The sequence below is a fragment of the Nyctibius grandis genome, chromosome 10 (genome assembly GCF_013368605.1).
Source record: "Nyctibius grandis isolate bNycGra1 chromosome 10, bNycGra1.pri, whole genome shotgun sequence".
Classification (NCBI taxonomy): Eukaryota; Metazoa; Chordata; class Aves; order Nyctibiiformes; family Nyctibiidae; genus Nyctibius; species Nyctibius grandis.
Genome location: NC_090667.1, coordinates 27,342,812 through 27,486,990, shown reverse-complemented (window position 1 = coordinate 27,486,990; position 144,179 = coordinate 27,342,812). Strand labels below are relative to the sequence as shown.

Sequence of the window (144,179 nt, the reverse complement as noted above, 5' to 3'; positions counted from 1 at the left end):
TATACCCTGAAATAGGAAATGGGATTTTTCCATCTTTTTTTATCAGCTTCCAAGATTAATAGCTTTACAAAATTCTAATCCTTTCAGAAATCCAGCACAAATATTTCCCCTCTTGCATCTGGCAGCAGCAAACTATTCCGCCAAAGTGGATACACAAAAACCTAGCAACTAATTTGAGCTAATTTGTTCATTCTGACGAGCCTGCAGGAAAAGAACTGGAGACAGAAGACTTACAGGGGAACTCTCAGATATTAAGTGGCAGCCAAAACCTCCCCCTGGTACTGGCAACACTCCATGAACCAAGAGCAGTTCAACCCCACGGCTGCTGCTGAGCTCCTGGTTGTTGGTGTGGCAGCGTTTTCAATATTAACTACAATGAGGAGTTTCTGATGAGCTCTTGGTGCTGTTCATAGTACAAGCCCAGGTGTAGCTCAGTCTCCAAGAACAACTGGCAAAAAAAAAAATCAGTATCTGTTGTGGCTTTTTGACTACTCATGATTATGGTTGGAACTGCAGTCAAGTGTTTTCAGACAGAAGAGCATTTTTCCAGAGTCACACTGGGGCAGCACCCTCCCCATCACCACTCAAGTTCCTGCAGACTATGTGCATGAGGGAAAAATGCACTTTTTTTTTTTCCCCTCTAAGAAAAATAAAAAAAAGAGCTTCCATTCTTCTATGTTTACTAGTATACTGTATGCTAAAAATACACTGAAAATCCCAACTCTCAGGTACTGTTCCTGCGCAGCACTATTCTGACTGTGAAACCTGGAGTTCCCTGCGTACCTACTGCTGCGTGCCAGAACCCCGATGGTGAGCATTGCACTTCAGCATTTAATTCTGCACTGTGAGTGACCTCCACCTTTTTTATACTAACTTGATACACAAAAGTCTGTTTCCCTGCTCTTTTAGGGACTGACTTCCTTACCATGCTCAGTACCTGTGCTGGATGCTTGATTCACTCCAGAGACAGTTCAAACGCTAATGACAGAGGACCAGGTCCTCCGTGTTTTCAGGAGCCGGCTCCTCAGGGGGCTGCACAGACAGCTTTGGGACAGCAAAGTTAGATTCATCATCCTTTAAATCAATGCTGACTTCAGCGTCAGTACAGCTGAGCCAACCCCCGACAAATCTCAGCGCTACGTTGATGCAAGACTGACATAAAGGAGATCAGAAAAGTGATTCATCGTTTTCAGAAGCCACTTTGCTATGTTTTTTGAGAATCATGACACTCTCTCAGCTGAATTTTACCAAGAAATCAATTCTCTACTAGCTATTACATTTATCAAAACAGGTTTCCAGTGATGTAAATCACCATCACCTTGCTGAAGCCAGTAGCACCAGCCCATCTGCACGAGCCGCGCCAGTAGCCTGTCTCCCATTAGGATGGATGGCAATATATGAACCTTGTACAGCTGACAGACATTTATAGAGGATAATTACAGAGACTGCAAGAATATCAGTTACTTTGACATGTTAATGGTTTCTTTTTAATTAGATACGCAGGCACAGAGGTGATTGCAAATAATTCAGTTGTTGCTGAGCTAACATGTCTTTACCAGGACAGGTGCCCAGATGTACTTCATTCTGCACCAAAGAGCGGTCCATCAAGTATGGGGAAGCTCTTCAAGCAAGACCAAGGCTGGGAACACCATCTGCCAAGTAAAACTGAGCCCACATGCCTTGGTCGCCACAAACTGCCCCATTTATGGTGGTATCTAGCCTGACCCAAGCCCACCCCTAGCTGGAAGCAAGGTGGACATGGCACAAAGCAGCTGGTGGTACAGGACTTGGTGTACATGGGCTGCAGTGGGGAAAGGAGGAGAGAAAGGGCTCCTGCCTTGGAACCACTGAGGATGGAGGTGGCTTTGAACAGGAGGTTATTGCTTCTTACATGCTATTTTCAGGATGCAATTAGAAAAATAAATAGATAAATGCTCTTTTGCTTTTGAGCCCAGATATGAATACCTTGAAGAATTACCTTGTCATTACGTGGAATATGTGATTCCAACCATGTATATTTTTAATAACCAACTAGCATTAGTGGTATGGCTTGCTTTTTCAAGCTTTCAAGGTCACAGTGGAGTTAGTTTGTGAGGATCCAACTGAAGTTGCAGGTGTCAATGTACGTGAAGAGATGGTATCTGTATATGGTGACACAAGGCCTTTCCGTACAGGAATATTTTTAATGTTAACTCCTTATTTAAAAATCCTTTCTGCAGACTCATTTTATTTTCCTATCCTTCCTATCTATAAACCGTATTTCACAGAAAATTCAATCCACTTCCTAGAAAATTGGCCAGTGAAGCAGCTTTCAGTTCTCTCTACAGACACTACAGCTGTGATACTGTGACCAACCATCTTCCCCACACTCCATTTCCCCAGGAATTTCTTCCTTGCAGTCTGCAGTGAATGCCACTGTGTAAAAGAGAGCAGCAAGCTGTAAACTGGTATTTAACGTCTTGTTTCTAGGAGCAGGATGCAAAGTTGACTGGATTTCCAGAATGGATGCTGGCTCAATTAGTCTTTTCATGTCCCGTAGCTATCCTGTTGACATACATCATGCCCTACACAGACACCATGAGTGTGCATATATCACAGAATCAATCAGGTTGGAAGAGACCTCTGGGATCATCAAGTCCAGCCATTGCCCTGACACCACCATGTCAACTAGACCATGGCACTAAGTGCCATGTCCACTCTTTTCTTAAACACATCCAGAGATGGTGACTCCACCACCTCCCTGGGCAGCCCCTTCCAATGTCTAATGACCCTTTCTGAGAAGAAATTCTTCCTAATGTCCAACCTTAACTGCCTCAAGCTTCGCCAGGGGAGATGTCCTCTTGTCCTATCACTAGTTGCCTGGGACAAGAGGCAGACTCCCACTCCACTACAAACTGCCTTCAGGTAGTTGTAGACTGCACTAAGGTCACCTCTGAGCCTCCTCTTCTCCAGGCTAAACAACCCCAGCTCCCTCAGCCGTTCCTTATAGGTCACACCCTCCAGACCCTTCACCAGCTTGGTCGCCCTCCTCTGGACTCGCTCCAACACCTCATCTTTCTTGAAGTGCAGAGCCCAGAACTGGACACAGTATTCAAGGTGTGGCCTCACCAGTGCTGAGTACAGAGGGACAATCACTTCCCTAGAGTGCAAAACCTATAAGTGTTTCAGCTTCTCTTTTTTTTAACCTAAATGAGGATAATTAATGGAGCATGGTGTGGAAGACCCCAGCTTCACTGGGATTTAAGGAAAGTCAAAACTCCCCTCATCCCCCTGCCTGCCTCCAGCAGCCTCCACAAGACGGGAGCCACTTTGTTTAGGATCGGCCATCCTTGCCCAGAAAGACAATTTTCTTTCATCAAGACATACAATTACTACATATGGCATTCATAAAAACAATGCTGTGTTCAGCAATTGGTAGCATTAAATGTTGAAAGGAATTTTCTCTGATGGCATTTGACAACTTTGTCAAAAAAAAATTTAAATTTCTTTAAGCTGCAAATAGTCTTTAATGGAAGCAGATTTAAATACAAACTAAAGTTTCCCTCACACTGTGCTGTAAATCACAAGGGAAACATAATTCATTTGCAGCAGTTTTCAACAAGAAAACTTGGCAGTCTTTCAGCAAGTTTCATAATTGCTCTATTTTAAACTTCATCTTGAAAATGCTCAAGATAGCTTTTAGTTTTATTGAAAGGCTAATTTCACACCTACAGAAAAATACCAGCTTTCCATTAGATCTAACGGAGTGTTAAATGCGAAAATTACAGTCCCTTCATATAACTGTGCAAAGTTTATTGCATTTTTAACCCACCTTGCTTTCCCATTCTTTCCTGGCAGTGCCGAGGCACCATAGGCAGGTGTGCTGCCTCCGCGGGCACGGCGCCTGCCATGCCGACACCAATCACATGTACCTACGTATTATTCCTGGGTGAGAGCTGCAAGATAACACCAGTTGCAGTAATTTGGGTGCTAGCTATGTGGGGTGGTGGGCCTGAGCAGCCTACTCTTGAAAAAACACCCAGCACGGAGGGCAAGTGGGGACATATCCCTGGGACAAGTGTTGAACAAAAGTACTAATTCTTCACAGATTTATTCCAAGGAGCCTCAGAAATCACCATTGCACCTCTGGGCTCACCTCGTTGTTAGAACAGTGTGAACAAGAGGTAGGCAAACAAGAAATTTGCCTCTCTCCCTTCCCATAAGCTGAATTTTCTACTGGGGGGAGACATGCCGTTGGGGGCCAGCCTGCTCCTGCAGCCCCTCTCCCATGACCAAGCAAGCACAGCCCCTCTCCCAGTGGGAGGGTCAAATTAGGGTGCAGAATTAGGAAAAAACAATAAAACTTTTCTGGTGATCTGTGTGCTTGGTGCAATGTCCCATTCCACCAAGGTGTGCTGAGCCCGTCGGTCACTCAAGGTGGGAGCATGTCCCCTCTGGAGCATTCCTGGCTTGGTCCTCCAGCCCTGAACAGCCAGAGCAGCCCCAGGAGGACACTTCTGAGAACCTAGGGCTAAATGTCTTGCCATAATTATTTTGTGACACAGAGCTGAACATCAGCGTCCCGTGCTCTAAGCCAGGGTTTGAGAAAGTCCCTGCAAACACGACGCTTTCACAGCCTGCGTTTTGCAATCATCACTTCCCCAAAACCAGCGTTTCTCCCCCACATCTCAGCTTGGTGCTTCCCAGCAATTAAACAGAGATCGCACTTGTAGCAATAGTTTCAGTTAGCCCTAACAGATACAGACGCTTCATGGCTCCTGAAACCATCATTCCTCCAAGCAACAAGTGCGTGTGTGAGCGTGAGCGTGGACGCTGCCGGAGGGGGAGGAGAAGAGGCAGATCCAGAGGAGCGAGTGTGTGCCGCCATATGCGCAAGGAATGCCATTAGGAAAAAACATCGCTTTTGCCTTCAAGAAAACCATGATTCAGTGACTACTTTATGAGGAAAAAAAAGTCACACTGAATTTCATTTAGGTATTTTAAGTTCAATCTCACCAGAAACTATTTGTCAAGGGAAGAGGGAAAAGGAGGGCGTTAATTAATCCCAGTGAATCCTTGTACCATGGCTCTGTGCAAGTCGTATTTATGGTTGCATCGTGCTCCCTTGAGTGAGAAACATGGCCCTGTTGCTGCCAGGGGCTCCTGCCTGAGGAAGGTGCTGCTTGGGGCAGCAGGATCCTCCCTGGGGATCAGGGGACAAGCAGAGCAGCCATCTCCCCCCATCTGATCCGGCCAGGTGCAGTGCATGGGCACTGGCACGCCGGGGTGCTGAGCTGCAGCTCAGCTGGGATTACAGCACATGCGTGGGCTGCTGTATCCCAGATTCCCAAGGAACAACTTAATCACTACTTGCAGACAAAGGATTAATGCAACAGAAGAAACAGGTTTATTGATTGCGAGTTACATCCCCTGTGCATCTGCTTCTCTAGGCTAGTGCCGGGACGCGCAGGGGGAGGCAGTATGGCACAGCCCCGATGGAAGCCTCAGAGCACCTTCTCCTCCAAAGTACACAGTTTCCATCTCATTCAGGAAGAGCTCTTGGGTTTGTGGCAGTTTTGGTAGTCGGTGGTAATTTTGTTGCAAGCTTTAGATCCCCGAGAAGTAACTGGGGCCACGTCTTGCTCCTGAGCGCTGGCCCCAAAGCGAGTCAAAGGCTCCTCCCTGCAATAGCAAAGCAGACCTCATGCATGGCAGAGACAGCCAGGCCTGCAAACAGCTTGGTCCAGGCTCCTCACTGGGCAGAGAGGTTTGGAGAACAGCTTAGAGAAGCAGCCTTCAACCAGGTGAGGAGGCTGGGAGCAGCCAGTGCAGAAGCACGGCTTCCTACACTGTGCGCTGGGCAAGGTGGCACCTCGCCTTTCTAAGGGTGGCATGTGTGAGGAGTGAGGCACAGCCCTCCTAAGGAACCACCAGGGAAGGTATCAGCAAAATAACTGAGTTTCCTTTAGCTGCTTTCTTTCTTTTTAAAATAGGTTTCTAGCTTCTCCTCACAATTATAAGAATAAATAACTTGGATATCTCAGATTCTCTTGTCTAGAAACAGCAGGAAAAATGTAGCTTATGAAAGAAGCTGCTGTCTTATTAAAAATAAGCTTCCTTTTAACATTTGCAAGTTATCAGCATTGCAAGGATCCTGGCAGCGGGTGAGCCATTCTGCAGGAGATGGATGGGCAATTGCTGAACAAAGGCTTGTGCAATTCGCCTGAGTTAGTGGAAAGTTGAAAAAAAAAAAAGTCATCAGTGAGAGCACCTCCAGGCATCCCTCTGAATGTCCCAGGCCAGTACCTTCCCTCATCCAAAATGAGGATAATCTTTATACTGCTCTCTGGCATTCAGTCTCTGGTCTTTAGAATTGTTGTTCTTCGGATCTTCCCCATGTAAATCGTCACACTTCCCCTTTTTATGGTATTCTAATTAAGAAAACTGTGATAACAGTAACTAATTATGTCCATAACACATTTTGAAGCGCTCTCTCTGCCTGTCAACACTCAGAATGGGAGTCTAAACTTTGGCAAGGATCCCAGAGCCAAAAAAGGGTCTGGAGCAAGATGCCACTAACCTCCTGTCATTAATCTTAGATAAAGAAGTTCCTATGAACAACTTTTGCCATCAGTCTCCCAGATCCTTGTACAGCTTTTCTGATACAGCTCAGTTACACTCTTCTAATCACTTGCTCTCAAGCACACAGTCACTGTCATTTTACTATCCCATTTTCCTGAATAAATGACACCCGTTTGGAAGGATTGAGTGTTAGGATGGACTACAAGCAGCATTTTATCTTTTAGGAGACACTGAAGTACACCAGCCCTATAAAAAACAACTAACAGCTCAGTGCACTTGAAAAGCTCCCCCAAATACACACAAAACCATCGGGTTTTGTCACCTCGCTGTTTCAGCTGCAACATCCTCCTCCCAGCTCGCGGAGCTGCTCAGCACAGCACGCGTGCACTAGGGAAAGCACAGGCTGAGGAGCCCTTCTTCTTGTGGTCAGAAGGGAGAGCTTCCAGAGCTCCAGAAGTCAAGACACAGGGATTTCCAAGGTTGGGGGAACACAGTCACATTTTAGCATCATGAGACAGCAAAGCCCTGCAACCCATTTAATAGGTTCAGGAAACAAACATACACGCATCTAGATTTCAGGAGTTCCAGCAATTAGCAGATACTCTCACATCTGCTTTGTTGGACATCACCAGAGAGGTGGCAGCCAATACACCTGATGAGAGGTGCCTCAAGCTCTTGTCATTACCAACAAGCCTCCTCCATCTCTACTTCCTCCATTTCTTCCTCCACCAGCAACACACCCAGCCTGGAGCTGTAACTCCAGCCTCCCCCCGCCCCCGTCCTAACTGGGACATCTGCCTCCTGCTTCCCCCGCCATAAGGCACTGTTGCCAGCTGGAGCCCTGCAAGCATCTCTGATTGCCTCCATAGGGGTTTTTCTTTTGTGTTTAAAATGATGGAGAACAGAGTCCTGACTGTCAAATAGGGGGGTTCAAGTTCCCCTATAGCATCTTTGGCCAACATATTTACAGCATTTTCCCCCCTGGTTTAATTCCTGAGAAAATCATCTAAAGCACTGGATTTTATATTGCAAAAAGAAACGTAAACTGTTTGAATGCCACAGCCCTGGGCTGTACCTGCAAAGTCAAACGAAACCCATCATCTTGACAAATAATGGGTGAAATCTGCAGGTACCTGGCTGTCTAGGTGGTAGGCAGTGCCTCTCTAGGGAGTTTTAATACTTTAGCCATGTCAGGCCTGTGAGTTACAGCTTTTTGCAGTGACTAAATTGATTATGTAGATTCACGTGTTCTACAGAACACGTGCTGTGCACAAAAGGTGGCATAAATATATATTACAGTGCCAACAGCTTGTTTTATTTCAATGCCTGACAGGTTACAACTGACACTGAAGAGAATAGCGATGAGCAGCCACTTTGCAAGCCCTCCCTGTAAAAGGCAATTTTATCTGACAGTGGTACTGGTGGGACAAACCTCTGCAGTTTTCAGCTAAACTGTTGTGATAGGGACTTGAGCAGCTCTGCGGTGCTGTTTCAGATAGTACCTGGTAATGGGCTTTGTGCTCTCCTGAGCTCACTGCAATTAGAGAGGAGTTGTCAGTCATTTCTTTTGGATGAACTTGTACCATGTCTGTGTAACACAGTAGAGTCCGACTCACCATTTGGAAAGCAAAATGTATTAAAAGGACTAGATAACGAGTGTATTAACAGTGCTAATTTCACTTACATTATCAGGGTTAAAAACCACACAGCTATTGCCAAGCCCATGGGTGCAATTCAGTGGCTGGAAACGACGAGTGTGAATCAGATCACAGCAAAAAGCGGTGGCTGGGTGACTGCTCAGGGCACCCCAGCCAGGTGATGCAGGCACTCCCCACGTCCCTTGCAAGAACTGAAACCCCATCCTTGTGGGACACACTGTGCACAGATGCAAACTCAGACCCCAAACAGCCTGGTTGGATTTCAAGGGTGTCACAGCCAAGCCGTCAGCACCGTGCGTGGACTGGGCTAATCCAGGCATCTCAGCCAGCCTGTTATGCTGAGTGCTGCTCTGTGTCCCCACGCTGCAATCTCTGCCTGTGGGCTCTAGCATTTGTGTGTAACGTGGAGACAACACTGGGATGCACAACGACCAACACAAGCTTGCAAAGCAGCAGTGAAAAAATATTAGCTGGTGCAAAACCGAGTAGTTATTTCCTTTTGATGCTACTTTGCACACACAATCAGCTGTCATGGGAGTTTTTTTATTTCGTTTGCCATTCCAAGGTGAAAATAAATTGTTGCCATGCTAGAACAGCAGCCCCTTGCTCCCACTGCGACTGCAAACAGAGCAGGTTACACCTCTGCTCAAGAAGTTTACAGCAGCAGCGGTGGTGCTGGGCTTGTTCAGGGAAGACAGCAGGTTTGAAGATTAAACCATGACTGGGCTCACAGGGGACAGTTTGGCATGGGCAGTAGGCTACAAAGGTGGATCTGTTACTACACAGCACAGCTTGAGGGGTTTCATCCTCGGGCTCCAGGCCAACAAGAACAGGAATGACCAGGTGGAATCTCTCCCAGGACGATTATGCACTAAAATGCAGGTATCTCCTAACAATAGTGTGGGGTTAGTGGCCTGGGCAGAATGGAAAAGATGAAGGAAAAATTAAAAGAAAAAAAACTAAGTTTCAATTGAAATGTATTTAATGATTAAAGGAATCTAAAGAAAAAAAATGTTTTCCCCTGTAAAAAAAAAAATAAAAAATGCCAAAATGTTTTCATTTCACATCCAGAAACTATCATCTTACTTCTAGTGCTCTCTCCTTTTTACTGAGGAGCTGTAATTCTGCAGAATGAAACAACTCTAAGAAGTATCACTTAGTGGAAAAGGAAACGTTTTGCTGAGAAGCCATTTCTGGGAGTTTTAACCATACAATGGGATGCAACACAGCATCTGCTCCTTTGGCAAACTGCAGCCTCACATTTGTTTTCGGACATCAACAGCTTTATTCATTACTAAGGATTATTCACATGCCAGGGGAAGATTGGCATTTCTGAGAGATGGTCACAAATTGCCATGAGTTTTAGCACATGCCTCCTTATTCAAAGTTTACACCCGAAATATGGCATCCACCATCCTCTTGTCCTTAAAAATATTTCTCTCATTCATCAGCGCATGGTTTAGATCAAAACCAGAAGGCAGGAACAATTCCAGCCTGATGGATACACATCCAGAAGTGATGAGTTGTTGATCACTTAGACAAAAAAAAAAACACAAAACAACACAAACGAAAATGCTTTGTAAATGAACTGCTTATTGCAAAGGAGACCTAATTTGCAGCTCATCACCTGACTGTGTCAGCTCCACATCGATGGCTGCTACCACCTTACTGATGGATGGCACTTCTCCTTGAGACCACGGTGCTGCTGTAATGATCCCGCTCCTTGCCAAGGGCCAAGGCGCTCCCCCCAGCTTTGTGCGCACATAGGTATGATAACAGACGGAAAGATTATCAAATCATAGATGAAACCAGACTGGCCCTGGTCTATGATGAACTGTACATGAAATATGGATGTTTCTTAACACAAATGCCTTCGAACTCTTCCATCACACCCGAAGAAAATCCAGCCCCTCTGTACACGAGCCCCGGGCTGCCCACAGGGTTTCACGCACAGCAAAGCTGGGCAGGCACAGAGAGGTTTTGCCCAACCACCATCCCCGTGCCTGGCAGAACCGGCAAGACAGCACCACACTCCATAGGGAAACCTGGCCAAAAAAACAGCAGAGTGGAAGACGTAACTCTTCCCAAGAGCTCCATAAAAGCCAGAACTGATTCAGAAAAGGCAATGAGAGACCCTCCGCAAGCAAAGCACAGGGCTGACCCCTTCCACACAGGGTCCCAGAAGGTCCCACCTGCAATAACCCCATCCGGAGAGTCCCTTTTAAGTCACAATTTCATGGACCTTTTAAAATCACATATTTGAATATTTTCATGCATATAAAGGTCTGCTTCACTATCCTTTTAGTATAAGCCAGTTAACTGATAACCTCCACCTATAAAATCTATCTTCTGGCTGCAGCAAGCATCAAGACATGAACAAAATCAAGGCAGCACAAGGTATGTCTGCGTAACTTCAAGCATGAGCCAAAAGCCTGTGTTTGTAACTCTAAGTGCCTGTACACACACCCCCCTAGCTCTGATCTACCCAGGGAAACAGCTTATTTGGGAAGAGATGCAGTGATTGTGCCCTGCTCCCCACACCCCTTCCCATGGCTGCTGTAGTACATCTCGGGCATCTATCAAGTAGCCACAGCTCCCAGCTCAGCAAATCGAGCCAGTTTGCATTGGCTGTGCTTTAATGTGCTCATCTGTGCACTGCAGCCCCTCAGCAGCTGCTTTACAGCTGATTGAGATGTCTCTGCCTCTGGCAGAGGGGAAAAAGAAACCCTACAAAGCCACCCTTTTTGTGAGTCAGAGCCCAAGCACACGCTTATGTCAGGCTCTAAGTTAATTCACTTCCTCCACTATATAAGCAAGGGCAATCTTCTCCACCTGCACACATGTAGCCATAGTAAGCATCTCTCTCTACTTACAAGGATGCTCCATTTGCATCCCTCGCCCCCAGGCTGTACCTTTTGCCAGATGACACCATTTATCACGCATGGCACACTCCCTCTTTCACTGGGTCAGACACAGGAGCTAGTATTTATAGGCTTTCATGGGCCTTGGATACCTTAAATATCTTTTATGTTACTATATACAGAACTAAAGTCATTTCCAATTTGGAACGGAGCTGGTTGTAGCGTGGCTTCTTCACCAGACAGGCTTAAAGCCTGTGTTCAACCCTGCAGACAGCACTGCCAAAAGCTGAGGCAGCACAGGAAAGATGTACGTGCCGTGGAGTCTCTAGGGGTGCTCTCTGTGTCCATGACCATCTATTGACATTGCTTACTAATCATTCACATAAAGGTGTGTGTATACAGGGAGGGCTCCTTTATGCTATGATATTTGCACACACTCTTTTATTTAGACAGTTACTCCAGTATTGCAATACAGACAGAAGCTGCAAGACACACCAGGCGTGCCAGGTGTTCGAGGCCCCCAAGTAAAGATGTCAGATTGCAAATCCTGTCCCAAAGTAACTCCAATTTTAACCTGGGGACCCTGAGACCCTATAAGCCTAGACACCACATCTAAAGTTACAGGGTGCTTTCTGCATTTTCTAGTAGATGTCTTAAAATGAGTTGTTTAAGATACAATACAGCAAAGTCTGGGTTATTCATGTTTATATTAGGAATCATTTACCCTTCAGAAGAAACCGTATTACAGACAAGGAAAAGAAGTCATATATAAGGCAGGGGTAGAATCTGTTGTGCATGAGACACGGATTTCTGCAATGATTTGTCTGGGTAAAGGTTATTTAATTTAGTGAGATATGTTGTACTCAAGTGTTTAAATTAGAAACCTGCTCTGAGCTGAGGATCTTTGATTAGACAAAGAGGAGAAGAGTAATCACTTGGAGCACTGCACACAAGGGGCGAGCAGCCACTCAGAATCCCTAATTTGTAACTTATATATGCACTGCAAAGCCCACGCACCTCAATGGTTTAGATATTCTACTTTATGCCAAATGACTAAATGCTCCTTGTTTGAGCAGACAGCCACTCACAGTCAGGTAATTTATCTTTCAAAATAGTAACAGAGCAATCTTGTCCTCTCTGGTTGGAGGTCTCTCTCTAGGCACAGCCATCTCGAGGTGGCTCCATTTCAACACGCATCATTTGAGAGCCTGCTGTGGGCAAGTTCAAGCAGACAGCAAAGTTGCTTCTCAATATGCAAACTGTGATTGTTATTGTATGCTGTGAGAGTACCAACACGTCACTGTGCCCACTGACCACAGGGAAGCTGCTTCTAGAAATACAGCAAGAGTTTCCTTTATCCCAGCAACAGCCCTCCATTTATATAGGTTACGCGTGGGAAGTCTGAGCCAATGAGCTACCTATTCAAATGTATCAGGACCAAGGTAACATCTGCCCCACAGGCACCTCAATCTGGCCTCTTCCAAGCCCAGTAACAGGAGCATGGAGCTTCCTGAGTTGTCTTCAAATATATTTCTTTCCCTGGGGTTGAATCGCAGACAGAGCTGCTGGGAGCTTCTTTCCTCAAGCTCCAGCACTGGGCAGTCACAGCAATTTGCTGCAGGACCAGAGCCCTTGCAGCACGGAGGATGCACTTGGGCAACGAGTGCAGGAGGATCACGGCATGCAGCAGGCTACAGGATGGGGTTCACCCTCCCCATCTTTGAAAGAAACCCACCTGGAAGGGAATAGTGTCACCACTCAAGGACTGATAATGCTCTGCTAAAAGCCAAACAGACTAGGGAAAAAAAAGTATAGTTGGAGAGAAATAGCTCTGCGTCTGTCACCTCTGGTCTAACATTGGCTGTGTGGAGGAGTCAGAGATGGTCTGAGCCTTTTTAGCTGCACTTTTAATAAAATACACTGCAAAGCCTGTGTTTCACTGAGCTAGAGACACACAAAACCACCCCCACGATCTCTTTGGGAATGAAAGACCCCTGCAGTGAGGCAGGGACCCACGCTGCGGTCTCACGCTGTACCTGCTGGTAGGACACAGCTCTGCCCTCTGCACTTGGGACCAGATTCCTACCAGCCTCCTCCTTTCTTCCAAGGACGATTGCTCACAGTTCTATCACAAAGAGAAAAGAGAAATTAAAAGCCATGAGCACCTTCCTCAGAGGCAAGCACAGATACTGCTGTTATCTTTATAGCAATTTTCAGTGGCATCAACATGCACCATGCTCAACAGCGCAGTGGAAATCTGTTGTGTCTGGGATCAGAAGACAAATCTCTGCCTGCTGTCTTTGCTGGTGCATCAGCATGTCTTACATTAGTTCATCAAATTAAGAGCCTTGCAGTAAAGCAGATAAAACTTGTTAAATATTCCACGCACTTTTGGTTTCGATACTTCAGCCAACAGCGTCCACACCCTGTGGCATAGCGGGCACACAGAGCCCCTGGGCCAGAGTCTGGGCTGGGTGGAGGGCAATCAGGAAGGGTCCCTTAGCACAGCGATAACAAACAGCCAGGAGCTGGGCTTGTGTGTCCTGAAGCGTATGGAAGGAGAGGGCTCAGTGCATTGGTTTCAGGAGACGTGATGATACACTTGATGAAGGATATTTGTTCCAAATTGGGTGTCTGAGCAGTTCTGCAGCTTGCACTGTTAACACAGGCTAGCACCTATGAGCAGAGCACTGGGAGTTGGCTGGGCTAAGACACATTTAAGGAGAGCACGTGGTATTGAGCTATACACATCTCTGGGTGTGAGTAACTCCAGTTACCCCAGTACAGGCATCATATGTCACCAGTCCATCTCCTAGAGCTCCACCAGTAGCACAGCAGTCCCAGGAAGGTCGCTTCCCAGGGAGGCCCTGCTCACCCCTCCTCACCCCATAGCACAGGTTTGGGGGTTCAGCTGGCTGGGTTTTTGTTGGCTGCTCCTTGAGTCAGTCCGCTCACCATAGGGAGGATTTAGGGTTGTGCCCCTCCTTGAAACCAGGTTCACACAGAGCATCACCAGCACCTCTGTTATTGTAAATTAAATAATATAAACCCCCTCTATTTTTGATCTTGTGTTTCTAGACAGCCTCCCAAGTCCCAGCCTTCCTTACGTCCCCAAGGAACCATTAACTAATGAATAATTGAGACACCTGGCTTTGGAACAGTGTCTCAGAGCTCACTTGAGCACACATCACATGGGACCCGGCATTTGGCTCCCACCACATGCACCTGTGAAAGGGGGTCTCTCGAGAAAGAGCCAATTACTTCTCTGCAGTAATTACCTTCAGCGAGGTGCAGTTACAACGCAGCAGTGTGTTACAGACAAACCAGCAAGTCACAGAATCACAGAATCAATCAGGTTGGAAGAGCCCTCTGGGATCATCGAGTCCAACCATTGCACTGACACCACCATGTCAACTAGACCATGGCACTAAGTGCCATGTCCAGTCTTTTCTTAAACACATCCAGAGATGGTGACTCCACCACCTCCCTGGGCAGCCCATTCCAATGGTCTCTGCTATTGTCATGGCCCTCCTTCCTCTGCCATCTCCGTATAAACTAATGGGCTGTATTAAAGTGGAGGAGTTTCTGAACAATCAGATTTTTTTTAAAAAAAGTATCCCATCCCAGAAAATAACCCAAACCTTCACGAAATATTTGGCACTTTTTGGATTCTAACTAGCAGGAGAGAACTCTTTGTACTCTTCACATTCTTACTGCCAGTAAGCTAGTACTCAGCTCGCAGATTTAAAAAAAAAAAAAAAAAAAGTATTTTTTTGAAGATCATCTGCCACAGATGTTTCCCACAACTGCCTGTGGTGGAGTGATAACCCTCTCTCATTAATATCAATACCAGAGACATGAGAAACAACAAATATGATACCAGGTTTTAAGAGAGAGCCCTGGGATAGGGGTGAGAGTATGGAGACCCATTAGCTTCAGTACCTGGCAACCTGGGGGAGAGCTTTGTCAAGAGCATTTGCAGCAGGGAGGGACCAGGCTGGCTCCTGGCAGAGGAAGGCACAGTCTCAGCAGCACACAAGAGAAGGGGTGACCAGCAGAGTGATTGCCTGCTCCATTTAGCAGCGTTTTAATGCCAGAGGGCTTTTGATAAAGCCCCTCTCCAAGGCACTTAAAGCTGCTAGGATGTCACAGGATGAGAGGGAGGATCCTTTAATGCATTAATAACTAGAGGGATTAAAAAAAAACTAAACCCCACTAGAGCAGGAATAAGCCCCAGTTTTTTCCACAGAGGAAGGATGTACCCAGCGGTCTGTACTGCTCACTGTAGTCATAAGTAGCCTAGAAAGTCATTTGGAAGCAAGACAAAGTCTGTAGGTGAGAAGTCAGGATAGTGAAAACTGGAGGAGATTTTGTACATGCATATGCACACAGAGATATTTTATATATAGCTAATATATTAATTTCTATGTATTATACAGATTATACATAAAATATATATTATAGCTTGTGTATATATAAGCCAAAATATATATTTTTAAAATAGATTTTTTTTTAATATACACACACATATATATGTATACATATATATAAAAAAGCTAATAGCCATCCCCTTTGCTAGGGTCTTTCCCTGGGTACTAGGCACCAGCCACTCTCACAGGGAGGATGTGGAGGGAGGCACTTAGCAAGACTAAATGCAACACAGCAGCACGCAGGTCTCTGTGGAGCCACGACAGCAGAAACATCTTAGCAGCAAGTTAAACGTATTCCCTCAGAGCAAACTAAGTGTCAGACACTGAGCTGGGCACCACTACAGTCCCAGAAGCCAAACCCTACTGTTCTCCCCCAGGGAAGTACACACAGCTGGGCTGCATCAGCCCGTTTCCATCCCAGCCACGCAGCGAGTTGGACAGGCAACCAGGACAGCTGCTCTCTGCCCAGAGCCATGCAAACAGCTTCCAGAAGAGCCCATAAGGGCAGCATGTGTTTTTATGAGACATTACAGAGATCTGAGATGTTACAGCAATTGGTACCATGGAGTTTAAAAACATAACTGTTTCAGTCCATTTGTTTATTAGGTAATAATTTACGCTCTAGTCTATTATTTTAACAAACTGATTGGGTATTTCAATGATCTTAAAGTACTTGTTGGCCCCTGTTAGCTCATAGTACTCATAAGGATGCATACATCTAGCCAGGAATCTTGTTATGAAATAATTGTCAACAGCAAAACGCTCCCAGGTCACAGGAGATCACACAGACAGTTCATGTGGCTTCCAGCTCAAGGGGACAATCCTGCCTTTCCCAAGCTCTTACAAAAAAAAAAAAGGAAGCAAGACCAGACTGGACCTTTCTAAAGCTACCAGGGTGCAAGCTTTGTGCTCAAGACAGCTTCACAGTTGAGTTAGGTTAAGGCCACCAACAACCCCCCTCACTCTGATTAATACCAGCATTTGCTTTCTTGTACAAGAATCTGTTTTCTTGTATGTAATAAATCTCTGATGCAAGGAGACATTTTACATACCTGTAAGGCAGTGCAGAACAGCTCTCCAGTCTGCTCAGCCTAGGCAGTCCAGCACACTGACCTCTCTCCCAAGGGCTCTGCAGAAGAAGAACATTTTCCCTTTATCAGAATTTCTGAACTGATTTGTAACTCTCAGCAGCTGAGAGCTCCCAGTTAAATGCCTAAGGGAGAGCCACTAAACATTTCTCTGGGCTAGAAGACAGGAGAGAACCAGAGCCAAAGTATTCTCCTTTGAAGGCTCTGGCTATAACAGCTCTGGGGGGCAGCAGGCACAGCTGGAGCATGGCTACCACCTGGTGACGTTAAAAGCCAGTTTCCTTAGGAGACATTTTCCCACCATGTTAGGCGTATGCATCCAACATCATAAGAAAAACTCTCACTTCAGGTTTCAGAAGTGTCTGGACCCATCCTTGAGCTTCCTTCAAGTCCAAAGCTCACTCTCCTTTTACACCAGCCATCTCTTTACTCCCGCAGAGGAGGTAAATCCCCCTGGACCCTGCATCGGGCAGCAGAGACCTGCCTCCTCCACCACACCGCCTGCCTGTCCCAGGACACCAGAACGTCACCCCCAGCCTCTCCCTCCATCGCTCCGCAGCCAGAGCCCGGCGTCCCCAGCTTGGCTCGGCCTGGGCTTTGCTGGATGAATTCAGATGTGTCAGGAAGAGCCTTCCTTTTAACCCAGCTTTGCTACAGGGGCAGCTCTCCTCATCCTGTAACAGGGGTAAAAAGTCTGCGGCTCTCCTGCGGTCTCAAGGGCTATAATAAATATTTGAGAGGAATTAAATGTTGCTCTTTTATTTGATGTGCTTACCCACTCTTTCCCCTCACGTATACTTGAGAACTCCCAGCATTGCTTTGCCTCAGGATGCATTCAGCAGAAGGCTTTAGGTGCTCCTTAATTAATGCCTAATTTGTGTGGGCCTCTGCTTACAATTCTTATGCAAATTGCTCTCAAATTGTGTTCTGTTTTCAGCTGAGCTGAATCCAAGCACTAAAAAGCCAGAAGAGGAAAGACAAATTGAGAAGTACATGTGCAGGTAATAAAGCTTTTCTCTTCCAGGGAGGCTTTGCAATAACCTTGGGTCATGTGTACTACAGGCATAAATTTAGAGAGGTGATAAAGAGCGCTGTAATGGCTGAGTCTTGCAGAACATGCAAGTTAAGAGCTGCTGTTGGAAAGAAGCTACTGATAAACACTCACTGATGTGTGGGTTATTAATGTGATTTTTTTTTATAAACTCTTCTTCCTCTAAGAATACCATAGATTTTTACCAGAGGAGGAAAAAAGAGCTTTTCCATATAATTTAATCATTGGGTATGTTGCCCAGTATTAACACAGCATTTGAGAAAGCCACGTCTAGTGTGATCTGTTTGTAACTTGTGCTCTTTATTACAGTTTGTTGTAGCTGCCTAATTAAAGTTTGTCAGGGAAGTAATCAGTCTTATTTCCATAGTGAGATCAGTTTAATAAGAAGGTAATTTTGCAATTTGTTTTCATTAATTAATTAGGCAAAACCCTATAAAATCCACAGAGTTGGGCATAAACCCAGGGAAGGTGTGACACTAGCTACAGTGTCCGAGGAAAAAGGATGTTTAGTTTACCTCTTGGCATTCTGTTCCTGATGTGGTTTTTGCCCCTGCCAGCTTTAGAGAAGCAAACTCTGTCATATAATGCTTAACCTGGATATCTCTAGTGCACGTTGTCTCCAAACAAACCCCAAAAGAGCATCCTGTGGGGATGTAGGCAGAACAATTAATTAGATTAAGAAAAATCCACCAACATTTGTACACAGGCTTCCTCCAACAGCCCCAGGTGTCCAAGTAAACCAATCTCATACTCCTGGGAAAAGGAACCAAAGAAAGGGTGGGAGCCACCGCTAGAGGAGAAGGAAAGATCTCAGGGTTGGGTTGTAGATCCTTCTACTTATCCCCACTGTAAGAACACTTGGACCGTTTCCAGTACTAGCCAGCTTTGTTTTTCAAACTCAAGCAGAGACCTAGCATACAATCCATTTATCCAGCCCAAGAGCTGTCCTAGCTTTAGCTGCCTTTCCAGAGAGCTCGTATTTCATTTTGTAACACTGACTAATACTTAACAAGCCACGCAGTAGTCACATGCAGCAAGGCAAAACTTCCACCAAAGATCATTTACAGTGATGCTTGTTCTCCTTTGCTCTGGTGATGCTAGGCTGCCCGGATGCCAACTAGCTGCTACGTGCAGGAGGTTGCAAGGGTGGAAGATCTCCTGATATCCTCTACATCATTTATTGATCATTTCAGGACAAGCAGGGGCTTGATTTTGACCAGTGATGAACTTCTGCATCCATTTGGGCTGCCGGTTTTACTGGAGGGTTAGAAACATGCCTACTTGAGGAGCTGCTTCCCTCTACCCAAGAGGTCCTGGTCTCTCATTGATTTCAGCAGCAGCTTCACAGGAGCATTTGCTGTGGCTTGTGTTCCTCTAGACATCAAGATCCGGTGGAGAGCAACTGAGAAAGCTGGATCATGGCAGGGGGAATAAAATGAAGAGGAAATTACAAGTGCAAATTGGTCCCTTGGCTCCAGGGGTTGCACTGTGGGTGTTAGAAACGTGAAGGTGCCACCTCTCCCTCCAAGGGGCTGCAGCTCGTGCTGTCATTGCATGAGGAGCCATCATGGAGGACAGCTTGGGCAGTGGGGGTCCCTGCCTGCCCAGAGGCCCTCGGTACTCCAGGCCCTGTTTGAGAGTCACTGTCTCTTTGACAAGCCATTACACGCTCATTCGCTATAAAACCCACTTTGCGTTTTGGCTCACAGGAACCAAGCACCGCCTGTGATTCTCTGTGCAGGAGATCCTTTCCAAGTTGGTCTTTTTGGGACCTTTGAATGGGAGGAACAATGACCAAGGCAGTACACCAGATAGGCACAACCAGCCTCTGCTACAGACAACCGGTGCTGGGCTTGGGCCAGTCCATTGAGTTTCTTTATGTTCACTTTGGAGGATCACAGTTTCACCTCCTCCGTACGTGCTGGATGCTGGCACTGACTCTCATTATGGATATGCATAGCTTAAACTCACTCCTACAATAACAATGAATAAAAGGTAAGTCCCATGACTCTGAATCTGTCTAAGTCTAATGGCTGTTTTGTGTGGTTGGGGATTAGAGAGGCAGCCTGATGTATCTGGCTGCTGAACACCATTTGCTGTTCACCTTTGCTGGAGGAGGAGTCAGAACTAGGGCTATAAACACTTGCAGGGTGAGGGAACAGCAGATGATCAAAGCGAGGAGAGACGACATAGCTTCACTGGAAATCTTGTAAACCACTGACTGCAGTAAAAGTCAACACAGGAATTAAAAGATGTCAGTTTAGAAAGCAATAAAAACACCATCTATTCTCTGTCTAGCTTCCCTGACTGAGCTTGAAACAAAGAGATTTTCTTTTTTCCAGGAGACATTTCAGAGTGCTCCTTTGTGGCTCACAAACTGTCACACTTTGGAGAGAACATAATTCTGGGATGAAGCCTTTCATCTGCTCTGTAGTGAGCTCCTAAGGGGATGCACCATGTAGCACCTTTTTGAGTCATTCCAACACTCATGGAGAAGGTTTTCCTACCATGTAGCCACAATTTAACTGCTGCCTTGGTGGGCTATGATGCAAACCTCTACCTCTCTCTGCAAAGTGACCTGCTGCAATAACCCCTTGAGTGGATGTAGCAAGCAGCTGCTGAGAAGCTTTCATGGGCCACGACACAGGGAAGTACCGAGGTGGGGTGTGCATCGCACACATACTTGCAAAGTGTGTGCAACCAAGGCAAGTTTTATTTTAAGTGAAAAAGTAACACAGCACTTACTTTGAGGGAGGAGGAGACAGGCAAAATGTCTCTCAGACTGCAAGGTTTCCTCAGTGCCCCAGACAGGAGGTCTTTCTGAAGGTGCAATAACAGCAAGATGGTTGGGGAGCGTACTTCTCTTTCCTGAAAGATTTACACAAAATTGCATGCACAGTGCGTGTGGCCTTGGGCTCCTGGCAGAAAGTTCAACATGCAAAACTCTGCCGTGGCTCAGCCCTGAAAGTCAGCGGGCTGGATGCAAGAGCTCCCCTGCAATCTGGGAGAGCACCTGAGAGATTAGACTAAAGCCAGATTTTTCAAAACTTTCCGAGTCCAGCAGGCCATAGAGTTAAGGTCAGATATGAAGAAAGAGGTCATGGGGAGAAGCTGTAGGTGTGCTAACTAAAGTACGAGAATGAATCTTCCTTCCTGAGCTGATATTTGGAAATAGAAGCTGAATTCTGAGGCTGAAGCTCTCCCTGACTGCCATTTCTCCTCTGGCAGTCATTTGAAAGCTCATGTAACTGCAGAAATGACTCAGACTTCTCAGAACAGAACTTTAAACTCAGATCCAAAGTCTGCAGAGCCTCCCAGGGTGGCTGTTCACACCTGGACAGTGTAGCTGCACAAATCCCAACCCAACCCCAAGCCCACAGAAGTCGGGTTTTGACTCTCTGCTCTTCATGCTGCCTTCACTTCTAGGGGGTATCAGATATTGATATGATGTTCACACTTGCTGAGACAGAGGAGCCTGCAGATTTCATGGATTTAGCTGCCTGCTCAACTCCTTAGCACTCGCGTGGGTTCTGCTATGGCTATGAGAAATCGATGATGAACTCCCAGTGCTTCCAATCGGAGCAAGGTAGGAACCAAAATAAAGCACAGTAGTAACCTTTAAAGCAAGCTTTTAGCCAGCTCCCCAAAGATGCAGCCAGACATGCTATCTATGCCAGATCAGCTTCGAAGCCGTTAGCTGAGTGCTCAGGGCAGCCACAAATAGTCTGAGTTAATAAAAGAGCATCCGCCACAGCCAAGCTGCAAACTTCTGCCTACTCCTAACTATAAGAAGATACTGGGGCTCTTCCAAGTGCATCCTTCTGATTTTGAGCATCAGGTGGGATTTTCAAGGACAGATGCAGATAAAGCCTTGCACATCCTATTCACTTTGTGCAGAAACTCTTGCAGAAACCATCATGGTGCCTCTTGGCAAGCCATGGTCTTCTGTGCGAGAAGCCCAGTGTAGACTGGCATCCAGTTCCAGCTCTGTTACATGCACTGAGCAAGGCACTTGGTTTTCCTGTGCCTCTGATTCCTTCTCTACCATCTGAATATCTTCGCTATTGGGTTGTTCAGGAATTGCTTCTTACTTTGAATTTTCTCTGTGCTTAGCACAAGGGGCTTTTGATCGAAGCCAGAGACTGGAGATGCTAGGGCACAACACACTCCATTAGAATAAAAAGGGTTTGCATATGATGAGATGACAGAATGAACTGATCTGATAAGAGGTTCTTAAGTCATTAATTCAAGTCATGCAGGATTAAGAAACATTTCAGCAATAACAGAAACTGTGTTAGGGCCTTAGCAATTTCAAGAACTCTTTCTTAATTGTCTTCACAACGTTGTTCCTTTTGGCTTTTTGTTATAACAGAGGGATATTAGGAAATTTATGCTTTCAAAGTCACCCGTGCCTCCCAAACAAGCTTTTCAGGGCTGTGCTATATTTTCTTTACTTTAGTAATGGGAAAAGCCTTCTAGGGACTCTCACATTCAATCCATGTTTCTACCCCAGAAAAGGAGTTGAAGTTCCTTCCATAGTGATCACTGAATGAAGAGGTCAGCTGGAGGAGGAAATAAAAATAAGTAAATGCTCCTTTCAGAAGGGATAATGGTGGGTTGGAAACCACACAGACTAAAGTCAATGTTTACCAAAGGCTGCAACAGATTTTGCCATCGCTGCCAATTGTGAAACCCATCACCGGTATCACTCTGCTCGGGGCTGGAGAACCCTGGGGTGACTGGGAGAGCCCTGGGGAGCCGACTGGCCATGCCATGCATGCTGCTGCCCTGAAGGGAGGTGGGGCTGGATGCTCTTGCAGCAGTTTCCCCATCATCCCCCTGCACTGGTGCGGGAGATGATGGAGAGGTCTGGGAGAGCGCGGGCTGCCTTCCCCCAGCACGGAGCTGGGCTGGGGGCTGCACCAGGCTGCTAACTGGTGTTGAGGCCTCAGGACTCATTGAGAGCCAGGCCAGAGCACACCCTCCCAAAGCACGTACATAGCCCTGAGCACCAACATTTCCCTCCACGGACCGTTCCTACACAGGAGGGAGTTCAGCCAGGTTTGGACGAGACTTTATTTCATTTAAAAGGGAACAGCACAGTGTATCCAGGCACTCCGTGTCATCTCTGTGTGTGGTACCCTCCTGCTTTCCTTATAAAGCGCGAAGCCATTTCTTCTTTTAAAGCACTGATCATTTTGTGGTTTTCACACTTTTGATCTCCTGCAGCAGGTCAGACATTAGAGTGAGACTGACTAACAAGATCATGAAATCTTCAAAATCAATTTTGTTCTGTGACTCCTCATCCAGGGCAGAAATTATTTCCTGGTATTTTGGTTTGTTTTCTTGGCCCTGTGGAGAATTTTAAATGAAAAAAAAAAAAAAAGGTTAAGCATGAAGTCCCTTTTATGCAATATATAAAAAAAAAGACAGACATCTATGTAAAAATTCAGGTATTTTCTATCTTCCCATTCGGGTTTCTGTGTCCACATTCACATTAGTTTTTCTAAAGGTATCCCAAGAAACTCAAACAGAAATATTTTTGCAATCAGACAGGAGAATAACCAGTCCCCAAAGTTTCCACCTGAATCCAGAATACATCTTTTAAAAGATACCTGGTCATGACTGAAAATGTGGCAGAGATGAACGTAGCTGGTTACTGCTAGAAGAAAATCTGCAAGAACTTCACAGCCACAGGTGCCGATATAGCTGATTTTCACCATAGCTGGCTGTTTTTCACTGCACCTTGTGGGGGGGTCAGTGATGGATGGAGAGATGCTCTCTGCTCCCTTTGTCCCAGCAGCCCCACCAGTGCCCACAGTGTGTGCAGCTCTGCAGCACAGGGCTGGCTCTCCTGGGGCTGGGTCAGTGCTCTGGCAAACTGCCAAGTGCTTCATTAAATGCAGTGGGTTTCTTCTCTTCATAAATACAGTCTCTTCTCATTGTCTGAAGGGGTTTGGTTTGTTTGTTTTCTCTTTAAAAATTGCAAGCAGGCATGTCAACAGTGGTTTACTGCTGCCCGCCCCCCCCCATAGCCCTGTGTTAAATACAGGTTCAACATAAAACAACTAATTCACTGAAGATATTTGTACCAAATCACTAAAAATCTCACTTGTGATTACCTCGTGGACTGATGCCCACCCTGCTGCAAGACAGAGCCCGAGGCGCCATTCCTGCACCCAAAGCACCCAGCTGGTGCTGGCCCAGTGTCACCCACTTGCCCAAACCCCCTCACCTGTATGAAACCCCCAAACTGGGTTTGCAGCAGGCTTTTGGTTTCAGCTTTGCTGAGTTTGCCCTCAGGGTCAGCAGAGTTGTTGTACACCAAAGCTGCAGTAGCAAAAGCTTTTTCAAGGTCTGAGCCTTTTCCTAGAGCTAGGAAGGGGAAAAAAAGTTACCAGCCTATCAGAAAAAGTGGCATTTGAGATATAATTGAAAGGAATGTGTCAGAACTATCCTGAGTGGGTGGAAAACTGTGTAGTTTCATTAAAGTTAATGAGACTGAAACTGTTTATACCCACAGAGGACCTGTTCCAGATTTTATTTGGAGTGGGCCAGCAACATGCCTCACGTCCCACGGAAACACACCCCAAAAGGGAGCTTTCAATCAGAGCTGGGGCACGCAGCAGTGGTAATGCAAGGTGATGTGTGAGACCCATCTGGTCTGCCCTCACGTTGGGCACCCAGCAAGGACCTGCCACGCCATGCGAACAGGCCACACTGGCCATCTTTTGGGCGCGTTTGGGCTCCCAGGATCCTTTGTCAGGGAAACGTGGCCCATCTGGAAGTCTGGCTGAACAGAAATGCCCGTGTCTGAGCATCAGCGCTGCACTTCAGCGTTACAGTCTGCTTGGGATTTTGGCTGGAATATTTGGCTGCATTCACCCTCCCACTCCTGAGCCACATCCTAAAGACTGGAAGCTCACAGTCCTCAGTTACCATCAGGTACCACAGATGATTTGGGTTGTGGGTTTTAAGGGAAAAGCAAGCAGGAGAGGAGATGCGGATCAATGCAAGAGCACGTTGCACAGGGACCCGTGAGGCACTCTCATCTTACACCGGCCAAGGGTCTGCACCATCTGCTAAGTCACCAGGATTCACTGTACTTGGGCTGTGGCCTTGGAAGACCTGAACCCCCAAGGGGCAACGAATGGGTCCCCTTACCTTTTATTGACGCCAGCTGCTTGGCTATAGGTATGCTGGTAGTGAGAGAGAAGAGAGGCACAGTTATCGCCTGGTGAATTTTGTGTGTGTATATAGTTTCTCCATGAGTGGGCTTGCTCATTTCTGTTTCATTTGATCCCCCAAGAACTCAGGGCTTCCTAAGGGAGACTGGCTTTCCTTCACAGTGGAAACGAAAATGGCCTTTACAAGTAGCACACAACATCACACAGCTCCTAATTCTTCACCTAAGCAAGTAGCCTGGAGTTGTTATTAAAGGTGCCTATTAAATAATTTTAAGAGAGGGGCATTGCAACATCCTTCAAGTCATTTCTTGAGAAGATGAAAGAGCTCCAGGAAGTTTGTCAGTTTTAAGCCCATCCTCAGGGAAGTATAGAGGGGTCTGTAATCCCCCACTCACCAGCACTCCCAGTTTGGAGCAGACACATAGCTTTTATTCCCAGCAGGACTCAGATCTGCAAGAAGCAACTCCCTGCTTTCTATTAAAACTTAAAGCCTGCTTACTTTTGCTAAAGTGCTGGAAACTAATTACAGAGCAGCCAACGTACAGCAGAAGAGATTGCTTGTGATAGCGACAAACACATCCAGATAATGAATTTCAAGACAAATGGCAGATCACCAGAGAGGCAACGAACAAAGTGATGACTTACCGCTTGGGCATGTCTCCTGCAGCCAAAGGGCTTTTTTTGGTGGAAGCAGGAGCTGGCTGATTGACCGAGTACTGCTTCGTGCTGGGAATGCTTGCTCTGCAGCCACACATCTCGAGGCTGGCGTGTTTGTGATCTCTAAGCAACTCGAGTAATAGCAAACAGGTGAATTCAAGCTCTGCCCTGTGAAAGCAGCCTGCTTGCCCTATCAGTAATGTAAACACCACCTGGTGATCACGGAGCTGGCTAAGTACATTGGTCTGAAGCAGCCCCTGTAAGGCAGCACTGCTAGGTTGGCAAGTAGCGTGGCTTTGATTTTATGTGAGAATTTGACAGAAACAAACCAAATTAATGGAGCCTGAGTCCTCTTAGGTCTTAGGGATGTAACTTTGCATCAGGAATAACTAAGACACTGAATCCATTCTGCTATACCCATTATCATATTAATGGGAAACCTTTCTAGCATGGGCTAATTTAACTTGCCCCAAGCTATAAAGTGAGTTGTTCCCATAGACAGTCAGAAACCAAGCATCTCCTAATTCTGACCCGGCATTTATCTTAGGTGAGCACGCTCCTGCTCTAACATTTATTCCCCTGGCGCAGTGCAAAGAGGAGCTCTGTTCTTCCTCTGAACCTCTTGCAAAGCAGCATCCAGCACGGAGCTTCTGCTTCGGTTTCCACCCGGACGGATGCTGCCTGCTTCCCAAAGCAGCATGGAGCCATATGGCAGAGCAGTCGCACATCAGAGGAACTGGAAGGGCTCCGATGAACTTTGTTATTTATTGGCATGGATATCGCTGTTAGAAAACACACAGCTTATCACGCTGCCTACCTCTGTGCATGGTCTCCTTTCTGCGGATCCTTTGCCTGGAGGTGTCCAGACAGGATAACTTTGACCTAAAAGACCAAGTGGCCTTTTTAATCCCAGGGTGGTCTGTTAATAGGCAGTGACTTCAACTACCTCATCCAGCTCATCATTCCTGGTGAAAGGATACAATACTGATGTTAAAACTACCCAGAATGAGACTTTATGTAACAGGACAAGCAAAGGAGACTGCAACAGATGGCCTAGAGAATTAAAATGTTTTCCTCATTTAGTAGAAGCTAAATTACTGAAGGCTAATGAATAAGGATGTTCACCACCTTACTGTTCCTGGATTTTAATTATCTTAAAAAGCATGGGAAAAGAGAACCTTTAATTTTCCATCTAAGAGTGTCATTACTCAAACAATTCAGAGCCTTTTTCTGAGAGGTTTAAGCTGTCTTAGATCTCTAGTGCTTTCTTTAGGACTGGCTCATGAATAAAACAGAGCTTGTAATTGCAATGACGCAGCCAAAACACATATAATCAATGCTCATTATCCCATCAATTAACACACTAAAATTAAACAAGAATTCAGGCTTAGTAATCTGCCATCAGCCAAAAAAAAAAAAAAAAGAGTCTTGATATCATGTTGAAGTGATAATTCCCTTTCACATCTGTTGAACCATACAACAAGGCATGAAAAGCCTCACATCCCGGTTAATCCGCAGAATGGTAATGTTTGCTCTTAGCATCCAAGGTAAAAATGAGAGCGAGAAACAGACTCTGTTGCATGTTTATTGGCTACAGGCAGTGCTGTGAGCTAGCTGGCAAAGCCAGCCCTCTGCGTTTTGGGCTCTTTCCACCGCAGATCAGATTTCAGCTCGCAGGTTTTTTTAATCTAACCGACTTTTGAGAGCCTGAGCTCTAGAACAGGTGATTTGCTTTGCTGCGGCAGTAACAAGTTCAAGCAAGCCCAGGGTACATTATCCCTCTAGGATATACTAATTAGTGTACGCAGGAGCATTAGTGCCTAACAGATAAAGGGTAGCACGAGGATAACCCTTGCCTTCGCAGCTGATCAGCTTTGGAGACAGCAAGAACTTGGCTGTATGTGTTGCTCAAGTATTCTGGTCAGCAAGGTGTGCAGGGAGCCAGGCCATCTGCTCTGTATCTATTTTGATACACTCTATTTATGTTTGAAATATCCCAGGTGCTTTTATCGGTCAATTTTTAGCATGTTTCACACGTTAACAATATTATCTGCATGAAATATGCAACCCGATACTTAAAACAGCAAAATCTTTACAGGCAGCTCACTTAAAATGATTGCCACTGCAAAAAGCCGCAGACTCCACTTCACTTTTGGTACTTTCCCAGAGCTTTCCCATCCTTTCCAAGTACTTTCTGCAATTCAAGACAACTTATGTTGCGAAACAGTTGTGTGTGGTGGAGCCCTGGCTCCCTTGGAGATGACCCTACAACACTGGGCAGGGACAGGTGTGGGCATGCAGGCATAGCTGAGGGACAGAGGCACAAGGGAACACCTAAAACCAAAGGTGTATTCACACCATTAGCCATTCAGACTGCATTTCTTCAGCAAACCCTTCAGCAGCTGCAGGAGAAGTGCTGCTAACTTGCACCCAAGGAGGTAATAGCTTGATTTCTCTGTGACCAGAATACGGTCATTTTTATCTTACATCATACGTGTATTTTTTTCCAAAGAGCCAAGACTGAGAAGCACCCCCACTCCATCTTAGCCCAAAGCAGGACTGGCTGCCACAGCCTTATACTATTACAATTGTGTATCAAAATGCTAAGATCTTCATACTGAGGATGGATGCTGTTGATGAATGATGGGACAATCAACACCAGATATTAATACTAAAATGTAGATTATTGCTGCTGTTAGAAAATTCCAGGAGGAAAAGCTCTTTGGTTTAGTAGAAGGAGAGAATAAAAAGTAATCCTTAAAAAGAATAGTTAAGTCAGGGAGAGCATAAAGCTAAGTAGCCCATCCGTTCACATATATAAAGATTTTGACTCAAATCTGGCTTCAAACTAGTAGACAGAGGACTAGATGCTTATGACATGATATGGCATAATATGAGAACAACTTTTTCAGAAAAGGATGAAACAATACGTGGCAGTTCTTACTCGGTAGTTCTTTATCTGTCTGTAATATTAACTGCGAACCTCTGGAGATACAGTCAGGAGCAGACTACAGAGAGGTGCAATGTGTGTTGCATACGACTGCCTCTTTCATCAGCACTTCAGAGTTTCAGCCAAGAATAATTCAGAGCTAAAGCCTGAATTGCTCATTCAAATTGAGAGCATATACAGATTGGAAATAATTAAACTAATCGGGTCAGGCAATTGCAATATGAATTCATGCAACAGGAGCATAAACTTTCTCCAAGTCCTGGCCATCACCGAGGCTCTGTTACGGGCAGCTCGATGGCCACATTGAAGGAGATTTCATCTGTCATCAGGAAGGTATTGCACAATAAAAAAATACCCTGTCAAGTAAGGGCACAGCCCTGCAGGCTGGATTTGCATCTAAACTCATCCTTGTCTCCTTGGTGTGCTGGGCAGGGAGCAAAGCAGGCTGCTGAGCCACCGGCTACCGAGACTCCACAATCCCTCCCCTCTCCATCATCTCCCCACGCCGGGTACTATACTGCAGCTTTGCAAACTGCCTCCCCTCCCCAGTCAAGAGCAATGGGGAAACCCTAAACCAGCGCGTAAGCATGCCTATTCCTTGGCCGCTGAGGCACCTGGAGAGAAAGTCCTGTGCTCCCACCTCCCCTGCCACACTCGCAGAGGAACCTGCCTCTCCTCCACAGCTCTACACTTGATAACGCAAACACGCACCCATCTCCGGTAGCTGAGAAATGGGCTATAAAGAGAAACACATGGGAAAACAGGAGGGACAGCACAGAAGATCAAGGAACATGTTTTTTCCCAGGCTGACCTAGTTATTTAACTAACTGGCAGAGATACTCACTAATGATGAAGCAGGAAGGCAATCAGTCTGCCAGCAGCAGTTTCACAGAGGACGCTCGAGTTTACTTAGCTACTTGTCTTAAACCCAGAAAACATCAAATAGAGTCTTTTCCATCTTGCTCCTCAACACTTTGCTATACAGTCATTATTCCCAGTTCAAATAAGCTTCCAATTTCTCAACGATTGCCAAAGGATGTGATAAGACTCGAATCCAGAGGAACATGGAGGAAACATTCAGATACATTTTCTTATATAACACAGTCAAGTGAATGCATCTTTTTTGTTTTCACTTTTGCTGCTGCTGTACTATATTAATCTGAGAAGCTGTAGATGAAGAGATTTTTCATCCCTCCTAATTCACAGTGAAGACTATAATCCCCAAAGGATAACAACCAGCTCAACTGTTTGGTGTGGCAGCAAGGAGCTAACCTACCTGTGAATGTCTGGCCAGCTAGGTAAAGCAAAGGACAAGTCTTTCACAAAAACACGTGCCTCTTTCACCGCTTTTGTCAACTCTTCCACCAGCTCTGCCCTTCATGAGAAAATCTTAGATGTGGAGTTCTGCAAATAATACCCAAAATAAGTCATCATCTTAATTCTGTCCCCAGCCTTGTATTAGAAACTGCCCTTTCTCCAGGGATGTCACCTCTGGAGGATGTGAAAGCTGCAGTTCCTGTGCTCACATGGTTACACAAGAATTTCAGCTTGTTTGAAATGCAGGAATGAACCTAAGCAAAACTCAAGTTTCTTACCCTCAGCATTGGATAGAAAAGTTTGGAAATGGGACCCTGCTGATCTAGGTGGAAAAGTTGATGAAGAGAAAGCTAGTTGACACTTCTATTTCTAGTGGAGAGGCTTAGATGACCAAACTTGGGATGTTCCTGGACCACAAAGTGGATTTCAAAAAAAAAAAAAGAGGAGAAGTAGGAGTATGTGGGAGGGGGCATGAAGAGCTTACATCCCATCCCCAGTCCTTGCCACACAGATTTCACTTTTTCCTGGCTTGCCTATATCTAACTTTTTCCAAACTTAAGCAAGGAACAAAAGCACTGAAAGCCAAAATAAAATTTTTCATTGACCCAGAAAATTGTATTTTGCTCCCATTTGGAATACCAGGACATTTAGATACTCCAGTTTGTCCTCTCTACAGCTCACACATGGCTTTCCAGCAATCCACAGAACTGGGATAGGTAGCACAGAACTGGGCTAGTCCTACTGACAGGTGGAATGAGAGGTAAAGAGGCAGGCAGGTATTCAGTTGTACAGTTTTAATTTTTTCTTTGAAATTGTGATACTGACTTTTAATGACAAGTGTCTGTAGAAGTGTTATACTCCACTGTACATTAAAACAATCCTCATAAAAGTGTTGGAAAACAGTAAGACTATGACCAATAAGGTCAAGAACAGGAATAGTTAGTTATCTTTAATAGTTACCTTATTACTTTGCAGTAAAATTTTAATATTAACATACTCTGAAAACATGCATTGTATGCAATAACTTTATTAGGGTCAAATAGATATCACAATATAGATTCATCCACCGAGTAGCCATAAATTGGTTACAACAATCATAGAAGAGACTAAGCTGTTTTAAGCTAAGATGCTTTCAACATTACAGCTCATACAATAAGATTATATACTGATACACTTTGATTTAGAAATGCAGATGATCAGTTTCGATTAGTATATTGTGCTTCAGGCTTTCATTTGTGTCAATGCGTCCCATATGCTGTAGTGAGAAAGGGCTGGATTTCCCAGGGAGAAATCCAAATGGGTTACAAGTCTGGCTCTGGCTATTTTAGGACAAGTTCCTTTGAGCCTGGGTTATTTGGTCAATCCAGTTACATTCTCGGGTAGCCCCAAGCCAGCGCTCAGAGCAGCGACAGAACAGAGGGGTATCTAACAATCTTGAAACAGCACGGATGGAAAGGTTTTCTTATTATAAGAGGGTATAAAGGAATCTTTAGGCTTTGCAAGGTCACAACAATACATGCAGTTTTCATGTTTTGCTGTATTAAGCAACAGGACATTTTCACATGGTTTTGTGTACTGATATCTGCACCTCTGTTATCTTAGTTAAATAAATACCTTTGTAAACATATAACACAGTTACTTGGTCCTTACTTTCCACAGCTCACGTTAAAAGATTCACAAAACATCCATAGAAATAATGATTTATAGAATGAATACTTATCTGAGTTAAATGGAATAAACATTGGTCAGGTACCATATATACTACTGAATGCCATTTCAAGGGAAAACATTTTAGTTACAAAGCATTCAGAACATGGGTAAGCCATATATTCAACTCTGCAAAATATATAAAAGATACATACTTCTTTTTAACATCCATTTAACAAAAAGTAGTGGCAGAAGTTGCAAAGTTCCATTTACACAGTCCAGACATTTGGTAGTATGAAACTGCTTATCCATGCACTAAATTATGGATGACTTGGTTAACTGAAATAATAGTAAAATCTTCTGAAACAAAAAGGTATAACCAAAACAAACGCTCTGAAGGGTCACAGACAGGCAGTTTTGAAAATTTAGGTGCAATGTTACATGCATGGATATACAGAATAATCTGTAGAAATAATAGTAAAACACTTTTGTTTTTCACCAAAATGCAGAAGGAAATTCAGTTATATTATGCATATTAAATACTACAGACTTGAGGCTACAAAATGCTTCTACCATCTTAACACATACAAAACTACCATAAAGTTATCTCTACAGTACATACTACAACACCGACTCCAGGTCACCACCTGCGATGAGCACATCCCCTGTATCTGTCTAGTCAGGGAAAAAAAGGCCAACTCCAGCCCACCGGCCACCTCCAATCTGTCTCAGAAGGTGGGCATAGATCTTCAGTTGACATCAAGCACTGTGTTGTAGTATTAATTTATGTAAAACCCTTAAAAACCTGGCGCCACTGAAACTTGAGACCTGTTAAACTCTCTACATGTGAGGGATGCAAGAGCTTGTGCTGCGTGAACCCTACATTTGATTAGCAAAGGAGGTTGGCCCGCTCTGGCCGTAGCTCTGGGACTGGCCATATTCACCCACCTGGCCATAGGAGCCTGGCTGGTTGTAGCCACCGGCCGGCCCATAGCTGTCTTGGTTGTAGCCACCTTGGTTGTAGCTGCTGGACTGCTTCTCCATGGTGTCCGGAGCGTGCCGCTGGCCCGAGGAATGCCAGCCCGTCTCCTTAAACACAAACCAAATGTTGCCCGCCCAGAGGATAAAGTTCAAGAAGCCAAAGACCTAGGTGGGGAGAAGAGGAGCTCGTCACCCGGCAGCCACGGTCTCACAGCCCAGCCTAACATTACTGACCCTGCACGGTCCTGGGAGAAGTCAAAGCTGCTCCCAAGTCCATCCTTCTCCCCAAACTTGCTGAAAATTCTTCTCAGCTTTGGAGCACATTCCTAAATTCACCTCCCTTAGCTGCAGCTCACAAGGTGTCTGTTTTCCTTTTTGTTTCCACAAAAAGGTTGAGATTTTCAGCCAAAATAATTTTTTTATTTGAAAACATGATCTAGTTTAAAGAAACTGTGGAAAGAGAAAATTGAAAGAAACTAATTAAAAAGAGAGAGATTAATCGGTCAGCTGGCCTGGAGAGAGTTTTTTTGTTTGTTTTTTTTAAACATTCTGAAGACCAATTTTATGTCCCCTCCCTGGCAGTGTTCAAGGCCAGGCTGAATGGGGCTTGGAGCAACCTGGTCTAGTGGAAGGTGTCCCTGCCCGTGGCAGGGGGGTTGGAACTAGATGATCTTTAAGGTCCCTTCCAATCCAAACCATTCTGTGATTCTACGTTGCTCTTTTTGAGGATTTTTAAAGGAATCTTCAAGGCACAAAACCTTTTCTTCCTAAAGGAGCGCACAGACCCCTTTTCAAAAGCGTTGCATCTGGGGCAAGTTAAAAGTAGCCAGGCCAACCAGTGCACTTGGACGGACCCTTTGCTTTCTCCCCGTCCCAACCCTGCATGCTCACCTCGCTGCTGCTCCACAGCAGAGCTGTCGTCAGTCATGCTCTGCCTTTCCCTGCAGCAAGGCTGTACTGCCAATTACACCATTTCAGCTAACTGGTTTACACCAGGTGATTTAGGTCAATACATGGGTAAAAGAGATGAAAATACATTTGCAATGTAAGGGTCAAAAGTAGTAATCAAAGTTACTTACAACCGAAGTGTTGAGGCTTGACATAACAGGGCTGTGAACAGGCAAGCATTTGTTGGACTGATGTTTGCAGGCAGACATCAGCAACAGCACCTCGTCGGGGTCAGTCGCAATCTTTACATCTGACAGTCCTTTAGCCCAAGCAGATGAGCTCACTAGCCACAAGAATGAGAAGACCACTGTCACAATGAAATCCTAAAAGACAAATTAGTTAGAAGCATTATACTGGTGTGTCCATTGGGAAGAAAAAAATATTAAAAATCATCAGAAAACTGAAAGCTTGTGTCAGAGGAGAGAAAAAACAAGAGCTTGTTATTTCATGGAAGGTTGTGATTACTGTCATCACCTACAGAGCTAATTTTCAGAAGGGCTTGATGTACCTAATGGTGCAGAGCCCTTTGGCTGCCATTTGCATCTCCGACCCCAAGGCCAGATTCCCACACGCGTGTGGCTAGTACTCAGGATGCTGAGCTGCCTTGGAAATCTGGCCATTCGTGGCGCCTGGCTGATGAATTGGGAACAACTGAAAAAATATAGATGCGTGGAAAGGAGCTGGGCCCTCCTGAGGGCTGGCTTTCACCCCGGGTGCTCCTACTGACAGCCGGGGTAGGTTTCCAAAAGGAAGCGTTTCCACCCGTGGCAGCATCTCAGGGAGAACCTGAAACTGGCTAATCCTCAGCTACCAGATGAGGAGTTTTCTCACCAGCTACAGGTAAGGCCAAATGTCCCCGCTCTGCACGAGCCGTGCAGCCGCTAATTATCACGACTGAACAAATAAACAGCAAGACTTGCCAAGCACAGACTCCTCAGCTCCTCTCTGTCCCGGTAAAGCATTTGCTCCCAATTCCCATCCACGTGAAAAGAGGGGAGAAGGGGTGGCGGTCCCTCCAGGATCCAGCGCCTCCGAGCAGCTCTGCTCTGAACCACTCTGCTCATTTTTCCCTTGAAAGACTCTCAGGAGCATGCACAGGCATAAACTTCTCCTTGTCTTAGCCAGAACAAGTGGCCAAGTGACACTGTTGTTGTGTGGGTTTGGGGGGAAAGGAGGGAGGAGGTGTGATTTTTCAAGCTTTCTTGTGTCTTGCTAAAACAGAAGAGCCTTTCTGCTGTCATATTTCATCCCATCTGTCAGCCCACAACAGATGGTAGAGGTGCTAAAGTCTAACATACCACTGACTGCATCGCTGTGTCTTGATATCCCACCTCCCATGGGGGCTGCTTCCCCTTCCCCCTTACAAAGTAAAGGTGTACATGGAAGGAAGAGAAAATGTTCATTAAGAACACAGCGTTTCGGGTTGCTATCCAAAGAAATAAGTGATCCCTGGGAAACATCATTCTCCTCTTCTACAAGCACACCTGACATTTGAGGAAGGAACTCCCCGTGGCACCGCAGGGCACGAGCTTCTTCCACGATGGAAGACGCACCAGTCAATAAACCAGCTGCACAAGCGAGCCATGAACAAAGGATTTCTCTGCTCACGCAGATGGGATTAAATTAACTGTGCTTGGATGCTTTCCCAAAGGATACATCCTTCTCTTTTAACAGTGCCACAATTTGCTTTCTGCAGGCCTGTGTCTGCCACTGAGCTCTGAGCTCCTCTGACCTCCCTTCATGCTGGCCAAATGGGCTTTCTTGAAACGCAAGAAGCCCAGGAGCTGACAACTATCTTAACACCCAAAGAGGCTGCGGGTAGGCAGAAGCATATAGCCCAGAGTAATTTTTCCTCTCAGGGAGATTTCCAGTAAAATAAATTATTGTATCTTGTATGCCCTAGCAGTAACTGAATGAGAAATGGACTCCTAGAGGCAACAGTTCAATTGCAAACATCTAAAAATTCCAGCTGGTAGAAACGCCAAATATTCACTGACATACGGATTGTGATGGGATATGGTCTTTATTTGCTATGAGGCTTGACATGTTATCTACCTGGATGCCAAGCCCCCATGTAGGTTCTTGTTAACACAATAGATGGGGACACACCAGAGTTTTGGGGAACACAATTTTTAAATGACAAGCAATTCTCTCTCAATGCCACCACACCATTAGACTTTGCAAGCTAAATGAAGCTCCGCAATCAGTGTGTTGGCTATAACAGTAAAATAAATGCATAACAGCAGGTAGAAATTTGAAGCAGAGACAAATTGACCCAAACTAACATAATGCAGGAGCTTAAACTTGCTAAAAAGAGGGAAGTTTTAGAAGTGAGCAAAGTTCTTCAAGCAGATGACAGCAGCAGGGGTTCAGACCTGCTGTCGAGCTCACAGAGCTTGACCCCATGTTGGTGAGGCATTTGCACAACTCGTGGCACAAATTACTGCAATCTGCACGAGTCCCTCACTCTAATTGCTAGTAGCTCGTGTCTTGGGCTAAAAAATACTGCTAGTAACATCCAAGAGCACCGTGCAGTTGAGGGGCTGGTGCTAAAGGGACTAAGTATTTCATGTTATTTCTCAGGTCTTCTCCATCTCACCCCATCCTCCAACATTCTGCTGACTTCCCCTGCTGTCCTGCACCAGGGTGTCCACACAAGGCTAACCCTGCCTGATCCTGCCCTCTCCACCACTAATGCCCCTATTTGAGAGCAGATCAGAGCCTTGGGGGAACCCACGGAAAGGGTCCCCGCTCCTGGGCAGGGGCTGGGATCAGCATTCGCAGCCCTTTTATACAGGAACTCCCAAAACCTGTAATGTCTGGCTGGGTGCAAGAAACACACCAAGCCAAAAGGGAGAGATCACACAGTGGGACTCGGAGAAGAAACCATCCAGCTCCTCCGCCAGTCGGAGGACATGACTCCTCCCAGAAACACCTTACAAGACCAACAGCTTGTCAAGAAGACAGGACAGAAAGGTTAATGAAACAGGAGGAATTTTCCAGTGGGTGCTCTCACCAAGGCTACATGGCCGGACTCGGGCTCTCGGAGGATCCATTCCATCTCCACTGCACTGTGTAAGGAGTAAAATACATGACTAGAGCAAACTTGCATCTTCCTGTTTATTTTGAATCTTTGCTAACCTTCAGCTTTGGCTGGAACTTGAACTTCTCTTGTTTTCAAGTGGGTTTGGATTTCTGGCTGAACATTTTCACAGCTCTGGGTGGAACAGAGTTACAAGATAATGACATGCTGAAAATAAAAGTGAATTTCAAGCTAAGCTGTTCTGTGGCTTAATGTCTATCTGGGGAATTTCTCCTTGGTAATTAAAGCCAGAGTGTCTGCATCCTAAAACAAATCTTGCATTTGAATGTTTAATATCCCCATAGCATGGGTGATTTTTTTTTTCCTTTGAAACAAAGTAATTTTTGTAGTTGCTCTCTTGAAATGGTGTCTACAGATCTCTTCAGTGTGCATTGTTGTACGGTTACTCTGTACTCCTAATTGCAAAGTTTCTTTCTCAGATCTCAACTGAGACACTTTGGTCTGCCTACAAGTGCCTTTGGGAAGGAGGCAAAATAGGAACATGTAGGAGAAAGCAGAAAACAAGATTTAAAATGTGCTGAATATCCAGGGAGGGAGTTTTTAAGAGCCTGAAGTATGGGTAACAACAAAAAAAAAAATCTTGCTGCCTTTTTCAAGTTGAAACTTGTTATTACTGAGTTTGCCAAAAATGCCTACTTGGAACAAATTTATATATTATGTTTTAGAACAGAATTGTGAATGCGCCTTTTCTTTTCATGGTAACTGAAACATTTTTCCTTGCTATTAAGCTACTGGCTTTTACAAAATGCCCATCTTTGGAGGGGTCAGTCGCTGAAGTCTCCCGAGCACAGTTTTGGATCCCCCATCGTCCAGCACAATCTCACCCAGACAAAAGCACGTGCAGAAGCTGGTTGTTCGCTCAGAAAGGGGATGTGTTTTGCCTGCTCTGAGCTGGTCGGTGCCTTCAGCAACCCCCAGAGCGCTGTAACACATGCGTCCCCACGCGCTCTCTGTGCTCTGCTCTCCCTCCCGGCCAACGTGGTCCAAGTTTGGCACGACGGCCCTGGGCTGTTTTGTTTGAAAACATAGAAAATCTCAGCTCTGGCCTGGCCGGAGGGTGCCCGACATCCCTGCCGCGCTCGCGCTCCCTTCTCCCTTGCTGAACCGCAGCTGCTGGCCCCGTAGCTGGCTTCCACGCAGGGCCTTCAGGGCCTCTCTGGAAGCCTTTTCACCCGCTAATGCTCATGCTACAAAACCCCTTCATTTGACAAAACCCTCTCGTACATTTACAGCATGCAAGGGAGCAACTCCTCAAATGCCGAAGCCTATAAACCCTCCCAGCCAGAGCCTGTCTAGCCCGGCGGCACCGCCAACAGGTTTCACGCACAGCCACGCCAGAGCAGAGGGAGATTTCTTTACCCCAGGAGGGGCGAACTGCTCAGAGGATTTGCTTTCACAGTCACAACTGACCTAAAAATTCAAGAACCACCCCAGCAAGAGCCATAGCCCCAGCCCAGGAAAATGGCCAACACCAGGCTGCTGCAGGCACTAAACGCCTTCCTACAGTGGCATTTTAGCTCTTTTTTTCTGATTTCAACAAGGCCCCACCCCAGATTTTCTGCAGAGTGAAGCTTTGAAAGAATTACATGCTTCTTGCAACGGTGTATGGCCTTGCAAGCTTGCTTCTGGCAGGGGTGGGCAGAGCCCTTTGGGAAGCACCAGCATGTACAGCAAGGTCACCATGGGTTGTGTTTCAAAAATGAGATGACAAAAGCTGGCTGAAACAGCTCTTTGAAATGCAGAGAATTATTCAGGTTATTCATAATGCCATTTTTTAACTGCAAAGGATTCAGGCTCTTTATTCTTTTCCTATCTATTTTCTAGAAAGCCACACAAAGGGGAGGAAATAAAACATGTTTAATCAAAGACATCTCCAAAGAGCAGACTAGGAGTGTACTTAACTCATTTGGTCCACAACATATGTAAAGAACCAAATGCCTTTCTGCTTAATGTGATTATTCACAGGACTCCAGATGCAAAGGAAAGATCTCATCTTCTTACATGTAAGCATCTTTATGCACTGTAAGAATGAGATTATCAAGTAATCACTATAAAAACAAAATATCTCTTCACAGGGCTATGCCAGTCACTTTTCTTGGCTAAATCATTTTATGCTTTTATATTAATTGATTGGAACACTAATAAAGTGATTTGCATTTCTACATGAACACACGTGATTTTTCGTGGCCTATCTACAACTTCCCAAAGGACAAACCTGAAGGCACACAGGGACAGAGCTGTCAGTGTGTGGGTTTTAAATGGAGTACGTATGGGGTATAGAAACTACGGAAGAAGAAGTCTGAGTGATGGGTACTGAAGCATACTGACCATTACTGTTCTTTCCTTTATATTCCCACTCCAGAGATAGATGGAAGAACCTACCCCTGATCCCTAAAACTGCAGCACAGGACTAACTGTTGGGTTGGTTACTCTCTGCCTGAAAGCAGCTGCAAACATAGATCTGAAGCATTGAGACAGAGGTGCTTGGGGTGCCAGTCCCAGGGTGCAGCTCATCTCCGCTCTCATCACAAACCAGCAATGCCTCCCCAGGGTACATGGTGTTACTCAAGTGGAAATCAGCTTAGGTTAGGCTTAGAGACACAGATATACTGAAAACTGGTGAGATTTTCTACATCGCATTAATTACAATCTAATTCACCATCTCCAATTAATTCCTTTAAAATGTTTCTGGCTCTTGAGCGCTAATCAGTCATTTAAGAAACTGGCTTGCACTTGTTGTACCCACTGAGGCGAGCCCCCAGCTCCTCGCTGCACACGCGCGTCGGGCAGGAGTTTGCAACGAAATTAAAATCACAGCTGCGGTTTGCAGAGCTCAGAAACACATGGCACAGATCTATCAGCCAGCGAGGCAAGCGGAGGGTGCCTGCAGCAAGGGCTCGCTGCTGACAGCCCCGTGGGAAGGGGTGACTCCCACCCCTGTCACAGGTCGATAACACAACCGGGGCCCTGTGCAACCCAAAGGAAGATTTTTATCCCCCAAACCCAACAGGTAACGTTAGCAACAGGCACGGCTCACTGCACGGTGCCACCCAAACAGCCACGGAAGGAGTTAATGGCTTCTCCTACTGGAAATACTTCCTTGCCATGATGTCTCACTTCACACCGAACATTAAAATATTTTTCCACAGTTAAAACGATGCTTCGCTGAGATCTCAGCACATGCAGTTGGGTTTCCCTGTATTTGGATAAACAAGGTAAACTCGAAACATTTGTGACTGAAATTTTCTCCGCGAGTTTCTTGTGACTTCATGGTCATTAAATTCTTTATAATTGTGTATTCTGCATCCAGTCAGGCTGCTGCAAGTTGGTAATGCACTGATGGTGCTCTGACCACCTGTGCAAGGGTTTTGTGAAAAAATATTTTAAAATTTCAAGTGAATGCTTTTTTTCCCCCCTCTCTCCACTTCTCCTGTCATACCGATTTTTCAAATCCTGAAGATTTGTCAGGAGAAAGGCAGCCAGCTCTGAGAGGGTGCCGCTTAAAGGCAGATGTCATCCCAGACTGAGCAAACATCAAGCCAAGAGGAAGTACAAGGCTTAAAATGGGAATGGTTTTAAATATGAGACTGTGATCTCAGGCACTGCAGCAGAAGCAAGGACAGATGAAAGTATCATCTTCTAACTGTTCACTAAGAGGCAAAAAAACTGGTAGTCTGGAAACAGTGCCTGACACACAGCGACGAGGAAGGAGCGAGGACTGCCCTGCCACCCGCACCGACACGTGCTGAGCGACGGCTGGCTGGACTCAGGCGTGCACAAAGCACCCCAGATTTCTGCTGCACTTTTCTTTGGGAAGAACGATCTCAGGGATGAGACATACTCACACATCTGATTTGATATATGTGTGATCTTGCTGGGTACGTCAGTTCAGTGTAGCATCTGCCTGGAGCTGGAGGATGCGTCGCCTGCCTCCTTTGCACAACACATTACATCCCTTCGGTGAATCCTGCAGCTGTGGGAAGCTGGTTCTCACTCTGAGTTTCCCTTGACCCTTAAATTCCTCCTGCCTGCAGCTGCTTGCTTGTTCTCTGCCTGGGGCTCTGCATTTTCCCTACATCTCCACTGCACAGCAGGACTCACACCCTGTCCCAATCAGGCTGTGACGTTGCAATCATTGCACTGGACAGAGACCAGCAAGGACGTTGTCCACATGAAAAAGGGTCTTTTTTTCTAAAAATACCCAACACAGCAGAGCTGGCAGTGCAGAGGAGATGCTGGAGCATGTGGCTGGGGCAGGCACAAGCTGAGCATATCCCTAAGCCACTTCTCAACGCCACTCACCAGCAGGAGCTGCTTTTGCTGTAGGACACACAAAAGCATCTCCATATTCTGAACAAATAAGGTCATTTAGGCTTGGTTTAAAGACTGGGAAATTGCAAACAGCAGCTTTGGTAACAGACACTGGTTAAATTTAACATGTAGATTTAATTACAATCCATTACACAGAACAAATTAAATCAATGCCACGTTAATGCTGCAGCGGATTGCACCGTGCATCCTGTGACAAACACAACTGCAGCAGCTGTGTCAGGAAAATCCTGGACAACAGCAAACAGCCACATCATAATCTGACATATTAGGGTTTTTTTCTCTTTCCTTTTTCTATTGCTACACAGGATAATGTGGCTGGTCAGGAGAAAGAATTATTTTCCACAAGAAAATGAAAATGGCAGATCTCTCCGACTAATCCTCTGATGAGACAGTTTGAAATGACATATTACTTGATATCAACTCAATCAAGCAGAAACAAGGCACTTTATTTATTTACTGTTTCTGTAGGAACCCCTTTATCTTGCCTGCTCTACCTCTCCCCTGTGAAGATTTCCCCTCCTTTCCTCACCATTTTCTAGGGAGAGAGGAAAGGTCCCAACAACCCCAAAATGAAGATGATTCATTTCTTTTGATGTGGAATGAGAATGTTTCCTTCTGTGTCAATTAATCAGTTTTGAATTATGCAAACTTAAATAAAACAACTCACGTCTCCTTGCAGCAGGAAAATCTTTCCCTCAAAACCCCGTGATGCTAAGATTACCTTCCTACAGTTTAATCTTTGCTTACTGATACTGTAGTTATTTCCTATAACAGGTACAGCCTTTCTGCACTGGTGATTTATTTCCCTTTCTATTATATTTTTCTGATTCTTTTTATTGGTGGCTTTCAGTCATTTAAGGCACAAGTCTCAGCCAAATGTCTGGTTTCTGTCAGTCAAACTTCAGATTTTTCTGAAATTGAGAACTCACTCTTTCCTTACATCGGTCCTCACTAAACTCCCGCCGCCTTCCCTTTGAATTCCTCTTCACACCAAGACCTCGGAGAAATATTTCCCCTACCTTAGTGTAACCTTATCCTTTCAGCCATGGAGGAGAGGGCTGCCCATGGAAGGAAGAACGTGAGGCAACCCTACAGCCTGCAGATGCAGAGACCTGACCCAACTTCAGCGCAGTGGAGGATCAGCACACAGCTGCCTAGCAAGACCAAGCGGTGTACCATGGGGCGTGATGCACTAACGGGTAACGGACATCTAGAACAAAATAGCTCTCACTGGTTTTACAGTCTTGATTTATAAGAAAACGAATGCACAGTAGCACCTGGTTTTTATCACAAACCTTCAGGAATCAGTAAAAAGAAAAATAAAGGCACGAAGGGCCACAGCTCAATGGGTGCATTGAAGGACAACTGGAAGGTGAGGAGCCTCGTAAACCAGTGCGGAGACACAAGTGTGCTGGGAGCTCAGGGTAATACTGGAAAACCAGCCACATAATTCTCCAAAGCAAAATAATTTCGCTCAACCTAGCAGTAATTAGCAACAAGCAATCTCCCTGGCTAGGCTTTGGGCACGGACATGGTTTCACTTATCTGCTATCTTGATGCCCAAGATCTCCTCTTTCCTTTTCTCCCCACCGATGAAGCTCTGCTGTCACAGATACATGGCTTGAGTCCCAGTCCTACATCATGTTCATTATTTGTGTGAACATCATCACTGCAGGCAGTGGGAGAGAAGCGAGGAATCCCACAAGTACATACAAGATTAGGACTAAACTCCACCTGCATATAGTCTCTGTTACTCTTGATGTTAAAAGTTTAAATCACCATTAAGGTTAAAAAAAACAGGTAAATGCAGAGATGCTTTGGGCATTGGGCCACTTGGATCTCTCAGACCATGCCACAACCTCAACCACCAAAAAAGCAAGTGGTTAAGACCTACGCCTGAAAACACTGCAAAAGCACACTTACAATGAGAGGCCCTCTGTTGTTTTCACGGTACTTGTTCTGGAAGAAGATATAAACCACGGTGGCAGCCAGTGAGTAGAGGAAGGCAAAGACTGCAATGGTGACGAAGAACTCCGCCGAAGAGGAGAAGTCCCCTATCAAGGAGAGCTTTTCTCGGTGCTTGCCCTCGCAAGTAGGAGCATCGAAATTCACTTGATGTAACCTGGAAAAAAACCCAAAGAGCGGTAGGTGAAGTGTAGAAAAAGTAAAATGTTACTTGAATAAAGATATAAATACATTTGCTCTGTCTCCCTATCTCAGTCCCAATGCGCTTCGATCTCCTGCTTGAATAACCGGCCCTATAAGTAGTCCAGTGGGCTGTGCTCTTCAGAGCTGCTTGTACACGTGAGATTACTTCCATGTGAGCACCTAGGTGAAACTGAGGACCTGAACACATCTTTTAATCAATCTCAGAAAACTTGATGTTCCAATGGTTTGGTACACCACCTCCCTCCCACCCCCCTTCCTTCTTTGGGTTTTGCCATGGCAACAACTGAAAAAGGATAACATGAGAAATGACTTGATTCTCAAATTCTTACAATCAAGGTGGCAGAAAACAGGTCTTATCCTCTATATTAAGGCCATGGGATACCTGTATTGGGAAGCTCACAACTTCCTTATGTAAAATAGCTTAGTGCACAGCTACCTGTGGCTGTTAGCCCTTGGGGCTGTGAGCCATATAGTGCCTCTACATTAAAAGCTTTTAAAACCAAGCTGCAGCAGAAATATACAACTTGGGTCAAAGAAACAATCTGCATGCCCTGGTTTAAGCAATCAAAGCCCTACCCTTGTACTCACGTACCGTTCGCAACCAGCGACCAAGCTAATAGATTTGTGGTTCTGTCTGGCAGCTCCTGCCAGACCCTTCTTTGCTCTAATAATTTTCGTTTCTGATTGAGAAAGAGAAAGGGGATCCTCAGAGGGGGTATTTTGACAGGTCCTTTTGCATGGCCCAGATCAGCATCAGTGGGGACATGGGGTCCGGTGAGGGAATCACACTATTCTGCTCTGCGCAGGGAGAGCAGAGGGGATGGAGCCAGCAGCAAGTTAACAACAGCAATTAAAGAAGTTATGATCTGGTGCAGAGAAAGGATGAGGCCTTCTGGGAGACATTCCTCTGCTCAAGGGCAATTAATATATGCAACAGCAAGCCAACGGCAGCAGCAGCCATGAATATATGACTAAATAAAAAGTTAGGTCCCCAGAGGAAAACAAAGTACCCGCAGCAGAAATCACAGAAGACGGATTAATGGGCGTTGGAGGATTGCATGACTTTTTGCTTTTCCTGATCCGAACTAAATGCACCCGAACGTGTAGGCAGAACCTTTTCATCAGTGGCTGATGCGTAACACCGGTTATTTGCCTCAGGCATTTTCTTTCCTGAGCTTCTGTCGCTATAGCAGTGGTGGGATGAAAACAAGAAACATGTCTGCCTGGATTGGGGAGAGGAGCAGCGGCTGAGTCGCCTCCCCTACGTGAACACAGCAAAGTCTGATGAAAACTGAACATGAGAGAGACTCTAATGCTCACGATCAGACAGTTTCCTGACTTGGGTTTCAAAGCTTCCTGCTGCCAGTGCATGCATGCTTTTTGTCAGGGCTTATTGGTCTTTCCTAAAGGGGGGCAAAAAGGGGAGGGAGATTTCCTAGTGCCTGCCATGCCAGTCTTGCAGCCTGGAGAGAAAGTGGCTTTGTTTCAACCATAGCTAGGATTATGGAAAGATTTGAAATGTATGATTGGCATGGTCTGAAAAGAAAGCTTTCACTGCTTTCCTAATGCACACCTGCTTGGGCGCTGCATTGACACGAAATGAAACTGGGAACCTGGTTCAAAACCCCTTGAAAACAGTGGCAGCCCCTGGGGGGTTTTTGATCAGGATGAAACTTGGCCCCATCCCTCTTTTCCCAGGGGAATGCAATGCTGTGCAGCCAGAGGCTGTGCCCACAGTCCCCCTCAGGTCTCACCTCGAGGGCTTGAGGCTGGGTTCAAGCCAGGTTTCACATTCCACCCAGCCCATGGGCTGCAGCCCAGGGCAGAGGGAACAACAGCGATGGTGTGCAGAGTCAGAGCTGGGGACCACCCTGTGCTCCCATCCACTGGCAGACCTGGGGTCCCCCGATCAGCCCAGGCTTTGCAACTCCACACAAAGGCATCCAAGGGTGGAGGGTTTATTTGTTTTGTTTTGTCCCCCCCCCCCGCCTTCTTAAACCACCAAATGCTTAAGTAGCATTTTCTGCATCTTAAATAATTAACCATGTTTGCCATGTCTGAACGGCCACACTCGGGTACCACAGCCGCTTTAAGGGCCCCGCTGCGGGGTGCGGTATCTGCTTTTCCAGCTGAGTGCAGCGAGAAGGCTCTGGCCCCTCACAGGAAAGCCAGGCTTTGCTGCGATGGTGGGAGCTCGACCGTTTTGTGCTATCACCCCACACTGCAAACAGGCTTTAGAGAATTGCTCTGGCCCTCACATTGCTTTCACAAGCGCTATGACTGTGCTGAGCTATAATAAATACAATCTGATTGCTTTGGGGAAAAAAAAAAAAAGAACAAGGCAATTCTGCACACATTTTATCGTGTAAAACACATCTTTAGGGTGGTGGGTTCTTTTCTCCCCTGGAGTCCTGAAATAGCACACTGGGCAACGTATGCCGTTGCAAGCAGCAGTTCAAACTCCTGAGCATACCAAAGATGAAATAACCTAAGGAATATATCTACCAAGATTTAGTCTGGGAGCTGCTGCCCATCCCCTATACCTCCGACTGGCCTCAGTCACCACAGCCCTATCCAGTCTCGTCACCGGCAACTCACCAGTCTTTCTGAAACATGGTAAAGTAACGGAGACCACTTTCCTTTTCTGTTCTCTGTTTTCCTGACTGCACCTTAGTTCTGAATCATGACAAGCCAGAGAAAATGTTCATATATTATATTAACATCTCACTCATACCTTCCCAGCAGTGCTTTTGTGGCCAAGCATCTGTCAGGGATACCAGATCACATAAGTCTTCTTCCATCAAGTTATTTTTATTCGCTTGCTTTTCTTTTTAGCTTTCCCTAAGCCTCTAAGAGGATGTGCGGTAATTGGTGCCTCTTATGGCCACCTCACCTCTGCCCAAACAACGGAGGTCTCAGTTATGCAAAGGGACCCAAAATAGACCATGACTCAAACCTGGGAAGAGGAGCCGTGGCAGGGAAGAGAGGTGAGTGAGCCAAGCCCTGGGGTGGTTAGGGTGGATGATGACTTCATAAGATGCTTTTGAAAAGTTTCTTTAAAGCAGGGGAAGATCAGTGACAGAAAATCCAGTTTTACTAATCAAATCTCTCTGATCTGGAATGGCATCTCAGAGGGAAAGCTCTGATTTTTCCACCCATATTGCTGAGTCAGCCTTTCTGGGGGCAGCATGGCTTGGTGATGACTCACAAAGAATTGTTTGCCTCTACCTCTGCCTCCCACTTTTTCTGTGTTCTGACTCTTACTTCCTCTGACTTATTCTTCTTTCGTCTTCTCTTATCTCTCAGTCTTTACACCCCCACCTTTTCCTTGGCCAGTGTCTCCTTATGCTGGTTTTCTTATCTCCAGCACCACCTCTGCATTTCACCTTTGCCTCTTCATTTCCTCAACAAGATCAGGAGCCCGAGAGTGACCCTTTGCAATCACGTCCTTTGCACTTTGTTAACATCTGATCAATACCATGGGCTGCATTAGCAGAAGTGATTTTCACTGATCAATGGACAACGCAAATAAGGAACACTTAAGTAATAAATGTACTTAATTAGCGAAAAATGTAATGAAAAACTTTCCCTCCCCAAGTTCCTCTGAAAATGAGGTGGACAGTGCTTTTTGCCTTATATTGTTATTAATTCAGAAATAAAGCTGATGACTCAGGAAGGTGACCTGGCACCCCATGCTGATCAGAGCAGCGCTAAGGTCAGCCTCGCTGCTCATCACCACTGACCCCATCCCCTTCACCTGCTGGGTCTGTTTGCTAACAGCAGCCACCATTGCCAAGCCATCCAGGTCTGAATTCCCTCAAATTCACTTGAATCTGAAGCAAGTCCACCAACAGCAGTCAAGTTTCAGTGATGAAGTCACAGTAATTAAGGGCTTCTGAGGTTTCTTCTACCGTTTGGCAAACTTTCTATTGTCGTGGGAAACATGATGACAAGACAGCTGTATTGTCTAGCTTGACAAGATCAAAAGAGGGCAGGAATGTTTTACAGTGAAAAAAGGGATTTTTTACGCTGTTCCACAATAGCGAAGAGCAGTTACTTTTTCAGACACTAATTACCCCTGCTCTGAAAACAATACACGAAGCCAGACATGCCGAACAAAGCTACAGCTGTTACGTGTGCGTGGGGGAGCAGAAGCTGTGCTCTCTCCATGTAAATGTGAAGATGCCTTTCTTCCCTGAACTTCCCTAGTACAATATTCAAGCCACAATTTGCTTTTAATTATAGCTCCTCTTTTATCTAGCAGCCCAGTCCACCTGATGAACCTTGAGCACAAAACCAGTCAGAGCCAACTGCCCCAAAGACCCATTTTGTCCCATGTCCCACTCCACCAGCAGATACAGAAAAGCCCAAGCAGGAGAGTGTGCACCAAGTGATCTAATCTCGTCTGACTCACAAAACCTCCCCCTTTAGCAATGCACACAGGGCTTGGACTTGAAACCAACAGAACATGCAATTAACGGCAAGTACGCACTCAAGCATTATTGATGAACGGGCACAGATTTCCTCTCCTGGGCTTTGATCAGTGCCTGGATTAATAACTAACAGATAAAGTTCTGCCTCCAAAAATTCTCAATGGGGGTTAGTGGTTTGCCGTTCCTTTACTAGGATGTGGTGAAAAACAGTGCTTTTTTTTTTTTTGCCTATCTGTTTTGACAGGTTGTCCTATTTTCTGAAAATAGCATCTTGTAATCCACCCCCCAAACCGTCTACAACATGCTTGAGCAAAATCCACAGCACCCACACATGTGCTTGCAAAAATCCAAAGGTCCATTATCCTTTCATTGGGCTTTATTTCCCCCTCACTTGTTTCTGGTAGTCAAACTCAATTGTATTTACTGTCTGCAAAGCAAGGAGAGAAACACACCATTGGAAATTAGTTATTGCAGGTAGCGCTCGTGGAGGAATTTGTTGTGAAATGTTTATTTTGGCTGATAATCTCCAAAATGAGGGAAAAAATAAATTTCAAAATACAGCAGTGAAATGCTGAAATGCACAGGGCCCCTTAGTGAGTCAAACTCTCTGGCGAGGCAGAAGAATAGGACAGGGGTTTTTGCCTTCCTTTCTCTGCGATACAAAGTAAAGGCATTTCTTTTAGTTAGCCCTGGAAACACTGCGTCTCCCATGTTCCAGAGGACTGTGCTGATGTGCTCGCACACTGGTGCCTCCAGCCAGCCAGTCCCTGGGCAAATGCCCCTTCTCAAGGTGCTGAATATGGATTTTTCATAGGCTTAGTGGAAGAACACTAATAAATGAGAGCCCTTCCTCTCACAGAAGAGCTCATCATTCCCATAAGACTTCTCTAGAGATATTACCTGCATGAAGAAAAATACTTTAGAAGTGACCTTTAATACTCAGGTGAAAGTAGAAAACTGCCTGAGAAGAAAAGGTCTTGTCTTTAATGCAATCAAGGTCCACTGACTCTCCCAACACCCTTCACGGCCTGTTTCCAAGGAGGAAGCAATGCCCACAGCGCTCCTCACTGCAAAGAGCATTTCCCCTGGCGCTGGACATCCCCGCGTGTTCAGTGCTAAATCCTGGCTCTCTGAAAGGCTGCCCACACAGCAAGGAACAGGCTCTCCTCCAGCCTTTGGGAGGGGGGATGGAGCTGAGCTCTGCAGCCTTCTCCTTCTGCTCCCAGATCTGCTCTCCAAGGACAGAGTCCTGAGGGGGTGGACCCTGCAGCAATGAAGTCACACTACAAGCTCTCATACACACTATGAGCTCTTGCAGAGGGAGCCACTGCCAAGCAGTTGCCCTCAGTCCATATTTTTTCACAACTACAATCATTATCCAGTAATTCCTGTAGAATCTGAATCTTCACAGCAGGCATCCTGGAGCTGCTGAAGTCAGTCTCTTTTTGAGGTGGCCAGCCTGTTAATACCACATTTGAATGGCTTGAAGTCATTAATGCTGAAATTCTCTCCAGCCCTTCCAAGTCCAATAGCTGAAGAGTCAGCAGAGCCCTGGACAGCCGTGGGAGGCAATGGGCTTAGCCCAGCAGCGGGACAGCAGGTACCATAGAGGTGACTGCTCCCTGGCCCTTTTGCACCTGTGATGCTCTGGCAAAAACAGTTTTCCAACCCTTTGCTAACAGCAACAAGACTGTTTCTCCCCTCAAGCCTGTTCTTTAACAGCTCTTTTCCCAAGACGAAGAAAGTAGTTACCATTTACTTGAGTATTCCTGTTCCTCACCTTTCCCACCTACCACCACGCACATCCCAGCGCTGCCTGCCATAGCCATTCGAAACTGTGAGGTGCTTATCGATATTTCCTAACTGTCCCAGCAATTTTCCATACCTCACTCTACCAGCTCCCAAACGCAACACCCCCTCCAGACTCCCCAGCATCCAAAGGTGCCTTCAGTACCCTCCTCTCCTTGGTCTGCTCCCCTTCCAGAGCAGCAGCATATTAGTTTGTACCACATACCTATCCCTACAAAATCAGTTCTTTTTTCTCTGGAGAGAGGGAACAAAAATATAATTCTCCAACTGACTCAGCAATCCAAGCTTAGTCTTTTGTTTCTTTGCTTTCTAGAGGAAGAAAGAATACAGTTTGCTGATCAAAGAGTATTTGAAAGTATTTCATTTTGAACTTCTGTCCTCTCAATGAAATCTCTCAATTTCTTCCAAAAAATATCCCAAAGCCCATATCTCTCTAAAATTATTCAACGCTATCAGTAGTTTCACACAAATACATATGTCATCTTGCAAACATTTATTCCTAACTCCTGTCCTGGACATTTGAACATCCTAAAGATCTCCACTTTGTCACAGCTGCCTTCAGCAGCTTACACGCATCCAAATGCATGTCCAGAGCAGCATCACCAAAAAAAAACCCCAAAGACGATGCTGGGAAGCTGACCAGGAAAGGTGTAGCAACCTATATTCTCTTCTGATTTATGTCCAGTCAAAATAATGGAAAATATTTCCCCTCCTCTGATATTGTCAATTTCTTAACTTGTCAGGTTCCAGCCCTCACTCACACATAGCTGTTGTGCAAACATTTGGCCAGCACAATTTTCCTACAGTACTGTCTTTAATAGGACAAGCTGTCAGCCACAGTTGCCGTTTCAACACACCACATTGTGTGTGCCGCGCTGGGAGAGGTGGTAATTCCCCCAGTGCCGGCAGCTCGGAGCAGGCACGCCATGATGCTTATCCAGAGCATCGCAACACGCATGTCCTCTGCTCCATCCCTCTCCACCTCACATCTCCCATTAACATAGCAAGTCAGAGACCTTTTGAGGTGTTCAGTTGTCCAGGAAGGTAAGCTACAAAACCCTTCTGAGGACAGGATCTAAAGACATTGGAATAGGGACAACCCCAGCGGTGGCAGGGAGAGGGCACCAGTGACGCATACGCAGCCTGGGAGCCCTCTCGCAGAAGCTGCTCCCAGTGATTGAGTTCACAAAACTCTTGGAAAACAGCCTGCACAATAGCTTCGTCACAATCCTGGAGGAAGAAACGTCCCGGACGAGTGCCAGCCGTAGCAATGAACCTCCCCAGACTGCGCACGTAACAGCAATGCAAGCCCTAGTACTCCGCCGTAGCACCAAAAAGGAAATAAAATGGCTCATTATAGAACACGCGCCGCCGGGAGTACTCGGAAAGCTGAGTGGGTGATCCCAACCCCACTTCCAAGCCTACATCCAGACCCAGATTTATCTCCTGAGATATTTTCACAGCTTTTCTCAGAAATACACACTTTTCCTTGCTGTGCAAGCAGAGCATAGCACTCAAAGACATGCTCCACTGGTCTTATACAAACCCAAATACCTTCTCAGACTGGGCACTTACATTCTTTGTGGTACAGACTGGTGGCGTTGCTCTCTGATTTCCCTTCACTGAGCTATTTTCTTGGGGTGAACTGCTTCCTAGTCACTGGGAAGCTTAGCTACTATCTCTGAAGGAAGGTAACCCTTGATTATCTTAAAAAAAGTCATTGTATCCATGGAACAATGCAAATTAGGAGGCCTGGAAATGCTACAAGCATGTATTTTCATTGCCACACACACAACTGTCCAACGCTACCTGGTCCCACCATAAGGTCCTGACTGAACCCATGGCTCTGGTGTCCCTCCTGCTGCCCTCTCCTCTGACAGACATGGGAATCAGCTTCCAAACTAACAAGCCTCTGTCAGAGCAGAACAAAAGCTTCCATTTGAAGAAAAATCTACAAAAACCTGAACATCTAGACATACAACATAATCAATAGAAAGCATAAAGCAAAAGCCTAAAAAAGAGTCATTGAATCTAATAAGACCATTTCTGAGAAGTGGGTGTGTCAAATTCCCCAGCAGTGCCTTTGCATGGGGTGATGTGGGACTTGCTGAGCCCCTCACTTCTGCATCCCAACATGTTCTGCTGCTGCCCACATCAGTTCATAACACTTGCGCTGCCTCCAATCCACCTTGCCTTCCACAATCAAATGGGCTATGAATGCCATGTAAAATAAATCATCATTTGGCATCACCTGATGTTAAGCCAGAACCACCTGAAAGCATAAATCCTTTGCCCTGTGAGAAGCAGGGTTCAAATACAGTTTAATTTAGGTCTATAAAACCTGAAAGCAGCAATTTCACCTCCAAGACAAGCTGAGATAAATGCAACAGCAATTACACAAGATGCAGCAATGTTTATTCCTTTGTATTGTATTTTAACTATAATTTTCTCAAGTATATTGTCCTAAGGTACTTAAAGCAATCAAATTAAGTCCTCTGTAGAGTTTTACAGCATGACTCCAAGAAAACTCCCAGTCAAAATATTTTCATTCAAGGTACACGTCAAATCCTTTTCTCAGGGAGCCCGTGGGCTCGACCGCAGGCTGAGCTGCACCCAGGGCAGGAGCCAAGGCAGACCTGCGGGTCCGCTGATGGACCTGCCGACAAACTGCTGGCACCTTCACGCTGAATAACCCATGAAGCATTGCTTCTGGGAATCCAGATAGGGCAGTAAGTGGTACCTCACTGAGCGGGGCGATGCTGGATGGGGTTGGATGCCCACCTTCTCCAGAGTCTATTGAATAAGAAGAAACACAGCATTAAACCCTTGACAAATAAATTCCTGTAGAAGCCAGGTGTGGGAGGAGACCAAAGACATCCCACGTATCCAGTTCCCCACAGTCCGGGGGAAACCTTTAGGGCTGCTGCACAGCAAATGCGGACTGAGGAGCAGGGGAAAGGGGAAGGACACGTGTTTGATTGTCTCCACGCTGGGTCACCACATGCTGTCTGAAGTATGGGATGAAATGCCAAACAAAGCAAAGCTGAAGGATTTCTGCTTTGGTTACTTCTGTACTGGCAGCATGAAAACGTGCAAAAAAATTTGCAAGGGAAGTTGTAAAAAGCCTGACTTTTAGAAAAAGCCTTTGTGGCAGGCACAGATAAAACACCATCACCGCACAATACTGCAGAGACTATTCATGAATATATATTAAAATTCAGATTTGGAAAAAGCTGCATATATTAACAAATCCAAAAGTGACTTCTACTTTAAGAATAAATTCTGGCTAAAGTATTAATGAAGAATTTTCTGGCACCAAAACAGTGTTAAGCATAAAATTCAGCCTCTATGAAGCAAAATAAGCCAGTCTGGATCAATACAATCCAAATTCATCAAGAATCCAATTACTTTGAGTGCCAAAAGAAAAGCTTCTACAATTTAACAAAGATTTAAGCAGCAGTGTTCTCCCTTCTTTGCAGCAGACACCATCTCCAGAAAGTTGCTACCACTTTCCTTCCCCTTTTACTTCCCAACCAGCTGTGTTCATGCAATGTTGTGCGTGGATGTTCGTAACAGAAGACAACAGCCTGAAGAGCTGCAAAGCAAGACTAGTCTCCTCTACAGCCCCAGTTCAGCACTCAAAGATGTGTTTGCTTGAAGTTTTAAGGGATTAAAAACTACAAAGTATAAGCTGGAGAACACTGAGGATAGCAGCAACTGAGAAGACCTCAGCATCTGGAAAAGTCACCTTGTCTGCAGAGCTGCTGCCCTGTGACAAGCCTACTGGCTGGAGCAATCAGCCTCTCCCTGGTTGTGCAATGGACCGGGGACTTCAAAGTTTCACAAATATTGGCAGCCAGACCTCCTCTCTGACCTACTCAGGCAGTGTATCATTGTGCGCAGCCCAACACACCAGCAGCATAAGTGAGCTTTACCACTTATGTAGCCACCCTTGGGCTGGGGCTTGTTTGACACAGAAGCTAAGCCATTCAGATCAGCTGGCAAATTGTGGGGGTGGTGGAAGATCTCTTCCTTCACATGACAGTGCATCAGATGTGCTAAGGACCACGTGCCCAGGTTCAGCCTCAAAGAGAAGGTGAAGATGAGGCTGTATCAGGTTTCTGGTGGTTTTCTACACATCTTATGCAGGAGCAAAGTGTCAAGTGACTGGAAGCATCTCCCAGTCCCTCACTGCTGGGAAGAAGATACTTGCATTTATCCACAGTTCAAACAAAAGTGAAAACTGGTAGTAATAACCATTCTTTGGCCAAGTTGCCAGTCTTGAAGATTTCTACAAAGTGGGTTTTGAAGACTCTAATTGGGGTCAGGAAGAGGCACTCAAAACTAGAAAAGCCACAAAGTTGTCCTTATTTTCATCTGTTTTAATCAGACCAGCAATGATTTCCAACTCCCTGACAACAGGAATTGAATTATACATTGTTCTCACGGACAGCCACCACTGCAGACCACAGCTGTCCAAGTATGAAAGCACAGACATTTTCTCCCATTCTACTATCCTCTTGGTCTAAAAAAATATCCCACAGGACATGCAGGAGCAGAGAGAAAAAAACAAAGACAGTATTCCCAGTGCCAGCATGGTCCTTGGAGACCCATGGACACTGGAAAGCACTGATTTGCAGATTTTATTTACTTTAGTCTGTAGCCATGAACAAGGAAACAGAAAGTCATGTAAGGGCTCTGAATTACGGCACTCACTCTAGTAACTACAGCTGGTTACAAAAACACAAATCATTTTTTCCTATAAAAAACATCATTCAAAGCTGAAAATAAATATCTTTATTGTACAGACCTGGATCACCTTTTCCCTGACCCAGGAGACAATGTAAGAGCAAACAGCTCTAAGCCAATAGCTCATTGATTAGAGTGCTCAGCTTGGCTATGCGAGCTCCACATTCAGGTTGCTCATGGACTTGCTTCAGTACAGAGATTTGACCGAGGTCTCTGATGCCTTCATCACCAGGGAAGCCATGTGCTGAGGCTATACTCTAAATAGCTCATAAAGTTGTTGCATTCATGTCCAAGTATAAAATCTTTTTACTGGGTTTCCATTGGAAAAAAAAAAGATTTTGAAAAAATGGAGCTGTAATTTTCTGGACAGACTTATAAATTATCAGAATGTATGAATCTCAGTTAAGAGAAATAACACCTTTATTTCCTAATTAAAAATAAATCTTAATGCTTTGGCATGCTTTGCATCATTAGGTCACATTAAATGCAAAGATACTTTTGTGAAGGTGTCACAATCAGAAATATCTGTATCCTGAAGGATTTATTTCCTGAATTTTGCCCAGCAGGATGCAACATTAGGCTCCTCACTCACATCATTTCCAGTTTCCACTAACAATAGTTAAAACCTAGAAGTCCTTGTTAGGCAAATCTATTCAACAAAAGGCCAAAATCAGGTATAAAAACGCACTGCTGAGATCAGGATTTGAAACTGTTGTGGAAGAAGATAATTAAAGCTGTGACTGAGCCCTTAGTGCCCATCCTGAAGGGCCAGTTTATATAATTGGGGTATTGATGAAAATCTCCAGCCCCACTGATGCATTCTTGAACACCTTTCCTTGTCAGCTCAGATGTTCACGCCAGATCTGTGGTGCTAGATGAGGTGGTCACAGTTTGGCAAGAAAAAGGACTAAACTGATGCAGCTTTCATGGACCAACCGATTGCAATGCCAGAAGGGACCACAATGACCATGCAGCTTGTGCTCTTTGCTGCTGAAATTCACCTGACCATCCCCACAACTCCTGTTTGTGCATAAGCACAGCTTTCCAAAAGGCACCAAGTTTTGATCTAAGAAATTCCAGGATGGAGATTTCTTCCTTCATTAAGCTGGAATAGGTCATGCAGGGCTTAACCAGCACCTTTCACCTTCCCAGGAGCTCTGCCAAATCCGCCTGGGAACTGGGGCATCTACATTTTGGCACAGAGCACACCTGAAGCTGGTGCAGCTTCTCCTGACTTGCTTTTGCTTCCATCTACCCACAGAAGTGTTACGAGGCCACAATTTGCCTTTGCAGAAGGGGCATCTTCTGTGTGATGAACACATGCAAAATAAAACATGAACCATGGGGAGTTTTTAACTGACTAGATGACTTTATTCCTTCTTATCTCCCACCCTCAACTGGTACAGCAGTCCAAGGCAGCTGGGAGGAGAGCCCACTATAGTTGCCTGAAAGCCAGCACTGCAGGCAGCTACTTAGCACTGAAGTTTAAAGACCTACTATTTATCAGCAGCTCCTGGTCTCCCAGCCATAATACACATTTATAATCTCTTGGCCAAAAGGTTTTCCACTGAATTCTGAAGCAAGATTTACTACAAATGGATAATAAAAAAAGGCGGCTAGTACACTCTGGCACAGCCATGTTCTCATATTAACAAAGGCTTTTTCCAAAGAAAGATAGTTGCAAAGCACAAAGAGTTAGCTACTTTCTCCTTAATTATCATCTGTAGCTTCTAAGTAGGCAATTTAGATCTGGCTGTCATATTTCAAATGAAAGACTAGCCTACCCATCACATGCAGATGAGGCATACACTTTAAAGGGTGCTCGAATGGAATGTCTTTATTCAAATCAGATGCTTAGAAAGTGAATGAAAAGCTCCCATAAAATACAATTTCCTTTTCCTTCAGAAGCAAGGATTACTTCAAGAGACAGTTTTACTAGCACACTGGAAAGATACTAATGGGTAATTTAAAATAAAATGGAAGACACCATTTGTTTTGCTCACTGCTGTGATACAAAAATGTTCACAGACACATTTCATCAGGCTCTCACATTAGCACCACCAGGCAATCCCATTCTGTCCCACTAGTAAATATGGCTCAATTCTCCTAACAGCTATGCACATACCTTAACCATTGGTCAGGTGAGACTGTTTAAAATTTAATCACATGATGCTCTGGGCCAGTATTTTCCAAGCAGCTTGCAGGATGAAAGCCACAAGGAAAGGCAAGATATGCTCCAAATAAATTTCCACGTAGCATTTAACTTGCGGATACCCTGCGTATGCAAGGCTGGGCTAAAGCACCTCCAAAAGCTAAAGGCAAAGAGATTTTAGTTCAGGATCTGCCTCAAGACCTAACAGACAGCACACTATGGGATTGTATTGAAATGCTCCTCTCCCTTCCCATGGCACTGCAGATCCATGCAGCCCAACCCCTCTACTCCTGGTGCTCACTCCTACCACAGGTCCTGTGCAGCATCGCCCTACAGCCAAGGTCTGAGCAAGGCATCCCTCCCTTGGCCAGGACAGGGATTTGCAGAAGTGAGATAACCACAAAGCAGCAGGTGATGATATTAGCAGATAATATTCTCTGTCTGGCAGCGTGCTGCCTGTCTGTGCAGTGCAGCATCATGAAAGCGCTTCCGCTATGCAAAGTCATTTTAATCAGTAGCTGAAGCCCAAATATTTCAGTGCAACTCTGCCAGTTACAAGAAAGACATTAAGTTTGTGACATGAACAATTATGTAGCAAAAATCTTCAGTACAGACTTGGTTAGTCAAGTCTGACAACTCAGCTGGCAACCAAAAAACATTTGCTTTTAGGAGGGTTGGTTAAAAATCACCCAATATGATGAATACCAGAAACAAATATGTGCATGGCAGGTGTACTATTCAACCACTTATCAAAGTAAAACCAATGAATAGCAAAGTACATGAACAACAACAAAATATTGCTGGGATTAGCAAAAAATAATAAAAATAAATAGGACCTTCATCAGGACCCTTACTACAGAAAAAATACTGCCTCAGGGCACTTGGATGTGTGACAAATCCAATCTGAAAGGGTGAAGGACTGCAAGAGTAACAAATAATTCCAAGATGCTGATTTTTTCCCCCACTCAAAGAATCATTACTGTGGCGAGAGTCATGCTGATGAACATCCTAATGTGTGCCAGATTTGCAACAGATACTGTACCAAGCACAGGTCCTAATGCTGAGAAAAACTGCTAGTGTGGGACCTGAGAAGTTTTTTCCATATTTAAACTTGTAAAACTTTTGAAATACATATACATGTATCCAAAAGAAAGGCTGATTTGTGCTTTAAAGCATGAAGAGGTTAAGAAATCCTTTGTGACAAACCTAGAAGCAGGCAGAGGAAATGAGAAAAAACTTAAGGTGATTATTTGAAACTGCCTTATAAACATCAGCTTGGACACGGCAGAGTCTGGCAGGATACACAAAGTGTGGCAGAGCTCCAGGAGACACTGCTGTGGGGGTAATAGGGTTTGGACTACAGGTTTCTTGGCACATTGCAGGGTGACTACAGGGTCACAGATGTGGGTTGCAGGAAGTGTAAATGAATCTGTGTAGCTGCAGATGCGAAAAGCATCCAGCTCACCCCCTATTCCAGGGGGGACGGTGGAGCCAGATTTGGGTTCAGTTATCCAGCAGTGACCCTGGAGAGACTCCTCTGCGGTTACTGCATCCCGCAGAGCGGAAGCCCTGGCACGGGGTACCCCTCCAACAGGGAACACCTCTGCCTCCCCACACTCTTGCCAGACAACAGCCCCGCACAGGTACCCACCGCATGGGCCCTTCTCCCAGCCATGCATAAGCACCACTTCACCAGATCACTCTGATTGTCATCTTTAGTGATTAATGGACTCATCTGTATTTCCTCACTCTTCTCCCTTTTCAAAGGGCAAATGAATCCAGGCCCAGAATTAAACTGAAAAGAGAATAGGATTCTGGCAGAGATGAGAAGCAACTACCTTGTGGAGGGGGTTTCTCTGCAGTTTTTTGGTGCTCCACAAGTTCCTGCTGCCAGTTACAATGGCAGTACAATAATGCAGGAGCCAAGCACAACTATCATCTTACCATAACTTTAAACTAATATTAATTCTTTCTTGATTTTTAACTGTACCCTTCAAAACTCCGTCTGCTACAACTAATGATTTCTCTTGAATCCATTGTTTGCTGGACACTTTTGCAACTTGTAGGTTGGGGCTGAGAAAAATCTCAGTAAGAGGGTACAGAGACACTCCTTGATTTGCTGGAGCATCTGGAGCTACCTGCTGCAGAGTGCAATGTTCCTTCTTCAGTACACCCAGGACTTGCCTGGGGCTGTAAGAATCACTGCTTTGAAATCAGCTTGGCAATCCATATGTTTTAATCACACAACCCCAGACCCCATCAGCACTGTTTTCTCCCCCTTTCTTTATCTAAGGTGATGGGCCCCAGAAGCACATGGTCACAAGTGAGATGCACCCCCTTTCAGTCTGGAAAACTCCCTCCCCATTCTGATCTTGCTTTAATGGGAACATTTTCAGGCCCCTTCAATTTCATTTCCAAAACATCCAAGTCCTCTTGCTTTGCCAAGCTGTCCTGTTGAGCCTTACAACTTTGTTTAGTTGCTTAAAGCTCTTGACACTTACTCAACTAGCCAAGATCTAGCAGTTCAACTTCTAGGAGAAGAAAACAAAACCTCCAGCCCACAGCAATGGGCATGAAAGTAGCTGCTAGCACGGCTGCATGGTTTTCCTCATTTAAAGTCATGCTGGAAGGCACAGCTCAGAAAGCAGCACTCAGGTATTTGACTGCTTCAGTGTCGCTGCCGACAGCCACAACAGCACTGCCATGTCAGATGCTCAGCAGTATCTCTCCTTCCACCTACACCTCCCCCAGTTGTCAGCCAATAATCAGAACACTGAAGGCATCTGAAAGAAAAATGCCACATGAATATGGACTTATTTAGACCTGGATGCCAGACAACTGGTAGGAAACTCGTCCTACCTACACAAAGCCTACATGCCCATGCAGGCAGAGAAGCTTCAGGATCAGTCTTAATGAGGGAGCCTGAACTTAAAATGTGTCTGCTTTTTCCAAGGGTATCAACTGCTCTAATATGAGATGTTACCTTTCTCAACTAAGCTCACTTCTTTTTAGATCACCCCCTCTCCAATCTGTCGGAAGAGCACTGGAGAAAAGTGGAAAGAGTAAATGCATGAGGAAGTCATGGGAACATTTAGATGAAATAGTAAAATGACACCAAGTTCCACAGGTAGCACCAGGCCAGATTTTCCAGGCACACATCTGCTACCCCACATAGTTTGTACATCTTTGAACACTTTTTGCACATGCCTCAGTTTGCAAATTAAGTCCCAAACTGCACAAAAATTGAGTATCTTCATGCTTCTCCCCAAACACCAGCTGGCTAAGTGTCATCTCCTTTCTCACCTGCAAATAACAGGCATATTTCCACCACATGGCCAGCCATCCCACTGCACATGCCATCCACCCTACCTGTGCATGCCCAGCACACCCAGCCACAGCTGGGAGCCACACAGACAGTTCGAGGGCCACTACAGCCTCAGCCCCATCTAGATTCCTTCTGCAAATAAACCCTATTTGGCATCATCTTTCCAACAGGCTGGAATGTTACAGTTACCCAGCAATTATTTTTAGTTTTCTAATAAGCAAGACTGTGGGAAATTGCAGATCCAGCCACTTTCTTCTAGAAGCAATGGTTGATATGCCTGGTAAAACACCAGGAGATACTTTCTGGATACTTCTCTCCATTCTATTGACTTTTTACATAAAATACTATTTTATAATCATGCAAATTAAAAGCACTTTACTGTAGGGTGTATTCTGTAATGAATGCTGGAGAAATGACCTATTTGTAAGTGAATCACATTACAAATTCACATAACTCAATTTTCAGCATCTATCTTATGCATGCTAAGCAGAAATGAAAGAAATGCAGACAAGTTCAAGACAAAACATAAACATCTGTAATACCAAGAAATGTGCCTCTTTGGAGTAATAAATGTGTGTCAAGGAAAAACAACAGTTCAAGTAATCAAATTCAGGTTCCACTGTTTGGAAGCTGCTGTATTTTAGAACATGTTAAAGAAGTAGATGCTATTACATTTGGGCTGTGCATAGCAATCATAAGCAAAACAGCATGTGATTTCCCAAGGAAGCAAAATAATTTTAGACTCAGTGTACTAGGCTTGAGATTGGATTATGCATTCTTTTCTTAATCATGTCAATTCCTTGAAGAAATCACTTACACAGAAGTGAAAGGTTTCTAGAGTGGATTTGACATCTTTACAAACAGAAGACTGTGGATGTTCTTTGGAAGCAGGATCCTAAATGGTATGAACATTTTTTTTTTAACCTCACTACAGCTTTCAGACATACTTAAACAACATGAAATCTCTTTTCCTAAGTCACTAGGTTCCAACGTTTAAAGTATTCAAGCACTGAGATGCAGACAGGCAATTAGTAGAATTTTCAAAAGCATTTCAAATTTATCATTCAAACTTGTTTTGTCTTTTGCTTCCCTTCCCCATGGAGTGGCTCTTCCAGGCCCTTGCTGCTCCAATGGTTGGGAATCCTCCATCATTTCCAGCTTAGTTAATGGTGACACCACATTTATTGGCTACTCCATCCCCATTTTTTTCTTGGGCTGATGTGTTTTTGTCTTTTTCCTTGCCTGCAGTTTTGCACCCCGGGCCGTCCTGGCCTTTACAGGGCTCTGCATGCCCACAACTGCACTCTTCTTCGCTGAGCTCCCACTCCCCAGCAGTTCCTGTGGCCCCATCCACACCAGGTCTAGCCAAATTCATTCCTCCTGCACACCCAGAGCCTAAACAACATTGTGAGGAGAATTCAGGAGCCCCAGATTGGTGCTTAATCAAAAGCTGCTATAAACGATGAGAAACCCCATTAAAAATGGGTTCCGCATCAGCCCCCAAATGCCTGCCTCCCTGCAAACGGACCGCCACGAACCAAAGCAGGTTACCTGAAGGGGTAGGCAAAGGCTATGTCAATGTTGAGGTCACTCTCTGACTTGTTTGCACAGTCCACACTGAGGCGCAGTCCTCCAGAGTACCCACCGCATGTTGCAAATGCAAAGATTGCAAAAAGCTGTCAAAAACAAACAACATTTTTAATTTTATTTCGTTTCAGCAACCACCACAAGCAGATCCACGCAGCAGCTCTCGCTGCAGCACCAGCCCCCTCAGGTCAGGTTATCCATCACTCCGTGCATTCAAAGCATTGCCATACATTACTCCCGCGCCCTTCCCGAAAGCCGATACAAAGACCCACAAAGCTTGAAGCTCTGTTGCTCCACGTAGACAGAAACATCACCATTTTTCTGTGCCAGGCATCTCAGCCCTCCCCTCCTGTCTCAAACCCCATTTGGGATTCACAACCCAGACAGTTATTTAAATCATCCCACTGACAGGCAAGCTTGGACAAGAGAAGGATGAATATTGATTGAGCATAATGAGTCAGTCTTAACTCAAATAAAACACTGGCAGAAGTATTTATAAGGAACAACCAGGATCAGCAATAGTAGACCAAGACAGTTCATGTGGCCACCATCCCATTACATGGCAAAACACAGAATGGTGTTGCCCCTCTTCCATTTCATGTATGACTTGGGAAAATACAACAATTTTTTTATTATTTTTTCTAAATTACTACCAAAACAGAAAAATGAAAGCTCAGGCAAACTGGACAGGAACAAAGGACTTGGGTGGTTCTGATGCAAACCTGGGTTGCATCTTAATCTTCCAGGAGAAAAAGGTAAAGGAGGAAGTGTGCAGGCCAGAGACATGTCAGCATTTATATTTATATCAGGGGTTCAAACAGAGGAACTGGAAACAGGAATGGTGTCTTAAAACATCATTGATGTAGACTTCCTTGGAAGACCCTGAGCGTAAGTGGGGATAACTTATTTATGCAGTTGTAATTTAAATTAAAGGACAGGCCAGATTTTATTGATTGCATCACTATAGATCTGAAGTAGCTCCATCAGCTTTAACAGAGTTACTCTGAGATCTACAGTGGGGCAGATATGGGAAATGACAAGTAAACCTGATCACAATTAAATAAGCTAAAAGTTATCAACCCAGAGGAAACAGTGTGTGCGTCTGGAAAAGAAAACACATTCTTGGACACTGAAAAATTATACAGCAAGCAGATATAAAGGCAAAATAAAGAACTGAATGATTCAGTAAAAGCAATATGGAAATATAATAAATAGAAAAAATAGACCTATCCTTGCTGCACAAGGCTCTGCAAAACGTGCTGTTAATCCAAGTTCTCCCAGTTCACAGCACGAGCAAAGCCAAGCATTTTAGCAGCCTCCTGGGACGTCAGCTTTGCATGTGCATCTTTTCCCCAGACACTGCCACATTACAGAGGCAACTTCTGAGCACTGGGGTAGGGAGAGCCTTCCTGGCTGCAAGGTGCTGTGCTGAGCACAATGGAGCACAGAGAATAACAGGAGAATAATGCAAGTTCCCACCCTGCTACTCACTTCCAATGTGACCAGGGCATATCACCAAGGAAAGATTTGCAAAGGTATTTAGGTGCCCAATGATAAAGAAAGCTGATAAAAAACTTTGATGGAATCAATTCTGCATGCTGAGCTCACTAAAAAAAAAAAGGAAAGCTAAACTTCACTGTGAATTGACTTGTTAAATACATACCATGAAATAAATGCTTCTACTATAACTTGAATAGTGTTTATTCATCCTAAATGAGACACTTCCTCTGTAAATACAAGTTTCTGCCCTTACATGTAGCACAGCAAGGAAAATCAGTATTAATCATCTCAGCTTAATTTGTGAGGCAATGTCAGAAAACAATATATTAAGGAGAACAGGAGAGATCAGTGATGACCTGCTTTCTGGCCTAATTAATGGCATTACAAATGCAAGTGTTTTGCAGATACATAGGGAGGCACAAAGATTAACACAGTGATACACACAGAGGGAACTGAAGGGCTGTGGTGTCAGACAGACCTGCCATAAAGGAAGAGCCACCACCTCTCAGCTACAGCTCTCTGCACAGGGACAAGCAGAGGAAAGATACACAATCAAAATGCATCTCCTTTAATCAGGTATTGGAAATCAGCATAAACACATGCCACCGTGTTTATTCACCAAGGCCATGGAGCCATGCCCAAAAACACAGCTCAGGCTATTTCTTCTCAGAAAGGATCTCCTCAGAGTCCCTAGTTTTCCCTCTCCCCTACTGAGGGCATCTTTGACAGCAGACTCAGGCACCTGAAGTCTCAACCCCTCAGACAGTTCATATCTAGGCTTTACTCACCCTTTATCCCCACATTCAGCTCTTAACCAGAGCCTTTTCAGATGCTTTCACTCATTCAGCAAACCCTTCATCCTCCTTCCTCAACCCACCAGTTTCCAGCCTTACTCAGCACACACTCTGCTACATGCACCCAATGAGCACCCGGAAGGCAGGTGGAAAACAGAAAAAGGCCCAGCTGGAGATTTTTATACCCAACTTCAGCAAGGCCTCAGCCAACCTGAGCTTGGCTCTCTGCCGTGGCTGGATCAGATGCTGCTAACGGCTGGGATCGCCCAGCTGCCAGTAATGCTGGGCCGGTCCCCACAGCTGCGTGCCCAGGCCATGCAGCACCTTTGGGAAACATATTTATGTTCTGCATTGCAGGAGAGCAGGGTGAGGGCTGTAAATCAATGAAATTTTCCCGGGGTATCTTGGTCAAGCAGCAGGAGTAATTCTCCTCTGGCCCAAGCAACCTTCTCCTCCTAGCTCTGAGGTTTTCCTTTTTTTCCCCCCAGATTTTGCTGCTTTATGTTGTCAGTGGAGCACTCGGTGCATTAAGCCAAGATTTACTCATCAGGTTTTGTGCACGCTGTAATTCTGTGGCCGTTGCAGGAATGCTGTAAACACCACTGTATTTTATTATAGCAGGATTTGTGTAAATGGCAGTTGTACACCCCATAATGGGAGCTTTATGGGCCAGATTCAATAAAACCTCCATCTGCGAGATAATTTTATTGAATCTGGCCTCTCTGAAATTGAAAAGTTTATGGAGAAAGGGAAAGCGTTTCCCTATGTTCCTATTTACTCTTTGCCTATAAATCCACACTCAGCACTAGTCCCATCTGCAGTGTGCATGCACATTGCTTTTCCCCTTCATGTCAGATAAATCTCCCCAGCACACAGTCACCTCCGGTTATCACATGGCTGCTGCCTCTCAAGGCTCAGCCCCGACGGCCAGTGCTGCGCCCGCCTTCCCCGGAGGAGCGGCAGCTGGGACAAGCATGGTGCCCTTGAGGCAACAAATCTTTGCTGCCGTGGCCGTGCTGGGCTGCTCCTGCCCGCTGGCGTGGGAGCCCAGCCGCCCCCTGCGCACCCCATCCCTCCGCAACAGCGATGCAATGGGGAGGTTGGTGCCTTTGCTCCTGCCTGGACCCTCGAGGGAAATGGAAAATGGCTGTTCCCAGCCTGGATCAATGATCCGTGGTCAATGTGGGGTAACGCCCCAAGCAAGCACCCCATCCCGCTCGTTCGATGTGCACTATCGAAGCACTTACCAACCCACCCAATGAGGCCATAGACCGAAGGGAGGGGGAGGAAAGGACATTATTTGAGCTCCCTGGCACGGACCTGAGCAATGCACGTTTCCTGTGTCCCAGTCCAGCCCGGCTGGAAGATCACCCTTCTTCCACATGGTTTCAAACACATCTCTAACAAGGCAGCACATCTCTGAGGCTCACAATGCCTTTCTGTGTGGTGATTAACACCCCATGCCCTGCTCCTGTTACGGTGATATTCCCTCTATGACCTTGCAGCCTTGGCCTGCACTATTGGTATATTTTTGTAAGGAAGTCAGGCAAATCCCATAGTCTATCCTAACCAACAGAAATATATTTATTGTGGTACTGTGCAATAATAAACAGCCTTCGCTGTCAAACGAGATTAGCATGTTTTAAAGATCAGTTGGCTCCTCAGCACTCTGAGAAAAAATAGCAATATAATTTCCAGCAGATCATGTGCTCCTCACACCAGCTCAGGGGAGACAAAGGTTCATCAGCTGATTCAGGGCATCAGCTGGAAGCCCTCCTTCTTCTGATGCCAGGCTTCAGTGCAATGGCAACGGATCTTCTAATTCAGCATTCAGGAGCTGTTATTTATCCAGACTCCAGACTCAAGGCTGGTCCCCTCGTTGCCCAGCCTAGCCGTCCCGGGTGGCCGGGGGCTCGGGGCATGCAATGCCCCGGGGGAGCTGAAGTCCCAGCTGTGCGTTAGACAGTTGGCAGCGCCTCAGCACGCGACCCCGGACATCACTCATCTCACCGTGGAAGGGAAAAACAGGATGATTTCCCATCGGTTCTCCGTGTTTGGCTTTCCGACAACTCCCCTCAATGCCTGCTGAGCGACAGGCTCGCTGTGTGCACCAGAAGAAGGCAGAATGGTTCCTGACAAGGCGAGTTAAAAGGCTTATGTAGAGCATGTTACAGCTAAAACATCCTGTTAGGAAGATAACACTGTCATTTAAAATTGATGAAACTTTTGTATGAGCCACTTGCTTTTCCCAGGAGCACGTCTGCCCCGTGCAGCAGCCTTTGGCAGCTCTCTGGCAGATGAGGTGGAGCCACCCTGGGGATGCACCCCAAATACTCCTCATGCAAAGGGGAGATCCCTGCTCTGCCTGAGGGCTCCTCGGCAACTCCTCCAGGACAGTGAGATCTTAAAAGGAAACCGTGTCGGTCTCGCCTGGAGCCGTGGTGGCCAGAGACAGGCTGCAAGGGACATGCAGCTCGCTATGTGGGTTGGTCTTCAATGCTTTCAGTTGGGGCTGAGGGAGGAAAATGGTAACAAACCTGCTGGATGCTTTCCCAGAGAGGTCCCTCCTCATCCCCCCCTCCTGCCCTACACTAGAAAGCCGAGGGGAACTCCTGACACTGTCAATGACCAACCTGAAATATTTGAAATGCCTGATCGTTGTTAGTCATTTTACACGTTCAAAGTGTTTTACAAAGACATCTTTTTCTGGCATCATTTCTGGATGTAAGACTTCCCTTTCTCCTGATCGCCATAATAAAGAGACTGAAAAACATTTGCCAAATGCTATATCGCTTTATGCTTTCTGCCACTCACCGTGGCCAACACCGCGCGGGAGAGCGGGGAGGGAGCGTGCCGCTCCGAGAGCCCCGGAGACGTCCCCCCGCAGCCAGCATCGCGCGCCCGGCAAAGCGCCTCGTTACACTGAGATCAGTTATTTATAGAGCAGAGCCAGTAATTGAACATTATTATTAAGACTGTAAAGGGAAGGTTCAAAGGCACTAAATGACTGTACGGGAAAACATTTACTGCAGAGCTGATGGCCCAAAAATATGTCACCAGTGACGGATTAGGAAGCGCTCTCTCCTCCAGGTCTCTGCCTGTTTCTTTTTTAAAATCTGGCATTTTTCTTGCGTGGATCTGAGCTGAAAACTTCCTGAAATCACTTCTCCTACATACAAGCCTTTGTGCACTGGAGATTATCAGATTATTGACTTTGGGATTCCTAATTATATCAACTTGACTGGGTGATGAATTGGAGGTGGATAGCATCGCAGCCAACGCAGTGCTGGGTGGGTAGGCGATGACTAGCAGGAGTCATTTTCCTCCAACAGCTATGCAGGAAGAAAGCTGAAATATATTCTGCTCCTGCTGAGAAATAAACTCTAAAGCAATTGTCCACTAATTGCCAGGATTTAGCGTCCCCCCCCTTAAAAACAAACAGCACCATTGCAAAGAATGATCCTGTGCCTGCCCAGACCTGGTCTGAATGGAGGGGAAAGCCCAGGGACAAGGGAACATGTGGGAGTTTGGGGCTTGAAGAATCACACACGGCCCATCTGGGGAACATTGTACATCTGCCCAAACATCGACCCCAGCGGTACCTCAGCTTTAGCACGCTGCTGAAGGACCACTCAAGTGACTGTCCCACCCCAGGAGGCACTTGCATACCAGGGGTGCCTCCAGGATGTGATGGCAGCTGGGAAAGGGCTTTTGGGGTCACCATGCTGGATCTGGGGACATACAGCCTGTCCAGATCTCACACAAAGCACCTCATAGCTTTCACTTGGCTATCAGCCAATGTTTCCAGTGTCTTCTGAAAGGGGAATGGAAACGCAACTACAGTTGCGTTGGAGGAAAATCCTTGCTTCAACAATTTTGCATGGCTTTACATGGATCTCAGCGAATGAGGCACTATCTTAGGTATGCCATGCGGTGAGGACGGCTATCGCTGGAAAACACCGCGTCCTCCAGCCCCTGAGGCCAGCAGGACCCCCACAGCCCAAGCTGCCATGTCCCCAGCCACTGCCACCTGCCTGGAGAAGACGCTCCAAGACCTCCCCACTTGGCTGGGGTCTTTGCCGGGGCGTTTGCAGCAGCCAACCTCTGTTTTGGATTTTAGGGCACCCCGCGGAGAGCAGCCCTCGATGCCGCCAGCTGGGCAGAAAGACCTGACCCCGCAGTGGGCAGGAACCCTGCAGCATCCTCTGTTTAAAGAACAGCATTTCATTTAATGCTTTGCATTTTTGAAATGAAAAAAAATACTTAATTTGCTTCTTAATGGAAAGATTTATGGAAATAAAATTGGGGTATTTTTAGTGAGTAAAGATCACGTTATAATAATTTGGTGCTACAATACTTTAATCCCAAGGAGACAATTTTCTCCCTTTTTCTTTGAAGAAAACCTTTATCATTTTTATTAATCTTTCATTGATTATTCTAAAAATCCCATTTAGCTCCACCACATAATGGTATGGTAGTCTTTTCTCATTATATTTTAATAGAAAAAAACCCAACTGTATATGAGAGGATTAGATAGCCATTCGTTGAGGTAAAGAACACTGTTCCTCCAGATGGCCAGACAGAATCTGTGTAATGTCTTTCCTATTTATTAAGTTCAAAATGTAATGCAAGCTGATGAGATGTGTTTCATCCAGTATTTAATGGGTCAGCCATAAAGTTGAAAGCTAATGTTAAGGTTGGCAGCATGCACAGAAGAGTTAAGCAGAAATAAAGACATATTTAGAGCATCTCTTCTTGTACATGGTGAAATGAAAAGTTGTCAGAGGACAAAGCTACTTACACAAGCGGAGCAGAGGTGCTGAGGTCTTCCAGCCCTCTAACCATTACTCAAAGGTTTGAGATAATTGAAGACATTGACAAGGACTTGAGGTTTGGATTGTTGTTTTGTTTTTAATTTTATTGTATAAATTGCTTTCTGCACGTGGACATTGACAGATTGGCAACAAGTCTTCCACGAAACAAAATACACCGGTACTTGCTGCAGGCAGATTTAGGAGTACCTGGGGTAATTACTGGGTGGACACTGCTCCATTCGGGAGGTATCACAGAGTGATAGTTTCACTGCATTTACAGCCTCCAGCCCTTTTTTCCCCCAGCTGTAAAGCAGTCTGGAAGCTACAGATCTTCCTCTGCAGCCTCCACAACCCCACATTTGTACCCTCTTCTTTTAAGGAGGGGGGAGCACAAGGTGGACAGATTCATTTAGATGTGTACATACGATCCCTGAATAACTCATGTTGTGACACACATCACTTCAGCAGAGACATGTGCTCCTTTTTGAGCCTGAAAACTTTTCCAGTCCTAGACTGCTAGCAAAAAAGACAACCGTGGTGGTCTCTACCAGGATCCACATTGCGACAGTGCCCAGAGCACCGCGAATGCCAGCCTAGGAGAGCAGCCACCCCTCGGCTGTGTCCCCTTCCTCTTGCCCATACCAGCTGTCCCCTCACATGCCCACATCACCTGATGAGCTGCCTTGGCATCAGTCACCTGTGACCACCACAGGCAAAAAGCAAGGAAAGCCACGGTCAGCTAAAGGAGATGTTTTCTAACACGTGATGTTAATTATTTTTTTATTAACAGGTGAGGTTTGGCAACCCAGCAAAGACTCAGGTTCATGGATAAATGTAATTCTGTTCCTGCACCCTCTTGAAAACACAGGTTTTGTGCAGGCTTTACAAGCTGATTATATGGGATTTATTGTGTAACAAGTGTAAACATTTAATTATAAAATAAAAAAGGTTGTACGGTTGCTCATTTCCGTGCTTGCTTGGTGGGTTTAAAGGCATCTGGGTTTAAAATGGCCCACAATCTAACATAAATGCATACAGAGCATGATCCAAGTTATTACTAAGTAGGATTTACTCCCTCTAATAAACACAGGGATTTACACTATGGCTAAGTGACATCCACACATGGGAAGCACTCTGAGAAGGGAAAGCACCCCTGAACTTAATGTTGCTAAAACCCTGATACAGCCTCAGGGGCTCAACAACAGTCAAGACTACACCATACCTCCTCAGTGCCACAGCACTGGATGGGGGAGGGGACTGCAAACCCAGCTTGTAAGAGCAGTGTTGTACACGATGCGCACACCGTCTGCCCTGGGCTGGGGCTGGGACAAGGCACCTCTCCTAGCCAGGGAGCCCAGCCCCATCCCCAGCTCTCCCAGCATCACCACCAGGCACCACCGGGCAGGTCGAGGCCCCTGGCAGCCCGTCTGATGACTGCTGTAATTTCTTCGTTATCTAATTTGCGTCTTTGTTCTTTCCATTACCTTCAGCTCCTCTTTCCCAGTACTACCTGGTAGACCTGGGCTCCGGCGGAGCATTTCCCTGCTCTGATGACAGATGCACACAGCAGAAGGGAGAGGTGGGAATGCTCCTCTGACCAGAAAATACTCTGACAGCGTGGCACAGCATGGGGGCTGCGACCAAACCCTCCCCAGGTCAGCACCGACTGAAAATGGGTATTACAGGAAAGGCTCCTGCCCTTCAACCATGCTGTATTATTTATGACCTAATGATTGCCCATTGACTAGCAGGGATTATACGTTCTCCAAGATGTTTCTGGGTGAATGAAAGGGCATTAACTTCATTATGATCACGTACGTGCTCATCAGAGGCCATTAGTAGCTTCCTCTTGGCTCCCGGTGCTGCTGTGTAGCTATTTGGTGTCAGCCGCTGCCTCTCCACCCACCCACCCCTCACGCATGCATGCCTGTGTTCGGCTCTGTCTGCTTGCTCAAGCAGATTTAAGAAAAGGGGTGAAAATTATTTAGCTTGGGAAGGAATCCAGAAAACCCTTGGGATTAATAATCTGGTACAACCGCTTTTTCCCGTGAGGATTTGAGAGTGCTTTCAAATTGCTAAGCAATGGGGCCTCCAATCCTCCTTACACACCCAGCAGCACCCTTTCAGATGATGTCTGGCCATTTTTTTCCTGTTTTTCAGTCCCACAACGCCTGTACGAGCAGGACCGCTGGGAACCAAGGCTCTGCTTTTGGAAAAGCACGGCTGGGTTTCTAGGCAGAATGTTGGCAAAGCCCTGCAGGGATCACCCAGCCCTGGCCACTGAGGCCCATCAGGAGTGTCCTTCATTAATCTGACCATCGCAGATGTCCCCTTCTCGCTCCAGACCCAGCCTTGCCGTGGCACCTTTTACAATGGAGGATGGCTTGAGCTCTCTGAACCAGAGCTCTGCCCGGCGTCCTGTGCAGGTAGACCCAAACGCAGGACCCATTGGCTCATCTCAAACCAGTTTTGGATGCAAAATTCCACTGGAGCCAGCTCCGACCTCGGCACCCACCTCTGTGCAATAGGCTGGAAGAAGAATTCGCTCCTGGCTAACTATCAGCCCACATAGTAAAAATAATTTCTTTTCTAATAATTAAAATGATGGGCTATAAATGAACGTTTGCCTTGGTGAGCTCTGGGAATTCACAGGGAACATTTCGAGCAAGAAACATTTTCAAAATTAAAACCGCCCTTTCCTCTTCTTTTCCACCATTCCTCCTATAATCCGTCCCCAGAGATGGCATTGCTCTCCTTCCCCACATTTAATCATAAAAAACAACACCTAAACACAAACATTTTTAGGAAATGTTAATAACAGTGTCTTTAAATTGAAAGTAAAAAATATTCCTTATCTCACCAGCTCTTGACACACTTCATCTGGACAGCTTAAGTTGTCCTGTTTCCTCTACATCCTGCCCCTTACTGTGCTCCTCCACATCTCTTGACTCTCTCTTTTTCTTTTTACGCCCTTTGAGTCACATTCCCTGAAATCTGCAGCCATACCTGCTTCTAAGCACACAAAAAGATAACAAAAAAAACCCTTGGCAAAAACCTTGTTTGAATGTTCCCCATTTCCTTCGTGGTTCAAAATACTTAATTCTGAAATAACCAGGCGTCCTTTTCTTTCTCTCAACTGCCAGCAGCTGCTGTACATCTTCGATGCCACTTCCCAATGTCTTCAAATCCTCCCAGAGCCCGGAAAAAAGCAGGCGCTTGTACAAACCCAATAATGCATCAATATGGTTTTGGCTGTTGCAATCATTATACCTGCACTGCTGGAGATGATTATCTAGCTTTTTTTTTATCTGCAGATTCAGGCCTGTGGAATAAAACCAGGGCCAATAAAATAAGGGAGCAAAGAAAACACAAGCAGAATGAAAAAAGCAATTGAACGTACTATAAATCCCGAATCAGGTGAAACCTAATTATGGCCATGCTCACTAAAAAGATGAGGACACAGAGAGGGAGATAGGCTTATTAATTATTTGTGTTATGGTAGCACTTAGAAGTCCCAATCCTTTATCTGGGACTAGTGGTGCTATACATGGCAAACACTCAAATATATCTTCGGGTAATTGCACACAGTTTTCAGGAAAATGTGCAAATGCTCTGTTCTTTCACCTTCATCAGTTTCTGGTCTGTTAATGCTGTGGAGTCTGAGTTCACCATCAGTCTCATTCTGAGCAGCTCGTGGGATGTTCTCATGGGTCAAAGAACTGGGCATGAGGGCACCCTCCACCCACAGCTGGATTGGGCAAACCCCTCAAAATGGGCATGAGATACATCCGCCGCCATCCCCATCCCCTGACATGGGGGACTGAGCACTCGCTGTTGCCAACAGGGACGTTTCATCCTCATTGACTCTGTGCAAGTTTGATTGCTTTTCTAATTAAGATACATTTTACGGTAATCTACCAAGCCCCTTAGACTAAATCACTCACTTAGTCTGTTGTTAGTGCCCATATGTTTACAGCTTTCCAGCCTGCTGCAGCATATTTGCTTTGCCGCGGCGCTGGGGAAGTTTAGAGACAGATGAGGCGGTGGCGCAGCCGTCTGGGTGGCACAGAGCCCTGCCACCAGGACAGCCAGCGCACGGCACGGACGGACAGCCCCGGCACCCCGCAGCCTGGAGAGGAGAGGAAAGGCACAGCACCTCCTGCTGATCATCTGTCTCTTTCCCTGGCTCTACGGAAGGGCTCAGCACATCTTTCTCATTTTCCTTTCTTTCCTATTAATTTTTTCTCCCTCCAAAATAGGAGGTTGTACATGACAGGAGAGGAAGGCTGAAGAGTTTCACAGTATTATCATGTCTCTGTCCCCAGAGCTCACTTACCGACAAGTTTCGCTGCTTCTGAACCAGAAGGTTCAAGGGCTCTGAGCATCCCTTCCAGTGAAGGGCAACGATCACATTTGCAAACTAAGGACAGGCAGAGTCAGCCCCTCCATCTGCACCAGGCACCGAATTAAATAAAAACCGAGCAAGCGCTCCACAGCTCTGCTCCCGCTGACCCTGTGAGCCCGGGCAGGAGTGCGTGTCCCCAGCCCCAACCTCGCCAGCAGCCCAGACACATCGATGGGCTCCTTCCGACTTCTTCTGGGCTGGCGCTATGCCACCGCACGCCCTGGCAAGGAGCTAAATCTCTCCTTCGGGCCTGCCTGGGCTTTCTAGCAACCCTGCATCCCACGTACGGACACACATGTGCTGTGCTGGCAGACAGCAGCTTTGTCTCTTCGTCTTACATCAGGCTGCCCACGCCAGCTCGAGACGAAGGAGCAGGGATGCGCTGAACAGGGATGTGGCTCTTGCCTGTCCCCAGTCCACGGCTCTTCTCACACCCTCCCGCACACCTGCATCCCGTGGTGGTACCCGTACAGGCAGGGCTCAGGCAGGGACCTGGGGACCCCAGTTCTGCTCAGACCGGCTGGGCTGAGCCCCCAGCCCACCACACAAAACCATGTTGTATTTACAAGGGTGTAACACACTACTATTTGAAACGACCTGTGCTCAGCTTGCTGAGGGAAAGAGAGCCCAAAGGCAAAATCGGGAAAGACTAACCTCTAGGTCAAATTGCCATCTGCCATCCACATACAGGGAAATATTCCCTGAAAAAAAATGATCATATAACTGTACAGGAACTCCTAATCAAGAGTGACATGAAGAATAAAACACCACCTGCCATCACCAGCAGTGACAGGCAGCTGCTATCCAATATCAACACGAATACCTTTCCTCCTGTAGAGTGCCTATTGATCTGAACAGGATTAACAGAGGTGAGGAAAATATTAAGTCTTCCAAGGACTTGGCTAAAAAAAATCTCTGGCATTCAGGAGGAGCCAGATATTTCAGAAATCAATTTTTTAGGAGTTTAAGGAATTTATCTAGGAACTGTTTGAGCTGCTAGAAGAGCAGCCAAGGAGAGAGGTCTCAAAGGAAAAGAAGCTCCCCAGGATCCAGGCATCCCTAAAATAACACTTCAAACCCCTTTCAAACCCTGATGCGCCTGCTAGAAAGGGGCAGCAGCTCCTCCATCTCACTAGCACAAACCTCATGTTTCCAGCCCTGGCAGCTTGTGAAGCACCGCGCTGTGAACCTGTCCCTGCGGCCACACCAAGCCCTGGTTTGCACATCAGCCTGAGGTCATCTTGCAGAGAGAGTGTCACGCTCCTGGGAAGGTGGCAGAGGCTGCTCCGAGGTCCAAGAGGCAAGTGGTGGTTGGGGGTACTGGACTGGAGAGAAGCCGCCCCCAGACCTGCTACAACCAACTAGCTGAAGATGAAGGAGCACCACACATTGCATCGCTAGGATGGGCAAAAGGCGGCAGATGGAAAACCATGAACACTGAAGAGTTTTGTAAATACAACATGAGGAGCAGGGCAAGCTCTCCTGTCCCCCTGAGTTTGCCTCAGCTGTATCCTGTAGATACAGTGTGTAGCGCTGAAGGGATCATTTCTGCTCAGCACCAAGCTCCTCTGCCAATGGAAAGTCTTGCAGCGATGGACTTAACCACATTATTCACTTTGTGCCTTACACTCCCTTAGCCACTGGTGACCTGCCTGTGGGGACAGGGGTGAGACCTCCCCCTGCCTGCAGTCAAACCAGCCATCTCTGGTCACTTTTCCTGCCTCAAAGCTATAAAGATGAGCTGAACTGGCTTCTTAATCAACCGCAGCATGCCCAGCTTTCAGGGCAGTCTGGCACCCCTGCTATGATGAGTTATGTGGCACAGAAACCCCAGGCCTTTAGTTTTGCAGGGTAGGAAGCAGGAATCATGCTCCTTGGTTCATGCTATCCAGTCCCTTCCCCTCCAGGGTCACCCAAATGTGCTCTTTGACCATCATCCTTCTGCTCACCTGGAGGACACTGCACTGAGCCAGACACCAAGGCTCAGCGAAGTTAGAAATGCTTAACGCTGTCCTCAGGCAAGCAGGATTACGCTTAGAAAGCGTGTGAGATGTGCACCACTCAGACACCCACGCCCTCCACACCTGAGGAGTTAAACAACTGTGAAAAAAGACAATTATTGTTATGCACCATGTTCTCTAACACTGTGGTTCATAACACATTTTATGCACCATGTTCTCTAACGCTGTGCCAAGCACATACAGTCAAGTTATGCAGCTGGTATAAATATATATGGTCCTTACGAAACAGCAATCATGCAAACACCAAAAAGCCACTGAACTGGGTACCTACTACCTACATTTTCAGTAGTGGAGCGCGTGGGCTCGCCTGTGCAATGCCCTGCGCCCCTGGGATGCTGAGCGCCGGCACCAGCTCCTGCCCAGCCAGGGCACGGAGCCCAGCAGAGCTGGGAGCCTGCTGCGGAGGGGCACACTGCAAAATAATCCCATCAGCTGCTCTTCAGGCAGGTGAGAAGGCAAGTGCAACTATTCCGTTTTGAAAAAAACGGGAACAATTAAAGTGGTCCAAAAGCAGCTTAAAATGACTAAGCAGTTATTGGCAATCTGAAATTTCCCTCTGGAAGAGTTTAGCTTGGACTGCCAGACACAACATCCTTACCTTCTCCTGTGGGTTTAATAAACCCAGTTACAGTCTTCTAACATCTTATTAAAGTACACTTCATATATCTATTAACATACCCTGCTATCAGGAGAGTAGGCAGATTATTCTGGGTCTGATATGTTGATTCTCAGAGCAGGTATATAATACTCCAGCATGTTCTCACAGCAGCTCCAGCTTGTGCTACAGCTGGAGTTCTAAGAGACTTCTGAAACACCAAAGCGATCGACTCCCATGGATATGATTCATGTATGAAAGAATCAAAGTGCCAATAAATTAATCAATATAAAGCTGCAAATTCAAGTATTGATTACGTAGTGCGAAAGTGTTACAGCTATACATCTTGTGCTCCTCGGTCGTACTATTGCAATCACTGTCTTGTACTGCCTGGCAAGCACACCAGGAGCTATGGCGGGGAGAGACAAATAACTGCACCTCGCTGTTATTTACGGGTAACAAAGAGGTCTCCAAGTTAGCCGAGAGCGCTGAGGAATGAGGCTGCTCATGTACAAAGCAGAGGCAGGGAGCAGAAAGTCAGAGCAACAGTCTACTGACCTGTATTAATGATGTTACACTCTGAAAAGCAAGCTGTTTTCTTAATTACTTTAAAGATTTTCTTTACTTCATTAATATATTTGATAAGGAGCATGTTGCTGCCAACTTGCTGTACTTTAGATTGATCTTTCTAAGGTAATATGCAGTCAGATATTCATACTTCAGCTTGATCAATATTAAATCGCTCTTACTGATTTTTTAATATCAAATATTGTTGCATTATTTTTGAGGCACCTTTGATGTAAAACGCCAGAAGAAACATGATAAATCAGATTTCCTTTTCCCTTTAATCCTCACTCTCCACGTTTCTGCTGTAAAATGAAGTGCAAAGCAAGTTTTCGAAGCAGGCACCCTCTCCACAAAGCAAAATACAAACCGAAAGTACTTCAACGTAGCAAAAAAACATGTAACAGTTGGGCTCAGCAGGAGAGTACAAAGAAACCAAACCTAAAAACAATTTTGTGGGCTTCACAATTCCCGTAAAACCCCCACTTCTCCCCCAAACAGTACATTTACACAAATAAAGAGAGATGTATATAACTTACCGGAGCAAATATCACCATACACATTTACAAAAGGATTTATAATCCAACTTGTGTCTCCTGAAATAAAGCAAGGTTTGTCTCATACTAAAAATAAAGGCTCCCAAAAGCTTCTCGCAGGAGAGAGGGAGGGAGGGAGGGCGGGCGAGGGAATGAGCGAGCACCAGCTCCTTGCCTCGCTTTTTATGAAGCAAATAAGGAGAGCAAGAAAATCGATGCCGAGAGAAAGTGAGATGATATACCAATCAGGCAGCAGCCCCAGCCTTATTTGCAGAGGGACGGCAAAACGCTCGTGTTATCAGACAACGACTACACGCAGCCGAAGTAGGGAAAGCGAATACTTTCCCCTGGGTGGGAGGCTGATGGCTTTGCTGGGGTGCAGGTACCACCATCGCAGCATCGCTCCGGTCCTTGTGCGTGCTCTATGGGAAAGCAACCATGCACAGCTCTGGGCTGAAGTTGTACAAAGCTTAAAGAGCCTCCAAAGCTCTGACACTTACAGACTGTTACTGGAGCGGTGCATCTTCCTTGCTGGCTTTGGGGGCTTTTTGGACTCTGTTATATTTCGAGATGCCTTTCACTGCCCCGCAGCTACAGCAAGGGGCCCATCCAGAAAGGGGAAAAGACCTCGCAGTTCTCCCATACTTTAATGTGCACTGAGCTGCTCCTGTGCCTGCACAGCACCAGACCTCCAAAGCATCTTCCTGGAATTTGAGCTTTTGCCCCTTTTTGCATATGGGAGAAAACCTACAGGAAACCCACGGATGCCCTTGTGCCAAACGGGAAAATCCCTGTGCTATTAATCTACCCAAACAAAACCTTTGCTGTGCCCCTGTGTGTTGGAAGGAGGAGGAGGAGAAGGCAGCAGGAGGTAAGCTCATTGCCTCCGACATACATGCACCTGCTTGCAAACAGGACACAGCAGTGGCAAACACACACCATTTCTTTGGAGAGATGCCCCATTCGTTCCCCCCCAGCAGCTGTACAAAGACACAAAACCCCACACCCTGTCCCTGTAAACCTCCTCACAAGAGGGGTCTCAGGCTGGTCCCGTGGCTCCGCTCTGCAGTCAGGACTTCGGCACGTTAAGAGCAGCAAATGGATCCACAGGCCCCTCTCTACAAGGTGCCCAGCTCTGCGCTTACCCCGTGAGCCTCTGTCATCACCAGCCCTTCACTGCTCGGTGTAACTGAGACTGTGAATCACGCTCTATGCTATTTATTTATCAGCCCTGGCTTTATCACTGTTTTGCCCTCTTTTCTATACACTGCATCAAATATATTCAAATACATGGGGCTTAACCGATGAGATGCAAGGTGGAGTTTCCTCTTTTATTTGGAGACCGAAGTTACATGCTGGTATAGAGAAACACCTGATGGGTGACAACAGCTCTCTACGCAGCAAAATTGGAGCACAATTGCTTTTCCCTGGCAGCTTAGGGTTTAGATTGTGCAAGGAGAGCTGGAATTCATAGGGAAAATCCTGAAGACAAAACCAAGGAGACTGAATTCATCTGACAACTCAATTTATCCATTCGGGGCTTGCACTTCTAGCACAATCCAGGCACAGAGGAGACTCCAGCAGCCCTTTAGGAGCACTGAACCTCCAGGCCCCTTTCCCATGAGCAGGAGCCACGTTGCCACGCTGGCAGATGTCATTGCTGACAATGTGGCCCCATGTTTCCAACAGATACAGCCTGATGCTGGCTGATGCTGGAGCGAGGAGACATCGTGGTGCTGTGAGAGCTCTCCAGGCTGAAGCACCGCTCTGCTGCTCAGTGCTTTTTAATGTACATGAAAGCATTTGCCTGCTACCGTGCACGCTGCCTACCCGAGTCCCAGCCACAAAGATTAAACAACTCAGTGCCTTTGGTCTGCAGAGCTGGGCAGCGTTCGCCTCCCGCTGCCCCATGAGCAGCCCTTTGATGTCTTACCCACGCAGGAACCGCGCTCTGCAGCCACGCTCACACCACACAGGCTGCAGTAGAGCCTCGGCGTTCGCCTGGTTAGCGTTGGCCAACACGCCTTCCTCCCCGAGGACAGGGCTCACACACCTCACTCCTTCCTTGCCATCTCTGGCAAAGACAGAGCAGCCCAGATGAGGTGCAGAGGAGGCTTTGTAGGAATAACACAGACCCAAAGAAGAATGTGAACCAAAAGTGAGCAATGGGCAAAAGTGGCTGAGGACACACAAAACTCATCACCCACTGCATCAGCACGAGAGGTGAAGCTAGCTCTCCCACACTCCCGGGAGAACTCTTCTCCAGCCCGCAGGCACCTGGGTTGCTCCCACACATTGGCAGAGGATGGCAGGAGGATGCTCAGCCTGCCTGAGCTCCCCAGCTGAGACATCTCATTGCTTGTGGCCTCTTTCATTGCACTCAGCTCTCCAGCTGGCACTGAAACTCGCTGTATCTCATGGTGACCAGCCTCTTGCTGCAAGGTGTGACAGTAAGTGAAATGCAAACACCTCGCATTTTCATTCTCAACTGAGATCATTTTATTTTCCCTTCCCACAGCTACACAACTGCTGTTACTTCAACTCACTAAAGTCTTCTGAAAACTTTGAAAAACACACTAAAATAGTTTTGCAGAGGCACCCCTGAGAGCTGCTGTGTCTCAGTCCTCCAAAACATGCGCCCATTTGGGCATCTGCGGGGAATGCAGGGGTGCAGGATGCAGATTTAACCAGAGCACGATGTGTGGCAGCAGGTGATGACCTGTCTTGTCGCACAGCTCCTTCAAACAACGCTACAACACAGACTCCACGGCATAAGGAGATCAAAGCCGCCTTTTTTTCCCCAAACCAGTGACACACCACGAATTCTGTGGATCAGGTCTAATATTACTGAAAGCGATGTGTCGGTGTTTGCTGACAAGGCAAAACACGTGTCAGGCTGCAGCAGACCCTGCAGCACTGCGGGCTGGGGCTTTCTTCAGCTTTACTAGATTCCTTTGCAAAAATTCATCTGAAATACTGGACAAGCACAAAACCAGCTGCTGCCAATGCCAGCGCTCTTATGCTACGTCTCTGTGCTGTGTCACAGCTTTCCGCTTTTAATTTTTAAGTTGGTAGTTTCAAAGCAGACTAAAAAGCTTCATGGGATTTAAGCCCCAAACTCCTTCAGACACTACTGAAAAGCTGTACGCATCCAGCAGATTTCCACCAGCTTTGCCACATTGCTCGAGGGCCCGAAGAGATTTTAATCCTCCGCCTGCTCAAGGCCAACGTAGCCAAAAGGGATGCAGCGACACCAGTAACGGCGAGGTCTGCAGCCATGGGAGGCATCTGCACGAGGACAGCATGAGATGGGGCTGCTCTTCTGGCTCCCCACTGCGCTTTGCCATCTCTTCCCACAGCAGGGTACCTAAAGCCCACGCAGCGGGAGCCCAAAAACACTGGTTACACTTAAACCCTCTCCTTGCTGTGTTGCTTTACTCTCAGTATATTTGCTCATATTACTCTGGGAGCCCTGTTCATGCTTGCATGTGTGTGTCCAGTTTCACAGACACCTATAAAAAAAAAATCACACACTGCGTGGTGGGGACAAAGTTTTACTGGTCCTGCCATGAAGGACCTGAGCTGGAGTTTTTTCAGCATCACGGTCCTCAGCTCTGCTTGAGGCTGCATCGCACCCGCTCTCACCCCAGCCAGGAGCACGCAGCACCACCACCACGGGCCCTTCGGACCATGCCGCTACAGCTGTGCCCACTCCACATTTAATAATATCAGAGCCCATATCCCACCTGTGCTGTAGAGAAAATATCAATCAAGGCAGCAGTGGCTGTGTGAGCAGGCTGGAGCCTGGCAGAGGGGCGGTGAGAGGGGAACTGGCCAACCTGGAGCTGCTGCTGCGGATAACCCGCCAGCCCAGGAAATATTAAGATGGGCTGCCTGTTTGCCAACAAATTTCCACATTTCCCTCTCAATCTTTATTTAAATTTGGGAAGACAGAAAATTAATGAAGTCTGGGATATATAACTGGAAACCATTTGTTTTTCTCACGGAAATGGAACGTTTCCTAATGAACCTCCCCTCCCCCTGTGCTGTTCGGCTCTGGATGCAAATATTGCTGCGAGTTTATCAATCTGCCGCTTGTTTCACGCAGTTTGCAATGCTAATGAGTAAACCAATTTTGACATATTATGTAAGCCAGTTTCTGAAACAGAGATTCTTGGCAGGCCAAATGTAAACACAGACACCCTCTTGCATCCAATTTAAATGAGCATGTTGCTGAAAGCACTAAGGGCTTGATTCTGTTGACTTATTCCTGATTTACTCCAGCAGAAAAAAAAAAGGAAAAAACAACAACAAAAAAACCACCCTTCAATTCAATTACTAGTGCAGCAGCAATTTGCAAAATGGATCTAATTCTGTAACAAGGAAATGTGCCGGAATAAGCTAATGCAGGGTGGTGACTCGGGCACTGTATGAGCATCAGCTCAGCACACCATCAGCAGCACACATGCCACTCACAGATGCAGTTAATAGGGAACATGACAGCTCTCCTCTCCCTCCTCCTCCCAAGCCAAATTTAGGTCCAGGTATTGCCCCACAGGTTGGGCCAGCCCCAGAGGGTGACTCCTTTCAGCCTCCCTGCTCTTCCACCACAGCTTTGCAGAAGGACGTTGCCTACTTGGGCAGCAAGCAAAGCCCAACAGCAGCACAGGGCATTTTGAGCCACAAGCTGCCCCTGCCACAGTCACGCTGGGGGTGGTGGGAACCCAGGGCATGAGGGAATACACGTCGCAGCAGGCACTGAAGGTCTGCACCACACCAAGTGCACAGCCGGGGGCTGAGACCCCATGAACCGCTCACTACCTTGTCCACCTGGCCCAAAATGCAACTGGTCCCACCACCGAGACAGCTGGACACCTGATTAATGGACTATATCCAGTTTTTACAGACTATGGTCTGAGCACCAGAACGACATGCACGTGCGTTGGATGGCAGACTGCCATGACCAGCAGTGCGCCGTCCAATGACACAGGGATGAGCTGGAGGTCACAAGCTCAGAGTTAGGGGTAGGAGAAAGGAGAAGGGATGCATTTTACAAGCCCCTTAAGAAAAAAAGGATCTACCAGAGAGATGAACAGGATTTATTAAAGCAAGGAAGGGCTGGAATAAAATCTTTCATTTGCAGTTTTCCCAGCACCATCTGGAGCATTCGCATCTGCCAAAAGCACAGCGTATTTCTGTCGACAAGCGGAAGCAAATGGGGTAACAGCGTACCTGGAGGTGGCCTTTGCCCTGCTAATGGCTCTGGGCATCTCCAGAGCATTTGAAAACTAAAACAGGAGCATGGAGTTGAACTGTGATGTTCCTGCCACGGCCGAGGAAAAGAAATAAAACAAGAGACATTCTCTGCTGGGAGGTCAGGTGTGCTGCTGCAGAGCGTATTTATTGCATGTGTCAGAGATCCCACTGGGCACCAGAGCTGCAAAACACAACCTCACACTCAATCCCCTTCCCAACATCAGGACCAGGATACCATTTATCATACCTGGCTCCTTCACATTATAAAGTAAATGAGAGCGAGAGGAAGAATACTGCTCGCCTCCAAGCAAATATCCCATCCTGAGCCTCCAACGATGAGAGCAAACCTGAGAGCTCCTTCCTTTGTGCTGCACAGCGCTTTCAAGCTACGATCATAAGCAGCCGAAATGCCACACATTTGCTGGCTCATCAAGTTTTACCTTGTGAGTTTGGAAATACACAGTTGCTAAAGTAATTTAAGTTTTTATGGCATAAGAGAAAACTTACTGCTGTCTAGACACGAAAAAATAAAAGGACAGTGCTTGAGAGGAGGGCAGCTGACGAGTAAGCATCTCTTGGGATGTAAACGACAGGGAGATAAGAATCCTGTACAGCCCCAGGCTGCCAGCACATCACAGCACTGCAGGGCTGCAGAGGAGTAGGAAAGATGGGGAAGAGAAGACGCCTCACAGACCTGAGGGACCACGCAGGTTCTTGCCTGAACTAGTACAAGTCCAGCTCTTTGCCAGCCAACAAATTTCCCCCATCACTCACGCTGCCATCCCAGCATGGAGCTCGAGGTGGGAGCGAAGCCCAAAACCAGATCACCACATCAACTCCCATCCCATCCCACAAGGGAGGTGAGGGCAAGCGAGCAACCAGCATCCAGACTTAGGCACCACAGCACCTCCCTCCCTCCCGACAGTTTATCTACACATGGCGCATCACAGTAACAGGCACGCAAAAGAGTGCTTAATTTCTAACATCTCATTTCTACTGTAATTTTAAATGATTTGGAATAACTCCTGTGGTTAGAAGTCCAGCTGTTACTCAGGGTAGGTCAGTTTGGAAAGCCCTCACTGTCCATCCAAGCATCCCCTGGATTTCTGATGCTTAGAAGAGTGTTACTGCCACCCCCTTATTCTTAGTGCTTTCTGCATTTTTCAACATTAAGTCCTGTTTCTGCACGTCTTAAATACCAGGCACTAAAAACATATAAAATAATAATCTGAAGGCCAAATGGGCACGGACTGGATGATGAAGACAGCATGGAATAAAAGAGAAACAGATTAATTTCTATTGTAATTTTTATAGCTATTTAACAGGAAGAATGCAAAAAATCTAATTACTGTCAACTGTAAGTTTTCAGCTACCCAGCCAGCAGAGCACTGTTATTAAACTACTGTATAATTGCCTCTTTTACGCTGCTTCCCACAGAAGTTGTGTTATTTCACTCATAGTTAAACTCATAATATTGGCTTCATAACTAATCCTGTCAATCGAAATCCCCAGGGGCTGGTGCAAGGCTGAAAATAGCAAGGAGCTGTTTCTTCCCTCAGCTTTCTGGCAAAGCCCATTTCTTCAAGTACCGGTGCCACGGGCTGGTGCACCCACTGCTGACACATGAACGCTGCTCCTCGGGCTTGAGCAAAGCCCAGGAGAGGGACGGGTCCTTCAGCTGGCAACTCATCCCCCCTGCACTGTGTGTCTGTCCTGGACGAGTGTTGTAGAAATTTTCACATAATTGTTGTAGACGTTCTCATGAATTAAGCAAATAAAAATCAATAGAGATGAAATAGAATTAAGAATCGAATAATTAATATAAGTCTATCTGAATAAACACAGGTGGTTTTTCACAATCCATGTTGTATAATCCTGACCTATGACTGAACAAATCATCAGTCAAAGCTTAATGAGTAACTAAGCAGAAGTAGGCCTAGAAGTATTAATTTCTGATGATTCTAGTAAAAAGGATGCATGGTTAACCTTTTTTACCTTAAAAGAATATAGAATATTTAGACATAAGAATTAATAGAAATAAGGTTCTAAATAGACTTTAGCTATTTTAGGTTAATATTTAGGAGACGTTGGCAGTGGAAACCAGACTCTGGTCAACGCGGATCAGGACGGGACGCTGATCACAGCAAGAACATCAAGGATCGGTGTTGACCGGAGCTGGAGTGGAACCAGAAGATAAAAGATCAGCTGACCAATGGAAAAGAATGGACTTCTGCGGACTCTTGACAAATACAGAAAGAGGAATTGAAATAGTGGAATTTTAACAGAAGTTCGTGAGAAGTTTGTGATGTAATTACTTATTAGTTTCTATATAAACTGATAGTGAATTTGAGTCAGGTACCATTCCCTGCGGTGGTGGTCCAGCACTGAGTTGCTTCAATAAAGAATCAGCAAACCTAGAGACCTGGACTCTGCCAATTTTCTTTAAAAACCAGATAAATCCTGTCCATCCCTCCCCCCTGACACAAGCAGCTCAGGTAAGTATTTGATGTCGCACAGCTGAGCCCCACCTCCAAGCCCAGACGTGACTGCCTGCCCTGGGACTTCATGCCAGCGCTGCTGTTCAGCTGACACTTGCAAACTCTGTGGACGCATGAAAAGCACAGGTTTATTCCTTCCCTGAACACCGACTGCTAGGATGGTATCTCACATGCAAAACCACACCGAAACACCTGTCTACATATTCAAGCACCAAAGATATCCCCTGAGACAAGCAGAATCTGTCTGTGCACTTACTCAGGAGACTACATTTTTTACTCATCCAAGTTTTGTAAGCTCTGTCTGAACCCCTACTTGCTCCCTGTGCATTGGACTGATGCTCCTGGCACGTTCCTTCCCCGGAGACAGCAGTGGATTTGCTGCAGAAGACCCAGGCAGGGTCTCTTGCCACAGCTTCACATAGCAGGACATCCTCCCTGCCCACTGGGATGCTCCTCTTGCCCATGACACAGCGTGACCGGTGGGGCCAAACCCATCATTCAGCTGAGGTTTAGAATGAGGTGATAGGGCTGGAAGGGGTGAGGGAAGATGGATTTGGCCTCGCACCCAGACCTACCATCCCCGTCTCTGTCTCTCTGGAGACAACAACCCTGTGCTGGGGTTGCTCTCTGGTGGGCACACACAGAAACTGCTGAGAGCTGGTGAGGAATTGATGGGAAACAACACGTTTCCCCAAGTGGTGTCCCAGAGAGAGGGCCCGGGGTGCCCGTGCCAGGAGGGAGCCAGCGCCAGGGCTCTGCATGCACCTGCACCAGCTCTGGAGTCACTGCGCTTGCCTCTCCCCTGCTCAGCCACTGCTGGAGCAGCCCCTCGCTTTGCTGCGACGGACGCAACCAGCCCGACGGCACAAAGCACACCAGCACACTCGCTGCACCACGGGGTCCGGGGGGAATCACAGGAGACTGCTTCAGCTGAGGGGTGTTTCCTCCTGGAAGAGCCACCACCCTGCCTACTACAGCCACAGGCAGGTACCGCAACCTTCACCCACAGTTTGCAGCTGGAGCCATCTTTGGGATGGGATGGATGGATGGCAGCAGTGTCCATCAACCCAGGCATGAGAAAAGCAGAGAAGCTGTTTAAAAATCTGTGCAAAACAAAAATGCTCTCTCTCCCCCACCCCACAGCAAGGAGGGACCAGCCCCAGCACAACGCTTTGCAGTCACACAGGAACCACTGCTTCCCATGCAAGCCTGAGATACCCTCACCAGCACTCGAGAGGGATCCCAGGGTTAAAGTCCCCTCTGTGTGCACCAGGAGAGTCATGGGTATGTGCAGTGCAACCCTCCGTGGGAACACAGCTCTTCCCTGAGCTGCCTTACTCCTCCTTCCCTCCATAACATCACTTTACTGTTCGAGACAAGAGGATAGAAGGTCTTTTATGCCACAGCCCATGCTGCCAAGCAGCACCACGGTGCTCTTGGGCAAACGAGGAGAGCTCCCAGCAAGCCCAGCCTGGAGAGCCCCTGTCCTCCCAGGGGCTGGGGCTTGGGAGGGGTGTCCCTCCAGGAGCCTCAGCACTGTGTCTGATGGCTTCCTGGGAGGTGGTCCTCACAGCCTGCAGACAGCAAGGCTGCAAGAGAACAGCCCTGGAGCCAGCAGGCCCTGCAGGACTGCCTTGGCTGGCACAGCTCTCAGCAGCCCCTCAGATTTCAAATAAACGTGGCCTGACGCAACGCTCATTTTCTCACCCATGGGGTTTGTGCAAATGAACGCTTGGGCTCATGGATCTCCTCCCCCAGAAAGCCGCAGAGACCCATAGAAGCTGTGTTACAGGCCAAAGTCACCCCTGGCTATGGCACTGTCACTGAACTGCCAGCCCCTGGCCAGCGAGCAGAGCCCACAGCCTCCACGTCTGTGCCACACATAGAGAGGATGAAGAAGAGAAGCACCGAAGTATCAAGGGTGAAGCAAACCCATTAGTGTGACTGAGAACTATCCCCGTGTCCAAGTACGGGATGAAAGGAGAAGAGTGAAGGGCAAACAAGGAAAACTGAAGCTGCCAGACACAGGGGCACCAAAACTCGTACGGGAACAAGTGCTGTTGATGGCACAGCTCGCAGAGAAGATCAGAGCAGCAGACAGATAGGGTGGCATGAGCCAGCCTGCCTCCACCAGGGGGGACAGCATATACCTCCTCTTTGGATGCTCAGCCAGGTCCTCAAGGAGAACATGGCAAAGCAATCACTCTTATGAACACAGGACTTAATACCTAGATGAGCATCCTTCGTAACTGATTCTTCAAAGTCTCAAATGCTGCCAGGGGCTCCTGATCTTCCTCCATCTCCCCCAGACTTGACTGCTCGTGGTGTGTCCATTTAGTCTGTCAACTCTTCATCCCTCAAAGAAGAGGGACAAGAGACCCAAGCTGTCCTGTGCTCCTCCTGATGTGGCACAATGCATTTCAGCAACTTCCCGTCGACCAGCAGCAGATCTTTCAGGAGGAGCCTGGAAGAGGAGAGCACAAGCTGCGTAAGCACCAGGTAAATGAAGGCCAGTCCAACTTTTAAGTTTGCACAGTGGTCTGAACATGCAAGAAAATGTGTGCAGGGTCTCACTATTCCCTAAATTAAAGTACTATAGATAAAAGGGTGAAAATGTATTTCAACTGACTAGTTGGCCAGGGAAAAAGGGAAAAAAAACGAGTTAATTCCTGCTTCGATCACTTCTCATTAGCAGTGGGATTGGAGATGCAAAAGCAAAGCATCCATCTTGCCACCTAACTTTTCATTTAACACAGTTCAATCAAAGAGGCCATCAGCTTTCCTAGATGGGAGTAATTAAGGAATGCAAGGGCTGCTGGTGTTTGCAGTTGAGAGGGGAGCCTTTCCTTTGGCAAATCATGTGCCCTTGGATGCATCCAACCCACCAAAAGTTCTCAGCCAGCTGTTAACCCAAGGCTTGTTCCCAGATGTGGGGCACCCCACGGCTCCAGCAATCAACACCCCCACTGCTCCAGCTCCCTCCAATCTGCAATCTTCCCCTGCCACACAACTACCTCCATCATGAGAGCAAAACACAGCTGCTTCTAATGAGTGCACACCATGCAACTGACATGCCTGTGTGCCTGGGTGCAGGGGATGGGAGTTGACTGCATGCACCCATCTTATGATGCAGGACACTTGCACTTTGGCCCTGTGATGGATGCACTTCTAGTCACGGCCAAAGGAGTAGGTGGTCCTATGTGACAAGACCAGGGACCACTGAAGAACCTCCACAGGGAGAAAGAAGCTGGAAAAAGGTAAGGGAATGGCCATTCAGTGAAAGATTGTTCCTCTCTGAGTGATGCCCAGGCAGACAGTGCAGTGCAAGACCAAGAAGGTGGCTACACCACTGTGCTGGATATCTGTTTAGTACTGTCTGAGACATGCTGACCACTGAATATCATGAGGTTATCTTGTATGGTCCCAACGCTCAGAAAAAACAGTCGTGCCTCTGACAGCAAGTAACATAGCTGACGCAAAAAACAGATAATATCTTACCTGAATCAGCAGCAGCAGGGTTCTTCCAAACATCAGCTTCAGGAAGGTCAGGTGGTGAGGTACTGTATTTCCCCTGTGAATGAGGGGAACGGTGCATTTTTTAAGTTTCACCTTAGGTGGCCGCACAAGTGCTTTAGGTGGGACCTTCCCTGTGGATCACAGAAGACTGTCCTTGTCCATCAGAAGGTTTCTGTGCAAGTCAGCTCGTTGTCCTTGGGCTTCTGCATATTTTTGTGGGCATAAGATTAAAGCGTTCTTGTTATTTCTTGAAGTGAGGAACCCTCAGGAGCATTTAGTGGGTTTGCATGGAAGACAACACTCTTGCACACCATCATTTCCAGTAAAGTGCTCCACAAAAATCTGAGTGTCCCAGTACGTGCTTGTTGGGAATTTATGTAAATTTATTCTACAAATAATCTTGACAAATAATGTTAAGAGTGAATTTGAGCTGAGACTGTCTGAGATCGAAGGTGTTAGGTTATCAGACACAGTGGGTGGCATGTTAATGAGTTCACTTCTTAACTAGTGGGTATAAGTGAGAGGTTTGATCTACAACTGAAAGAAAAAACTAAAAGAAAAATTGAATTTAGAGCACAACAGCTATTCCTGAACAGATTTGCATGTGGGCACTTGTTTTATCGCAATGCCTACATCAATATGCATGGAGCAACTGTTTCAGAGTAGCCCTGTGTATGGACAAGCCTCTAAAATTAGGTTTCTGGTCTAAATATTAAAATGGACTGTCTGCAAATAATATCAGGTAATAGTCTCTTATAAAATCGCTGTTTCTATGAATTTTACTGGCATCACCTTTGTTTATCTGTGTAATATGGGGGGGTGAGGGGAAAAGCATCAAACAGGCCTGGAAGCCAGCAACATAAATTTGTAGTTATTTTCAAGAGGACTGCTTGTCTCACCGTTAAGAAAATGCACCAGGAGATGGAAGAACAGGTGTAGGTCCCATCTCTGCCACGGTCTATTTTTTTCTATGTAGAAAAGCAGGATGTATTTCTTGCACCAGACACAAAGCATTTTCTCTTACTTCAACCAACACTCATTCTTCCCAAGCGGTTACATCAAACCACTTACAGTTCTTTGCATCCTACTGTAGCTTTGTTTTACTGTAATTGTCCTTGGGTTTTGTTTTTTTTTCCTTAAAAAAAAGGTACCTTCCATCTAATGTGATTAGAAACGTCATTCACGTTTCCCTCTGGATGTGAATTGAGCTATTCCCAACAGCCACTCAAAAAATACATAATCACCATAATTACTGGTGGCATCTAATTAACATTCAACTTCCTCTCTACAGCAGCTACAGCTGGACAACCCATTTATTTCAACCTAAAACTAATGCTCTCCTAATTATTTTCTGTCACACTAAGCAGCCCACCTGTGTCCATCTTCGCCGCTGTCTCAGTCTGGCACAGCAGCAGGAGGGCAGAGTGAGCCAAGGGAGCAGCTCCGCATGCCCCGCGCGCGCTCAGCCTGCAACAGGCTCACTAACAAACGCCCCGTGCAAACACGGGGTCCTGCTCCCACTAATCACACAGCTGCTGGCTCTATTAGCTTCCTTGGCCGGGATTCACCCCCCCCCAAAAAAAAAAAAAAAAAAAAAAAAAAAGAATAAAAGGCAAAGGAGCTGCCTACACCAGCAGGTTGAGGGAAGGGATTCTCCCCCTCAGCTCTGCTCTCGTGAGACCCCCCCTGCAGTGCTGCATCCAGCTCTGGGGCCCCTAACATAAGAAGGACACGGAGCTGTTGGAGCGAGTCCAGAGGAGGCCACAAAGATGATCAGAGGGCTGGAGCCCCTCTGCTATGGAGACAGGCTGAGAGAGTTGGGGCTGTTCAGCCTGGAGAAGAGAAAGCTCCGGGGAGATCTTCTAGCACCTTCCAGTACCTGAAGGGGCTGCAGGAAAGCAGGAGAGGGGCTTTTTACAAGGGCATGGAGTGAGAGAACGAGGGAGAATGGTTTTAAACTGAAAGAGGGGAGATTTAGATGAGATATTAGGAAGAAATTCTTTACTGCGAGGGTGGTGAGACACTGGCCCAGGTTGCCCAGAGAAGTTGTGGCTGCCCCCTCCCTGGCAGTGTTCAAAGCCAGGCTGGATGGGGCTTTGAGCAACCTGGTCTGGTGGAAGGTGTCCCTGCCCATGGCAGGGGGGTTGGAACTAAATGATCTTTAAGGTCCCTTCCAACCCAAACCATTCTGTGATTCTATGATCATCTGCAAAATATCCCTTGCTTGGCACCGTCACTGGGGCAAAAAGCTGCAGTCACCCCGAGGTACTCGGTGCTCTGGGTTTGACCTCATGGGAGAGGGCAGAGGATGAACAAGCCCCTAAAACACACGTGCCTCTGGTTCCTGAGGATGCTGAGGGCTGGTTTGCCCCTTCCCGTGTCCGTGGCCCACCCACACTGCCTGGGGTACTGCAGCTGAGCAGGAGGGCTCTGCCTGCGCCCACGCAGCCTGCAGCCAGGGCACCAGCCTGTGCTCACACCACAGCCCTTGATCAGTCTGCCAGCTGCCAAACTCACTCCCATCAGCAGGCAGCAATGGGGTGATGGTGGGCATGCTGCTGGCCCCACACCCTGGCAGGTCCTGGTGCTGGTCTCCAGGCTGGGGCAAACCCTCTGCCATCACCTTTGTTCTCCTCCCCTGGCCACTCTGTAGCAGCAACAGGATCAAACCTGTTCAATCCAAACGTGATTTTAAAAAAAAAAGACAGAAAAACCAGCCTGGTTTTATGAAACAGTGCCCAGTATCAGGCCCTCGTTCTGAATAAACTGAAGTACATACAAATCCATGATACCTCAGATGTTTCAGTCTACTCCTAGCTCTCTTTGTAGCTTTTTCTACCCCCATCCACTAATCAAGCAACTTTTAAAATTCTCTTTTATTCTCCAGACACACATCACCTCTCTTGGTAGGAAAAGCAATGCCTGCTGCTGCCATCTAGATGAGCTCCAACTCATTAGCTCTCTGTTTCTTTCCAAAACCTGGCTGAAAACTTATTTTCTCTTTTGCTCATGCCTCTCCATTTTCCTCTCTCTTTGTTATTATCTCTCTAATTATATTATTTCACCCTGTAATGATTGTAGCACTCGTAGGAAAGATGCTCTGCAAAATTACCTTGTATTTGCATTTCTATTTCAGCTTTCATTGTTACACCAACTATATATATGAAGAGGACAAGAAGGGAACTGACAGTTACTGGGGGAAGCTCTGGCTGAACTTCTCCGGAACTTGGGAATTACTAATGTCTCTTTCTTTCCCTTCTCCCCCGCTTCCATTTGTCATCTTTGGTGCAAACCTCTGCAGGCACTAAGAGGTCTCTGCTCAGCCCAGCCACTTAGGGTCACAAAACCCACAGTGACGTAGTATTTACCCCCAGTCAGATTTGGTTAAGAGAGGCTAACAAAGTTCAAAAATCTATGGGGAGAAGGAAGGAGCTCAGACAGCATGATCTTGTAGGCTTCATTTGCTTCAGAGATCAATGAGAAAAGTACAGAACATCAAGAGTTGTCACGGACGGCCTGAGTTTTGAGGAGAAAATAATAATAAAAAAAATATCAGCGTAGGCAGATTGGTGGGTTATTCACGTAATAGTCAAGTAGCTATGGTTTTGATGCCAACATAAGAACTGCAAGCCCCAGCTAAACTCAGAAATTCAGTATCTTTAAACTCTGCATGAATTTCCCAGCCCCCCCCACCCCCCCATCACCACCTGCTGAGTGGTAAAGTGCCTCCAAATTGAATTGTCCAGCCCTGCCCAAACAAAATTCCAGCTCCACAAAAGATAATATCATCTTGGCAGCTGACTTGTGAGACATCTTAGATAAATCTATGAGCAGATGATCAAACTTTATGAAAATGCCCTAGCTCTTATCAGGGCAAATCAAGCTAAGAAGGATCAGAAAATTGAAGTCTCAGCATTTCATAAATCAAAGCGCTGCCCGTGTGCTCCGCGGCTGTCCAGCAGCACTTGTGTTTGAAGGACTAATTGCAAACCAGAGTACTTTTCCTTGCTATATTTCCAGAAAAGAACTTAACCAAATTATCACAACCATGCTATTCTCCAGCCAGCAAATCATTGCTAAGGTTGCTCAGGTGAACCACTTGCATTTCATTTACCTTCCCAATGCAGCCCAGGTTTGCAGACACCTGGCGCTTTTTTGAAGGCAGGAGCTGGCAGGGCTAAGAAATCGGGGAATATACATGAGAGCAAAGCAAAGCAGGAAGCATTGGGTCCCAACGGTCTCCCCAGCCCCCGGCTAGCACTGGCAGCTCTGCGTTTCAGCCGGTTAGACGTGGGTCTGCGGGGCTCCGCTGACACGCTCTGCCCGTGCACCCCAGACCTTGCCTCGCTGTGCTTGCCCGTTTTAATTGCCAACGAAGAGGAAGAAACCAGCTCTTCCCTTCCTCTCGCGTTAGCCCTGGCTGCAGCACGCTCCGTGATGCGATGCCTCGCCGCGCAGCCCTCGCTCCTGCGGGTGCAGCGACTTGTTTGTGAGCGCTGGGGCTGAGGAAGCCCCATGGAGCTGCCTTTCCCGTCCTCTCCACTGTGGATTCTCTGGTGTCTATAAAAAGCTGCACACACGCTACCTCTGCAAATACTCTCAGCAGGGGCAGTGTGGGAATCGTGGAGTTTCATTTATTTATTTACTTTTACAAAACTTCCAGAAGTGCGGACTCTTTGAAACCACACCACCCTGTCCCATCGAGTTGAGGCTGGCCAGCGGGTTCAAAATGTACTTGTACACCTCGTGGGGCTGCAGGGAGCCGGCCACCGTGCAAGCTGAGTCACACCCGGATTGTTTCAGCCGATGCTTAAAGACAGGACTTACAGACAATGAAACAAACACCCCCTTCGAGCTAATGGCCCTCTCCAAAAGCCAAGCAGGTAGCAACCCCTCACTTCAAACCTCAGCTAGCACTCGCCTACGTTCCTAGTTGCTTTTTGTCTCCTCTTGAGGCAATTAACTCAAATAACTGACACTTTCTCACTCCAAAAAGCAGTTCCCATTTTACTGGCACAGGGCTCTACATTTGGATCTCAAGCTTCTGTGCTTATTCCCTTTCCTCCACGAGGCTCTGCATGTGTTTGTGTCTGGGCATGTGTTTTTTCACCCCAATGAATTCATTATTTATGGGGCTGAAAGAGCAAAGCTGCTAAAATGGTTGTTCATCATTTAGCTCTTCTACATGTCTCTCAAAGGCATAATAAACATTATGGGAAAGCAAATATCAGACTCGATAGGGTTGTTTGAGTGAAAATACAGAAATGAACTAACTGGTGGATGCTGTGAAGAGGGTAGATCAACATGTGCCACACTTCCTTGCCTGGTGTGGGGCTAAGACCTTCCTATCTGGAAGCTGCCAGGCTCCAGCCGTTCCCAGGCCCCCGGCACGATGCCCAGGGCAGCCCCGGAGTGGCACAGGGCAGTGTGCTCCGAGGGATGCTCTGGGTGAGGCATGTTCCCAGGATCACGGTTCTGTTAGGTTTTAACAGATTTGGCAAGCAGCACTAGAGGGCAGAGCTGTTTACCCGCAGCATATCTGAGACAAGGAAAAATCCCCATGACTTACAAGCAGCTTCTCAATTCTCCACAATCCTGTCCAATATCAAAAGCCTGTTAATATGCAAAAGCCACCCAACATATTTCCACTTAGAAGTGACAAGCACAGGCATTAATGAGCCAACTGAGAGCCTGTGCTTCCTTGCTTTGACTGTCTTTACTAAGATGGGAAGACCTCCAGGTGTGGGACAGCCTCTTGCCAGCGCAGCAGCAGCACTGCCAGCCAGGGCCATCCCAGCTCCTGGCAACCCAGAGTGCACTGGGCAACACGAATAACCTCCAAAGCAGGGACAGAACAAAGCCTGTTTTCTTCCCATCACTGATGTTGATTAAAAGGCTTTACTCAACAGGAAGCTTTGATCACACAGACCTGAAATTATGCGCCACACTGACACTCTGCTGCTCAGCATCTCAACAGATTAAAAATGCTTCCAAACAGACAAAACCTTCCAGGCTTCATTTAGCTTTGGTTTCGAGCAGATGACCACAGCCCACAGGAACGCCTGTAGCTGGGCAAGCAGGACTGTTTGAGGGTGCATCCACACCCCACCTACAGCAGAGAGCAACTCCACCAGCCACCACCACGGCTGCCAGACCTCAGCTCCCTGTGCCTCACTGAGGAGGGCTGGGAGGGACCGTAATTCCCAAACGTGACATACTTGTGCTGTTACACAAAGGTTTTTGGATGGTGTACACTTGCTAACTCTTTTACTGCGCTTTGCTGCAGCGTTCCTGGTGCCAACAGCTGCCTCGGACAAGGATGCCGGTGCCGAGAACCCCACTCCAAACCACTCACAAATCCTTTTCTTCTTATTTCCCCAGTGCACACAGTGTGCTTTTCTTTATTATTGTCAAAATCAGTCATCCTGCAGGGCTGCCTACTGTTGAATAGGGAAGCAAAGGCGTCTTGCATCAGAAAGTCACTGTTTGTTCCAGAACCCGAGGAACTCGTTCATGAAGTACCACACCACATTGTACCCAGGCACCCGGCTCCCCTGCCTATGATAGCACTTCATCAGAAAATCTCTCTTGAGAGGGAAAGAAAAAGGCCTGCAAAATATAACTCAGAGCACAGTGCATTAATGGCTTAGGCAACAGCATAGAATAATGCTGACTATCTTGAAAAAGTCTATTATTAATATTTAAAGAGAGGGAAGGAAATAATAATTATATTACTTTCAAGTCTCAGTCACGTTTTGCTCCTTGCCACAGCTACTTTATTCCACATCTCCTCCTCCTGGGCACACCCTACACCTCCTTCCTTGCAGAGGAAAGGCAAGACATTGACTTATTTTTGTGCAGAATTTGCTTTCCATGTCATCACAGCAAAGAGGGCTGGAACAAGCCTCAGAGCAGAGGACAGACAGCCCATCACCCCACCTGAGGCAGGGTCACCTCTATCTTTTCTGGCAGATGTTTGTCTGACTTCTGACTCCCAGTGACTGCACCTCCACAAGTTCCCAAGGCAAATCTATCCCAGTACTTCTCCATCCTCATCTTAAAATTATATTTCCCTTAATATCACTTCTTCTCATCCCAACCACCACAGACATAAAGAACTGCCCATTCCTTTCCACAGCAGCCCAGGAGAACTCAAACACAACCATCTCATCTCCTTGCAGTTTTCTCTTCTTGAGAGTAAACAGCCTTAGTACCACAACTTTCCTCCCCACAGCCTCTATCCTCACCTCATTTTTGCTGTACCTTTCAGGATTGTTACCTCAATCGTCCCTTCCTTTGAGGATGAAGCCTGAAGCGGGATGCTTTCCCAAGGTCTAACCAGCACAGAATAAAGCAGGAAGGATTGCCCTCCCTCACCTCCCCGTCAGACAGCCCTCCCAGTTTGCTGTAGCCCCATATCTACTTGGCTGCTTTGCAATAGCACACTTGTTACTTCCAGTCCATGAAGCATCGTGTCCTAGCCAGACCGTTTCCTCCAAACTCCTCTCCCTGCAGAGTCCCACCCCAGGACTTGTGAAGCTATTCCTGCACCTCCCCAAAGGATGCTTACACAAGATCAGATGGTTCCAGGTATTTTCTCAGCAGCAAAGTCATCCCTTAAATTACCTTAAGGAGCAGCTTATCTCTTTCCACTGGCTATATAAAAAGCCATCAAACTACACAGCACAATTTAATTATCCTAAAATCTCTTGATCCCCTTACTGGTCACTCTGGCTTGCCTTTTGCACATTTTCAGTCCCACCCCACATATTTCTGCACAGGAGTTGTTTGCCCGTGTGCTGCAGAGGAAACCAACAGCGAGGACCAGGCAGGTCTGACTCACATGAGCACATCGCCTGTTCAGCTTGCATCTGCACCAGCCACTTGGTCACATTTGCTGCTCGCTCTCTCTTCCTCCCTCAAAAGCGATGGATGAAGGAGACCCTGCAGCTGTGATTAATGGCAGTCTCTTAAACTTTCAGTCTGGTTGACTTGAGCTCACCTGCACTGGCTTAGTCATTCAGGGTTTGGTGGTTTTATTTCAGGCTCACAAACCCCAAACTCACTGCAGGTGTGGCCAGGCTCCTCCTCAGCTCATCAATCACCGCTCACTCCCTCCCTAGACACCCAGCTCAGCCTCCCCGAGAGGCCATGCACAGCACAGGCAGCTTTGGGTGTGTGCAACACTTGAGCTACATTTCGATTTGCAGACAACATCCTTCACTCCTTTCTCTGTGCTGAACAATTTGGCATGCAGCTATCTTCTTTAAACAGAGCTGGGCAGAACACCAAGATGGATACTGTCCCTGTTCCCCAAATAATTACTAACAAATTACTCCTGGAAAGCAGCAGTAGTATACTAAAATTAGATAAATTTCTTTCACCAGCTGCATGGTCATCCCTCTAACTGTGACTGTGGTTACCATGTACAGTGGTGTTGGAGCTCTGTGCTGCGCTCATTTAACTTACACTTTCTCTCCAGGTCTGCTGCAAAGTCTCATGACCAGTCTGAAAAAAAACCCCTTCACTTTTTCATAGAAGCTGACTCTGAATTACAGATCACTCAGGGAAAAAAAAAAAGCTTACGAAAATAAAAAGTCATAAATGGTATATGCATATGAGTAATAAATTCAAAAACAATACAAAAGGACTAGCTCCCTCCCCAGGAGAACACAAAATGCTAGCACCCCTGCATAAACTAAAATTAAGCCAGACAAGGTTTAAAGAGCATTACAAAGACAACATTCCTCTAACATTAACAACCAAGACTGAGCCTGGTTCCAGACGCCCTCCAGGTTTTTAGCATAGAGCAATTCTTGACTCTAGCCCAAACATACCTGCCAAACCTGCTTGTATGCATTTGCAGCAACTCATAGGTGGCTGTGCAACAAAATATCTGATTTGCACATGCGAATTCGCATGAAAATCATAAACACACAATTAGCTTAGACAATTTTTCAGTGCGTGCTCAGAAGCTGTCTGACAATATAATCATTTTAAGTGTAAAGCACCCGCTTTGTTACTGCAAAACTCTGGCCTGTCACGAGGTTATAAATAAAACACATACAAATTGCTGTCTGAGGAGCATGAACCGTCAAAGCCAAAGAACACCAAGGCCTGGATGGATTTAAAATCAGCACAGGGCTGGCATGAAGCAATAGTGGTCAACAAGAGTCCTCAAACGATTTAATGCACGAATCTCTGTGTGTGCGCATTTGGCTACATGTATTATCATATTAAACATGACATGTATAATAGAGGCTTGTGTAATATGCAGGCACAGCTGCCCACCCAGGAGGAGCTTGTGGAGGGAGCACGCAGGTGCCGTTTCATGCAGTGGTTTCAGGGCAGAATGCGCCCATCCTCGCCTACGTGATGCTTCCCACACCTGCAAAGGCTGCCTCTCCCAGCACCTGCGGACACAGCCAGCACTGAATCCCACAGCAGGGAGGAAAGGGACCCAGCTCGGGGTCTCTGATGCAGAGGACCTGGGGAACGTGCCCCCTCTAAGCAGCCTCATAAGGTAGATGGTGCCGCGAGGCAGCCGGAGCGGCTGGGTGGGCGGCAGATGGGTGCGAGCAGCGGGGATGGGGTGGGACAGGCAGTGGCCAACCTCTGAGTGATGGCCTGGGGCAGTGGGCATGGGCGGTGGGCGCTGCAGCCACACGCTCCCACGTGCCACCTCTCCCCATGCCCAAGGGTGGCTGCCTCTGTCCTCCCTCCACCTCGCACCTCTAGCTCACTTCTTCTGTCTCATACGGCTGCCAAGTTTTTTTGAAGAGTTATCTCATCAGTTAGGGAAAAAGAAAAGGATTAAAGAATATCGATGTGACATTTAAAAAACTTAGAATCACCTTGTAGCTGCAAATCCACATAATTAACTGTCTTTGTTTAACCCGCACCTGCGGCTAAACAATAGGAGGTTTTCTCTCACCCAATGTCCCTTCCCCAAATGAGGAAAGGAATTGGGAAAAAGAGAGGGAGACTCGTGGGATGAAGTTAACCAGATTTAATGAAATGAAGAAAATCAATATAAATGACAACACAAAAGAGACAAAAATATACTCACCCACAAATCACTGGCAAGTTGCTCCAGGAATCACAACAACAAACAAGGAGAAGGGTCAAAGAGAGCAGGAAAAGCTCCAGCTCTTGCTCGTAAACCCTCTCTTTTATAGTGAGCTTGATGTCAATGATATAGAATACACCTGTGGGCCAGCCTGGGTCAGCTGCCCCAGATTTAACTTCTAAGGACCTTGATCACCATGGCTGGCCACAAACTGAAACCAAACCCCAGTGAAACCAGGACATTAACAAACCCATTTTCTCCTCTTCTATGGTGCAAGTATTTTTAAATTCAGGAATGCCAGCTTTAATAAAAACATGTTCCATATAAAAGAAAAAAAAAATCACTTTATTTGTAATGTAACTATTTGATTCTCTTCTCAAATATTTGCATAGTTTTGTTTAATTTCGTAGGAAGCCAAAATGGAGACTGAGATCAAAGAGACTGATTTCACTAGAGACGATAGGTTTTATAGAGCTCTGCAAAGTTCTACCATCGCCTGAAGACATTTTAATGCAGGAAAGATCTTTACATTTCCAGCCTGCCAGTTCCAGTTAAGACTAATAATTACAGTCGTAAATGGGCTGTTGGTTCTTACCTGTACGGGGTTTTTACACCCAGTTTGGAGGTGACATCTTACTGTTCATACTGGGTAATTTGGGGCAGGGTTATCAATGTTTGTGTCAGCCAGGTCACTTACCTGGGGCAGATGACACCAGGGCTCATGTTTTGGATTAACTCAAACTGCAAATACTTCACTGTACCTTGAGAAGGGAAGAGTGGGAAATAAGGAAAAAAATCTCTAGTCCTATGTTTATTTCATGTCGTGTAGCATTATACTGTTCTATTAAATTCTCTTTTCATTGTTTCTAACTAGAGTTTGCGGGCTCCTCCGCATAAGGATTGTCAGTGACAAAATTCAGTAATATTCTGCAGTACATGACTTCAAACATACACAGGCTTAAATAAGGCTTTGCAGGCAGTGATACTAAGAGGTGTCAAAACGAGTGCACCCACTCAGCTTTGGGGGAACCGGTGCTGTTTGTGACTAAAACTAGTTGCATCAAAATCAAACAGAAGTCAGACTCTGCCCTCATTTTTACATCCATTAAGTGCTGGGAGGTGATAGGGGAAAAAGGCCATTATTCATATTGTGTATGATTTCAGCCAGCTCTCTGACATAACTGCGGCACTTCAAAATTAATTACAGTTATTCCTTTTTAAGCCATCACAAGAAAACCCCAAACCTCTAAAAACTGAGTATCATGTTTTCTAAGCCCATGGCTATACGTTTCTGCTGCCAGCACGTTCCCAAATTAACACTGAGGAGTGAAATGCAGTTCCCACGGGGGATGCTGTGCATGGCCCAACCTGGGGCCACATATCCACACGCTGGAAAAAATCTCTGGCTTCTGCAACGGTTTTCCTTGTTTCTCTGGAGCTTGATTATCCAGGAAGGGCAGAGTTCAGTCTCTATCCACTCCAAGCCTAGGTGGCTGTACTGAATCTTCAACATTTTAGCTAATTAAACAAATAGAGCACAGCAATTTTGCTCTCTCCCCCCTCCTTGTGGTTTGGACCCAGAAAAGGCACAGAGGCTTTGAAACTGCCATATGCAGGACCCCTGGGAAAGCTGGCTTTGCTGTCGGTGGGGTTTATTTTGGTGCTAGCCCGCTCCAGTGCAGCATCCCCCTCGGCAGCGCCCTACAGGGTCAGCCGGAGGCATGGCCAATGCTCACGGCCCCACAGAAAAGTGGCCTTAGAGGTGCTTCATGCAGAGGAATTTGTGCAGAAATCTCACACGCTACCAAAACATGCAGTTCTCAAACACGTCAACCCCTCTTTGAAGAGATTTTTTTGTTAAAAAAAACAAACGTTCGTTCTCCAGCTCTCTGACTGCCCCAGGATTCGGCAGCCCCCTGACCAGTGGGATGCCCTGGGGCAATGAGCCAGGGCTGGCTCTGCTGCCAGGACTCCCTAAACGCAGGCTGGATCCAGCTGAATGCAGAGCAGTTTATTGCAAGGACATCCAGCTCCACCAACAGAGATGATGCTGACCCAGTGGTGAGTGACGGTCTCCTCCACAGCCTGGTTTGCTCATCAGTCTTCTCTTCTGAAGATCCACCTCCTTTCCCCAGGTTTCATCTCAAGCAGGTCAGCAGTTCCTGTTGCCATTAGGGTGAAATGCTGCTCCATTAACCCTGGTCCCAGTTTGGGGCTTATGGAGATAATGTCAGACCAGAGATTCCCACAGGAAGGTCAGGGTGGATGTGTCACCTGGGGCACAGGCCAACATGTTTTGGAGAAGGTGGTATACATAAAAAAAAAAAAAAGAGCAAAGGCTGCCTCTTCCACAGAGCTTACAGCAAGTAACAACGCAATGCAGGTATTTAGCGATCTTGTCATTGCTATAATCCATGCAAAGTCACAGCTGAGTCCTTATGGTGCTTTGATTTTAAAGCTCAATCCTTGTAAACAAGTTGGCTGAACTAAGGGTACGGATAAAGGCAGTGGGAGGCTTTTCCTCTGCAAAGAGCAGAAAACAGTTTGTCTTGAATGAATTAATCACAAAAACATGCCTCTATTTAAACAATTTCTTTCCAAAATTTTGGAAGGTATTTAATTTCCCCTTGAACTTGACATGAAAGCAGATATTACATTTGGGTTAACAAGCACCAGAAGTAAAACCAATTAAAATTTTACTGTCACTGAAGACAGAACCAACTGGGTATAACAGCCTTCCAGATTTTCGTTGATGCAGTGATGAAACACAAATATTTATGAGCTGAACGTTGCCTCCAACATCATTCAGAATGAGTCCTTTTTGTGCTCCAACCAACATGTCGGGATTTCAAAAGATGAGGCTGCAACAGATAAGCTCTTCACCTTAGCCCTCCCTGCGAGGCGAACACCAGCAGCTGTACTTTATCACCGCGTGTAAATCTTCTTCATCAGTGTTAGGCAAAGGCACATGAAAACGTGAGACAGAATCACACCACTCAATAAAGAATGAAAAATCTGGAGATAACTTTGAAGTGATGAATCGAACTAGTCACAGAAATATGCAAAAGAAAGCCTTATTTATATCACAGCAATGAGGCTGGTGCATTATTAAAAGGAACAGCCTTGAGCTCCTGACAGAGGAAAAGAAGATCTCCTCATTTACAGCCGAGGCACAAGAAGAAACTGCTTGCCAGCATCTCCCAGAAAGTCTGTGAGCCAGTCAAGAACTGAGCCCAGATTTCTCAGTGGCAGACCAGCATCACGAACACACCCTTCCTATCAAAGGAAGGCTGGAAGAAATGCCCTGGCAGTGGAAATCCATACAAGAAAATTAAGCCTACCTAATTCCTCCATGTCTATGTAATCTATTACTACAGGTCAGGAGGAATTTGTCTCGTTGCCTCATAAATGTCACGCACACCTCATGTCGCTCTGCGCTACCTCAGCAATGCGCTGATGGAGGTCTGAAGGGATGTGGAGAGAAATATGGCAATGGTGGCACAGCGCCAAGCAGCCACTCCATGGCATCCTCCATAGGGCAAACGGGAACGGCCAGCCGGGCTCAGCCCACGGCTCCACCCAGCTCAATGTCCCTTCTTCCCATTTCACAGCCGAGCAGTGACCAATGCCAGCAAACACTTAGGAAAAGGGGAGGGGAGGGAAGAAGCAGGGCACGCACAGACTGATTCGCACTTTCCCCACTTCTATTAACGAGTGGGTTAAAGACTTGCTGAGCTGGAAACCACCTTCTTAAAATCCACTTTTTTTCTTTTCTCTTCCTTAAATCTGCCTGCTCCTTTTTGCTTTTCACTTCCATGCCATTATCAGGCCATAACTGACTACAACTTCACTCAAGTTCCCTCAAATAAAAGCTATTCATTTATTCAGGACTCTGCTTTCTAAAAGACCACTCACCATTGCCTATTCTTCTATATCCACTTACACCCAAGTCACACATTGGAGTTCAGACACTGAAGTGTTTGTTTTCTGTATCATTTGGAATCCTACAGCAACAGGTGCACTAGTATTGTTCTGTGGTTATGGCTGTAACTGAATAGTTTTAGGGGTTTTTTTGCACACTTATCGCGTACTTTTTATGTACAATATAAAAAGCTATTCAGCTTAATTTATGTCAAAGCACACTATCATAAGGCTGACAGTCATCTACTTCAAACTTATATCTCCTTCATAGCATGTTATTCCCGTGAAATAAAAGGAAAGAAATAGTTAGGGGTATTAAAGCACTGTTTTCTTTTTAGGAAGGTAATGGGTCTCCATCATGGGACATTCTAGGAATGTTAGCTAAAGCCCTGTCAGGAATAGTTTAGGCTGACCCTGTCTTGGGGCAGGAGGATGGACTAAACTAACTCTTGAGAAACCACTGAATCACATTGAAAAATTATTACTCAATGGATGGACAAAACTGAGCAATTAATTGGTTACCTTTGTATTTCTCTAAATGAAAAGAGAACCTGGAAAGCCAAGTGTGGTCACGCTGCTGTGGAAAGAACTGCTCATATCAAGCATTCTATTCCCAAATTCACTGTCTGGGTCACATACCTGCTTTTATGTAACACTTGCAGAGCAAGAGTAGTTACAAACCTGTAACTTAGATTTAGATTTAGTATCTATGATGATATGATCTACACTGCGTCCTCAGAAGGCAGTGGAAGAATACAGCATCCAGCAACCAGAAATGGGCCAGTTATTAAGTTCAAGCAACATGTTAATTAAGGAAAAAAAAACGCTCCAAACCCTTAGGAGGGATGGAGGAAAACCACTCCCATGTGCCAGGTTGGTTCAACATCCAACTGCAGGAAATACTGTGAAATAGGAACAAGTGCTGCATTCTCGCCTGGAATGGTGCAGGACTTGGCTTTTGTTTCCTGCCCAGGTCATTCCCTTCTCCATGTGGAAGGAAAAGTTGCAGCTGCAACTTGTAGAAAATATAAGCAAGAAACCTCACCTTAAACTAATGGAGGGAGATTCCAGCTTGACCTAAAGGGAAGAACTGAAGGTTAGTTGAGATGCTGAACAAAAAATCCTTTACAATCACCATGCTGCTTTAGCCCATTTATCAGTTTGCAATTTTGGTCTACTTTCATAAATAGGAATTTGCTATCAAACACCTAATTTTATGTATCTATCTGAGGGACGTATGAATCTGATGGTTGAAGTGTGTCACAGAGCCATACCTCACTGCGGGGGTGGCTGCCCAGCCCACATCACCCCACAGGTGCCAGACAGCAACAGCATGAGTCTCCCATGGCACAGGTTCAGTTGTGATAGGAGCAAGAAGATTTAAATGTGGCTGAGAGCTCTATACATTCAATTTAAGGCTGAGCCTTCAAACTGCCCCATATTCCTTTTCTGGCTTTTATTTTTTTTTGTTGGGTTTGGGGTTTTTTTCCATATCCTTACGCCGTAGACAGCACGTGCATTGGGGATGGGGAGATAAACTGTGGCAGCAGGTGAACAGGTAGGGAAGTGGGGACTGAGGCATTTACCACGTTTTGGATGTTATAGAAGAACATGGGAAATCGTGGGTTTCTCAAATCCTTACAACTCTACAGCTGCTGCCAAGCACAGGAGCTTGATCACAGCATGGGGAACAGGAGCTTACCCAGAGGAGAGACGGGTTGCATGCGAACCTTCACCCTCCGCGTCTCACTGTCTCACTGCAGCAGCACAGGCTCCTTCCACACTATTTCAAATACCATTAAAATATCACTCTTACCACACCATACACACAAATATGCACTAATCCATGCACAGGAATACCTTTGGCTGTCTCTGATACCAGAGTTATAACCAATGGCACAGCAAATGGGGACCATTGCTCTTCATACCAAATAGATTTTCCCTGTATTCAACATTCTTAGTTGTTAAATTTATGCAAACAAATGCTATTTTGGCAAATTCTTTTGTCAGCACTTTTACGACAACGGATACATGCATAATGCAATGAATCCATCCCGCTGAAGAAAAACGCAAGCATTTCTGAGAAAATTAGAAAGATTTAGAGAAAAAATATTCTGGTCTGGAATGACTGTCAGTATCTTCATAAAATTATTCGTTGGTTTCTTCGCTGGTGAAATTTATTGCAAATGAAGGAAAAGAAAACACTTAAGGAAAAACAGGTAAGTCTCTTAATGACCACCCTCTGCAAACCACCCCTCGGAGCCTGGTTGCCATTTACACCACACCAAAGTACACAAGGATGACAGGGCTGGTTTCCGACACGAGCTCATGTAGCGCTCGACCATCAGCAGCAAAGCCTCCCTCTTTGGAAGCTCTCCAAGGCCCTGATTCACCATCACACACAGCTGTAGCAAATTAAGCTGTGCATTTATTATCTCTGAGCTTTGAGAATAATGTCCCCTATCTGACTAAATAAAATCACATTCCCGCGTCAAGAGACATCACCACAAGGGCTTGATACCCAGGCAGATCACGTTAGTACAGCTCCTCAGTCCAGCACCTCGCAAGAACGTAATCCATTTAAGTCAAGCCTTGAAAGACCATGCTGCCAGCAAAGTTCAGCATGTTGCATCTGGGATCTGCTTAGGGCAGAGATGTTTGGATGCCATGAGAGCAGAATATCCTTCCCCAGCTCCCCTGCAGTGTTTTTTCCCAGCACCAGCCACTGCTGGTGGCTTTCAAACATGGTTTTCTAAACCACAACTATAGGCAGAACTGTGGGTTTCAAGATGTCTCCCTCCCTATTTCTGATGAGAGTATAAAATATTTTTTTGCATAGATAAGGCCAGATATCTGTGGGGTTTGGTTTTTTTTTTTCAAATACACCATGATCTACTGATACATGCAATGCAGATTACTGACTCTGTGTACATGTAAAAATGGCCACTTGCTTGGTCAAATGGTCAGTATTACAAGGCTGTCCCAGGTCATGAACAAAAAGGCAACATCTTTCCTTAAAAATTTTTTAAAAGTAATTAAAATTAGTGACTTTCATCAACCTGGTGATGCTGCACCAGCTGTTCGAGCTGAGAGATGTCTTATCAAAAATACATTCTGTATTTGGAGTCCTCCATCCACGTGGCATAACCTCAGTCACAGCATTTTTGACCTGGAAAAGTCTCTGCAGTTATGATCCCATCACTGTTCCCCCTAATACATACGAAAAGAGAAATAACTCTTATTGGTTTGCTTCTAGCAACATTTTATGGGATTCAATGTAAATATAGCCACCTGTGCAAAACCAGGAAACTCCCATTCAAAACACGCTTGATTGCCAAGATTGATTGATTGCAATAAAGCACAATGAAACACAAATCCCCAGCCAGAGAAGGAAACATCTTTTTTCCCCTCCACTCCACTTTCCTGACACACGTGCACGAAAGGCCATCTTCCAAATTAGAGAGGGACAAACTGCCAATTGAACATGGGCTTTTATATCTTCATATGCAATCTGAATAATAAAGTATTGAAGTGAGTTTCAATGCTTAATATTGTCACATTTATTGAGATGGAGCATTAAAAAAAAAAAAAACAAAATACAGATTCAGAAGAATTCCAAAGGTTTACAGCAATTCCAACAAACACCCAATGGATCACAACAGATACACTTGGCTGGTGTATTACTAAAAAAAATCACCTAGAGTGGACAATGTTACGGTCTTTGTCCATTGAGGAAGACAGATGAGATCAAAAAGAGACACCTTTAAGTATTTTAGACCAGGAAAGCTCTTTATTGACTATTTCTGTGAGGTATAGACAGACTTGACCTTGACTGAAAACAGTTGTCATCTTCATCCATGCACAGGCTGAGCTGCTCACACACTATTATAAATGTGTATATATGTAGAAAAATAGTATATACTATCGTATTTCATATATGTGTGTGCGTGTATATATATATATAAAAAATACCCTGAACTTCATAAAACAAGCTTACACCAGTACATGCCTCCCCCTTGGCCTCTGCACCAGTACACCAGTACATGCCTCCCCCTTGGCCTCTGCACCAATAAAACTACACAAGTAAGATGTTGTAAACCTAATAAACAAGGTTACACCACTGTACAGACAACAGCAATACATGCAAAAATGGACACAAATCTATTTTCAGCCCACCAGGATAAACAAAAAGATTTAACTAAGAACATGGGTAGAGTGATTTTGATATTACCGTGCCTAGGAAAGCAGGGAGATAATGAGCTGTCACAGCCAGTAACAGTGTGGCACCAGTGATGCATCTCTGAATGGTCGCAGCTACCAAATAATAATGTTTACTTCAGCATTTCTGTCGAGATTAACTTGATGCCTCAGGCGGTTTGGGCAAGAATCACTTAGTCAACATGAAAAATCCAAATTCAACCAGAGGAAACTAATTAAACTGAGAGCATAAAAGACTTCCAAAACATGAAATAATGTCTGAAAAGACACCTTAGTACAGCTGAACTGACTGGAATCTGGAAGAGTCTTTATTTCTCTGATCTTAAAACACTGGGGTTTTTAGGCCATCCAAGAAATATGTTTGCTAGTTAATCTCTTGTAAGAAAGCCATCACTGGAGAAAGATAGCAGCAGCAATACCTTCTGAATGATCCTTTCATGTCAATCTTCTGATATAATGATGCTACACTTCTGTTGACCAGAAGATGTGACTGTAAAGGATGAAAAATCCCTTTCAAGAAGTCTTCATAAATATTTTAATTGGTTCTCATTTTACAGGGTTTTGGGACTGGAACCATTTTATTCCGAGACACAGCAAGGATCCCAGCTGCAACTTTGCTGAGGCTCTCCCTTTAGCTCTGCAGTGGCAAACACCACCCTGAACGATGGCTGTTGCTCATCCAAAACCTCTGCAGGCTCTGGGTGTGTGCACTTAGGGTGCTCACATCAAAAAGGGTCAGTGACTCCAAACCTCCCCTAACCCGGCAAAAGTATTCTTCCAAGCCAGACGCTGGTAAGCGTAGCAGATATGGATAAATGCAAGCACATCACTATCTTCTTTTTAACTAATTCCCTACATCTCTACAAGATCAGCCAGACACTCACAAACGATACAAAACTTACGTATCCTAATAAGCAGAAATGGCATTTAGTGACTCCAAAATATACCAGATAAGAAGTCAGTTGAGCGTAACCTCTGCTACAGCCTATTCTTCCCCAAATTTCTCATCCTTTACAGAAAACACACTGCAAGTGATTTGAGAGGAGGGTATCAGCTAAATTCAAGCAGCTAGAAAAAGGCATGGACAGTGTCAGGGACATCATCCTGCCTGCGCAGGCAGGAACCACGTCAGAGTCAGGATGCTCCCATCGCTGCACACAATCACATACCAGGTTTCACCGCTGCAAAACCCTGGAAAACAATCACTTTAATGTGGAGCATTTTGCCCTTGTCAGAAAAGAGCAGCGAATTCTGCAGAAGCACATTTAAAGGGCAAGTGTTGTATCCGGGTCAGGCAGAAAAGCATGGTTTTTTGGGGGCTCGCAGCCCGGCGGAGCTGCCACCAGGTGTCACTCACTTCTTGATCAACGCAGAGTAGCTCTGAAAATGCTCCTTTATCAGGCATTTATTATTCAGAGGGATGATTTTCACACGTACCACCAATAACCATAAAAGACGGCCACTCTCTCCTCCCAAATCAGATGCTGTTTGTCTGCGTTCTTGTACAAAAGCTTTCAGTACAGCTGCCTCTGGAAAAGTATCTTACGTTTGCAGTTGTTCCTACAGCCTGCCACCTTACAGAGAAGAAAAACGTAACCTGACCACTGAGTTTAACTCTCATCCCCACAAAGGATATGGGGGCTTAGGGGTGTCGTGTGCTGCCTCTGAACAAGGCAGACTGAAGCCTATGGGGAAACCCACTATTGCAGCCTTTGCTTTACTATCAAAAACCAACACAAAGAGCAGTTATGGTCCAGGTTGCCAGAGAGGAACCTCTCTGGGTCATTCCCACAACTCCAGCTGAGAGGGAGTTAGCCCCCAGATGTATAAAGTAAGGTATAAGACATGAGAGTTAAAGCATACCTTGGAAAAAGTTAAGTGATAACTGTAAAAAGCACAGTTACCTATCCTGGTGTCTAGAGCGAATGGTGCTGAGACAGAGACTTCTCATGTCAATCCAAAATAACACAAAAGAGGAAGCAATGGAAAGAAAACCAGCTCAGATGGGGGAAATCATCTTTCCAAACAGTCTCGCATCTTCGTGTACAGGCATGACATTTCTACAATCAGCACAATGTAAGAACTAGAGAGAAAATATGAGTTACTAATGCTTCTGCATCAGTTACAAAACTACCTGGAAAAAGAAAGTTATCACAGGAGATAACGTACTCCAGGCCCCAGTGCAATGCCATGTGGGGAGGCAGGGACACACAAAAGCAGCACGCAGCCCTAGCTCTGGGAATGCTGCCACCACATTCTGTGCCTACAGACATTGCCATGCTTTGAAGATGATCAATGAGGAAATATTCTTGCAGCATCTTGACACTGCCTCACCATGTGAAAGACACTCCCGGAGGGACTCAAAACCCTCTTTTTATTCTGATTTGAGCTGCCATAGATGCAAATGCCTTTAACTGGGAACAGACCTTCCTTACTGGTCGATAAGCCCCAGGTCCTTTGGTTGAAGCAAGCAAACCCTTGCAAAGTGACAAAATTTAACAGCAACCTTGAAACCTTCAAAATCATATGAAAATTAGGACTTTCTGTTCTTCCTCTCTGTCCCTCTGATTATCCATCCCAGTGCCGGAGCCTTGTCAAACACCCCAGAACTTATAGCATCCATCTGGCAAGTCCTCACGTCATCATATTCTTTGAGATTGTCACTATAATGTCCACTGAAGGCACCATCCCTGCGGACACTATCCATTAGGTTCAGGGAGGATGTTGTCCATATCTTCATATAAGACAAGCCCTGGAATCTGAATTTTTTGCAGATGCTTCATTAGGCCATAAAATGCTAAATTTGTGAGACAGACACAAGATCAGAAATGGTTTACTTTGTTTTTAAGGCATCACTTTATATGGCACCCATTCCAGGAATATTTGCACTTTGGATGGCCACCAAAGCCCCACATCCTCTACATCAAGCTTAAGCTAAGAACTTCATACCAAAGCTGCAAGAAATCCTTCAAGATTTTCAATTGTATTCAAAAACCTGAAAATTTTCAATTCAATGCAAAGCTGTAAGTAAAAATGCCTCCAATCTGTATCGATTTCAAAGACACTAGGTAAAATTTGCAGCCCAACCTTGCCCGATAGCAAGGCAAAATCTCAAGGGTATTGTACAAAGTGTCAAAAAAACCTTGTAATCTGGGACAGCAGAGATTTTGACAGTCTGAAAAGCAGAGGTGCTAGATGCAGATTTAGGACAGGCATATTAGCTGAATTGTTCTAGTAAGATCTTCAACAGTGAGTGACCTCGGTGTGTTCAGTTCATGTGTCACCAGGAGTCACAGATCTTGCACCTCTCTATGGTTCTCTGCAGAGCCAGAAAGGTGCTGTATTCTGCACAAGGAAATGCACATCATGTGTTTGAGCCCATGGCACGTTTCACACTGCATATTCTGCTGCAAAAATCGTAATGCACCATGGAGATGCGCAGTGAGTAAGGCAGAAATGTCCCAGGTTTGGCCCTGCTCCCACGGTGGATCTGGGCAGCATCTTCCTCACAAGCCCAGGATCAGGTCCTTTGCATAAAACAGCACTCAGTAATGGCTGAGCAATTTTCTCAGTGAAGGCATCTTCTCTGCTGACAGCGCCTGGCTCAAACAAGCAAAAAGGGCTTGTGTTCTGCTTCGATTTTGCATCTCGTTATCCCACTCTTCACAGTGAGCAGATGTGAGGAGGCTTTTCACTTTTTGGAGCATTGCTGTATGCAGACTGGGTAGGAAATACTGCACAACATCAACTGCCCAAATACATCAAAGTGCTATATCCTCTTATCCCTTATCTTACTGGTAAATCTAGAAGTAAATCCAGACCTCCTCCTCTACTGAATTTTTGTTTTTCTTGCCGTACGATGAAGCCCAGCTTTGTTAGCAGCATCAGCAGGGCAAGAAAGTTGTCGCATCATTAAAACAGTGATGGGGACTCAGGAACCCTGGCTTAAATTCCCAGCTCAGACACCCATTCCCTGCATAAGCAAACACCAGCCTTTCCTGCCCCTTGCTTTCATGCATGAAACAGAGGTGGTGACTGTTTCTCGAGCCTATAAAAGCGGGGAGGAGGTTTGGCAGCACTTACAACAAGCCACGTTTCAACACAGCAAAGGGTGAAGCGAATGCCTAACCCACACTGAAGGGGTTTAATTGTGTTTTTATCAATGGTGAGGCATTGCAAGTCAAGAGCTGTGACAATATACCCTAAATCATGCAGGATTACTACATTGTGTCAAACAAACATATAATTAAGCAGCTTTAATATGTTAACAGTTTGGAATCAGATTAGTGTTGTATTAGGCTAATAGAGTTGGTCCCCATTAATCCAGATCAATTGCTCAACTCAGTTTATTTAGAATTTTTTTCCAGAAATTTAAAAACATAAATCTAATTCTCAGCAGAACGTGCACATGCTGTAGGGCAGGAGGAATTCATCAAGATATCTGGGCACGTGGATAAACCAAGTGCAGCTCAACTGGTTCAACTGCACAACGCAGAACTAAACCCTCTAATCCCCTGTGATGAGATTTTTGTGCTGTGCGAACACAGAGGGTACCATAAGAAGAGATGATGTATCTGGGCAGTGAGGTCCTGAGGCACCTCTCCACGTGTGCAAATGGCACTGAGCCCCGTGTGCCTTAACACACCCCCAGGGCCAGTATTGGAGCTCAGCACCACCTTACATTGCAGACACAGGTAACAGAGGGAATGCTGCTTTTGTACATAAAAATGCGGGCATGCAAGGCACAGAGGCATGTAAAAATGGCTGCCTGGCTTCCCCATGCTATCCAAGCTTTAAATATGGGGCTTTAGCGGTCACACACATCATGAAAGCCATGCTGGGATGTCTGCACGTGTTCACCACGAAGGATCCCAAATGCAGGGCTTGCACTATGGTAGTCAGTGCGAGCCAGCTCAGAAAGGGCCTTTATTTTCCATCCATAGATTACTCTTAAGGATAACTACATGGAAGCATCCAACTGAAAGGAACTGTGAATACTGGGGCAAGGAGGTGGGCCAAGGGCCCCCCCCATATTGCTAATGACCTGCACAGCACTGATGAGATTTAATCCAGCCTCATTTAATGCAGCCTACCCTTGGCACATCAAAACCACAAACTGCGGCAAAGTAACATTTTGCCCCGCTAAGATTTGGTACAGATTTCAAACTCAGAGGTGATGCTTTGAATTCAGATTCCTACAGCCACCCACACATGCACTCTCTACTTTATTTCTATATATATACGTGCATGCGTGTGTGTGTCAATATATATATATTCTCCCCACATATACATATTTTCTATGATCTATACATAGGTGTATTCATATTGCAGCAGGGCAATGGCAAGATTTTACTTCTTTAGTGTCACGGTTTAAAGCTGGGCTGGCGATTAAACCTGCAGCAGACGCTCTCTGTTAACCCTCCCCCCCCCCCCCCACCCGAAGGGAAAGGGAAAGGGAAAAGGGAGAGAGACTTACGGGTTGGAAAGTTAAAACAGTTTTAATAAACCTATAATAATGAAAAAGAGTATAATAATAATATTGGAATAATCAAATATATACAAATATATATACAAAACCAAGATCGAGCTCCCCCGATGTCGGCAACGTCACCACTGGCACTGCAAGGCAGGCTCCGGGAAGGCCCAGGCTGGGCCTAGCGATGGTCGAGAGCTGGATTCAGGGATGCACAGATCAGGATCGGGGGCAGCAGGAAAACAGTCGGAGTCCTCCTTGGACACCGGCCATAGCAGCAAGAGCAAGAGCAAGACCCTCGTGATCCCCCCGCTTTATACCGAGAATGACGTGTATGGGATGGAATACCCTCGTTGGTCAATTTTGGGTCACCTGCCCTGTCTGCTTCCCCCTGCAGCTGCGACCCCCCTTCGGCTTTTCACTTGTAAGCAGTGAGGAATTCAGCAGTGACCTTGGTTTCTCTAAGACTAAGTACAGCAAGAGCCTTACTGCACAACATCCCTACCGGTGCCTCAGCGATAACTACAAACTTCGAGCGTTATCAGTCCTGGAAGCAGACACTGTCTGCAAAACATGTAGTTAGTTTCAGAAAGTGCAGTTACTTAGAGGAGACTTAGCTGAAAGTAAAAATCACTGAAAGGAAAATCGGCCTGGTTTAGGCCATACCAGGACATTTAGTTATGTGGCTAAGGCAAAATCACATATTATAGATGCACTCTCTTTTAAGCCAACTCAATATTGCTTTATGCTCACAAAACATGGAATAAGTTTAGACAAAATCAATGTATAACTTGTCTTAAACTGGATCAATTGTCTGCATTTTTCTGTATCACTGCAAACAACTCATTTTAACAGTTAATTTAAGAGACTGCGTTGTTTATCAGCTAACAAGACAATTTCTGAAGTTATTGTCTACATTCAAGGTAGCGTTCAGACAGCGAGAGAGAAATTTGATTTACATTGCGTGAGTACTAGTGAGTCACCCAAGCACCTACACGTGTAGAAGTTAAGTGCCCAAGAGGCAATTCATCATACCCTTTCCGAGACACATCCTGCCGTGCAGAAGGCAGGATGCTGCAGTCACCTGGCATGTGGACACCGAGCTTTTATTCACAGCGAGATGTTATTCTCAGCACAGAGTATCAGGCCTTGAGTTACAAAGCATAAATCCTGATCCACAGTGTTTATGCTACTGGGGGCAAAAAGCCTGCTTAGAAATATTGCTGGGAAAATGTCAAGCAATGAGCTCTATGTGATGGAATGACATGGAGACGATGGGTTTTGTGCTGAGAGTAAAATGGCAAAATACAGAACGTAAATAGGTTTGGACGGCACTGGTTTTTCCAAAGCCTGAAGCTCAGCACACAACACCAAAAAGAAAAACCACTCGCATCTGTTTAGTTTATGATGGAGTCATAAACAGCAGTCAGATATTTTTTGTTTGCTATCAAGCACTTATTGATGTGCAGCTCACTAAGGTGAATATTTTATGGCAAAGACATCGGCGAGCATCCTTGCACCAGCAGAACACAATACTGTGCCAAAGCAATATGGTATAAACACTTCACATATATTGGTATTTACAACACGCAGCAATAAACGACACATAAAAATCATGGCCATAGGCACTTACCTTCAAGGGTGGCTTCAGTGACAGGTCATTAACACGTATTTGCTGACCATTTTGAAAGCAAACAGGAAAGCCTGAACTGCAGCTATGCTGGCAGACAGCTCACCAGTGCAGCTCTACCTCCTCTTGCTTTCACCACTTGCTGATGCCGGGCATGTTTTCTCATTAATATTAGCTACAAAACTAGTACCGTACACAGTGCTGCACATGGGTAGTTTCCCCTGAGGGACTGGAAGCTCCTCCCGATTTGGGAACGCACCCTTGGTAGGGTGCACTCACCCCTGACCGCTCTGCGCCCATAGCTGATATAGAGGTGACTGCTGCTTTCAGAGGGGAAGAGTGGGACCCATGAGGAGGCACTGTGCGAACCCATAGTCCCCAAACCCTGGCATTTCTCCCAGATCACCTTGTGAATCATATTTCTTCCCAAAAGGTGCCAGCCTGACCATCGCTCCTCCTTACCTTTCCATTTGCAATCAGCCACCTGCACAGAGCCAAGGTTGCAGAGCTGCTGGCTCCTTGGTTCTGTCCTTCCATTTCCAAATGCCTTGACATTTCTTCGCTCTTCAGCGGAGAAAGCCATGTGTCCCACTGGGACTGTGACAGCAGTGCCATCAGCCACATCCTCCTGGCTTCTGCTAACGAGGGGCAGCAGTGGGAGATGATTTCCTGAGAGCTCCCCTAAGAACTGTTGGGACCGCAGAAGACCCCATCTTCCCTTCCCATCAACAACAGACCGGCTGACTGAAACTCAAGAGGAATTACCATTGATTCTCAAAATATGCTACAGCTCTATACCAGCTATTTCCTTTTCTGTTAAAATTGAAATAATGTATTGAGCGATGCAGCTGGAAAGGAATTTCCCAAAGATCTATTATTGTGCATGTGTGTTTTCCCCTTAAAACTTTGATTTGTCTCAAATAATTGAAGACAGGAAGGATGACATGTTCTGTACAGAAATCTTCTACATTGTCAGAATTCTTGTTCTGAAGTTTTCAAAATGAACAGTTTTGGTTGAAAAATACTGTGTTATAAAATTTTAACACACATTTAAAAATATATAATGGATCAAAATACTTCAGTTGACCAGATCTGAGTTTTGGGGTGTTGGTATCTTTTTCAAGGCAAACAGACTTGCAAGATTTCAACATTTCTTCCTGACTCAAAACAGACAAAATTTTGGCAGTCTTGCCTTTTTTCAGTGAGACATGAAGGCTGTTTCACACATGGCTTTGCCAAGCATCACTAAGGAAGAAATTACCCTCACGTGTAAGGAGAGGGCAGATTTCTCCTCCCATGCCCCGCACTCTACGACAACCCCTTGAGAGCATGGTGGTGGCCGCAGAAGGAATGCCCAGCTGCGGTGACCAGGGCCACCCTCTGCCCCGTCCTGTCCCAAGGGCATCCCAACCACTGCACTCTCCTGGCTCTCATGGGGCTGGAAGCAACCACGAGGGTCACCAAGTCTCCAGTTGCTGAGGAAGCACCACATCATCACTCTCATAAATTTCTTAGTTTTCTCACAAAACTAGCTTTGCTTCCTTTCTTCCCACCATGCTGGCAGAGGAGCCTCATCCTCTCAAGGGCTACAGTGTTCTTCTAACCTACAGTGTGCCTATAGCCACACAAAGCTGGTTCATTAGATCAAACAGCTGTTCTCCCCTTCACGTGTTTAAAGAGCAAAGTTATCTTTAAGCATGCCCATTGCACCAGAAAAAACAAGCCAAGCCCTCTTTTGTCTCCATCTTGCACAGCAGTCTCCGTTTCTCATCACACCAGCACTTCTTCGCACCTTTCCCTGCTATCTGAAAACAATTTAAAATCAAACACCAGGCAGGAAAGCTCTCCTTGGCCACCTCTTCTGCTCTTTTTGCAAGTTGTGGTCCAACCGTCAAAGTTTATCATCCACAAATAGTGCCTAACCTCCACAAATGCAGAATATTTCAGCCTTTTCAGTATGATTGCTAACAGATTTATCACCTTCATCTATTACCTGGCCTATGACACCATCAAGATTAATTCAGTTTCTAGTACATTGAGAAGCAGACCATGCCAAGGATGAGTTTTTCCCAGAAATCAGACTTCCAGCAGCATGCAGAAGAAAGGGAGGTACAGTGACACCTGACAAGCACCCCGCTATCTGCTCCAGCAAGCCAGCCATGGGCATCCACCACACCCCAGCAACCAAACGGCGATGCCCAAGGGAGACAAAAGCCTGTTGCTCTCTTACAAAGGCACCGCAAACCTCATGGACTTCATGCTCAGCCTGGCAAATGGGTTTGTTTTCCTCATGAGCTTCTCCCTCTGCACTTAAAACATGCAGGAAACACGGTTGTGCCACTACAGCCAGGACAGGACGCTCATCACACTGGGACCACAAAACCCACAGACAAATGTTTTACCCCACATAGGTTGTGGCCGCCATCCCCAGCCCAACCTCCTCCCTACGGCACTTACGTGTATTGTTTGAGAATAATGAGCCTTTAGATCATTGCTTTTAAGACTCTGCCACTTTCAATAAATCAGATGGGGTCTAGGTTTGGTTTTATATTTTGGAAAGGAGAAGGAGGGAGGCTCTGATATTGCCAAAACACCAAAAAAAAAATCCAGCAAAGTCAAAATAAACCATTTGCTTATCAATATCAGAAGCTTGAACTAGCATTTTAGTTGTGTTTATATGCAGTGACGACATTCAGGTGAGACTAATAATCAAGTACCAAGTGTCACAGGCTCAAAAGTAATGTTTTCTCAGTAACAAAGCATTTATGAAGACAAACCTGCATCACAATTCCATTCATACTCAAATCCGAGGGAAAGGGTTGGCATAATTGACAACTCCATCTTTTTGACATATTTGTAATTTGCTTTTAAAAAATTAATGCAAACACAAAGTAAAAATGTTCAACATAGAGAAGAAAGAAACACACGATCAATGTCACCCACTCCCCTGAGCTGGAGGCAACACATTCCCTCAAACACAGTATTTATCTTGGCACTTATAAATTATTTGCTGTTAGTACGATTTTTTTTTTCCTACAGACATGCCAAGGTATTACTTTCCAAATTACTGGCCTCTATTCTTAGTTACCTGCAATTTCCACCTCCCACGAAAGTCAGGGCAATCACGTGGAACTACAGGCTGGAAGCACGAGGGACTGTTTGCCCATGAACCCCGTGGCCTTCAGGATGCCACTGCTCTGGGACTCCTCCGAAAACACACCATGAGAGCAGCTGCCCGTAGCAAAGGGGTCGAGATCAGAGGGAGGGGAAGGGAAACCGAGTCACGGAGCAGTCGCTTCCCAGGGATAGCCCAGGAGAAGAGGTGGGTGAGGCGTTCTGGCCATTGACCTGACCGATGCCTGCTTTCTCCCACCACCCCAACGAGCAGGCTGTACGATGAGCACACCACCTCGCACGTGGCTCCGGCCTCTGCAGAACATATTGCTTAAACAAGTGCCAATTGTTTGGCCAAGCCCTGTTAGAAGATGCTGTTTGGAATCATGTTGATGTGTCACCCTCTTGCCACGGTATTTTTAGAGATATATGTGATTTCTATCCCTTTCTGAGGTAGAAAAAAATCCCACTTTGGCCATTATGGGCACATGTCAAGGAAAAGCAACCACATAAGCACCACTGTACCATGAATATGTAGCAGGCACTGGTACCCTATTGCTGTAAAACAGAGGGAGCAGACAACCAGAGCATTCGGATCCAGATCTTCCTCCTTCAGGTACCGACTTTAAACTCTTTGCAACAGCTAAAGCAGCACAAGGCTTCCACATTCAGTTCTGAACTTCTCCCTAACCTTTGTGGTGGCATTAGCATAAGGCAAGGAGACATATTTTGACTCCCATCTGTGCAAATCCTCCCCGTGCTGCAGAATCAACATTCTGTCAACCAATTATTTTATGCTGTATCACAGCACCGGGGTTGGGGCGGGGGGGGGGAAGATGAGGGGGAATCATCACACCTACAATCAAAAGAGCAAGGTTTTGCAACATAGCATGTACTAAAGATGTCTGTCTTAAGTCAAACTAGCAGCCATATTTTATTCAAGAAGCATGTAAACAAATCTGGCACATTCATTATGAAAAAAATTGTGTACCTAGCATGTTCATCACATTTCAGATATTCCGTTCCTCCCTCCCCACTGAGCTCCATGGAGACAAGTCAATCACAGTTAACCATCTGGTAATCCTTAGCCCAGGCTGTGCAGCTGCTACCTACCATTTTTAATCAGGGCTATGTCTTCCATTCATGCTAAATAGGAGGCAGGAACAGCTGCTTGGCCAACACTTTCAAGCGAGCAAGCTCTCTCTTTAGTATTCCTGGCTTCTCTTCTTTTCAGCTTTACATTTTGCCCATGTTTTACAAGCTTTCACTTAAAAAAAAAAAAAAGTAATAGTGAAACAAGAGGAAAATGCTTCTGATATTTAAATCTTCAGAGGGTATTATCTGCTCTAAAATTCCTGGGGGACACAGACTGCAACCACAGTCTCTGTCTTTAGAAAGTAAAAGTCAATGTGTCCAGGGAAATACACTGTTTTTTTACCTATAGAGCGCCGCAGAATGGCTCTCCACTGCACATTTCAGGTAGGGAAGTTTCAAGCGCATCAGAGGTAAGATAAATTTAAATTATGAATACAGGAATTCATTTTTTAAATGGGCACAATAGTTTCTCTAGCTTGCAGGGAGGCTTTCCAGCAGGCCCTTCTGTATCCCAGCACCCAAGCAAAAGCCTCCCTGCCTCCTGGAGATGCAGGGCAAGGGGACATGCCAAAGGCCTGTTACCCAAAGTCACCACCAACTCAGGCTCTCACCTGCTTTGCTTGGATCCAGAGGAGTTGCTTCTCTGTGAACCATGGCTTAAGCTTCTCCCACCATCTGAAAAACTTTGAGTTTATTTTTGTAGGAGGTCCAACTTCTATAGCAACTAACGAGCTTTTCCAGAGATCTAAATATCATAGCATCAGCGTGACAGTACTCCAGCTGTGACTGCTCCAGAAAGCAGCACGCATCCTGCTCACGCGACAGACACCAGCCCAGCTCCGCGCTGGGCACGCACGCACGGTCCTTCGTTCCCTCTCTTCCACACATCCAGAAGAGCAACTGTAAATGTCTTACTACAATAGCATGAAAAAAAATCAACTTTTATCCACTGCCAATGACAGATTTGCTGCAAAGTCAAGAAGATGGTCATGGCAACGTGACGGTGATGCCACCTAGAAGAAACGACTCAGAGAGAATCAGTACCCAACCCAGCATGATTTCCACCTGGAATTTGCAGGTGCAGACACTGAGGTGGCAGGTGAGCCTGTTTGTTTACCCCATCTCCTCCAGCATAGGCTGCTTTTGTGAAACATTCCTTTGCAATTGTTTTTTCCTGAAATCCTCCTTCAGCCAAGAGATGCATTACTTATATTGGCCTTTTCAGAAGAGCAGTATGTTGGAATAAGGAAATCACCCATTACCTCCACACACCATGCAAAAACAATAGTCACAATTTACACCCCAACACCGTTGTTACAGATAAGTGTTATAACACCCCAGAACATTGTCACCTGCTCAACCTAACAACAGACAAAACCAACACAAAGGACACGCTGAAAATAATAATAAAAAAGACACGATGCTATAGCTATTAGAAAATGCCTTTATTAATGACATGGCATTGGGGAGGTATTATCTTGCATGGGCCAATCTATCAATTTGCCTTAACAGAAAATAAACAGAGGACATTTTCAGTACAGAACAATGGCATAAAGGTTAACGTTAATCATGTATTCCTCCTAGCCCACCATGAATTCAGCATTTAACTTGTAACAGTTTGCCACATGTTTAAAAAAAAAAATTACATGACAGGATAGTGTTTCATCTTGTGGAGGGAAAACTCCTCCAAAACGCAAAACGTATCAGAGCAAATATTAAGAGAAAATTTAAAAAGTCTAGAAATGTGGTAGAAGGACCCTGTGAAAAAATAGCTCTAGGATAATGAGTGCCATCAAATCGATAAGGTTCATTTCTTTTTATGCATACATATAAAATTATTACACACATTCTGCTTTAATGGCATTTTGTATTTTATAGGGGAAAAAAGAAAAGTTTTCACTGTTTCATCAGTCAGCATGGATCGGAAAAATCTTTAAGTTTCTCTGTTACAGGTTGAAGAATAAAATATGAACCCCATGTTAGCCCTTTTGGGAAGTCCCATTTCACCACAAAAATCCTTCCCATGTGTGATGGACCAATGCACAAATGTCTCTAGGCAACGATCACGCTTATAGTAGTGAAAATGGGTAAAAAGAGAGGAGTGTGAGGAAGAAAAATGGACAGTGAAAAGTAGAACTGGATGATCCTTTGAGGAGAAAAAATGCATAATACAGTGGAACAGTTTTCTACCCACAAACTAAACTGGAACTGTGTGCTGGACATATCAAACTGGCCTTTGCTGTCTTCTGCTTGTAGGTCAATATTCCCAGCCTACAAATTTTGCGTATGTTCCCTGATAACACCCCTCCCCCTGCGTCCCTCCATGTTATGGACATGAGTAAAATTTAAATTTAGGATAGAAAACACATTAAAAGCCAATCAAAAAATTACTTACACTAACAACAGGCAGCACCAAACTAGAGGAGTATCAGAAAATCATGAGAGCCAAGAAATGTTATGGTCCTAGCTCTGACTGTGCCAGCTGCTCTACCTGCTCTGTGGACAACACTGAGAATGCCGATGCTTTTCCAGAGGTGATGATGTAGCAGAAACTCAGGCTCAGCAGCACGCCCTGAACAACTTTTACACAAAGTACCACATGCCAAAAAAGTGCAGAAAACACCTTCTGTGGCTGAAGAGCACGAGATTTCCTCAGTCACCGTAACGCTACGAAGTTGTATAAAGCTAAGCTTTCCAGCCAAAATACTCTTACACGTTATCCTAAGCAGCAATGCCCATGCTGTAGCTGGTGGTTCCTATTTCTGGCAGAAAAGCTAATTCTGATACTGTTAAACCAAAAGGGACCATGTTTTCTGACAAGGAACCATTTCCCTGAGCCTTTAATTGCACTGTTACAAGACGTGGCAAGTGATGTTACCCCTTCCCCAAGCCAGGGAAGGTTCCTATAATGAGGAAAAGCTTATGGCACTTAAACCTCGATAGGCAAGTGAAATCAGTAAAGTACCATTAATCCCCACAGCAAGTAATTCAGTGTGGAGCAAGATCTGGACAGACACACATCCACCGCTGCAAAGACTCAGAATGGCTGCATGCTTCCACATTGGCATAAAATGTGTGTATATGCCTCAGATTTTAAAATAAGTCCAGTGTGCAAATATGGATGTGCTGGGATGCTGAGCACAAAACCCATGCAATGAAGGGTTTGGGTTTAGTAATTTAATCTTGTGGGGTTTTTTGGTTATAAAATAACACCTCCTCTTTGGGAAAAAAAAAAATCTCATTTTTAGAGAACGTGGTCCCAATAAAAGAATGCATTCTTCCTTAGATTTATTCCTGAATAAAACACAGCTTGGCATCTTTGTTGGTTGAGACAAAACCAAATCACAACCTGCCAGATGTGAGCTATAATAATGGTGGTGGTGATGATTCTGAGTTTGGTTTTTCCTCCCCCCAACAAGTACACTAGTTATGAAACAGAGACTGAAAGGACTGGAAGAGAATTTCAGCATCTTTAATTAAGAAAACAGAATGAACTAGAAATCTGGAAAAATAACTTGTGACTAATATGCAGATTTTATCAGCTTGTGGATCGGAAGCCACAGTTTGCTGGAAGTTGTCTCCTTTTCTCTAATTTTCCTCAGATGAAAAAGGCACTTGTGTTCTCTCTCTGAGTGCTTTGCCTCCATGCCTTTCGCAGCATATGCTCAAGTTTGCAGTTACTATTGATAGAATGGGAAAGAACTGCAATTCTTAAGATTTTATAAAAATTCGTTTAAAGCCTAAATGCTGTAGAATTTAAATTATAATTCAGATATTCACACTCAAACATCAGTCCTGGAACCTTCCCTTGCAAAATCCCTACCACAGATGGAATTTAATTTAAATAAAAGCTGCAATGGTGCACGCTTTTAGACTGTGGCCTCACTGGAGCCTGCGTACACGCATGAAAGCTGGTGATAACAATAAAACGGTAGAAGCGTTCAGACTATTTTAGGCCAAATGTCCAGTGGGACACTTGGAAACTGCTAATTTGGAAGAGGATAGACACATGACTTCAGAGCAAGAAGAGGAGTCTGCTCTGTGATCATTAGCTGAAACCCCAGGAGTATCCACGCATTAGCAGAGGGAGCTGGCTTAGCAAGAGCTATGGGGCTGGGAGAGCACAGCCCCACAAGTAAAAGATGCCCACACTCTACGTTCGCCTTCACATCAAGCACTTCTTGAACCCACCAGCCCCAGTGCAAAGGTATGGGAAGCTGAAGTCATCAATCATAATCTGCAAAAGGGACAAAACCTGTATCACACACAAGATTACTCCTGCAGGACTGGGGCTTATAATGACTCTCAACCACAGTTTTCTGCAGGGGTCAAACCCTTGGTTCCCTCTCCTCCAAAAAAGAAAAAAAAAAAAAGAAAAACAAAAGTACCTGCTAAAATGCCAAGGCACTAATGCTGATGGACTCTGGAGAGCATCTCAGAGGCTCAGTAACAGCAGCAGTAGATTTGGCCCCCTGCGGCAGGGACAACCGCTGCCAGAGCGTTACCCCTACCCCAGGTGTTGGTGTAGCACATAGAGCTTGGGGGAGAAAGTGCACGAGATGGTGGACATGGGCCCAGCGGATAGAGCAGCTTGCTCCTGCCACCAGTCATCTCTGAGGCTGCAGCCACACCACAGGAGGTGGGATGTACAACGGGGAAGGTGCAGATGGGGCATTACACTGCCCACTTCCGTGCTTCTTCCTTCTGCTCCTAATTGAGAATTTTGCAAGACATTTCAATCAGAAAATGCTAACTAGGCCAAACTTAGATCACATCAGTGTACCACAGTATGTAACTCTGAAGAGGAAAACTGACTTCTATGTTATTAGGCATGCAACAAACTAAAGGCACCACAAATAGGAAGTATTTATTCCATCTATTCCATGCCTTTGTTACACTCAAGAACTATAACTATGAATTAGACCTGGAAACAAAATCTCCATTTCCTAGGCTTTTTTCAAAAGCAGCATCATATGGATATAGATGCAGATGTACAAACTCACGCAATCTCTTAGAGTGACTAAAGCTATGATAATACGTATGACTGGGTAAGGAATATGATACTGTCACCCAGTTAACAACACGATACACGAGAAGGTAACACGGAAAATGTATTCCCAAGGAGTGTGAAAACACATTAACTCCTTGATGCTCTTCACAATCCATTGTCAGCCACAGAAGGCACGCCATAATATCCAATTCTGAATGTCAAAGATAAAAGACATGATACACAGTCATAATCAATTTTAATTACATTGTTTTATCGACAATCACCCTGTAAACAGGTCGGGAGCTAATTGGATCAATAAATGAATTCCCACTCGCTGCAAAGGGCGAGGCTTTCAGAGCGGCTGCGGATCGCTTATGTACCCACCGCAGCGGTCTTCGTTATATTCGGTATTTGAAGCATAAAACATTCAACAACAGGATATTTTAACTCCTAAAACCAGTCAATTATGTTTGCTGAATTAAGACTGTGTGACTGAGTTGGTAAGCGCAACGAAGGAGTAAGTGAAACAAAAGCCCTGTTTAAAATAGGTCGCTCCTTTCGAAAATTTTGCAATTACACACTGCAAATGCATTTGCATGTTCAATGAGTAATACATGTTTCTTGTGATGAGAAAGCCTATAAAAGCTTAATCAAAGCCTAGCTTATCAGCAAAGGCTAATTGGCTTCCATAGTGCATCATCCGGCAGAATCTAGCATTAGTGCAAGCTTTGCCAACTATTAGTCGGCAGAAAATCCCAATTTATTTTGATAACAGAGGTCTTACCCCCGGGGGTTTCCATGACCGCATAATCAGGTGGTGCATCGGTGGCCCATCCCATGCCCTCCAGTCAGCATCACCCAGTTAATCAACTCGACAGCCGGGAAAGATGGGAACAGACCATGATGCAAAGAGCAATTTGGGAAGGAAGAAAGGTACAAGGGTGATACATAATGAGTTGAAATGTTTTTCTTTTAAGAAAGAGTGCAAAATAGAAACTAATTAATAAACTGCCACAAGTAATGCAACCCAAAAATGCAAAATAATGGTGGACTGAAGTTTTCCCTGCAGTGAGCTGTCATCTCAGTTTGTGAACTGTAAGGCTGATTTCCCCAGCGTTATGCAAAGAACTGGCCCTTTTTTCCTTTTATTTAGACTTCATATTTTAGCTGCTGAGTCTTGTTTACACTGAGGTGGATTTGCAGGCAAGGAATAAACCTAACCCTTCTCTTCCTGGGCATGATCTGCCCGTGCAAAAATGTGGTAATATTCCAGGGAAGCACATCTTAGTACTTCCAGACTTGGATTTCCACCAGGACAACACATGACAACAAATAACAAGATCTACAGAAAGTCAGACCTTATGGAGGGTGGGGGTTAAATACATTTTATATAAAGATGAATTTATTCATTTAACACTCCATTTGAAATCATCTTACATCTGTGTCACAGCTTGAAATCGTTATAATCAACCTAGTAGAAAGTATCATGAGATATAATTTGCTTGGTGCAAGTCAACAGCAAGGAGCTAGAACCAGAATTTATTACCATGCTGAACCTAGTATGCAGGAAATATTTTTGTCATTTCAATTCAGTGACTAATTCAAGGGTGAAGAATCGAGCCCCACGAGGATCACCTGTAAGTATCTTGTGGCTATTTGACACCAGGCCACAGCAAAATGGTATCTTCTTAGAGTCTCATATAGCTATCAAAAAAGCATGTATTGTACAGTGCAAAGGTAAACAAGACAGCTCTGTAAGCATTATAGACTCATCAATACAGCACTTAATTGCTGAGAAGCCGAGATAATTAGCACTGCCCCATTGATTGCATCACATTAGGACCCAACCCATCCCCTCCACATGGCACAGCCTCGTGTTGAGTAGGTCCACCAGCTCATCCAGAGCCAGACCAGGCATCTCTGGATGACGTGTGGTGCACGTCCTGCCAACATTTCTCATTCAAATCACCCAGCTGCAAAACTCCAACTACAACAGTTAAACACAAGCAAAACAATCTAATTTTGTGCTTCAGAAGACCGACTAAGAGTCCCCCCACCGCCCATAAATCCAAGTGCTGGACCTGGGCGATTAGGACCGCGTGTTTCCTAGGTGATAAGCCTTTCATTTTTCTGGAAGACATTTGAAATAGAGCATAGGAAGATTAATCCTCCCCAGAGAAGGGAGAGTTCACTGGCTAATTTCTCTTGCATTTAGATGTAATAATTAGGCGTATTGATTCTTCTGCTTTGTTCCTTACCATCATAATGAAATAATTAAGACAACTTCAAGGAAGTATTTGAAAGCTCATTTCACATTGTCTCTTCAAACATGGGCCACCTAACACTTATGTGCACACTCAAAGGGAAAAGCAAAGGCAGACTCTCACCTTATTTATCTCCATAATTCATCAGGCACCAACTTCAGGCAGCAAAGTGCTGCCTCAGGCTCCACTCCATTTGCTGCCTATCATGACTATGAACAGCAACACAAATGATATCCATCTGGTGTGACCAGGACACACATTGCTCTGCTAAGCTCTCACAGCAACTTGTTATCAAGGGGGACTGGAGACAGGCTGACCCTCTCCAAAAGTTATGAAGAAAAAAAAAGCAATATTTGTAATAGCTATAATTCCCCTTGCAGAGCCTCACGGTAGGATTCTTGCAAAATATTATGCAAATGTTATTTCTAGTTCAAATTTTTAAGTTTAAGATTCTTGGAAGATAATGCTGAAGTGTCTACACTGAAGAGCACTCATGATCTCCATTCTCTCAGACAGCAGCACAACCAGGTTGTTCAAATACTAGTATGAAATTATCCATGAAGGGCTCAGTCTTTGCACTGCATCCACAGGGGGAAAACGTATCCCTGAGACAAGTGGTTTTGGGGCTCCCTGATGGTCCTCTGAGATGCACAGCTTGGCTGAATGGATCAGGGCCTGAACTTTATGCATTGTGCACATCTTCATGGATACCCAGGGAGAGCCAAAACTGGAACAATTATTAGAAGGATGAATGAAGATATTAAACATATAAAAAATTCTGAGAAAAGACACTTAAATTGAAAAGGATTTTCTCATGTCTAATTCAACATTACTAATTCAACAGTTGATAAGAGCTCTCTGATCTCTCCAGCATGTCTCAGATTTAAATAATTTTCAGCAATTTTGTATTAAATAGCCTTTAAAATATTAACCTTGTAAAAACACAGGGAAATGCGTATGCATTTTAACACATGCTTGCTTCAAAAGTACCACTAAGCCTAGATGATACAAAATCAGAGTCCCCCAGCTGCTGAGGGGCAAAGGGGATGACTGAAAAGAAAGAGCTCACTCCCCCAAAAGCATGCAGATATGCTGTCCTGGAATGTGACACCAGATGTGTCAGACATGGATAAGCATTTAGGTCCAAAGTGAGCACTAAACTTTCCAGAAGTGAGGCATTTACTGCAGACTCTGATCGTTGGAGTATCTTGACCCAAGAAGTGAAGTCACAGCCTCCTCCACCTTTTCCCTTTGTGCAAAGCTCACTCAGACTCTGGTAACTGATGTAGCTCTGGCACAGTTCTAGATATTAACATTTAACAGGCATCTCCTGTATCTCGTGGTCACTCTGACAGCAGGGGACCGATGTTTATGGCTGAACACTTCAAACAGAAATCTTAGATCTGGCTACCTCTCAGGAGGAGGAAACATCTGAAGAATGTGTTCCTCTGATATTTATATGCCCTCAGAAATGAAGGGTGTTTTCTGTATGACTCACATCCATGTTTTTCACTTGTGATATTTTTAAACTCCGAGATCCAGCACTGATTGGAGTGCAAAAAGCGTGACTTTTCTCCTGTCCTACCCCGAAGGGCCTTTCAGCCAGGTACAGGCGACAGTAGGAACTGGGAATAGGTCATCTCCAGGTTTACTATGGGAACAGAAAGCCTAAAAGAAATAGCTTTGGAATTTATGAACATCAGTCATACGTGAAAGCTAAACCTTGGCAGGTTTAATAAGAAGTACATAGACCCATTTCCTATGAGAACAACATGTATATTTGAAAACAAACAGAAAAACCAACCCAGAATAAGGACTCCTTTCTCCCCTCTTCACCCAAGAGTATCTTTACAGTCTAGATCAGAGCTAAATTTTAAAAATGCAATTAATTAAATAAACAATTCAAGGAGATATTCTCATGACAAGTGACCCAATGCAGATTGTTTACATGAATTTCCTCCCGCTGCACATCCCTTCTCAAATTCAGCATGCTCATATGAGGGCACCACGGAGAAACCCATGCCGTTCATAGCTACGTGGTAGGGGCTGGACCCAGAGCATCCAGGTCTGAAGTGTCCAGGCCTCAAAAAGCCAAAAGATGCAGACAAAAAATACAACAAATAACAATGCTTTGAAACTGCTCCCCAGAGTCCAGCTTCTCCGTCAGCTTGGAGAAGGCTGAAGGGCTCTTCGCTGGAGCAAGGCTCACCATGAAACCTTCTTGGCTGAGATAAAACGTCTTTAACATCAGGCGAACGTAAATGCTGCCTTTCTTTACATACAGTTTAGTTCCTTTATAGCATCATTCAAGAGACATAAATGCCAGCCTCAAGCTCAGAGAGACGCAACTAGCTGTTCGAAGGAAAATCATGAGTAAGATTTTGCTCTGGGCGAAGGATTTTGCTAATGGTTTTGCCAAACATTTTCTTCTGCAGGAGCCAGAAAGAAGAGGAAAGTTGAGGCAGAAGAACCACACAAGCAGTCAGAACAACGATAAAACCTGGAAATTTGAGAAGAGGCAAGAGAGGTCTTTCTGCCCAGCCAGGGGGAAGGAGGCTGTGAACACGGTGTCCCTCACTGGATGCAGGAGCACACCAGGCTTCTCCGTACTGCCAGGGCAAATAAACACACATGCATCACCGAAACACCTGAAGCAACTACTTCTTTTTTTAAAAAAAAATAACCTGCAAAGGTCTGAAAATTTGGCTAACAATTCAGATCAAAAGGAGTAACATTATCACAGAAACCCATTCAGTCTATACAAAAATTTCTCCAGCTCCCCAGGTAACAGGGAATACACCATTTTCTTTGCAGTAAACCTGAATTGTACAAGATACAGAGTTTAAATACATTTCCTTTCCGATAAGTTATCTCTTCCCCTCCCCACCAAGAGCTTTTAAAGACGCATCTTGAACTTAGAGCACTGGAGGGCTTTTTCTTCTCAGATTTTTAATTCACTGGCATCATAAAGACCTTCAGCAATTTACAGTGTGAAGTGCACTTTCTCTGTGCATTGCCCTGCTTTGAGCCAGTTCGTACATTACGGTTACTTCATTACTTACATTGCATTACACAGGGGCAAACGAAGCGGTCGTACTCCTCTTTGCAGCAGACGTGCCCCAGGGCTGGGACAAGCCAGATGTTTCCCAGGGCCCCACATCAGGCGTAGAGGCTGGGCTGCCCGGCTGCTTTACCCTAACTGCCCCGCCACAGTGCCAAGCCAAACAACACACTTCCTACCCTAATGCTAGCTTGAAAATAGGGTATATCAAAGAAATACTGCAGAGGAGGCAGCCACATCATCAGGCTACACTAATCAAGGTGTTGCAATTAGCAAAACAACAACAACAAAAAAAAAACAAACCCCAAACCAACAAAACAACAACAAAAAAAGACTTATGGGAGACATGCAAATTTTGTTGAACAATGGAAGGAGCACCAGAGGGACCACAACATATTTCTTCCTGCCTCTTGCCATGATCGTCTGGGCTCTGTGCCCTCCTGCAACTCAGTAGGACATAAGCCAAACTCCTCAAACCCTGAAGCGATGCTCCCCACACGTGGTTTTGGTGGCAGTTTTGTCAGGGGTTGAATAACAAATTTCAGCTTTAGCAACCGTGACCAACCAACATGCAAAGCTTTCGCCCTGTTACTCAGTTACTGCCTAACGAAATGGCATCTTGGCCAGAAAATCCCGTGTGTCTTCTTCAGGCATTTTCAAAGCGGAGTGCTCCCGTGGCTCGTCACCTAATTCCTGACCACTGCTTCTGCGAGACGCCTCTTTTCCCTGGGCCCTTCCCATCCGTACATGCTACGTGTTGGCTTTAAACATCACAAACAATACAGGTGGTAAAAACCAGAACAGAATGCAAGAAGCTCACTTTCCTCTTTGAAGGCACCTGCGCTTTCTTGGTAACGTGGTAAGATGATGACATGCCGGGAGGCCAGTCCACAGGGAATAGAAGAGCGCTATACATGGCATGTTGAATCTGATTTCGCTGCGTACCACCATATGGAATAGAATCTCAGCGGCATCAAACGTTTACCTAAACTCCATTAATGTCTTCTCCAAGCCAATATTTATAGCATACACACCAGTAGCTGCTGTCAGAGTGTGTATAAATGTTAAACTGAACTGTTAAAGAAACATAATGACAGATGCAGAGATGCTGAAGAGTGCAATCTATTCTAATTTATGATAATTTATTTCCATCATCTGGAGCCCTATTCAGAAGAGAAAGCTGAATGCATCCCAAAGCGCATCACGGGGCGGAGTGTAAAAATCCCCAGGAAAAAAAACAATCTCTTTTAAACCAAGCAAGAGTACTCTTGTCCTAACACCCAGGACATGCTCAGCAATCTCTCTGTGCAGAAGTAATACAGATGTGGGGTACTCGAGCCCTGCCTCCTGGCAGCCCCGTGACACGCAGGTTTTATTGAAAGTTGGGAATAGCTGGGAACTGTTTGTCCCATGAGAGATGTTCGATCATTGCTGAGTCACTCGTTTTTAGGGACTAAGCTGTGCACAAAAACATTTATTAGCTCTGTCAGAGTCTCTTCAGCTGCATTAAAAACCAACACGGCACCCATGGGTGGCCAGCGCGAACAGGCGCATAAACAAAAAGATGGAAAACTATTTTTAAAAACGAGTGAACTGTGCCATGGTGAGCTATACGGCAGAAAAAGCTTTTCTATGCCACTGCTCAGCAACACAAGCTGTGCTGGATCAGTTCTGCCATGAGACCCAAGCTCCGTCTCGGTCTCCTGTTGCTGCTGTTCTGCTGTGAAAGCATGATGGAGGGAATGAAAAAAAGGAAAGGAAAAAAAAAAAGCAGTGAGAGCACTTGGTCCCACAGCAGGAAGTGCTACCGGGTCACAGAGGACCATATTTTCAGGGCATCGTCCCTCCCCGGGAAGCGCCGTGACATGCAGCGATGGCAGGAGGCTTTCTGCGGCGTGGCACGCCCAGCGTTCCCCTGCATATGTCGGCCCACCACAAAGCCAGCTCCTGCTGCCTGCCAGGGCCTCGCAATCTGGCCAGGCACAGCTCTGTGCTGGAACAGGCGCCCTCTCCACAGGAGCACGCGCAGCCCGCGGAGCCCACGCAGCGAAACACGGAGGCTTACAAACGCGTCTCTCTGATTGCCTGCTACCTGGACTGTGCTGCCTTTGTGCAGCTCTGAAAATCTCCATGTTTGACCAAAAAAAAGGGCTAGGTGTACAATATAAGCACAGACTACAACACTAACATGCACACGCTGCCTTAAAAGTCAACGGAAAATTTTCCACCAAACCACTTTCTGCATTTTAGACTCACTCATCTTCTTCCAAAAAAGTTGTCACCTTCCCTCTAAAGACATTGACTCCTCTTTGCAAGTCCCAGTGCTAAGGGCTCATAGTATCTACCCTGGGAACACTACTGCTGTGCCTCCAAGGAGTTTGGGTTGGCCCCTTGCACTGCCCCTGCTCTGTAAATCAGACTCCACCACCCCGATGCACAGGAGGGTTACACCTGATGTGATCCATCACCGACTCCTCCAGGAGGAGCGAGCCTGGGGCATCACAGGGGGATGCTCTGGGCCACGGAGATAAGGAGAATACGACCCAACTACTGTTTCTTTACAGAAATATTTTGAGCTGAAATATTGGAGTTTCTGGCAAAAATGTTCTTCATTCACAATCGCACCAGAACGCCAAAGTTTCCAATGGAAACTTAGATTAAAATTATTCTTCTCCCAAGGAAATTTAATTCCTTTTCCCAAATCAGCTCTACTAATGACTCTTTTTGATGCAGCAATGACAGCCGCTTCCCTGACATCAAGGTACAGCCCAAATCACAAAGGACAAATCTTCCACGCACCCCTCAGTCACCTGCCCCAGGCTATAAAACACGAGGGAGCTCACTGTAATACCTTTCCTTGCCATGAAAACACCGCAGGGGAAACGTATAACCACGTCTTTATTTGAAGACTTTTCCGCACGTTCAGGAATTGGCTGTGGTGGGGCTGCTTGGCTACGTGCCACTCGGTGCCCACATTCTGCACAGCTGCACAGCCAACCAGCAGCCTGCCAATGCTCTCAAACCGGGCGTTTGGCTGGGAATAATCAATAGATGTGCCCAGTCAATGCCATACAGCGTTGCTTTTGCTCTCAGAGCGATCAAACTTTATTAATTATCCCACTTGAAACGGATTCTGTTTTGCAATAAAATCTCAGCTCCTGGCCTCAACCCTCTCCACGAGTAATTCCATCAAGGAAACACTTCTTGCAGCACCATTCACAGAAGGAGATTAAAAATGGGGAGAGAACATGTTCAGAAAGAAGCTCCATTGAGCCATACTTATGAATAATCTCTCTGTCCACATGCCTTTGGTCACCAGTTGGAAAAGTCCGTTTGTGCGGCACTCGGTACTTGGCAGCATGCAGCTTTTGCACTCTTATCCATGCTCAAATGCATCCTCGTGTCTGCGTGCAAGATCAGAACAAAACGCTGCTACGACACAACGGCAGACACCATGTATATCAGCTCGCTGAGATCAAAGGCACACAGCAGCAAAGAATTTAATTAAAATGTTAAAATTAAACAGGAAGGCATCCATTGTTTAATTTTTTGGCAGGCATGTTCTTTCAAACCGGGACCTAATTCCATTCCCACATGCTGACTGCCCTTGGAGATGGCAGGCAGGAGAGCTCTGCCAGATTTATCGGCTGCAGGATTTGGCAGTGGGGGGAATCCCACACTTGCTTTGGTTTTGAAGCACAGTCTCTAAAAAAGCACTTTTTTAGTGAGAAAACTGCTCAGTTCCAAAGGATAATTATTGCAATATATGCATTTTGCAGTAATAAGCCAATTCCCAGTATCCAACCTAACCCCACTGGGCTGGGCACGATATACACCCATGGGCATCATTCCCCCTTACAGTCCCAACAGGGAGCTGTGACCTTGCCATGTTCGACCGCTCCCAGCCACCACTCTCTCCATACAAAGGTTGTTTTAAATGGGGTAAAAAAATCTGATGCAGAGCAGTGCTTTTTTGTGTGCAACTTCATCTCTGTGCAAGAAGTAGCAGGGGGAAGCAACTGTGTGGTTTTAAACTTGCACACAGATGGGGGCTTGTCTTGTTTTGCTTCCAGCGTACCTCCAGCACCCAGCCAGGGAGAAGATTATTCTGAAAACACTTCAAGCAAGGCTCATATTTGCTTGTTAAATAACTGTAAGATATTTCCTGGCACCCTGGGGTATTTTGACTTGGATGCTGAAGGGAGCCGTAGGCCATAATACGGCCCACATCAGGGAGGCTGAACCAAGAAGCCAGTTGTCTCCTTGTTTTTTGGGAACCTGTCAAGGAAGATTTTGCTATTTCTATAGCGTTATTTGGGGTGCCACAGAGGCTTTTCACCTAATACTAAGAAGACTGGCAAATGCAGTGTCAAACATGGGGCCCCAATACAAGCACCCAACATGCAGCTGCCAAAGGATTTGAGCTGAGGCTTATCAGTTCAAGCCAAAGATACTTTGGATTTGCATCACCTGAGAAATAACACAGCAAGGCAGACCATTAACATCAGGAGAAGTGATGACTGAGGACAGACACAATAAACTTTCTGAAATTCAAAAAGCTACTGAAGAGCTGTTACTGTGAATTACTTCTTGATGTATCAATGGTCTTGCCGATGTTAGGTAGCATTTGTTTCAGAGATCTTCTGGGCAGAATTTCACCCTCAATACTTCAGGTTCTTGAGCACTTCTAGTGAGTGTTCAGTCAGACTGTTTGCAGCAGGCTCTGGTATTTCTCATGAAATAAAGATCAAGTTGACAGGTCAGGAGTTGTGCAAGACAGTCAAATCAGATTTATATCTGACAGTGGGTCTGGGACTGTACATCTGAAAATTTATAGCACTTTATTGAAATCTTCCTGATCCATAATTTTTCTCCTGCTTCCTTAACACAGAGAAACAGGAGACTACCTCCCAACTGCTGTCTGGCACATCTCAGTGCCTAAGATGCCTGTTAGGATCTTCTCAGCAAAGGGACATCCTCAATCCCCCAGCAAAAGCCCCCTGTGTAGGGTGTCATGATCTCTGACCACTCTGAAAATACACTAAATTCTGCTTTGCGACGACACTGCTAAACTGGGGCTGGGGCATCTGCACCAGCACCTACCTGGGAACAGGAGCCCACAGAGCTCCCCCCGACTTTCATCCCAAGCTCCAGGCTGCAGCACTTTCTGCTCCCCACAGCACTAGCTCAGCAGGCTCTGCCTCTAACACAGCCTTCTCCCCAGATGCTAAGGCATTTTGGAAACGGCACAGACTGAACAGCTTGTTCAGAGAAACGCATTTATCTATCCATTAGAACATCACAAAGAAAGGAAACTTAAAACAATAAAGGGCAATGAGCACATTACTTCAGCCTTTCCTGGATTGTGCACATACCCCACTGCTTCAAGGACCAAAGGTGGCATTAGGCTCATGAGACCTTTCTGCTTTCCTCTCCATGACGAGGACCATTACATTCCTTCATGCCACAGATGGCTGCTCATCCAGAAAACCCCCTCTCTTGGGGGCCAGCATCAGTCTAATCCTCTGATGATCCTTCTCCCCTAGCAGCATTATGGAAATACTCAACCATGGCAGTAACCCAGATGTCTGGTGCAAGACTCTCGCTCCCTCTCACCACCACCAGCCTCTGAGTGTGACTTACAGGAGTTCTCACCTCACCATGCATTTTAGCTTAGGTTTGAGCAGTTTGCAAATGCATACAAATACTACGCGAAAAAATCTTCTGGATTGTGCACCCATGGATGTGCTTGCATCCATAGGCTGCTAATGAGGCAACACCTAATATTTTTTGCTTATATAAAAGACTCTTGGAGAATACTTCCTTGCTTGACTGAATGCCATTACCAAACCCTTTTAATGTCATAATTTGTGTCTACAATTATAATCATTGAAACCCCCATCATTTTATGTGATTTAAGCATTTCCTTAAGAATGGGGAGCGATATTAGCTTTTCTAACCAAGTGAAGTATTCTGAATGGGAAAATACTGCTTCCAAGGACAAACCGGAGAAGTCTCTACAATGGCCAGAAGACAAAACTGTACAAATTAAACAAAGCAAAAGCTTACAGTTTGTCTATATTCAGTATTCTTTTGCTTTTGCCAAAAACCAAGCAAGCTGTCACCTTAGCAACTGTGTCACACTTTGTAGTACATACGCCACTTTGAACAAACACCTTAAAAGCAGCACCTCCACACTGTATGTTCCTTTCCCTAATGTTCTTTACAGCACTTTGCAGATTCCCCCCCTGAGAGCAAAAGCCATTAAGACCCCTTTAGCCAGTTGCTGGGCTGGACAGCCAGCCAGGCAGCCAAGGGCTGTTTTCCACACTGCACCCCAGGACCATAACACTACTTAACCGCTTTTATTTGGTGCCAAAGGAGAAAGCTGCACTCGCAGAGGTGTTGCATGAGCACTTTGCCTTCCATCGCCCTGCGCAGAGCCCAGCATTACCTGCTTTCTGCCTCTCCCCTTCTCCTGAGTCAGGAGGAGGTCCCCTCTCCTGGAGCAGAGCGGAGACTTCAGCCAGGGACCAGGAGGTCTCCTGCCCTTTGCCATCACACGTAGTGCCATGAATCCAGGTTAATTCAGGGACCACAGGAGCCAAATGCTGAAAGGGTTTTATCACAAGCACCTCCAAGCCTGTCCTCCCTCGACAGCAACATTTGAATCCAGAGATGTCAACATGCAGGGCTTTTACCCGGGGCTCCAATTATGCAGATGCTGATTTACAAGAGTGATGACTGAAACATCTCCCTCATAAAAATTGGCAAGGAGACTTCAGCCGTGTATGTCTAGTGGCAGAACTCTCTATCTCCATGCATCTTCTTGCTAGTTTGAAAGTCAGATCATTTTTGTTCTTCCTTTCACAGAAACCTGGTTTGCATATATAATCAAATTTAGCATTAATGAGTCTCTTTCCTCATCTTCTATTCCTAATGCTTCAAACAGCAACAATCGGATAACGCCAGTGGATTCTGCCATCGAGAATGTGGTTTACCATGAGGAGATTTCACCAGTTTCACCCAGGGATTTCCACAGAAGCAATACATCACTCCAACAGCTCCTGCCTTCTGGAGCACTGTCTCTCAACCATATGTGCTAATCCTACATAACTCATTTATACCATGTTCCACTCTGGGCTGCTTGAGAATCATCAGGATTTAAATGAATTGTTAGGTGACCTTTTAAAATCAACTCTTCCACCCCCACAAAGTGAGCCTAAGTGGAAAATGGCAGGCATTTTTCAGATGAAAGATGCCATTTATTTGCAATGTGGCCAGGCATTGCTGACCTTTTCTCCTTGCCCATACCAGCATTTGTACCATTTTAACAGCAACATTTTGATGGGACAAGATTAGTACGGTTCTCCGTTTCCAATAAGATATGCACACAGATAAACACGCATGTGAACAGCGTGCAGAACAGCCAGCTCTCTGCAGTCTGCGTAAAACCATGGGATCACAAGACAGATTTTCTGCTCTTTCACTTGTGTTCTGGGTTTTCAGTCTATAGGGCTTCCATCCTTCTTCTGCTACCCTGACCTAAAAGCATATGGTTCATCAAAGCCAAAGGTTTCCGAATCACAAGACTCCCAGAAGTTGAGACTTTAAGACCACAAGGCAAAACACCATGTAGGCACTGCTATTCTGCTGCTCCCTTTATCCCAGTCCCACTGACAGTGACACATGGCTTTCACATCTGGCTTCAGCGAGACTACAAAAACTCATATCTTTCCTATTGCACACAACTCACCCCAACGTCTAATGGCAAAATCCACCTCTCAGTTCTTCCTCATAAAAATAACTTGTCCAACAGAGTTTCCTGCTTGCAGGTTACAGATGCCCCAGTATGTGTTCGGAAGTCGTACACCCAACGACAAGGACTGACAAAGCCTGCTCGCAGGGCCTGGGTCTCCTGGATGCTCACATCCGTCGTTTCACTGTGGCAATTTCTGTCTGCACAGACCTGCAGTGTATTTTGCATGCATTATGCTAAGCTGCCTATAAGAAATCATCCAATTAATGACAGCTTACAGAGAAGGGTTAGTTACACAGTAATTACCTTTCTAATATTAAAATACCATAGAAATGGATTTACATTTTTTGATTAAGTGGCACATGTTTTATTGACCTGACACTACACATACAAGACCTTTGAGGCAGTACCTGGGACCAGGTTTTCAAGAACAGCTAGGTACCTACATCCCAAGGCAGACATTAAAAAATTTGACAATACAATTTTTACATGTGTTTGTGTATCTTACACATCAAGATGGATGGATCCAGCACTAAATGCAGCATCTGATCCTGGCACTGCATAAGCAACATCAGCAGGCAGAAAGAAATATTCTTTTTATTAAGGCTTCTCTTTCAATATGAGGGTAGAGAAGGTCAAACACTCAACTCTCAGCCCTGCATCCATGAGGAGCATTAAGCTTCAGCAAGGTTACCCTGCCCAGTCACCTAAAGTCTCTGCCCATGCCAGAGTAGACAGCAGCCTTCTGGTTAAGCAAAAACCAAACAAGCACAAGCAAACGTGACGAAGAGTCTCAAGCAACTATAAAATATCTCAGGCCCATAATACAGCATACAGAGCAAACTACTAATCACACATGCGTCATGCAAGCATTGCCTTCTCATTTTTTTTCATTTATTTTCAGCATCTCAAGATATCTAGGCTTTTCTAGGACACACTTGAAAGCATGCAGCTACTTATGTCCATTCATATGCATGCAAATATAATCCAACAAAAGTGCTCCATGGCCAGATGAGCAATCAGCATTAGGACAAAAGACAAGACTTATCATCAGTCTTTCAAGATTCAGATTCCCTTTGCCTTCCAAACACACATCTGTGTGCAAGGCAAGGGTTGCTAACCCTTTCAGAAGCCATACAATCAAAGCAAGCTTGACTCTTGCCAGGCTGCCAACAGCCTGGCCTTTTTCCTGGCTCACAAGTCAAATGATCACATCATGAAGGCAAGGAAGCAAAGCTTGATCCACACAGAGCTTTGAAACTGCCTTGCAATTCCTTTGTCCAGTTTCCACCAGAGATGAATGGGGATTTGTAGTCCAAACGCCCTGAGCTGCTCTGGAAATCTTTGGCATATCCCATGAAGATGCTCATGAGCAGTGACGATGTGCAGTCATGCAAGGCCTGGAATGTATTTTTTCTCCACAAAGGCAAGAATTAAAACAACTCCTCAGATACTTTTGGGTTCATTGAACATCCTCATGTCCAATTCTAAGTCATCCTATCAAGAAAAGCCCCAGTATCCACAAGATTTGTCCTGCAACATACATGACCCACATCTGCCCTGATACAAGCAGTGCCGGCTTAGACAGAGCTACTTGTACTGTCTTTGTGCCCAAAGTACCCACCCTGCTGTGCCCATACCAGCCTAGACAGGGCTGCAAGCTGGCGGAGCAGGGCGCTTGTTGCATGGGGTGTTATAACAAGAACCTGTGGATAATCCCCAAGGCAATCACAGCACCTCCCAGCCTGCAAAGCGGTGGAGTTGCTGCATCTCTGCTGTTTATCAAGGGTTCCAGGGAAAGGTGTTACGGACAGCACAGCACCTCCTGTTACTCCACAAAGACACTGAACAAAGGTCAGTCAGTTTGCTTTGGGTCTGCAGGAGGAAAGTTGTTTGTAGCAAATGACTGTGAGGAAGCAGCAGACATAATTAACATCCTCAGCGGAGTGATACAAAGTTTCCATTTTTACAAAAATATTTTTGCAAGTAACCACCTGATCATATACACATAGCACTGAGATGGGCAGAGCCCTGCTTTTCACTTAATTTGCTTGTGTAGGGCTCGAGAGAGGTAACCACTGTGGAACAGACCAACCACAAGTGACAAACCTGCTTGTCTTGCTCACTTTTGGCAGACCCTGGTAAAAGCAGTCTAAACACATCCAGAGATTCACAGGACTGAAATTAATCCAGGGAGATGAATGGACATATTTCTTCTCTTTCATCTTTCCTTATTCATTATTGTCAGGTGCACGTGCAGGAGAGTCATTTCTCAACTGAAGTTGTAACAGTGCTTGTGAAATTGCAACTGGTTGTAGTGTCACAGTAGATTATCCTGAGAAATAAGCTTCAGAAGGACACCCTCTTCTCATGCAAAGATCTGTGGAGTAACAGCCAAGGGAAAAAAAACAAAAGAGGAGCAAGAACAAACACGGCTTTTAAACAGCTTTTCCCTGTCCCCAGCACCTGCCATGAAGCAAGAGTTGACTCCAAGCTGGAAACACCCAGGGCCTATCTTGTACAGCAGTGTGCAGTTTTCCAAGCCCAGACTTGTGATCCATACACTGTAAGTACACAATCTGTTACCAAGGTAGAGCTCTGAGTTCTCAAAAAATGCAACTCTTGCCTAGTTGATGCAAGTCACTTTTTTTTCCCCCCTCTCTTTTAACCTTTCCTGAGCCTGAGCCAATGCTGTCTCTTAATGACTTCTAAATGCAATTTCTTGCCTGAAAATAAGATTACAAAGTACATGGGAAATACAAATGAAAACATATTACAGTGCTGCGAATATTCAGAAGAATCAGTCCTATGTCAGCATCTTCTCTCTGGGTGTTGGGTGATAGTCAAAGCAGACGATTGAAGAAGGTCAGATAAAGTCCTTGCTCCTCGAGGCAGAGGTCCATGTCTGAGCCAGACTACAGGTAAGCTGGCATTTGCACACCTATAGATTGCTTCTGCACCAGTTACAGTTTCACGCCTGAGAAACCTACAGCTGCACGTTGTCTGCAGACTTGCAACCGTTTGCACTCGTTAATACCCAAATTTCAGCAGCAGCGCTGCACGAGAGGGTTATTAATAAAGACACACTGACCCCTGAGCCACCACGGGCCTACACAAATTGCCCAAAAGAGCAGAGCGCAAATTCAAGGCTGGACTACCTGGACCAGCTGAGGACATTTTCTGTCTACACCATCTTCACCCTACCAGCCCTTCTGAGGAACCCCCCGCCTCTGCCAGCCGTGCTGCACCAACACAGAGCCTCCCCCCAGGCACGAGAGCCACCCAACGCCCAGAATCGCTGCGTCACCAGCTGGGCCAGGAACTTTATTTCTTTGCAGATGCAACCCAGGACCCAAGTGGGGGGTGTTAAGAGGTGCCCCCAGTAGCATATGGGCTATAGTACACAAACCATGGAGCAGAAACGCCAGTTCTCCTCTTCTGAGATTGCAGAAAGGGCTTTCTGTGTCCTGCCTGCTTGCTTTTCACACTAGAAATCCCAAACTTGGCTTTCTGGGAAATATGCATTGAAAAAGCCTACGTTTTCCAAAAGCAGAAGTTAACACCTCCCTTTTAGATAACAAAAAAGCCAAAAGAAGGCAACATTAGAATTACTTGCACTTGCTTTCCCAGTTCCTAAAACGCTGTGAAACTGGGTGTTATGATTCACCTGCCACCTCACTCGCATGACACCGGTCACATCCTCTGACAGGTGATTACTGTAAAGCTCTGAAAAAACTCATCAGCGTTAACGAGAGCAGGTTCAATAAATTCCACTGTCACCAGCACATTTTGCATAAAAAAAAAAACCCTCACACATCATTTAACACCTGAAATGAAACAGCTGTAAATCCAGCAATTAGCGGTGTAATTTGACTGTTCTGATCAAGCGCACCAAGGGCTGCGAGGCTGCCAGGGAACGTCAAAGCGGCCACAGGATCTTCTGGAGCATTTGGTGTTTTTTTCAAGTTTAAAATTATAATTAGGCTGAAAAGGGGAGTCTGAGGGAGAGACGGATGCTTCGTTGAGACTGGAGATGGTAGAGAGAGGTGGGTAGCAGTTGGTAGGCATGGTGAGAGAAGGAAGATGGGAGCAACAAGATGAAGTGAGCAGGGATGGAATTTGGGTAATCCAAAAAGACTTTCAAGTACATATTAAAAAAAAATATAATAAATTCTTCCACACTCCAGGATATCTTACACTAAAATGTGCTTAATTCTACTCACATGTACATTTCAAAAAGGGAAAAAGTAATTTCTCAGACCATCTTTAACACACTCTGCATCCTTCTCCCACATTCCCTTATTGCCAAGGACTGATACACCTCAGCTGTGTCAGAAGAGCTCTGTTTACATGCAACCACACATGCATTTATATATATAAACAGGCAATGCGCAGAGAGAGCAGCCAGAAGAGTTCTACATGTGGCTTTCAACCATGACAAAGGCAGCTTTTATATTCGGTTGTTGGAAGAAGTTACAGACTAGGAAACTGCCAAGAGGAAAGAGTTCCCGCTCGCTGTCCCGAGGACACCAACGCACTGGGGGGAACAGTCTCCTCGCAAGGCACAGCCCGTTTCCCCCGGCCCTCCGCCCTTCCCGGGGAGCTCGCTTCCCAACCACCACCAGACATAGCTTCACCGGACGGATAGTCAAGAGCCCACACTCCCAGCAGCTATTTGCCATAGAAACAGCTTTGCTCCCTCTTCTGCTTCACGGCAAGCGCTACAGAATGGTTGAATCACTCCCAGACCGGTGTCCAGAGCTCAACGCTTGGATGTCCTGACTTCTCCTTGAGGCAGGAGCAGCAGTGCCAAGTGTGTTTGCAGGAGCTCTGGGCAAGGAACACAAGGGACCTCGTCCATCCTCTGCATGCAGGTCACCCCAGCGTGGGGCCACCTTGTCCCAAACCCATGGCACCACCACATCCCCATCACCCAGCTCCGTGGGACGTGGTGCTTTGAAGCGCCCGATGAGGAAGAGGAGCTGTTGACTGCGGGCAGGGACGAGGTCTGGGGCACGCAGCTGCCCCCAACACGCCAAAACACCCCTTGGCAAACAGCCCACAGCCAGGCAGCGCGCAGCGGGTGCGAACATGTGGATAAACGCGCCTGCACGGGGACGCGCCCCCCAAAATACGCAGTTTACATAATTCCCCAGCCAGCCGGCGTTAGGGGAATGTGATTAATCCTCCATGACATGTTCTGAACTTTCCGTTCAGAGCGGCTCTCTCCTCCCGCAGACCTACTGGCGATGAATGTCATTTGACCTGCAGACTTCACTACGAATGAGCATCACAGCAACAAACAGTGACATTGCTCCGCAAACCAATTATCTACCTCCTTCCCCGCTCGGCCCAGAGACAAGTTTGCTACATGCATAATGAGGATTTTTTTTTTTTCTCCTCGGTTTTTTTTTTTTAAAAAAAAATCGTTTACATCCAGCACAAGGATGGGGGGGGCACTCACAAACCCAGCCCCCAGCCCACCACATCGCTTCAGGATGAGAGTCCTCAGCCCCAGCCCCTCGCCCCCAGCCCCCGCCGCCGTCCCAGCCCGGCTCCCACCTGTTCCGCGGGGTGCAGCGCCAGGCACCGCGCTTCGGGGCCAGCCCCCAGCCCACCCCCCGGCCGAACACCCCCTGGCACTCACCCACTCGAGCACCCTGAGGAAGGCCAGCGGCTCCTTCACCACGCGGAAAGTGCCCGCGGAGGCGAGCTGCGAGCGAGAGACAGGGCAGTCAGCACCGCGCCGGCTCCGCGCTTCCCCCCTCCCTCCCTCCCTCCCTCCCTCCGCGCATCCCGCCCGCGGGGCTCCGCGTACCTGGTCCACCGCTTCCATGGCGCCGCAGCCCCGCGGAGCCGAGCGGAGCGGAGCCGCCCGCCAGCCGGGGATGCGCCGCGCAGCCCCCGCGCACGCCGGGCGGAGCAGCCGGGCGGGGCCCCGCGCCCCCCGCACCGCCCCCCGCGGAGCCGCCCCGCGTCCGACCGCTACTTCGCGCTGCTCCCCGCTGTCACTCCGCCACTTTTTAAATTAGTACTAATTAAAAAAAAATATTATTTCGGGGCAGGAAAGAAACGGAAGACGTCGGGAAAATTAAAGAAAAAAAAAAAAAGAAGAAGAAAACAAACTGCCTCCCCCACCGCCTGCAAAGAAACTCCGGACATGGTGGACGGCACCGCACCGTGTCCTCCCTTCCCCTCTCGCCCTCCCGGGGCAAGTCGCCCGCCGGCCCCGCTGCCAGCCGGCTCCCTCCGCGCCCGCTCCCTCCTGCTTTTGCAGCATTTCCTTGACAGCAGAACAGCATTTGCTGCCTTGCGTTGCCATCGTTCTGGCCACGTTTCCCAACGTAGCCTTAATAATTACAATATATTCTGTGTGGCACAGCCCGGCAGGAGCAGCAGCTCCCTGTGCCCATCCACGCTTGTGTTGCCCTTGCCTGCTGACGGCATTCACAGTTCCTTGTGGCATTAAAACATCACCATGAGGGTGTTATGATGGAGCCAGGTTCTGCCCCGGCAAAGGCTCAGGAAAGTGCAAGGGGCACAAACTCATCACCCTGTTTAACACCACACATCCAGGAACTAGATTTAGGCCCTGCTTCTGCAAACATTTGCGTATTCACTTAACTGCCACCCTGCCGACCCGTTGTGCCACCAGAAGGACACCAGTGCTTAAATAGGATTTAGGCCCTAAGTAGGTCAGAGACTGCAATATCTGCCTAAAAAAATACCTGAAGCTTTACGCCCTGTAAGGAATCAGCCATCTGCAAAAGTTTAATAAGTCAATTAGTTTTGCTCAGATTAAAGCTCTATTTAAAAAAAAAAAATCCAAATGTATTCATGGAGTAAACAACATGCATGTGGAAGGGAATGGATTTCTGAAGGTTTTATTGGAATTTGAGGCAGAGGATTTTGTGTCAAAGCCACAGATCTGCAACAAACCCAGCTGAAGTGTGTGAAAGCAATGGGACTGGGTCCAGTTCTATTTTGTGTTTTTTTTTAAATAATCTTTTTTTACCTTACCAAAAACCAGCTTTGAGGTCAGAATTACAATTTAAATTCATTTTTTCAAGATAAAAAATGTTGTATTTTGTGCCCTTCTTTCTTTCTGCCCTAGCAGAAAAAACAGGAAAGAAAAATGGAGAATTTTTCCTTACAAAATGTTATCCAGTAAGCTTTTTTAATTTAACTAACAACCTCTAGGAAATACAGAACACTTTTCAGCAATTCTAGTAACTGCCTGCTGGTGGCCTAGTGGGAGGCAGAATCCCTTCACAGAGGCATAGGGACAGAGCATCCCCAAGTCTCCAAAAAGCAGAAGCAGGTAATGAAACAAAATTCACCCTCTGACTTTCAGCCACAGCTTCCCCCACTGGTGCAGAGATCCAGGGCTGGGTCACTGCCAGCCACCTGCCTTCAGCTCATATCTGAGGAAGAAATTAGTTCAGTCCCCAAGAAGAGCAGGGTAACCATGCTCCCTCCTAGAGATTTCAGCTCTGGTGTTTGCTGTCAGCCATAGTTAGACAAGCACACAAGTAACCACCAAAATTCTCAGCTGTGGGAAGTTTCATTGCTTGCAGTTTACCATGACTCTCATGGGTTGTTTCCTTTAATAGGTTTCTTTCATATTGGAGACTTACAGCTGTGGATATATTGAAGCAGTTCAGAAACCTCCTAAAAGATTAAAAAAATACTGGAACATTTAGTAAAGGCATAACTGAGCAGTAGACTGGGGAGATGTGGAGAATATTTTTACCTTAATTTTATTGATAGTATATTCTGAAAGAAATATATGCCCAATCTCCAGTGACTGCCATGGAGAACTGGAAGCTCAATCCACTCACCCTGTCAGTTATTACCTCCTATTATAATCCTGAGATCATTAGTAGCACTTGAACTTCAGTTTTCAAAAAATCATCAAAGACAGAAAAACAAAAGCAAATATTTGTTAGACCTTCACCACTGGCAGGTTGGGCCCTTCTGAAGCCTGGAATGCTTTCTCTGCTGCTCTCTAGCTCAGCATGCTTGGGCTTGCAGCAGCTACGCAGCTCCCTCATGCTGTTTTTTCCTTTCCCTTTCTTCAGTCCCAGCTGTGGTTTGGCTTGGTGCTCTCCAGTGCTCGGCCATCCCCACCTCAGCTCCCCCTTTGGCTGCAAATCCTTGCAGAGCTGTGGCAGAAACTTGATTTTATAGTCAGTGCTTGGTGCCTCTTCTAGCCGTTATTAAGTCTTCCAGATGGCTATTAGCATTTGTACTTCAATATGACAGTGTCTCTCTTTGGCTTTCACAGCTGCTCTCTTCACACACGGTCCCAGTTAGCTCAGAATTAAGAGCATCTCCTAAGTTCTTGAGCCTTCTAGTACAAACCTTGCTCTGCAAATGACAGAGATCCACATTTTTTTGATAGTACATAATAAAACACAGTCTGAAATGTATGTTCTAACGAGCAGAGATGATACATCTGCAACTACTGGAGATACAGCAAGAACCTATACACCAAGATACTAAATTATATTCACTGTTCTCACACCTGGATGACCATGCTTGACATGCATTGATCAAAAAATGCTGTACAAGTGCAGTTACAAATCTCCATGATGAATGAAAAAATAGTCTGGGGAGACCAGAAGTGTTGCATAGGGACTGGACCTCACACCATGAGCATGCTCCCTAAAGCCAGGATCCTCCTACCCTTACCTTGGAGAGGCTTCACCAGTGCCATAGGGGAAGGGGCAACACCAGTCCTGCATCACTGCTGGGGGCCAAAGTCACCCACAGGACCATATCATTTTAGTGCTCTTCCCATTTCACTTTGGAAAAATAAATGTAATTGGCACAAATCCTGATATGGCAAGTTTAAAAGTTAAAGACCTTATTTCAGGATTAGGATCTTGTCCAGCTACAAGCAGTGGTTTCTTTCCTGTTTCTAGGAAGCACGTACCCTGATTTTTCATTTGGGTACAGAGGGTGGGAAGCTTCCCTGATTAATGGCAAGTGTAAGAACTGCATCTGTTAGATGTTATATATCAGCAGAAAAATCATCAAGAGGTGCCTACATCTCACTTGTACCTTGGAAAGGTTTTATTCCCAGGGC

At 45.8% G+C, this 144,179-nt stretch overlaps 2 protein-coding genes across 2 annotated transcripts; both read right to left on the bottom strand.

Annotated features, from left to right (window-relative positions):
• Window positions 1–22,842: 22,842 nt before the first annotated feature.
• On the bottom strand, window positions 22,843–25,591 carry SNTN (sentan, cilia apical structure protein). The gene is made up of 4 exons (XM_068409668.1): window positions 25,482–25,591; window positions 24,814–24,848; window positions 23,885–24,024; window positions 22,843–23,001 (listed from the first exon to the last, which is right to left on the bottom strand). Exons 1-4 carry the CDS (start codon window positions 25,589–25,591, stop codon window positions 22,843–22,845), a joined length of 444 nt encoding a protein of 147 aa, XP_068265769.1.
• A 5,208-nt stretch (window positions 25,592–30,799) lies between these two features.
• Window positions 30,800–140,988, bottom strand: SYNPR (synaptoporin). Its single transcript, XM_068409135.1, has 6 exons — window positions 140,907–140,988; window positions 140,736–140,801; window positions 60,960–61,084; window positions 42,695–42,893; window positions 33,468–33,659; window positions 30,800–32,553 (listed from the first exon to the last, which is right to left on the bottom strand). The coding sequence occupies exons 1-6, from the start codon at window positions 140,922–140,924 to the stop codon at window positions 32,287–32,289; spliced, it is 867 nt and encodes a 288-aa protein (XP_068265236.1). The 5' UTR covers window positions 140,925–140,988; the 3' UTR covers window positions 30,800–32,286.
• Between the last annotated feature and the right edge of the window lie 3,191 nt (window positions 140,989–144,179).

Coding starts and splice junctions, on each gene's coding strand:
- SYNPR (XM_068409135.1), bottom strand. Junction 61,085..140,735: donor TCCTCAGGGTGCTCGAGTGG/GTGAGTGCCAGG, acceptor TGTTTTTGACAG/CTTTTTGCAATCTTTGCATT. Junction 32,554..33,467: donor CAAGCCTCAACACTTCGGTT/GTAAGTAACTTT, acceptor CTCCCCACCTAG/GTCTTTGGCTTCTTGAACTT.
- SNTN (XM_068409668.1), bottom strand. CDS start 25,591: ATGTGTGGCTGCAGAGCAAGCATTCCCAGCACGAAGCAGTACTCGGTC. Junction 24,849..25,481: donor GCAGGAGACATGCCCAAGCG/GTAAGTCATCAC, acceptor TCTCACTACCAG/CATACCTATAGCCAAGCAGC. Junction 24,025..24,813: donor GCAGCTGGCGTCAATAAAAG/GTAAGGGGACCC, acceptor TCCCCTTCCTAG/CTCTAGGAAAAGGCTCAGAC.